Source organism: Heteronotia binoei, chromosome 1 (genome assembly GCF_032191835.1).
Source record: "Heteronotia binoei isolate CCM8104 ecotype False Entrance Well chromosome 1, APGP_CSIRO_Hbin_v1, whole genome shotgun sequence".
Taxonomy (NCBI): Eukaryota; Metazoa; Chordata; class Lepidosauria; order Squamata; family Gekkonidae; genus Heteronotia; species Heteronotia binoei.
This window is the reverse complement of record NC_083223.1, coordinates 220,116,779-220,260,957: the sequence shown is the minus strand read 5'-3', so window position 1 is coordinate 220,260,957 and position 144,179 is coordinate 220,116,779. Positions and strand designations below refer to the sequence as shown.

General features: G+C 43.4%; 4 protein-coding genes across 4 annotated transcripts; 2 read left to right on the top strand and 2 right to left on the bottom strand.

The window, feature by feature from the left end:
- The first annotated feature begins 29,414 nt into the window (after nt 1-29,414).
- On the top strand, nt 29,415-39,762 carry LOC132587330 (GTP cyclohydrolase 1-like). The gene is made up of 6 exons (XM_060259608.1): nt 29,415-29,950; nt 31,655-31,764; nt 35,029-35,084; nt 36,709-36,740; nt 37,968-38,052; nt 39,186-39,762. The coding sequence occupies exons 1-6, from the start codon at nt 29,638-29,640 to the stop codon at nt 39,310-39,312; spliced, it is 723 nt and encodes a 240-aa protein (XP_060115591.1). The 5' UTR covers nt 29,415-29,637; the 3' UTR covers nt 39,313-39,762.
- Nucleotides 39,763-48,022: 8,260 nt separating this feature from the next.
- On the bottom strand, nt 48,023-56,944 carry LOC132578018 (cysteine-rich PDZ-binding protein). The gene is made up of 5 exons (XM_060247826.1): nt 56,733-56,944; nt 54,100-54,165; nt 53,257-53,311; nt 51,643-51,746; nt 48,023-48,905 (listed from the first exon to the last, which is right to left on the bottom strand). Exons 1-5 carry the CDS (start codon nt 56,746-56,748, stop codon nt 48,841-48,843), a joined length of 306 nt encoding a protein of 101 aa, XP_060103809.1. The 5' UTR covers nt 56,749-56,944; the 3' UTR covers nt 48,023-48,840.
- LOC132578008 (phosphatidylinositol-glycan biosynthesis class F protein-like) lies at nt 56,941-89,343 on the top strand. Its single transcript, XM_060247814.1, has 6 exons — nt 56,941-57,107; nt 58,627-58,877; nt 61,592-61,683; nt 63,594-63,710; nt 74,640-74,748; nt 88,985-89,343. The coding sequence occupies exons 2-6, from the start codon at nt 58,650-58,652 to the stop codon at nt 89,096-89,098; spliced, it is 660 nt and encodes a 219-aa protein (XP_060103797.1). The 5' UTR covers nt 56,941-57,107; nt 58,627-58,649; the 3' UTR covers nt 89,099-89,343.
- On the bottom strand, nt 84,595-136,314 carry LOC132577999 (rho-related GTP-binding protein RhoQ). Its single transcript, XM_060247801.1, has 5 exons — nt 135,513-136,314; nt 134,771-134,829; nt 96,924-97,088; nt 94,882-94,977; nt 84,595-89,689 (listed from the first exon to the last, which is right to left on the bottom strand). Exons 1-5 carry the CDS (start codon nt 135,655-135,657, stop codon nt 89,534-89,536), a joined length of 621 nt encoding a protein of 206 aa, XP_060103784.1. The 5' UTR covers nt 135,658-136,314; the 3' UTR covers nt 84,595-89,533.
- Between the last annotated feature and the right edge of the window lie 7,865 nt (nt 136,315-144,179).

Below are 144,179 nucleotides of genomic sequence, written 5' to 3'. Positions count from 1 at the left end.
TTAGTCTGGAGATAAGTTGTAATTGTGGGGGGATTGCCAGGTCTCACCTGGAGGCTAGCATTCCTAATTGAATTACACAGGGCTTACATCCAAACAAACCTGCATAGGCTGAGGTGGCATGTAGGAATATTATCTTTGCTCTTACAGTATGCTTGCAATTAAGTCTGGTAAGCACTTCCAAGTTGCTATTCATTTTAGGAGCCACAGCTGTGTCATTCCAGCACCTTGGAGTATTTGTTTGGTAATACAGCCTCTTTGTCAAGCTGTGGAGTCCAGTTGAATGGGCTTGCTCACTTCCTCTTCCCGTTCCAAGAAAAACATTACCAGGAGGACCTTCAAGTGAAATTCATTGGCAGAAATGTTTGCAATAAGAATTTCTGGAAGTCTCACTATGGCAAGCAAATGGCTTCTCCATTTGGTTCTCTTTTGGTTTGTATGACATGGAGAGCAGTTTAACATTTGGCAGGGGAAGCAGGGCAGGATGCTCATCAAGGCTTGTTTTCAGACATACTTAGGATTAAAACTGCAACTAGACAAGATGTTTGAGACCCAAGATAGAACTCTTGGCTTCCCCCCCAAAATTAAAAAGTAGCCACAAGTCCCCTCCAATCTGTATGGGTGCTACAGTCAGGGCTGGCCGTAGACTCTCTGGCGTCCTAGGCAAAGCTAACTTCTGGTACCCTCCCCTTCACTGATAACATCACCGAGTCACATGGGGGGCCTAGTTTGCCTAGTGGCAGGGCTGGCCCTGACTACAGTTTAGGTATATGGATGGGTTTGCCCCTTCTTACTTTCCTCAATTGTAGCTCAAGGCCATTAATTTCTGTTAGCCCTTGAATGCAGAAAAGCCAGGTACAATATAGAGCCCTTAATGGGTTTAATAACAGTTCAGGAGGAGACATTGCTCCTAGAAAAGTGGTGGGTGGAGGGATAATGCTATGTGTGGGATATATATGGCATAGCAATATTACCAACAAGTGTGAAAAAGTAACCTTTCTAGTAAGACCACTGAGTTCAATAAGGTTTATTTCCAGGAAAGGGTATCTAGGACTGTAACTGATGAGGACCATAGTACTTTTTCTTAGTTTCTCAGCCCATTTAGGGTTGCAATTTAAAGGGGTGACTGATATGCATGGAGGACTATTTAACACTTTCCCCTTTTGTTCCATATTTCTGCCCAAAATTGCTACCCCCAAGATGTATTCATAGGTCCATTGGGGGCACCTCTGTATCTTCCCCAGTGGGATGAAAGCAGGTCAGTAATTTTTGGAGGGAAGCAACACAAGAGGAAAGAGTGAACCAGCTGCCCTTCACACCAGCACCCCATGACAGTCTCTCCTGTGTTAATCTGCTGCTGTCCCAGTGGCTGCATTTTGTTTCTAAAAAGGCAGGAGAAAGAATCCCAGAACAACATGTATGGTTGCATTCCACATGGTAAGTGTCAGTGCAACCAATGGTGTGAGTTAGTCATAATTATCTTCTGTCCCTTGCTTTGCATGGCATGCAGACCAATCAAGACATGATCTTGGAGTCCTGCAGAGCAATCCTTAGCAGATTTATCCCTCATGAAAGGAAAGGAAAGGTCCCCTGTGCAAGCACCAGTCATTTCCGACTCTGGGGTGACGTTGCTTTCACAACATTTTCACGGCAGACTTCTTACGGAGTGGTTTGCCATTGCCTTTCCTAGTCATCTACACTTCCCACCCCATAAATCTATTGAAATCAGTTGGCTTAGAAGCCTATGTTTAGGACTGCAGTGCTAGGCTCAGAAGAGGACATAATAATAATAATAATAATAATAATAATAATAATAATAATAATAATAATATAGGCCATATAATCCAACTTTTCTGGTCAATGAAAAGAATCCCAAGCTACAGGGAATACTGCTTTCCAAACATTGGGGATTGGGCGTAATCGCTGACACTGCCTCTGCACGAAGGTGTCAGTGATCATATGGAGGCAGGGGGTGGGGCCAACATGCTAGTGTCTGCTCTCCCCCTCTCCTGCACATTCAGTCAATATATAGAAGGTTATGTGTCAAGGCTTGATGTGACAGTCCTTCAGGTATTTAAAAAGTGTGATAATATCCTCCTTGGTCTTCTCTTCTCCAGGCTAAACATACCAGTGGCCGATTTCGCACTAGAGCTTTAATCCTGATTTAACTTTGTCCCCAAACTGACTGTCTACACTAAAACCATAGAATCATAGAGTCATAAAGTTGGTTTCTCTGACTCTATGATTCTAGTGTAGAAAGTCAGTTTGGGGATAGAGTTAAACCAGGATTAAAGCTCTAGTGCGAAATCAGCAGTTCCTTCAATTAATCATTATAGGAATTGTCTCCCAGACTCCTGGCTGTCTTTGTGGCCCTCCTCTATTCCAGTTTATCAGCAGCACCTCCTAAAAGTGTAGTACTATGCAGTACTCCAGATGACATCTGACTCATGCGAAATAAAGTGGTTACTTCTCATGACTCTGATGTTATCCTTCTGTTTGTGCAGCTGGAAATCACAGCCTTTTTGCAGCTGTCTCATACTGCCAATTCATGTTCAACTTGCGCTTGACCACAATCCTTAGATTCTTTTTGCATGCATTACTGCCTGCTAAGCCAGATATCCCCCATCCTGGACTTTGACGCTAATGAACTAGATTCCTTGTACTGCTGGGTTTTTTTGTGCTGCCATTTTACAGTTTAGCTTTGTGTGTGTTTAACATTGCAGCTTGCTATTTAAAGTGGGATAAATTTGGATTTGAAGAAACATGATGAGCTTAATCACCTTGTGCCTTCCTTATTTGCTCAGTTGTTAAACTTCACAAGGTCAAACATTTGGAAGCTTGGGCACTTCCAATGAGCCTCAAGCCATTTGCTGGGATGCTGCTGCTCAATACATGATGCATAGCATGAAAGTCAAATCAGGAATGTTGTAGAAAGATCTGTGAATGATTAGCACCAGAATGATTTTAAAAAAAGAAATACATGGTGGCCATGTGGGGTCCCAGATCAAATGTTTTACTAAACACTTAACCAAACATGGTGAAGGAACCTGTTAGGTATTTCTTATTGCTGATGACTGCCTCTCTTAAATTGTCTGCTGCTGCCATATTAAGGAAAGCAATCCTCCCCTCCCAATGCAGAATGCAATCCACCTCTTCTCTGGCTAAAAGAAGGAGAGGACTGTGTTCTTCATATCATGCTGGAGGTCCATGGCTGCAGCAGCCAGCACCATTTAAAATGAGTTGATTCACAGTGTAAAATGCAGCCTCTGGTCCTCTCGCATTTTGGGCAAGTGATTGGGTAAAATCACATCTTATTTGATAGCAAGAAGCTGTGTTGGTAGAAAAGTTTTAAAAGGGGATTATCCAGATTCCTGAAGGGCAGGTCCATGAATGGCTATTTGCCATGGTGACTGAATGGGATATCCCTGTTTGGAGTCCACTTACCTTTGAATGACACTTGTTGGAGGACAACTGTGTGTGTGTGGAGTGTGTATGTGTGTGCCTCTGCTTTGTGCCTTCAAGTAATCTACCAAACTACTGTAAGAAACTGAGCACTGAATGTGATGCTCTAATTATCAAAACAGGGACTTCTTTTTGTAACAAGGAAACAGTGTTCCACAAAAAATTCCATTTTGCAGTTCAGCCTCAGTACAAATGCTATGTACGATTTGTTAATATCAGTCTTGTAGGTTGGCTATTATATGCTAGTGAGTCTGGCAGAATGAAAAGTTTATTAATCTATTCCCTGATGGTAGTGTTCTTGTCCTTTCTATTTCTGAGCCAAAGATGATGAGCTACAGAAGGTTTGCTCTGCTTCTTATATATTTTATTTATTTGTTATTGGAGTTATATCGCACCCATCCCGCAAGTAGGCTTCTTCTGACTGTAGTTCCTGTGGCTGAAGAAAAACAACCATTCTTTTTGGAAAATGTGAATTGTACACTGGTTCAAACAGTGAAAAAGCTCCTTGTTAGCATCAAGTAGGATCATACACACATTCTGTAACCAGCTCATTTCTAGAGCTGCTTAGCTGTGAGCCCTACAGTTATCCAAAGGCAATTAAAGCTGCTCTTTGGAAGAGCTCTATTCTTCAAGCAGTGACCTATAATAAGTGTACACAGTTAATCAGCTTGCATAGTGCAAACGTGTAAATATTCTGGGAGACATTCAAGCTAGGAATAAAAATAACCCATTAGGATTTAGTTGAAGCAGCAAACAATGCTTGGTTTATTCAGGGGTCGGAGCACCAGTCTTTATTAATCTTTTGTGCATATCATGCCTACAAGAACCTATGCTCTGTTTTAATACAATGAGGATTTTGTGAAACCTAGTCCACCTACTGCTAACCCCTCAGATAAAGCCTGAATAAAAAAATATGAGAGAGTGCTTTGGGGGCACAATAATGTGTCACTCAATTTTACATTTTGTTGTACTATATTAAATATACTGCCAAACTTTAGTGAAAGATCCACTTCCAAGTGACTGTAGAACACGTTTGAGCAATGCCAAAAGACGGAAGGGGCCAGCTATTTCCTCCCAGCTATAGGATCACACAAGTTGAGCAGCACTCTGTCAAAGTGGGGGCTTCCTGTCTCCTACACCTACTGTGCAATCTGAAAAAGAGTTACACTCATGGATTTACAAGATTGTAACTCTGTTTAGGATTACACCACTAAGGGCTTATTGATTGCTAGTGACCAAATCCACTTTTTACTCATACAAGGCATCTCTGCTTTTGGTAATGTTTGTCAACTTTACACACACACACACAGGTGTTATCTTCACAGTCTTCTTCATATACCTGATAGCCAAGGGAACTGTAGCCCACAGAACCTAGGCTGAAACAAATTCCATTTGTATGCACTCTTCTTGCCACTAGATCTGGGCAGGATGTGTGCAGTGATCCCATTTTTTTGGTTTTATATGTTTTATGGAATTGATTGTTTTTATGATACTGTAAGCCGCCCTGAGTCCGCTTGCGGAGAGGGCGGGATATAAATGTAAAGTAATAAATAAATAAAAATAAATAAATTTGTTTTCTCACTTGGCTAATCTCACTGGCTAGGAGAGGTTTCACGGGTCCATGGCCAGTACTAAGTATTAAGGTGCTTAAAAAGGCTGGCTGCCATGCACCGGAATCGTCCATTAGGCAGCACTAATAACAGAAAGTTTGCTAGTAGATACTGGGACAGACTGACCTGCCCCCAGTAGGTAAAACGGCCAACCCACTGTCCTCATCTCAGCCTGTGAAAGTGCTGCTCCAGCATTCGGTCATTTTTCAGAGAGGAGAGGGAAGCACAGAGGCAATCAGTTGGGGTCTGCCTCAGCAAGAGAGCAGACAGTTTAAGGGGTAGGTCAGGTCTACCTGGTAGTGTGGCAGAATGATTTAACAGAGTTGATAGAGTACCCAGTTGTGACCTGGTACTGATGGCTGGAAAACAAGCTGGTGTGTGTGCGTGTATGGGAGAGAGGGAGGATCTACCCTGGTGTTTAGGCCATGAAAACCTGTTGATAACCTCAAGCTTGAGTGAGCCCTGTGGTGCAGAGTGGTAAAGCTGCAGTACTGCAGTCTGAGCTCTCTGCTCATGACCTGAGTTCAATCCCAGTGAAAGCTGAGTTCAGGTAGCCAGCTCAAGGTTGACCCATCCTTCCAAGTTCGGTAAAATAAGTACCCAGTTTGCTGGGGGGAAAGTGTAGATGACTGGGGACGGCAATGGCAAACCACCCCCTTAAAAAATCTGCCATGAAAATGTGATATGACGTCATCCCAGAGTCAGAAATGACTGGTGCTTGCACAGGGGACTACCTTTACCTTTTTAACCTCAAACTTTAAAAGGAATATAAAACACAACCTGAAGCTATAACTAGCTTCATTTTAAGTGCCTTAGCCAGGCTTCTTCTACAAGTATCTGGAGACTTGTGCCTCTGAATTGTTCTTTAAAAACAATCTGAACACAAATAAACCTTTGTTATTTTTATATAACTCCTGACTCAATGATCTCCATGATGTTCTTGCTCACCGCAAGCATTACCACATGACAGCAAACCCAAAGCCTTTATACCTGCTACCCTAACTATACCTTATAAGCAAGGGGAATAACTGAGGGGAAGGTTTTATTTTAAAACAGCCTGATCCCCCAAAACCTTAAGAGGCTGTGTGAGTCTCCTTGGTTAATTTATAGGAGCCTGTCACATTTCTGCCCAAACATTAGTCAGCTGTCACATTTCTGCCCAAATGTTAGTCAACAATAATGCCTGGTATTACAAGCAAGAAGATCTTTGGGACAATAATATCATGTAACCACTGAAGTTTATGGCCCAATCCTATAGAGTGGCAGTGACTCATGGGGTTCTATGAAGGGGTTCTTACACAAGTATTGGAGGATTACTCATCTCCTTTATGATGCTCTTAGAGCCCAAATCTGGCAAAACTGCAGAGGTGCTTCTTTCTCATCCTGGGCACAGAATAGCTATGCTACACAAAGACCATCTTGCCACTCTAGAGGGTGGATATGGCTTTGTTCCTTCTTGCCCCCTAGCATTTCTAGTTGGGGGTCCAAACTAATAATCAGCGTGGGCAAGGATAATTTCTGGGAAGAGGCTGGGATAGAGCTTCTGCTTCCTTTTGCTGCAGCTGCACAGCTCACCCTCTAGCGCAGTTCTAACTCATACCAATGAACATATGTTACCCTGTAGTACAATAGGGTAGTGTTGTGCTTAATGATGCAATGTACCACATTAAGCTATAGCATGCTACCATCCATTATTTAAGCAATGGAAATACTTCTGCTCAGCAGTTAAAAATGGCAAATCTTTGTATATGTATAACATAATATGTATAAAGTAAATAAAGAAATAGAGGATAAGCCTTTCCTGGATTTCTGTGGTCACTGGTCATTATTCTCCCAACTGTGTTCTAGAATTACCAATTTCTGAATCACAAAGAAGTCTAATGGATTTCCTGATGAAAAAGCAAAGATCAGGTCTCTGTTTTTTATTCTGTTCTCATCGACAACTAAACCAGAGCTTGTATTTTTATATACATAAGATGCTCATACAGTACAAGTAAATGTTACACAAAAGCCATGTATATTGATAGTAACATCTTAAAATTGGTTTTATGGAATGGGGTTTAGAAATTTATGCTTACATTTGCTTGTTTTCATGTGCCATAGAATTTTGTGCTTGGAAGTCTTTTTAAAAATAACATTTGTGCCTGCTATTGTAAAATGTTTATGGATTCTGTTTTAAAGTAGCACAAGCTATTTAAAGAAAGAACAATGTCGATGTGATTTTTCAATAGTTATTAACTGAATTGTTTTAACCTGTTCTGCTTTTTAGCAGCTGTGGCATGGATGCTTACATCATGACTACTAAAAGTAGTATCCTGTCCTTGGCAAAGTGGGGCTGAACTGTCTGTTTCTGACCCACTTGTCTTAAGTCCCTCCCTCCCAATTTCAAAGTCTTGTTGACCTCCAGGAGATGGGGTTGTTCTAACCGTCCTTAGGATGCATCATAAATAGGGCTGCCAAATACCTTTGTGAAACAACACTGCCTTGCAGTATTTCCTCAAACCCTCCAGCAAAAGCTTACCTCCTCCGGGAGCCTTTTTCACTTAGCAGGAGCTAATGCTGAGAAGGAACTGGCAGGAAGGAACTGAACTAAGCTCCGTGTGTGTTTGTGTCGAAATCCTTGTTATTAGTCAATCTAACATTTTCACCGGGAGGAACAGAGTAGGGAAACAGATTAAGAGTGTTTTACACAGCAGCTGTTTTTAAAGAAGTGAATGTACATTAACTATAATGCTCATTGTTAAAGGGAACAGATAACTTTGCTGATTTTTATTTTCAAAACAAAGGCTAAATGAGTATTTCCATGCTGGAGCTATACAGCAGTACTTTCAAGTTGTTGGGGGGTTTTTAAAATAATTTTTAAAGGCACAAAATAGTACAGACATTATGGGAGGGCAAAAGCAATACTTAATGGAGTGCAAGGGGGGAAAGAGCCAGCAGCTTTAAAATTATAGCTTGGATCTAAACAATGGGGTTGAATCCAAAGGCACTTTTCCACTGATCATAATCTGTCAAGAAGTTCAAAAGAATGGACTTGTATGACCAGGTCAGCTGAATCTGGTTTTGTTAAGAGGTGCTCATGGGCATATCCTTATTGTCTGAAAAGCAGGGCAGATTACAGTCCACTTGTCTTAACCACTACACCACACTGGTTACTATTCTGTTTCCAAATTCAGTTTGAAATGTGCTTATTACTTTAAAGGCCTTCATGGCTTGGGATCCACCTGAAGGACTCTCTCTTTCCTTAGTATGTAGGTATGTATTTTTATTAACTTCTATTTGTTATAATTATATTATTATTATTACACATTTATAAATTAAGTATATATGTATTATGTGCCATCAAATCTCAACTGAGTTACAATGACCCCAGCAATGGGCTTTCAAGACAAATGAGAAGCAGAGGTGGTTTGCCATTGCCTTCCTCTGCTGAGTCCTCCTTCATGATTCCCCATTGAAGTACTGACTCTGCTTAGCCTCCAAGATCTGGCTATACTAAACCATTCCACATTGCACTTTTGTTAATACTGATCAGCAATAGAAGAACTGACAGCTGATAGGATGTGGTGGTCTGAGTGTTGGACAGGATCCAGAAGATCCAGATTCAAAGCCCCACTCTGCCATGGGGCTTGCCAGATGACCTTGGACCAGTCTCATACTCACAGGGTTGTTGTTGTGAGGTTAACATGGGGAGGAGGAGATGATATATATATCAACCTGATCTCCTTGAAAGGAGGGTGGGAAAATATATTAAATGTCTTGAAATTGACCCTAGGAGTTATGTGGCAAATTTTCAATTCAGATCTGAATTATACATCTCTGGAGGGCAGTCCTGCATAACTTGTGACTCAACAAGATGTATGTATGTCATAGATGGAGTTCATACAAGATTGATGATTTTGCTGATTGCCTGCAAATGCTGAACTAGAGATCCAGCATGCCATAATACATGTCTGATAAGCAGCATTCAGCATGATAGGTCATAAGCTGTGTACGCCTGACCCAATATTTGTAGGGGTGCTTGGATTCAGCCATGCCCTTCAACCATTCTGGCAATGAAAACAGAGTCACTAACATTCAGTAGGTCATCCAGAACGCATTAAGGGTCAGCATATGTTCTGTATGATTGTATCGTGCAAGTTTTCAGTGACTTCTTTGTTCATTCTAAATAACAGTGAAAGAAGCATGAAATATTTTCCCATTGCCCTGAAATAATTCCGTTTGAGGACCCAAGATACTGCATACCTCGTATCGTGTGTCTGCAGGATGCTCAACCTTGGGAATCAACCTTGTGACACATGCTGGCCAATCTTCAATGAAAGATGGGATTAATGTTATAAATGCCAAGGAAATCTGGTTTACTCTGCAGTGAGACTGGAATAAATCCACTGGCAAACGAGATGATGGGTTAAAGAAAACCCCAGAATTATCAAGCCTATTGGAAATATGCTTTCTGTATGTTAACATGGGGATATGGCAGAAATATAAACAAATAAAACTGCCTTGTACAGTCACATGTATTCCAGTACTGGATTCCAGATGGCATCACCCCCCCCCCCCCAAACACACACACATTACTATCCAAAGGTTAATTTCCACAAGACTGAATTCACAGGGAGGGGACCACAGACTCAACCTATTGACCATATGAAGTTGCCTTATACTAGACCATTGGTTCATAAGGTCCATATATTAGACCATTGGTTCATAAGGTCAGTGTTGTCTACTCAGCTGGCAGTGACTCTTCAAGGTCTTTGGTAGAAGTATTTCATATTACCTACTTTAAACTGGAGTTGCCAAGAACTGAACATGGGACCTTCTGCATACCAAGCAGATGCTCTACCACTAAGCCATGGCTCCTTCCCAATAGAATTATAGGTTTCACCAATATACGAACTCACATCACTGGATTCAAAGTCCAGAGTGCTAACCATTATACCATAGAACTTGTTAAGAGTCACAGTCATATGTGATTTGTGTCTTGTCCTCTGTACCTGTGCATGAACATGATATGGATCAAGAACATTGTGTGTGAGCAGAAGGAATTTCAACACACCTCTACATGCATTGTTACACTGAACTGAAACTATCTAGGTCAGGAACTAACAGGCCTGTTGCAAAAGACCGTGTGATCTTCTGCAACAGCGCCAAACACACACACACACACCCTGGATCATTTCTGCTTAGTGTAACAGCATGGAGGAAGGGTTGGCATTCCTTTTTCATGTGCGCTGTAGTCCTGATCCCAAGTGTGAACCACATGCATAGGAACTGAGGACAACATACAATTCATGTATGGCTTTGTGACCGTTCACAGGGTGAGTCCATGATTCCTATCCTCTGAATTCAGTCTCAAGAAACTAACCTCATGGTACTTTATTAAAAAGTTAAATTACTAAGACCTTCAGTATGCATTCTCTCTGACTGTTCTGCGCCCTCTTCTAATACAATATTACTCTGTATTTAATTACATTTATATTCTGCTTTTCATCCATCACGAAAGGTTTTCAGGTGTTCTTCCATCCAAGCACTGATCAGACCCAAACCTGCTTAGCTTCAGCAAAGTTCATCATATTGCTTCCAGTCTGTGGCAGAACCAGACTGCAGGCCCTGTTCCACCCTGCCCTCCAAGGTTTTTCCAATACCTGGAGAGACTTTTCTTTCTCGAGTAACCAGGTGCCACCACCTGACCTTTCTAAGGTCCACAGGGAGAGTCAGTATTTACTAAAAAGAAAATGTTCACAAGTATACTTTTAGCATGGCACCAGACTAAGCAAGGGATTAAAACGAAATTGAGAAAACGCAATTCCTCTGTCCCTCTCTCTATACATGCCCTATCAGATATTAAAATAGGATAGGCTCCTTACCTTAGGAACCTACAGAGCTTTACTTACCTTGAAGCTTTCTCCAGCTCTTCCTGGCCAGCACATGGTTAATGACTGCCTTATCCAGACCTGTTAAGAGTTCTATATGTTCTTATGGACTCAGCACCCCAAGAGAGAGCTTCCTCCTTGTTCCTTTGAGTTTTATCACCTCTCTTTTCCCCGCTCACTGTCCAGCCCTGACCTGCATAGCCCAGACTAGCCAGATTTCATCAGATCTCAGAAGCTAAGCAGGGTTGACCTTGGCTAGTGTTTGGATGGGTAACCTTCAAGGAATACCATAGGCATGATGCAGAGGAAGGCAATTGCAAACAACCTCTGAAGCATCTCTTGCCTTAAAAAGAAGTCTAGCTCACCACATAGTGGTGCATAATGCTAAGAGCTAGAACTTCTAGCTGTCAGGCAATCTTAGGATCTCCTGGCTATACTACATGCACTGCCATATGATAATTATTAATTACATACTGATCAGGTCAGGCCAGTCAGAGAAGCTTTTCCTGAAGCCTCCAGAGTATTCCTTCCTGAAGCCTCTCTAGTATTTAGTTCCTCCAGATCTCTGTTCTCTGCTTAAAGGGCGGGGGAGCTTGACCATCCCATTGTCTAGACCTATTAACATTTATATGCCCAGAGGAAAAAAAAATTAAAACTTTTGTTCATTTCAAACCTCCAAAGAAAAAAATGCATTTCTTCACACAAACACATCCTAGGATCTGTTTGACTTTTTATCTTGTTTCTGAAATCTCTATGGAGCCAGCTGTGTCTTTCAATCATGCTTGTTCCACAATACAAAGGAAATTAGAAGTAACTGAGAATGTTTAGCCTGGAGAAGGCTGTAGAGCATGATTACTCAACAGGCAGGTGGAGTAAAAGGCCATTGTGGCCTGCAGAACTATTCCCAGTGGGCCAATGATCTCCCATTCCCACCTGGACTAGGCCCACCCAGTGGTAAAAGGGTGGCCCATGGCCTACCCAAGCCTAACACGGGCAAGCAGACTGCCCCTCCCTCCTTTGGGTGAGTGGAACTTGAACAAAGCAGGCAGGAAGCCTCTCCTGCTTTCCTTTTGGGAGGTGGGGCCAGGGAGCAGGTCCCTTTTCCAGGGCTGTTTATTTCCTCCCAGTCCACCCTTATTGACAAGTTATCACATAGTTTTCTTATCAACTGTTCCAGAGGGCAGTATTGAATCAAATGGGCTCACATTACAAGATGGTAGGTTTCAGTTGAACATTAGGAAAAAGAATAGGTAAGAGACAGTGAAATCACTTGTTTTGGAAGCTGATGGGAGGCTTTCAGGAAAAGCCATCACTCGGAATGCTCTCGCTATGGAATTCCCACTTTTGAAAAGTCCCCGTTAGGACCATTTATGATTCTGCAGGGATTGACTCTGGGATTATTATGCTGTCCATTTAAATCCCATGCAATCTAACTTGATTAGTAGGACATTGGCAGTCATCATCAGGTCTTGCTTGGTGTGGAATTCTACTTCCTGTCTGAGAGAACTATCCAAGGTCCTGCATTAGTCTTATCAGATTGGCTCCCTCTCATTTACTTCCTTCTGCTGCCTGTGACTGCCGCCTTCCAGTCACAGAACTCTTTACACTGTCAGTCTGGTTGGAAAAGCACACCTTGGATTGCATAGATTTTAAATAATTGAACCACGCCCCTTCTGCCTGTTTTTATCCTAACTTTACCATCTCATTAACTTTGACACTTTCCTGTTCATTTTCTTCTGAAAGAAGCCTAAGTCTTCAAAATAATTTAATATTTTAATTTATTAAAATATATACTTCAGACCCAACTCTACCAACAAACTAGCCCAGTCAATGCCTTGAGGATCTAATTTAAAGTTGCATTCCAAATTACTGTTTTTGTTCTTTTAAAGAATCTTACCTTTGGGGCTGGTATTCTGAATGAAAACTCTAATTAGCATTCCCTTAAATACAACAGCCTTCAACTGCAGGCATTTTTGTCCCATAGAACTTCCTTCTTATTGCAAGCAAAGACCCTCTTGCAGCCATACCACAAATTACTTCAGACCCAGAAAACTCTGCATTTGAATGTTTCCGAAAGTTTTAATCAACTGAACTTCATGTGTTCACCAAGAAGTAGGCAGTTGAGGAACTCCCTAGCCAGCCTAAGGAACTCCCTAGCAATGAAAGCAGTGGCTTTGTTTAAGACTGAGGATATACAGAAAAACCTCCTGGATTCTTAATTTGACCATGCTTTTCAACTACAGAATGTTATTCACGTATCTAAAAAAAATACATGGGGAATTTATTAAACCCATTCCCTGTTGCCTTCATTTCCTTGAAAAGATCTTGTTTGCTAGCTTTTAAGTACATAATGTATCATCATGACCTTTGTAATATTTTAAATAATATTTAAAATGGATATAATTTGTCATATTAAAAACAGCTACCCTTTTTTCTTTATGTAGTATCATATTTTAGTGTATTTACAACTTGATCCTCTGAGCATGATGCCCCTTTCCCCATAACTATATGAGATCCTGGGGGACACCTGATCATATAGCCATTATTACTCTAGGCAAAGCACACGGCAAAGACTAGGGCTGTGATTCAGTGGCATAGCATCTAATTTGTTTACAGAAGATTCCAGGTTCAATTTCTGGTATCTTTAAAAGATCAAATAGGAGGTGATGTGAAAGGCTTCCTCCCAACCATTAGTATTCCAAGGAGGTCTCCCATCCAAGTACTTGCCAGAGTCAACCTGCTTAGCTTCCGAGATCTGATGAGATCAGACTTACCTCGGCTATCCAGGTCAGGGCCTTTTTCACTTCTTCTAATAACATGGTAAATATGTGTCCTGGAGCTTCAGCCAGTCCCACCTTAAACAGCATGTTTATGGCACACCATGTCCATCATAGCTTTTTTTTTTTCCCATTAAATCACAGCTGCCTTATGATGACCCCATAGGGTTCTCAAGGCAAGAAATGTTCCGAGTTGGTTTGCCATTGCCTACCTCCATGTCACATGCTGATATTTCTTGGAGGTCTCCCATTCAAATACTAGTCAGGGCTTACCCTATTTAGTTTCTGAAATTTGACAAGTTCAGGCTAGCCTGGGCTATCCAGGTCAGGCCCCATCAAAGATTAGAGAAAAGATATTTAGCCAGAGATGGAAATATGCAGACTTATCTTCTCTGTACTTGGAGGAGCATTATTACAAATATTGACAGTTTCTTTGCTATTACAGTTCTTCTCTTGCAAAGCACATCTAAAAGACTTGTTAGGTATGTTCTAGGATGCATTTTCAACATATAATTGGTCCATGCAAGCATACCTTAGAACACACACTTAAATCATTTGCAATATGCAGGGGCTTCTCAGAAGACAAAGGACAAGGTTAGAAAACTAGAGATATAGATTATTTTTAGAAAGCAGGTTCAGCTCTCTAGCATAAGCTCAGCTGTATGGATCAGATTCGCTTCAAGGTGCTGGTTATTACCTTTAAAGCCCTATATGGCCAGGGACCTGCATACCTTAGGGACTGCCTTTCCCCACATGTTCCCCAAAGAGCTCTTCGGTCGGGGTTGCAAAACCTGATCTTGATCCCCAGCATCAAAGAGGCCAGGCTCAAGATGACCAGAGCCAGGGCCTTTTCTGTTCCAGCTCCTGCCTGGTGGAATGAACTGCCAGAGGAGGTTAGGGGCCTGCAAGAACTTTCACAGTTCTGCAGGGCCTGCGAAACAGTGCTCTTTCGCCAGGCACTTTTGAATTAAAATCAACAGCAACAGGAAGGCAGAAACTAATCCATCTGGCCCACCGCAAACATCATATTGTGACTGGGGATCTTTTTCTTATATGACATACAGCAGAAATACTTGAATAATAAAATCTAAACAACGATGGAGTTAGTAGTTGCCATCTTTAATACAGCTCTAATACATCTCCAATACATCAATATATCTGACCTACCATTGTTTTGTTTTATATGTTTTAATTATGATGTACTTGTATTTTTATCTTTTGACTAATAATATTGGTCTTGTGACCTCTTAATGTGAGTCACCCTGAGCCTGCTTCGGCAGGGAGGGTGGGATAAAAGTCGAATAAATAAATAAATGTTCACAACCATTCATTCCCTAGATCACAATTTTTTGGTTGCAGGATTTGTGCAGATCTTATTGCTGAGTGCTGGGATCTTAGTTTGGATAGGTCTGTGTCGGCCATGTTTTTGTGGATGAGCAACTCTCTGTTTTCAGTAATCTTTCTATATTCACAAAGAAGAGCATCTCGTCTTCAGAGATGCAGGGAAGTGATGTGGCACAATGTGGGTAGCCAACAGGTCCATTTAATACGTCTTCTGATGGTTCTTACTGTTGTATTGAGACAACAGGTTTGTGGACATGGGGGCTGTTGAGCCACACTGAAGAACCATGGGTATCCTACCCCCCCAGGGAAAGTGTATGCGCAATACATAGCCTCTCCTCTCCCGGTGTAGTGAATGCCGCGTGGTCACTGTCTAGCTATGCCTGGCAGATGGTCACTGCAATGGCCTCTCCTGCATTACTGCATCCGTAGCAACACCTTCTCGCTGGTCCCCCCCCCGTTTTTCACAGAGTTTGCTACGTCATGGTGCGACCGAATTGTCCGGCGGTATAACCGGATGGGCAGGCTGGGCCCACCAACCTTGCCAGCCTAAGAGAAGGAAAACTCTAACATCAAACCCGGGCAGATAGATCTCGTTAATGTAACACCTACCACCTGGAGGACTCGCTGCCGGCGTCCCGGCTTACTGGGCCATGGCAGATGACCCCCAGGTGAAAGGGTGGATCCAGTACCGCGCACACTGGGCTTCACCTAAAAAATTCCTCTGCGCAGGCCTGAAGGGCATATCCACATACACAACCCACAACGCATCAAGTCCTGCAGCGATGGGCAAGGGGCGAAACGGCAGGTGGAAGGTGCCACTGGAAGCCGCAGTCCCGATCCTGCATGTAGGCGGTTCAGGTTATTGGTCGCCTGATGCTAACCCAGAGACGAAAGCATTTTTCGGCAGCACCCTGAACGACCAAGCAGCCTTATCTAGGGACAGCACTGCTTGCTCCACACGGAGAGGGGCCTAGAAAAGGTGGCCTAAACAAAGCTCGTCTCCTCCACCCCAGTTGGCTAGCCGCGGTCAACGGGCATCCTTACTTGCGGTCAAAAAATAACAACAAAGAAAAGGCATGCACCTGCCTCACAAAGTGTGCAAAGACTAAAGCTTGAGTGTTGGAACATCAGAACCATGCTTGACACAGTAGACAGTGGTCGCCCTGAACGACGCTCTGCTCTAGTTGCCCACGAACCTCTCAGGCTGAATATCGACATAGCAGCTCTCAGTGAGGTCCGTTTCCCTGAGGAAGGTAGTCTTCAAGAACATGGTGCTGGCTATACCCTCTACTGGTCAGGTAAGTCAAAGGCTGAGAGCCGCCTTTCTGGCGTTGGCTTCATGGTCAGGAACTCCATTGCCTCCAAACTCGAAAACCTGCCAACAGGTCACTCAGATCGCATCATGTCCATGCACCTCCCACTTCAAAACCAGCAGCATGCAACACTCTTCAGTGTGTATGCCCCAACCCTTCAAGCAGATCCTGCAGAAAAGAACAAGTTCTATGCTGATCTACACAACCTCGTAGGGAAGACCCCTACAGAGGACAAGGTGATCATCCTTGGCGACTTCAATGCCAGAGTAGGTAAAGACTCGGAAGCCTGGAAAGGAGTACTTGGCAAACACGGCATTGGCAACTGCAATGACAACGGGCGCCTCCTGCTAGAATTCTGCATGGAGCACCAGCTCACCATCACCAACACTATCTTCCAGCAGAAGAACAGTCTGAAGACAACCTGGATGCACCCACGGTCCAAGCACTGGCACCTTATCGACTACATTCTGGTGCGCCAGAGAGACCTTCAAGATGTCTTACACACCCGAGTAATGCCCAGTGCAGAATGTCATACGGATCATCGTCTTGTACGCTGCAATCTCCGTCTTCACTTTAAACCCACACCCAGGAGAGGAGGTATCCCTCGGAGGAAGTTTCAGGTTGGCAGTCTCCAGTCAGCCGAAGTTAAAGCTGCCTTCCAGGCAAAACTCCAGTCAAGAATTGAGGACCCCAGTTGCCCCACAGACCCTTCTCCAGAAGCACTCTGGGAACACCTAAAAACTACCGTCCTGCAGATCTCTGAAGAAGTCCTCGGGTTCTCCACAAGGAAGAACAAGGACTGGTTTGATGAGAACAATCAAGAGATCCAAGATTTACTGGCGAAAAAGAGATCTGCCTACCAAGCACATCTTGCTCAGCCCTCCTGTCCTGGGAAAAAAGCAACCTTTCGCACTGCATGTAGCAACCTCCAGCACAAGCTTCGAGACATTCAGAACGAGTGGTGGACCAAGCTTGCAGAGAGAACCCAGCTGTGTGCAGACACTGGTGATTTAAGAGGGTTCTACGAAGCCCTGAAGGCAGTATATGGCCCATCATATCAGGCTCAGAGTCCCTTGCATAGTGCAGACGGCCAAGTGCTCCTCACAGACAAGGCATCCATACTGAACTGGTGGTCGGAGTATTTTCAGGTTCTCTTCAGTGCCAACCGCGTAGTTCAAGATTCAGCAATCCAACTCACCCCACTTCAACCAGTGAGAACAGAGTTGGATGAGATCCCCACCCTAGAAGAGATTGTTAAAGCCATCAAGCAACTGAAAAGTGGCAAGGCAGCGGGAGTTGATGGAATCCCACCAGAGATCTGGAAGCATGGGGGCACAGTACTACATAGCACACTTCACAAAGTACTTGTCACCTGCTGGGAACAAGGCAAACTACCACAGAACTTTCGCGATGCAATCATCATCACTCTACACAAGAACAAAGGGGAAAAGTCAGACTGCTCCAACTACCGGGGGATAACCCTGCTCTCCATCGCAGGCAAAATCCTTGCCAGAATACTCCTGAACAGACTGGTGCCCGCCATTGCAGAAGAACTCCTCCCAGAGAGCCAGTGCGGCTTCAGAGCTAACAGGAGCACCATCGACATGGTATTTGTTCTCAGGCAGCTCCAAGAGAAATGCAGGGAACAGAACAAGGCTCTGTATGTGACTTTTGTCGACCTTACCAAAGCTTTCGATACCGTTAGCAGGAAAGGCCTGTGGCAAATCTTGGAACATTTAGGATGTCCCCCAAGGTTCCTCAGCATGATCATCCAGCTACACGAAGACCAGCGAGGCCAAGTCAGACACTGCAACGACCTCTCGGAGACCTTCCCAATAGGCACAGGTGTAAAGCAAGGCTGCGTTCTCGCGCCAACTCTCTTTACGATCTTCTTTAGCATGATGCTTCAAAGAGCCGCAGAAGATCTAGATGATGACGATGGTGTCTACATCCGCTATCGCACCGATGGCAGCCTGTTCAACCTGAGGCGACTAAAGGCCCACTCAAAGACAATGGAAAAACTCATCCGAGCTACTGTTTGCTGATGATGCTGCACTCGTCTCCCACTCGGTATCAGCTCTGCAGCATATGACGTCCTGCTTTGCAGAGGCTGCCAAGCTATTCGGCCTAGAAGTTAGTCTGAAGAAGACAGAAGTTCTCCACCAGCCTGCACCCCAGGAAGATTATCACCCTCCCTGCATCACTGTGGGTGAATCAATTCTGAAGACAGTCCAGCAGTTCAGCTACCTGGGGTGCATCATCTCCTCAGATGCTAAGATCGACAAGGAGATTGACAACAGGCTGGCAAAGGCAAACCGTGCCTTTGGCCGACTGCACAAAAGAGTGTGGAGCAACAAGCATCTGAAAAAAGGCACAAAGATCAATGTTTACAAAGCGGTTGTGATGACAACCCTCATCTACGGCTCCGAATCGTGGGTTTTATACCGTCATCACCTGCGACTCCTCGAGCGCTTTCATCAGCGCTGCCTTCGCACCATCCTCAACATCCACTGGAGTGACTTTGTGACCAACACTGAAGTTCTCAAGCGGGCGGAGGTTACCAGCATCGAGGCACTGCTGTTGAAGACGCAGCTGCGCTGGGCAGGGCATATTTCTAGGATGGAAAACCACCGCCTTCCCAAGATTGCCCTGTATGGCGAACTCTCCACCGGCCATCGAAATAGAGGGGCACCAAAGAAGAGGTACAAGGACTCCTTGAAGAAATCCCTTGGCACCTGTCGCATCAACCTTCACCAGTGGTCTGACCTAGCCTCAGATCGCAAAGCATGGAGGCACACCATCCACCAGGCTGTTTCTTCTTTTGAGAACGCACGCATAGCTGGTCTTGAGGACAAAAGGAGATTGAGGAAGAATCGCACTGCTACAGCACCAACCCTAAATCAGACTTTTCCCTGGAGCCACTGTGGCCGGATCTGCCTCTCCCGCATTGGTCTTGTCAGCCACCAGCGAGCCTGCAGCAGACGTGGACTATTGCACCCTTCTTAAATCTTCGTTCGCGAAGCCAAGCCGAGAGAGAGAGAGATTCCACAGTACCCCAACCTTGCTGCCCGCCTCTTCGCTGCCCTCCTCTGCCTCGCTGCCTACCTGCAGGTGGGCAGGTGGTGGCAGGGAAGAGGCACCTGGGGCAGTGGGTGCACTCAGAAGTGCTCAGAGCCAGGATCTGAGTGCACACGCCTCCTCGCTGAACCTGCTCAGCCTTCCCAGGTCTCTGCTTCCATCAGAGAAAGCTGGACCAGAAGGCCCCAGAAGGTCAGACCAGAACCAATGAGCTGAAATTAAATCTGAGCAGGGGCTGCGGGATGGGGGGGGGTGTGTGTGCTTGCAGGTGCTGAAATTTAACTTTAAAAAAATGCCCATCTTTGGCTAACTGTCCTCATAATCTACTGTCATTTTGTCGGTAAAACAGCACAGGGACAAACAGGCAATCTAATTTGCAAACGGAAATGAAGGTTTGATGTGTACTTTTTAAGAGACAACGCATGACTAATTTTGAATACGCAGTGTGCTGAAAAGCAGATTCAATTATAAGACCACTTCAGGCTACACATATTTGTGGAAATACGAGCCTCATCTCTTAATCAGCTTGCTGCTCACATCATACTGTTTTACAGAAGTCTTGCGGTCATCATTTGTGCAGGCTCAGAAGCAGCCCACATTCACATGTTCATCAAAGATGAAGCAAACCAGAACACCTGCATTTTACGAAACACATGTATCAACGTGAGGCCTGCTTTAATTCCTTCCACCCTGCAGCCCCTGCTCAGATTTAATTTCAGCCCACTGGTTCTGGTCCAACCTTTTGTGGCCTTCTGGTCCAGCTTTCTCTGATGGAAGCAGAGACCTGGGAAGGCTGAGCAGGTTCAGCAGGGTGGCGCATGCACTCAGACCCTGGCTCCTTCCTAACAGATGCAATACTGGGTCATGTAAACTGGACTAAACTCGTGTTGCAGAAAAGATGGATGAATTTTGGAAAATTGTCTTACTTTAAAATGTTGTTTCCTAACTGCATTAATCTGATCTTCAAACTTCTCAATATTTTTCCACCTCCAGTTCAGAGTTCCTTGCCTTTAGCCTTGATTTCTTTGTTCTTAATAATAAGCATTTTATATAGAGCTTTCAGTGTTCAAAGCATTTCACATACATTGTATTGGGAAGAGATTGTAGATCAATGCATATAGAAGGTTCTGGGTTCATTCCTTGGTCTCTAGTTAAACAACTACAGCCTCAAGTTGGAGTAGACAATACTTGCAATAAGTGAACTAATGATCTGGTGAAGTGTCTGGCAGCATCATGTGATCTTGCTGTAATTCTTCAACATTTATATAAGGTACACTAGTGCTACATTATTTATACATGAGGGTTGCAGTTGAGCATCAGTGGTAATTTGGTGAGTTTGCGGCAGAGGTAAAATCTGCCCTAGGGGCCTTTCATGACCCTTTGGCATTGGTCAGAGAACCAGCCAATCAATATGGTGCAGCAGGCTATAGTGTTAGACCAGACTTAGGTTACCATTATGCCATGCAACTTATGGGATGCTCTTGGGCCAGTCACTGTCTCTTGCTTGAGGTACCTACCTTAGCTCATAGGGTTGTGTGTGCATGTAATACACTGTCAAGTCACAACTGACTTGTGGTGAACCCATAGGGTTTTCAAGGCAAGTAATTAAGTAGAAGTAGTTTTCCATTACCTTCCTCTTTAAAGTCTCTCATCTGAGTACCAGTTTAGCTCCTAAGAACTGATGAGATTGGGCTATCCCAGTTTATAGGCTCATATGAGGCCAAAATGGAGAACCTAGTATGCCTCCTTGAGCTCCTTTGTGGATGGACACAAAGAGAGGATAGAAATAGTGGCATCTCATTAGAAATATGCACCACTACTGTAACCAGTCACCCGGCACGCTTTAAATGAGGGACCACATTCTCTTGAACAATATAATACCTCAGAGACATCCAGTAAATGTAGAAAGGGGTTCCAGGTGAAAGACCAAATGTGGATTGTTTTTGCAACATTTGGGTCCTTGGTCCAATGTGATTTATTCATTTATATTTTTAAATCCCACCGTTCTCCCAAGCAGGAACCTGGAGCAGCTTGTATCTGTCTCCATCTCATAATTTTATTCTCACAGCTAACTTGAGATAGGTTAAGCAGAGGGAAAGTGACCAACCCAAGGTCACCCAGCGAGCTCCCATGACAGAGTGGGAATGTATGCAATCATTTCTTAATAGTCACTGCCTCTCAGCCTAACTTACTTCACAGGGTTATTGTTGAAGGGATGAAAATGCAGGAAAAGAGAACAATGTCCGAAACTGTTTTGGGTTCCCTTTGTGAAGAAAAGTGATTGTATAAGTGCCAAAGATTTTCTAAGCCTTGAAGGTCTGTTTGCTAGGATCATGTTCAGAATCTTTGCTCTGGGTTCACCACTGCAGGAAAAATGTGATAAAAATCTAACATAGATATGAGAAAAGAAACACATATTGGTCACCACCCTGTCCAGGGTGCTTCTTATAAGACTCAAGGTTTACTGGCTTGCTCAGTATTTTTCAGCCAACTTGCTGTGAAATACAAATGGAGCTCTGTACTTCTATAGCAGCAGCTGACTTTCTTGAAGTCAGCAAGCAATCATATCAAAACATTTATACATAGTTGAAGAAACTGGCATTCGGTCAACATAAATTGAACTCTTATTTTATGAAATATTCCATGCTGAGGTGGCACATGCTCAAAAGGGAACTGAGTATCCTATAAAGGAGTGGCTGCCAGGGTCTCCGCATACAAAGGCAGCCTTAGCCGGCCCCAGCCCCTAAAGGAGGGAGGGGCTGCCTGCCTACCTGCTCCAGCTCTGTCCACATAAAGGATGGAGGGAGGCAGTTTGCTGGGTCAGAGAGCCACATGAGACTCAAAGCCATGTGCTACTTTTCTACCCCTGGCCTGGCCCAGCTAGGAGGGGGGAAGCCATTGGCCCATGAGCAATTCCACCCCTCTGAGAGCTGGATTTGAATCCGCTGTGTGCCATGAAACTTACTGAATGATTGTTCTTTTCCCTTCTTTTGAGAAATCATCTCATTTCTTAATATTATCTCACGCATCCACACCAGTGGCCACAACTGCACCCACACAGCAACTTCTGAGGGTGTGGTTTCAGAGAGACTTTGCACAGCTTTGCCACTGAAAACCATCATCCACCTATGTTTACTCCTATGGGGGTAATGATACCAGTGAACTCCAGTCCACCTATTTTCTGTCTAGCTGTCATAGAATAGAATCAGAGTGGGAAGGGGCCATACAGGCCATCTAATCCAACCCTCTGCTCAATGAAGGATCAGCCTAGAGCATCCCTGAGAAGTGTTTGTCCAGCGGCTGCTTAAAGACTACCAGTGAGGGGGAGCTCACCACCTTCCCAGGCAGCTGATTCCACTGTTGAACAGCTCTTACTGTAACAAAAGTTTTTCCTAATATCCAGCTGGTACTTTCCTACCCTTAATTTAAACCCATTGTTGTGAGTCCCCTGTCCATTATGTGTGTTGCCTACTTTCCTTGTTGGTCTTTCACTTCAAATTTCAGTTCAGAGGCTGCAATCTTGAAAAAAAAATTGTAGAGCACTTTGCAGTGAGTGATTAATCAGATAGAGACTATTATTCCATGGTGGTTTCCCATCCAAATACTGACCAGGGCCAACTCGGCTTAGCTTCTGAGATCTGATGAATTCAGGCCAGCTTGCGCTATCCAGATCAGGGAGACCCAGTCATATGAGGGGCCTGGGAATGTTCAGTCTGGAAAAGAGAAGGTTGAGGGGGGAATAGGATTGGCTGTCAGAGGCTGTCATCATCCCTGGGCTGAAAGACCTGTATAAAGTTACCATTTAAAACAGTTTGAGGCAAAACCTTTACAAAGTTTTCTAATAAGTGTTATTTTTATGTATAAAATCACATCTAACATAACACCAGCTATATTGGAAAATCAACTACCTAAATTGATTGCAATATGGTACCCAAAAGGAGGAGACTACCTTATAGAAAATTCCACAAGAATATCGGCTTTATCAACGAATGTTATATTTTTGAATATTTACAATTTGTATGCAATATATATATCCATAAATATACATGGGTGTATGTATGTATATGTATGTTAGAACTGTGTCTACTTTTGCAGTATTTAAACTGCATTTGTTTGGATGTAATTTTTGAAGTTTTTTCTATTTAATACTATATTTATGCATAATAAAATTAAAATTTAAAAAAAGTGTTATTTCCACTGTGCTACAATTAAGTACACATAATGGGGAAGGGAGTAACCAGATGTATATTGCCAAAGGACAAAACATAGAACCAGCTACCAGGAGTACGCGACCCCAATACTACAGCAGTTACCCTGGCTTCTGATCCACCCTCAAGCCCAATTCAAGGCATTGATTTTGTTCTTTAAAGCCCTACATTGCTTGGGACTAGGATACCTGAAGGACTGTCTTCTCCCATATGTTCTTGCCTAGGAATTAAGATCATAGGTAGATGCCTTCTTGACTGTCCTGTCAACCAATGAAGTTTGTCTTCTGGGTATACAAGAGAAGGCCTTTTGGTGACAGTCCCACAGTTATGGAACAACCTCCTCAGGAAGGTGCATTTGGCCCTCTCACTTTTGATCTCTAAGAGGCAGTTGAAGATAGTTTCATTTAAGACTGCATTTTACTAATTTAGTTTTTTATGTATGAGAAATCGAAGTCGTGATTTTAAATTGTGGTAGTCTATGTATTTTTATAATTCTCCTACTATTCACAATGTAAATTGCCTTGAGTTCTGTAAGGCAGTAATAAATGTTTTAAATAAATAATATAATTTTAAAAAATAGATTTGTATGAAGGGGACTTAGGGGGTATTGGAAGGATGTACCAGAAAGTACTGGATGTACAACATCTTCCATTCTAATGTCTCCTTACTGAGGGTTGTCTTGTGGTAATCTGGAGTATAAAGAGTACTGACAGATGGTGAATTCAGAATGACAGCAGCCTGAATTGAGAAAGACAACATCCAACTAGAACGAAAGTTGTTAGGTTAGGTTACAATCCTAAATTGCTCTCCACCCTTAATTTACACCCTTTCCAAGTTGAATGGAAGAGCACTGAAAAGCAGGACCATTTCACAGAAAGCCAATCAAGGCTAACTCTGGGTTTACTGGTGCAAGAGAACTGCAGAGAAGACAAAGATCACAGCCAAATCCAAGTATTTCCCCTTCCACCAAACAGTTAACATCTTAAGAACATAAGAACATAAGAGAAGCCATGTTGGATCAGGCCAACGGCCCATCAAGTCCAACACTCTGTGTCACACAGTGGCAAAAAATTTTTATATACACACATACACTGTGGCTAATAGCCACTGATGGACCTGTGCTCCATATATTTATCTAAACCCTTCTTGAAGGTGGCTATACTTGTGGCCGCCACCACCTCCTGTGGCAGTGAATTCCACATGTTAATCACCCTTTGGGTGAAGAAGTACTTCCTTTTATCCGTTTTAACCTTTTTGCTCAGCAATTTCATCGAATGCCCACGAGTTCTTGTATTGTGAGAAAGGGAGAAAAGTACTTCTTTCTTTACTTTCTCCATCCCATGCATTATCTTGTAAACCTCTATCATGTCACCCCGCAGTCGACGTTTCTCCAAGCTAAAGAGTCCCAAGCGTTTCAACCTTTCTTCATAGGGAAAGTGCTCCAGCCCTTTAATCATTCTAGTTGCCCTTCTCTGGACTTTCTCCAATGCTATAATATCCTTTTTGAGGTGCGGCGACCAGAACTGCACACAGTACTCCAAATGAAACCGCACCATCGATTTATGCAGGGGCATTATGATACTGGCTGATTTGTTTTCAATTCCCTTCCTAATAATTTCCAGCATGGCGTTGGCCTTTTTTATTGCAGACGCACACTGTCTTGACATTTTCAGTGAGTTATCTACCACGACCCCAAGATCTCTCTCTTGGTCAGTCTCTGCCAGTTCACACCCCATCAACTTGTATTTGTAGCTGGGATTCTTGGCCCCAATGTGCATTACTTTGCACTTGGCCACATTGAACCGCATCTGCCACGTTGACGCCCACTCACCCAGCCTCAACAGATCTCTTTGGAGTTCCTCACAATCCTCTCTGGTTCTCACCACCCTGAACAATTTAGTGTCATCCGCAAACTTGGCCACTTCACTGCTCACTCCCAACTCTAAATCATTTATGAACAAGTTAAAGAGCATGGGACCCAGTACCGAGCCCTGCGGCACCCCACTGCTTACCGTCCTCCACTGCGAAGACTGCCCATTTATACTGACTCTCTGCTTCCTATTACTAAGCCAGTTTTTGATCCACAAGAGGACCTGTCCTTTTACTCCATGACTCTCAAGTTTTCTAAGGAGCCTTTGATGAGGAACTTTATCAAAAGCTTTCTGGAAGTCAAGGTAAACAACATCTATCGGGTCGCCTTTGTCCACATGTTTGTTCACCCCCTCAAAGAAATGTAACAGGTTAGTGAGGCAAGATCTTCCCTTGCAGAACCCATGCTGAGTCTTCCTCAATAACCCGTGTTCATCAATGTGCCTACTCATTCTGTCCTTGATAATGGTTTCTACCAACTTTCCCGGTATTGAAGTCAGACTGACTGGCCTGTAATTTCCCGGATCTCCTCTGGAACCCTTTTTAAAGATGGGGGTGACATTTGCTACCTTCCAGTCCTCAGGAACGGAGGCAGATTTCAATGAAAGATTACAGATTTTTGTTAGAAGATCCACAAGTTCAACTTTGAGTTCTTTCAGAACTCTCGGATGTATGCCATCCGGACCCGGTGACTTATTAGTTTTTAATTTGTCTATCAGTTGTAGGATCTTTGTCACCAACCCGCTAGATTTCCTTTATGTAATGTGTAGCTGAAAGGCACTTTAAGTGAAAGATGAGCTCTACTGAGAGCCAGTATGGTGTAGTGGTTAAAGTGTCTGACTAGGATCTGGGAGACTCAAGTTCAAATCCCCACTCTGCCATGGAAACTCACTGGGTGACCTTGATTGTCACATAGTCGAAGCTATCTCACAGGGCTATTGTGATGATAAAAAGAAGATAGGAAAATTATGTAAGCCATTTTGAGTCCCCTTTGGGGAGAAAGTCCGGGTATAAATGAAGTAAATAAAAATAGGTGTGGCAAAGCCCTGCCTAGGGAAGGAGAGAGGGGGAAATAAGTCCCTGTTTGACGCTTCCATGGGTTGGGGAGGAAAAGAGAAGAGAGGAAAAAAGCTAAGAGATCTTCAGGCTGTGTTGGGGCTTTTCGAGGTAGATGTGAAAACTCCCATCACTGCAGTAACAAGAATCCACTTCCTGATCCTCTTTGGATGGCTTAAGAGAGCTCCAAATCCCACTTTTCAGTATTAAGAACCAGAATCTGAACAAACAGAAGTCCAGCCTACCATCAAACTTTCAACATCTCTTGCTATGAAAAGAAATAAATTAAGGGACACACTAAAATGAACAGGAATTGTGCCTGAACACAAATAATTCAATAAATAAGAATGGGAATTCCCCCCCTCTCCAAGGTCTTCTGTATTTTAATTTTTGTTAACAGTGATTATGTGGAATGTATTTATGGGTAATCCCACTGAATTCTTTTATTAATGTTGGTAGGAAGCATTATGGTCTGCAAAGGGCCACCGATCTGCTATTTTGGGACAATCCTTACAGATCACTTTATTTATTTAAACATTTATATCATACCCTTCCTCTTTGTTCAAGGTGGCTTGTTGTTGTTCAGTTGCACAGTTGAGTCCAACTCTTTGTGAATAATTAAAACATTTCCAGCTAAAACCAAAGATAAAATAACAAGCCTCAAATCCCTCTCCCCTCCCGGTAACAAACAATCAACCTTGCTATAATGCAGGGGTCCCTGACCTTTTTCAGCCTGTGGGTACTTTTGGAATACTGACACATGGTAGTTGGTGCAACCACAAAATGGCTGCCACAAAATGACTTCCATAGTAGGCAGCACCATACATACAGAGAAAACAAGTGCAGGGGGAAAGAGGAGTAATTTTTTTAAAACACACTGGGAAATAATAAAATCAACACTGTGGTAGCAGCTGCCACTGGAAAAAATGTTATTTTACTCTGTCCAGCAATTTAAATCACAAGTGACCAGGCCCTGCTAATTAAATGCCCAAACCATTAAAAAAAATACTTGGTAGCTGTCAGGAAAGGTATTCTTGGCACCATGACATCCACAGGCTCCATGCTGGGGGGGCTGCTCTAATGCAGAAGTACTTATTCTGTGGCCCACCAAAAGCCAATTTAGAAGTTACCATCAACTTGAAGAACTGTAGGACTACTCTATGGCCTGAGTATGACTACTGTATTCCCCATACACCATCCTAACACACATATACAATAATATAAGATACAACAATAAATATAGAATATATAACTAAACCTTTCTTATTAGCAGAGTATCTATGACCATGCAGGGATGTCTCTCCTGACCACTGCTGAACCATAGTCAGACCTGTGTATGTGAAGTAAGGGCAACAGCTTCCTTCTCTGTTGTCTTGCTCTGGATTCTCTCCTCCTATCCTGGGCAACACAGTGACAGGGCCTGCAGTTTACCCATCTTCCAGTCCCTGTGGCAGCAGCTTTTAAAATAGGAGCCACCACCTGCCAACTACAAACTTATTTTCCTAGAACATGGGGAAGGTGTCACACATTATAGGAAGAGCCACTGGTGACATGTCAAAAAATGCTTTCTGGCTTCCATGCCACTGAGTAATGCTTTCCAGTAGTCATTCAGAAACTCTATGAATTCCTGTAATCATTCATAGAGTCAATTAATTCCATTCTGTGACCAAGATTCTCTTATCTGGTATGGAGGTGTACTTCATGTTGTGACTTGTAACCATCTGCAATCCTCCTATCTCTCTCCATTACCTTGTTCCTGATGCATGTAACCTCACCTGTCTGTACAACCTGCCCATATCTCTATCACCAGTTCTACAATTAATCATTTGGGCTCCTGTAATATGCTTCACATTTTTTCCTTTCAAAACATTGAAACTATGTAACAGGGCTTGTTTGTAGAAAAAGCCTAGTATGATCTCATTTGCATATTAGGCCACACCCCCTGACATCACCATTGTTTCACACCGCTTTTTTGTAGAAAAAGCCCAGCAGAAATATTTGCATATTAGGCCACAGCCCTGATACCAAGCCAGCCGGAACTGCGTTCCTGCTCAAAAAGCCCTGCTATGTAACACACGCTGCAGATCAGATACTGCTTTTGGGAGGGGGAAAGCAAATCCCTCCTCTCACAGGAGCAGCTGGAATAGGGTTAGCAATTTTCCCTAGGGGGGAAATGTGGGCGACAGAAGTTTCTCCAGGAATGGCAGCAAACTCCTATGTGTTGCATTCACATGTTAGTTGTTGGCGGCTTAACATGTTTGCATGCATGTAGCCGTTCAAAACGTTTTGTGTGAAAAGTACCTCAGCATGACTCTCATGAACTCTGCCGCAGGTTGAGCAAGGCAATGCCTTTGAGCTTGGGGCGGGGGTGCGAATCTTGAAGTCTGTGGCACCGAAGGCCTGCAGTGATGGGGGGTGGGGAGGGGGGCTGCGCGCATTAGCCACGTGCGACATATCCAACCCTCGTGTCCTAACCTTGTCTCCTCCGATTACTGCAACCAGAAGGGGGTGCCTCAGGACAAAGGGCGCCTCAGTGTGCCTTGCCCAGCTGACAGTCCCAAGACGTCACCATCTGACCGGGAAACGGTCGATTGCCATGGCAAAGCGGCGCGATAAATACCAGATGGCTCGACCAGAAGCTGCCCAGGACCAGCCTTGGCGTTGCAACCCCGGCCTCGCTTGCAAATCCCCGCGCGCGGCGCAAGGGAGAGAGGCTCTGCAGAAGGTTTCCCAACATCCCAAGTCCCGTCCACCTTCCCGCCACGGCGGATCTGCAGCCTATTGCCAGCAGATCCTGTCCCTGCGCCTAAGGAGGTTTGTATGCACCGTGTACTCTAGCGAGGTTCCCTTTGCACGGACGGCTTCCAGTGGCCCCCAGTTTTGCAAACGCACCTATTCTTTCAGCAATAGATGCCGCGACATCTATGCACATTCTGGACGGACCAGATCCGACGAAGCCACCAGAAGAAAGCTAGCCTTTCCCCGTAAGAGCTGCCCGGACTTCGCACTCCTCTCCTCCTTCCTCCGCAGCTCATTGCACGTGCTCAGCAATGGAGAACCAGCTGGATTTGCAATGCTTCCAGAACGGGGACTTGCATCCCCGCCGCCTCAAGGATTTGGGCGAGCTGCCCAGCGGCGAGCTGCGGAAGCCCGCGAAGCATCACCCTCCCGTGGCCAAGTGCAACCACGAGCGAGAAGGCCAGGACGGAGACCAGGACGAGTTGCCGGCCCTGGAGGCTGCCTACGCGACCATCCTGCAGGGCCTGGGCGAGAACCCGGAGAGGCAAGGCTTGCAGCTGACGCCCCGCAGGGCCGCCAAGGCCATTCAGTTCCTCACCAGAGGTTATCGCGAGACCGTCGCAGGTCAGTCCGGTTCTGTGAGCATTAAAAAAAAATCTCTAAAAGGCCAGCCCAAATTAAGGGACATGCTGAAAACGCTCCAGTCAGAACGCCACGAGATTTTAACGTGCCTTAGGTGATTATTTATAGAGGGCTTGCTTGTGACCATTTCAATTTATTCTTCGAGAACTGTTGCTATCCAAATACTATAATATTCTGTTAGGCATATAAACCCACCTGCTAACAGGCTGACAAATTATTCCCCTACTGAATAGGCGCGGTGTCTATTGAAGAACCACAGGCCCGGCCGCCGTTCCGTGCAGGGTTTAGTTTGAGCTTTCGTGTGCAAGCACGCTTCTTCAAATAAAATGCAATGGAAGAAAGCCATTCAAACTTATAAAAAGAGTTGAAAAGCAAATTAGTATATAAAATGTAGATGTAGATACTTGAGACAAAACAGGAACAAATATTCTTACTAATAATTTTTCTAACTTCCCACAATTAGAAAAGATTCTCTTACACACTTATCTCCTATTTTGATATATTTATTGCTTTAACTGTTGTTCCCCCTTAATTGGATCCATACAACTGTTGACCCTGTACACTTGGCTTGTTGTTCCTGTTTTGACTCAAATAGGTGCATCACATTATATGCTAATTTGCTTTTCAACTCTGTCTATTAGTTTGAATGCATTTCTTCCATTGTATTTTATCCGAAGAAGTGTGCTTGCACATGAAAGCTCATAGCTTGAATAAAACTTTGTTGGTCTTACAGGTGCCACTGGACTCTAACTTTATTCTTATGACAGGTGTCACTGGTACCAGGACAGAACTCCATATGAAAGTGACATAATAAGTAATTTTAAAGGGCAGGGTTCTAAGCAGCACTTGTGCTGCATTCTGATAATACATAATTTAAACTATATTTTTAAGGTCTCAACAAAAGATCTTCCTTTACTATGTCTTCTAGTGCAATTCTATAGAATCTTAAAAATTTGACTATCTTTTCGCTAGAAGTAATGGAAGCAAATAAAGCCATGTTAACTATTTTATTCTTTAGGGCAAATCATGTAGCGACATAATATAAATTCTTCTGACAGTGTCATTCCACAAGCCCATTCATTTCTACTTATAATTAGTCTTTTGTTTCTTTTATTGAATTGATGCCCAGAAGTGCATTGACCATAAATCCTTTCAAATCATCATCTTGTTCCTGGGTAGCTGGATTATTTCTAGAATGCATTCATTCAGCAGCAATTGGTAAACACATTTTTAAATGTGCTTAACCTCTTGAAAATTTACTTCTGTGTAGCATGTTCAACATCATTGTGCTCTTGTAACGCAGATACAATCCTAGTTTCCAGAACTTGTTTTGAGTGTGACTGAGGAACATGAAATGAGAAGATATGGGCCTCCCCCTCGCACAAGTGTTCCAGTTAAAATTGGAATACGTCTGGAATAGTCGCTGCCCCTGAGCAAGCATGCCAGCATGGTTCTTAAAATTTGGTCACAGTTAAGAATGTAAGAATTTCTTAGCTCCCTACAGGACTGGTTCCTAAAAAATTTCAGTGTTTTTCCAAGCTTGACTAGAAACCTTTCTGTCTCGTCCTTTCTTACCTTCCGTACTCTAAGTAGCCTGTGTCTGTTGTTGGTTATTGTATAGTCAAGGACAGAATTTAATGAAGAAAGCTTATTTTCCTCTTATGTAAACAGCCTCCTTTTTTTCAGATATACTAAATGATGCAGTTTTTGATGAGGACCATGATGAGATGGTGATTGTGAAAGACATTGATATGTTCTCCCTTTGTGAACATCACTTGGTTCCTTTCTTTGGCAAGGTATTGTTCCTCTTACATAACATATGTGATGATCAACTCCTGTTGTCTGAGGGAGGGAGAAAGGGTCTGAGAGCCAGTTTGGTGTAGTGGTTGTGCACGGACTCTTATCTGGGAGAACTGGGTTTGATTCCCTGCTCCTCTGCATACACCTGCTGTTGTGACCTAGAATCAGTCACAAGTTCTCACACAGCTGATCCTCTCAAGAGTAGTTTGTCAGAGCTCTCTCAGTCCCACCTACCTCACAGAGGGTGTCTGTTGTGGGGAGGGGGAGGGAAAGGAGATTGTAAACCACTCTGAGACTCCTTTGGATAGTGAAGAGTGGGGTATAAATCCAATCTCCTACTCCTCCTTTTTTCAACTGCTTAAAACTAGAGTTCACCCCTGTTACAGATCTCACCCTCTCAGGCACACAGTTCACTCTCTTTCATCAGCTGCTGCTAGGTTTGGTGCTCAAGCTTAGGCACTATGAAGGTGTAATTCATAGGAGAAAAGTGTGTCCAATTTGGGCTCCTTCCATTGAATGTAGCTCAGAACTTGGTGGCCACTATCACCCAAGAAATCCAATTAAAGAGGTATTTTCCCAGTATAAATCTGGAAGAGATGGTATGGATCCACCTCAGCTTGGTATGAGTATGCATGAAAGAGGAGGTTGAGCTAACCCGTCCCAGTTTCATACTCCCCTTCCTTTGAGAGTTTCTCTTAAGTAGAGATGGAGTTGTCCTTCTGGGACTATCAAGGCTTGTGCATGGTTTCCTAGCTGTGTTTGGCATTTACACAGGCTATAGCCATTCATGCAAAAAAAGACACACACCCCTCCCAGCATCAAACTTTTTGGCCTCTTTTTTTAAAAAGCTGCATTCCACTACAAGTCTAATTTAAGCAGGAAGCACAGATAGTCTGGGAGTATTCACAGGACAATATAGCAAGACTGGTTAGTCATATGGAAAAACATAAACCACTGCTAGGTGGAGTGAACACTGCAAATTATCCTTCTTCCTCCATTTTTGAGGGAGGGTGAGTCAACATCTTCTCTTATTGTTCTATTGTTCTTTGGTTTGTTAATTTTATTGCATTGTTTTTTGTTCTACATTGTAGGTCCTTATTTTTGTTCAGTTTATGTTGTGATCCACCCTGAGCTGGTTTGCAGGAAAGGGCGGAATATAAGCCTACTATATAAACAAACAAACAAACTGGACAAAAATCAAAGACTAGGTAAAGGGGCATGTTGCTTGGCACCCCTGTTTCTGAGATTGTGTTGGGGTCCCCCTCTTTTCTGATGACCATAACTACTTTCCATTTCTTGCCACAACCCACTTCACCAGTAAGATTCCCAATAATAGATCAGAAGCTCTGCTGATGGACATACTGATTCTTTTGGCATCTTACCAGAGAACCCCAGAACTTCTATCAGAGGAAAGTAACTTCCTGCCCAGAGGCTTTCCCATGTCATCCATCACATTAAGCAACACTCTGCCCTCTTTAGTGCAGCTGGGGATATCATCTGCAGAAATTTATCCAGGAAGAATCTGTTCACCTAAGCCAGGGGTGGCCAAACTGCCTCGGAAGACGCATGTGACTCTTTTCCCACATATTGTGTGACTCTCGAAGCTCCTATCAGCCAGCTTGGAGAAGACATTTGTCTCTTTAAATTATTTCTCCAAGCCAGCTGGCAGCTTGGAAAATACATTTAAAGTTAAAGCTGCTTTCTTCCCCCCCCCATCTATTTGCCTACCTGCCTTACTTCCTTCATTGTGGCTCTGATGTTCACCTCTTGCAGTTCTCAAACATCTGACATTTATTTTACATGGCTCTTACATTAAGCAAGTTTGGCCACCCCTGACCTAGGCTGAAGTTCTGGTTGATCTCTTCTCTCCTACATGGCAGACTCACCTGCTCCTGGGAAGCCGGCCCTGAAGCTTCTGAGCCATGCATTCTTTTGGGAGGGTGTCCACTGTGTGAGGTCTGCTTTAAATGAGCCAACTTACTCCTTACTGAATTCTAATAATTATTTGCACAATTTACATTGTTTCTGGAGGTTGGACTGAAGTCAGCAAACTGAAATGCAACCTAGCTGGATTGAGGCTAACTACAGATTTATCCAGGGCTTTTTTTTTTTAGCAGGAATGCACAGGAACGCAGTTCTGGCTAGCTTGGCATGAGGGGTGTGTGGCCTAATATGCAAATGAGTTCCTGTTGGCCTTTTCCCACAAAAAAGCCCTGTATGAAACAATGGGAACACCAGGGGTGTAGCCTAATATGCAAATGAGTTCCTGCTGGACATTTTCTACTAAAAAAGCCCTGAATTTGTCAAAAGAAATGAAGGCCTCTTTTCTTCTGAGGGGCTATCACTTCTTATGCAGGCAGAATCTTGAGAGAAGCCATTAGCCTGCATTGGAGTCTGAGTTGTATAAGACATCAAACTAAAATCCTAAAATGCTTTGGGAAAGCAGATTTTTTTAAAAAAAAAACCCAAACCCAAGATGCATTGCAACACTGAACTGTTGCAAATCCGAAAATCCCTTAGAAACACATTGGAACTGTCTGTTAGCAACTCTTTTTCAGAACTACTGTTTTTGCTTGCTAAAATGATATTTAATTCTTCTCCTTTTGCTTTGTCCTAGTTCCCTCTTTTGCTATTTCCACATTTTTCTTGGCAGTTTCCTTCAGTTTCTCATATTCCTGTAACTTTCTAGTTAATTCTTTCTTTCTGTTCCAGGCTTCTTGGTGTGCTGCTTATGCAATGAAAAATACCCATATTTATTAAAAGCCCACTTTAAACATCATTTTGTAGTATGCATCAAATTTCTTTTTCTATCTTTTTAGGCTTTTTTAAATGCACAGTTGTGGCTCCACCATTCAAAGATTTTCCTTGCGTATCGGAAGTGCTGGTTATTCCTTGTGGTATTAGATGAGTCACTCACTGTGCAAACTGGTCTACAGAAGAATTTTCAGTATTGCCTCCAAAGTAGCATAATTTGAATCCACAAGTTGGTCTCAGTGGGAGACCCATATGGTAAAAAAGCCTGCAAAAATAATCAGATGTGGAGTCATTTGATCATATTTCTCCAGTGAGAGGATCATTTGGTTCTCTTTGGAGAGATGAAAGTGGAACCAGGTCTTACAAAGTTTCCTGTTATAAGCTTGCGAAAGGCATGGCTTTTGAATTCCACCTGAGTGTTGTGGGAAGGCCACATGGGCAGTTATCTGAATCTAGTGTTGTATTTCTTACACAAATATTTCCCCATTGTCCTGTCATATCCACAGGTGCACATTGGATACTTACCAAGGAAGAAGGTGGTGGGCTTAAGCAAACTTGCAAGGTTAGTACACTCACATATTCCTCTGGATACTAATTGATTGTATTAATATCCTGTGCTTTGTTCAGAAGGTCAACGAAGGTGTCCTGTTTTATTTTGGCAACAACTTTGCGTGGATTTAGGTGTGATATGGTATTTGCCTAGGTCCACTCTGTAAACTTTATGCCTGGGCAGGGATTTGAGTCTGAGTCTCCCAGATGTAACTCTGACTGTTAGAGTGTACTAACTGCATCAAAATGTCTGTTGGGAAGGATAAGAGGCAGTATGATACGATCTACAGCAGGGGTAACTAAACTGTGGCTCTTTCACACATATTGGGAGCAATGTTCCCTCTAAGCTACAGAGTCTTGTGAGCAGTTTATTTGCAGTCACAGACCAAGTCTTGTGAGCAAAAATTCTACTTTGTGAGCTACTGACATTAAAGCTGTGAACTACTGGCATTAAAGTTGTGAGCTACTGCATAAATTATTGTGTTCTAGGGTCATCCCTTCTGAGTTAAGTCAAAAACGTGTGAACTGGAGGCTAAAAATCTGTGAGCTAGCTTGCGCTAACTCAGCTTAGAGGGAACACTGATTGTGAGGCTCTCGAAGCCCCACTGCCCCATTGGCTGGCATGGAGAAGGCATTTGTTTCTTTAAATCACTTCTCCAACCCAACCCAGTTAGCAGTCTGGAGAATGTATTTAAAGTTGCTTTATTTCCACCTCTCCTTCCCCATCTGTTTGCCTGCCTGTTTTCATCCTCCCTGTCTTTCTTCCTTTCAGCTCTCAAACATCTGACATTCATTTCTTGTGGCTCTCAAACATCTGACATTTATTCTATGTGGCTCTTACATTAAGCAAGTTTGGCTACCTCTGCTTTACAGATTCGTTGCACTAGAAATTTCCAGACAATACCATTCAGTATCACATAGCAAAATGTTACACTATTGATTTGGGAGATGACATTTGGTCCACTGCTTCTAATTCTTAACCTCTGTGCAGGAGGGCTGATCCAAAGAAACCTTATTGTATGTACCTTTAACAGCTGTGTTGAAAGTAGAATCATGGTAGCTTGTCATGCAGTGGTTAAAAAACCATATTTGCTGAAATTCTTTTATCCAGTTCTTAAAGGTATAGATCCTTGTTCTCCACTGCATCTTGCCACCCTAAATGTAAGCTTGCTGTCTCGTTCTTGTGCTTTCTTCCTGCACTGCACTGTACTAACAAGAAGACTGCAGTTATTCCAGAGCAAGCCCCATGAGGACTTAAGATTGCAGGGTCAGCTACCTATTTTGTGGCCCCTATTCCTGTACCTTTGAACAGCAAGTCACACAACACTCATCCGGTGAAATCTTCCCTTGCTTTGCCTCTGCGTGTTCAATTTCTGTTAGGTGGTTGTTAAGTAGAGAAACAGGACCTTTAAAAAAAAACCACCCTGTTGCTATTGCACTTATTTTGGAGGAGTCTCCGATTTCATTGAGTCCTTTAGAGGTACAGGCTTGAGAATTGCAGCCAAGTGATTGCTGAAAAGAACATTCACCATGCTAATTCCCTGTATTTTTGTATGCATTTTCTGTTCTGTTTTGCCAGGCAGCTTTTTTATGTTGCTGGGTTTTTTTCTTACTACATCTATCTTTTCTCCATTCAGAATTGTTGAGATATTTAGCCGAAGGCTTCAAGGTTTGTATCCTTTTCTGCTGCCATCCCATTGATTGTTCTAAGTTTTGTAATAGCCTTGTTTTGTTGCCTTAACTGTAAACTGCCTTAAACAGGTTGCTATAAAAATGTTCTAAATAAATATATGTTCTTCTGCTCTTCTTCCAAGGAGCTCAGGGCCTCATTTTTGGTTCTCTTGCTTTTGCTGAGTGGCTGGCCCAGTATTACTCAGTGAGCCCTATAGCTGAATGGCGATTTCTCAGTGAGTTTCTTAGGTTACCCAACACACTGAACTCTAATACTAATGCTAACACAGTGCAACCCTAAGCAGAGTTGCACCATTTTATGTCCAACAGACATAGAAATGCATACTTCTGCTTAGGACTGCACTGTTAGTGTCTCTCTAGAACAGAGGGTTAAAGCTGCAGTACTGCAGTCCCAAGCTCTGCTCACGACCTGAGTTCGATCCCCGGTGGAAGCTAGGTTTTCAGGTAGCTGGCTCGAGGTTGACTCAGCCTTCCATACATGAAGCCGTAGATGAAGGAACTCTCTGCAAGTGCCAGGAGCGGGAAGGGAAAGCTGTGAGTGATCCAGATAAAATGCAATTAAGATGGGCTTTCTATGGGAATACATTAGAAACAGGTTGGTAAGATGAGAACCCAGCTTACTGGGGGGAAAGTGTAAATGACTGGGGAAGGCACTGGCAAACCACCTTGTAAAAAGTCTGCTGTGAAAACGTAAAAGCAACGTCACCCCAGAGTCAGAAACTACTGGTGCTTGCACAGGGGACCTTTCCTTTTTTTTCTAGAACAGTAATTCCCAAAATGTGTACCAAATAGGATTGTTGGTGTGGAAAAAGGAATAAATCAATTAAATGTTCTGGTGAACCCAAAGTGCCTACCCCAGAGGAGGGTGCCTACTGTGATCAGCATAATTACAGGAGAGGTGAGCAGTTGTGATGTCTGTGTGCCAGGTATGTCAAGTCATTCAGTTGCTTCTGAATCAGAGAGACAACAGAATTCTTCATTGTTAGAGCTGTCTGTTTGTAGGGGTTGCTACATGAGTCATTCCTCTAGCTACCTCCTACTGAGGAAAGAGTAAACCAAAACCATGCAGCAATGACAGTGAGATCCACAGTTTGCAGAAAAGAAAAGATGCAGCAGGAGTTGGAAGAGGGAGCACATAAGCCCAAGATTTAAAGATGGAAACCAATGCAGAGTCCTTTTGCTTAGAACTCCATTATTTTTCCAGTCCAGGAACGACTTACTAAACAGATTGCTCTGGCAATTACTGAAGCACTGAAACCTGTTGGAGTGGCTGTGGTCATAGAAGCATCGTAAGTTAATTATTAGCATTGAAACACCTATAATGGTTGCCTACCCTAATATCTGGGGTACTCCCATTGGTTCCTTTCTGGGAAGGATGCTTGTGGTAAAGACAATGGAGAATAGGATAAGTAGAAATCAGTTCTCAGTTGTACAACAGACTTCCTCTGTGATTTTGATTAAGTTATTTATTATCTTAAGATTGCATTCCTGAACACAATGAACACCACAGAAGGCCATTTTACAATTGGAATGCCCAGTCATGAACATTTGGGTGGATAGGGAAAAAAACACTGTTGTTGTTTCATTTCATAAAATTGGTCCCCATGGGCCATTTATTTGGCTGTTAAAGCCCTACTCATCATTTGAAGAACTATATTTGGTTCTTCCTCACTGTTGACTGACATTAACACCAGATCCACTTTTAATGGATACTGTGCGGAAAAAATGAAGCTGTAGGTGAAGGAACTCGTGAGCCACTCGTGGGAAGGGCGGGATATAAATCTTAAATAAATAAATAAATAAATAAATAAAATAAAACTCTCTGCAAGTGCCAGGAGTGGGAAGGGGAAGCTGTGAGTGATCCAGATAAAATGCAATTAAGATGGGCTTTCTATGGGAATACATTAGAAACAGTATAGCCCCTCTGTTATCTGAAGTGGTACAGTCCTAGAATCTACCATATGATTTTGTTGAACATGTAAGCTTGGCAGAAGAAAAAAAAAACCTGGCAAATGTATTATCATTTGCAATTTGGCCCCTATTTTAGCATGCACAGTATTAGTATATTATGCTGATATTTTAATATTAAAAATGCCTTTTCTCATATTCTTATAATCAACAAAAAGGGATCACAGTTAATAAGACAGGCAATGAAAGAAACATACTGTGATTTATTGGCTACATAAAAAACCTTTTAAATATCTTTTTGTACTTCATTAGAAATAACAATTTCACATATTATCACAGAGGTCCATTCTCACATTCTAATATTACAAGAAAGGTCCTATGAGCACCGGATATAGGCTCATTTTGTCAACGGGCTTCCTCAGGAGTAATCCTTCCTATATTTCTTCCAGGGTTATCAGCCTCTTGTAACAACCCAATGTTAATGCTTTCATATTAATTCTCATATTCTTGGCAGGCACATGTGCATGGTCATGAGGGGCGTTCAGAAAATGAACAGCAAAACTGTCACCAGCGCCATGCTTGGAGTCTTACGAGAAGATCCCAAAACCAGGGAGGAATTTCTCGCCTTGATTAAGAATTAAATGACAACAGCTTGTGGCTCTCTGTGGGTTTGGATCCCACGCTAAAGCTAATTGCCAACACACAGTTGCCTTATGTGAGCCAGTTTTTCAGAATCTGTGCAGTTTAAACAAAAAAAAAAAATCACTGTATCACAGCTTTGTTCTCACTTCTTGGTTACACGTTAGAATGTTGCTAAACATTTACCGGGGCATGTGAGTACCTGATTCCATTATTATGGAAAAGAAACAAAACAGGCATTCTTGATGTCATATATAATAGCATCTTATGACATGATAGCAAGGGGCCTTGGTCATACAAATGTTTTATGAGGACAAACTGAGATATTAGTGGACAAAGTGGCAAATAGTGCGTTTTATTGCATATTTTAATTCTGATCATTAATTTGATGGCCTGAACACCATGATGTCACCAGGAGAGCCATAGAATTTTGGCTGCCTACCCAGATTTTCCCCTCTTCACTTCTATCCCACTTAAGCTGCTGCTTTTTTTTTTACCCTTTTGTGATATGGTGATGCCAATAGGCAGCTTTAAGGAGGGAAAATTGTGCTACTTCCCTCCATCTTTTCACCCTACACCAATGACTTGGATGCATAACATCCATGACAGCCAATGCCTAGAATGCAGCAGGCTCCTGCCTCCCACAATGTATCCCGGGTAAAGGGTTTCTACCTTTATAGTGGTGGAAAATGCCATCAAATCACAGCTGATTTATGGCAACTCTGTAGGGTTTTTAAGGCAAGAGATGTTCAGAGGTGGTTTGCCATTGTCTGCCTCCATGTCACGACCCTGGTATTCCTTGGAAGAGTGCAATCCAAATATTAGCCAGGGCTAACAATGTTTAGCTTCCAGGAGCTGACATGCTCAGGCTAGCCTTGGCTATCCAGATCGGGGCTTTTCTAGCTCTATATCTGTCAACAAAAGTGGTCACCAAGTTCTTAGTTGCTGATGGTGATATGGAGACTGCATTGTGGGACCCAATATAGCTTTCTCAGTGCTCCCAAGAAAACCTAAAACTTGAACCCAGAAACTGTTATTTTACAGTGTGAGAAACTTGTATTTTAAAAAAGACCTGAATACGAGTCATTCATTAAGGATGTTAAGACACGTCTGCACTGCTCCTTACTATGGTTTAATGCCACTTCAACTGTCATGATTTCCCTTGAATCCTAGTACTTTGTGGAGGTTGCAAAAATTCTGTTAAGAGAATCTGATGCTAGATATATACAGCATACACTACACTTCCGAGTGTTGGTGGGGAATAACTGTTTAAGCACCTAAGCAGAGTTACACCATTCTCAGTCCATGGAAGGCAATGGGTTTAGAAGAGCATAATTCTGCTTTGGATTGCATTAAGTCTGAATTGTAGATATTAATCTAGCTAGCTGTATTCTCTTATGGTGGTGGAAAGTGCCATCAAGTCATAGCTGACATATAGTGACCCTGTATGGCAGGAGTGTCAAACTCATTTGTTATGAAGGCTGAATCTGACATAAATAAGACTTCGTTGGGCCAGGTCATTGGGCTGGGCCATGTCGGACCAGGCCATGTGGGTACCTATTTAAGATTAGGTAGCAGAGATACTAAACTTTATAAAGGACACAGACACAATTGATTTTTTTTTAAAAAAAGTTAAAACATACTTAAAACATTAACACTCATTGGTCTTAAAGGTGCTTTCTTTGTAGCTCTCTCATGGGATCCAGGGAACTGGGCAAAGGAAGCTCTGGCTCTTTCCTTCCTTCAATATAACAAAAAAATACTGGAGTGACGGTAAAGATTAAATTTAAACAGTAACCCAACACTAGGCAATTATGAATAAAAATGGTTCAGCTCAAAGTCCATTCCAGAGGAAGACCCCAGGATTTATTATCTCCGTTTCACTATTATAACATCTTCAACAGTGGAATGAGCTTAAATGAATTGTTCTGGATCATAATGTTCATGGAAATTACTCCTAAATATTTTTACTTAGTATTTGTGAAATTCTGATATTAATTTTATGGTGCTTTCCACCCAATTTCAATCATTTCCCAATTCGTTCAATTTATTTTATAGGAATCAGTCCTTCATTCTATGTAACACACACCCATACACGTATGTTACATAGAATGAAGGATTGATTCCTATGAAATAAATTGAACTTAAAATGGGAAATGATTGAAATTGGGTGGAAAGCACCATAAAATTAATGTTGGAATTTCACAAATACTAAGTAAAAATATTCAGGAGTAATTTCCATGAACATTGAGGTCCAGAACAATTCATATAAGTTCATTCCACTGTTGAAGATGTTATAATATTGAAACTTAGATGATAAATCCTGGAGTCTTCCTCTGGAACGGACCTTGAGCTGAACCACTGCGTGGCATCTTTACTTCCTTCCCCAGGAGATGAAGAGGTGGAGGAGCCTCAGTAGATAGAGGGAAGAGAGGCTTGGCTCAGTAGCTCTGCTGTGCGATTGAGAGCCTGGCAAAACAAGCTATCCCTCCTCCACTTCTTCCCCAAGGGAGGAGCCTCAGCCAATGGAGAAAATAGAGGCTTTGCTCTGTAGCTCCTGTGCGATTGAACAAGCCTTGCAAAGCAAGCTGTTATTCAGAAGGAAGCAAGAGAGAGGGAGAAGGAAGCAGATGACAGCCAGTTGCTCAGGGGCCTGATAGGAGCCCACTGGGAGCCTCATTTGACCCCCAGGCCATGTGTTTGACACCCCTGCTGTAGGGTTTTCAAGGCAAAAAATGTTCAGAGGTGGTTTGCCATTACTTGCCTCTGGGAAGAGAGCCAGTTTATAGTGGGCAAGAGTGGTAGATTCTAATCTGGAGAACCAGGTTTGATTCCCCACTCTTTGACATGCAGCCACAGCTGGGTGACGTTAGATCAGTCACAGTTTTCTCAGAGCTGTTCTCTCAAAGCTCTCAGCCCTACCAGGGCTTTTTATGACCAAGAATGCAGTTCTGGCTGGCTTGGTGTTAGGGGGTGTGGCCTAATATGCAAATGAGTTCCTGCTGGGCTTTTTCTACAAAAAAGGCCCTGGTCCCACCTACCTCACAGGGTGTCTGTTGTGGGGAGAAGTGAAGGAGATTATAAACTGCCCTGAGACTCTGAGTGAAGGGTGGGATATAAATCCAGCTCCTCCTCCTTAGCAACCCTGACTTCCTTGGTGATCTTCCCATCCAATTACTAACCAAGGCTGACCTTGCTTTAACTTATGAGATCTGATGAGATCTGGCTAGCCTGGGCCATCCATGTCAAGACATTTTACAGGCCCCCCCACTTGGCTGCTTTCTAGCAACTGCCAGAGGCCATGTATGTGTAACCTAATTAGAAAAAGAACAGTTGCACAAATCAGCTGGTCAAGGGTAAGTGCCCATTCTTTGCTCTTCCTCCTGAACAGTGAATGGGGCTTTTGTTGCTTTTCTAAGGGTTTCCCCACATAGATTGGGGTATGGCTATCAGGAAGAATGATACGTACATAATGCATTGCTCCTTATTCAGATAGCCAACTGCCTCTGCATTTGGCTACTAGCTGGGCTTTACAGTATTTTTAGGTAGCTTTGGTCTAGGCAGCAAAAGAGATTATCCTAAATCAGAATTATGAGTAAACACTCATTTTTATATACTCTGTTGTCCATTAGAGATTAGTTCCAGTGCATGAAGTTTTCATTCAATCAGTGTCATTTAGCAGACGATATAAACACCACCATTGGAGAATAAGGCAGGATACAAATGAAGTAAATATACAATACTTGTAGATAGATCCTTGTTGGTCTGAAGTAGCAGAACAAAATAGGAGTTGATTGCACCTTTAAAACCAACTTAGTTTTATTCAGAACGTAAGCTTTCGTGTGCATGCACACTTCTTCAGACAAGGAATGAGGTACAGTTCCCACATATAGCTGTGGGGTTTGGATTGCCAAGTGGTACAAAGTTAAAATCCAATAGCAGAATAGTAAAATTAACAAATTCAGAAAACTTTTGCTCTGGGTTGCATTAGCACAGGAAGCCATAAAACAGTAACATGTCAGAATGTGAGAATGCCTGTTAATTATTAGCAATAGAATAGGCATTCTCACATTCTGACATGTCACTGTTTTATGGTTTTCCACGCTAAAGCAACCCAGATCAAAAGTTTTCTGAATTTGTTAATTTTACTATTCTATTGGATTTTAACTGTACCACTTGGCATTCCAAACCTCATCAGCTATATGTGGTATGCATGCACACGAAAGCTTACATTCTGACTAAGTTGGTCTTAAAGGTGCAATCAACTCCTATTTTGTTATACAATACTTGTCTTATTCAATGTTTATTGTGAGTATTCATTTCAAGATATGGCTGTTAAAGTACTGTAACACTACCACATTATCCTCAGAGAACTGCACACCACAACTTGGAATGTGCCTTATATGACTTAACATGCTGTAGAAAGTGTTGGCATTTCCTGAAAAAATGTTTGCTTAAATGGAAAGGCCCTAGTCCTAGTATTTTACAGCTCACTCAATTCTGCAGTTTGAGAGGGTTTCTTGTCAGTAAAATAACTATAAATGTGGTGCTAAAATATATACATAACTCCAAAGTGTTGTTAGTGTACTGCTGCTTTTACAAAATGCTTTTAATACAGAACAGCAGCTATGGATTCCAGCTTAGCTTGTCATGTTAGTAGCAAATGGTTTCTTGCATAGTTGTATTGTGTTCAGAAATGAAAATCGGCTATATTAAATGGTACCTGTTATCATCATTGCCTTCCTTTTTTATTCTGCTTTTGTGCTGTAATGATGGTATAGAACAAGTTAAGATTGAATCTCCACAGCATAGTTTTATCTTCATATGGTTTAGTGCAATGTCATCTTTCACAGAGAATATAAACCAACTTAATGCACCTGCAAAGAGCTTCTGTGAATCATTTTATTATCATGATTCAGATTGAGCCTCAACAGCAAAGCATAGAAAGAGTTCCATGGGAATCAAAAGCCGCTTCACAGCTTTATTATTTTAGCAGGTCTTGGTAATGGGACCACAATATCTTCCTGCTCAGCTAATGCTAAAATTACTTCCTAAAGTTAGCAGCAGAGCATATTAGTCATTTTGCTATTATCATTATAACGGAGGGAGCGGGGTAGAGAAGTGCCATCATGAAGGATTTGCAGCATTTGTCCCAAGCAGCATTTGTCCCATAATGTACCTGTCTGCATTATGGAGAGAAAGAAGGCATAGTGGTCTTCTGGAGCTTGGTTGGGACAAACTCCTATTTAGCTCCTCCCATCCCACAACCTTCTCCTGGTACAGTCGCTGCATCTTGTCCTACATAACTATTATAAGAAATCATGAAACAGCTGGCATATGAATTTGCATACTTTCCTTTTCCTCACTTTTTCTATTTTTGTATCATGTCTATTGGATTGTAAGCTATTATTTAAAATTGCAGAGCACTTTTAGGGCAGTGGTGAAAATGATAAAAAACCAATTAATTTCTACAAAGACATATTTCATCCCCCTCCCCAAACCTGTAAGTCTGTAAGAACTGGGCCACCTAGTAACAACGGAAGTAAATGTTACTCCTATTAAACATAAGAGAAGCCATGTTGGATCAGGCCAGTGGCTCATCCAGTCTAACACTGTCACAGTGGCAAAAAAAAACCCCTCCCCAGAAACAGGTGCCATCAGGAGGTCCACCAATTGGGCCAGGACACTAGAAGCCCTTTCACTGTTGCCCCCCTCCCCCAAAGCACCAAGTACACAGAGCATCACTTGCCCCAGCCAGAGAGTTTCATATATACCTTGTGGTTAATAGCCATCGATGGATCTCTGCTCCATATATTTATCCAATCCCCTCTTTTAATACAGCAAGAGCAATATGGCAACCATTCACAATGCCCTACATAGGAGAAAGAAAAGGAGCATACTCCTAGATCTCTTCTTTTGAAGGAGGCTAATCAATTCCAGCTTATTCAGAATCAAACCTGCCCCTACTTGTCTATCTCCATCCAGGTTCCATCTCTCAGGAGCACACCTGTAGATGACAAGGTACTGGGAACTAGCTTTTGGAAAGAATGCCTAACTTGTACCTAAATACCAGCACCAATCCAAAGGTATTTGTAAATGACTACTTGCAACAGAATATCAACAGGATATGCATTCAAGTGTGCATCCTACTGAAAGCGAGTTAGGGTAGAAGAACAGCATCCACCCCAGGGACAGATGTGAAATCTTACAGAATCAAAACATGAAAATCAAACATTAAGTAGTAGAACAGGGGTGGCCAAACTGCAGCTCTTTCACACATATTGTGTGGCTCTCGAAGCCCCCATCACCCCAATGGCTGACTTGGAAAAGGCATCTCTTTCTTTAAATCACTTTTTGCCAAGCCACCAAGCAGCATGAAAAATGCATTTAAAGTTGCTTTCTTTCCACCTCTTCCCCCCTCCATTTTCCTTCCTTCCAACATCTGACATTTATGTCTTTCAGCTCTCAAATATCTGACATTTATTCTATGTGGCTCTTACGTTAAAGCAAGTTTGGCCACACCTGTGTTAGAACAACATATTTATGAAAGCACAATAGACATGAATATATAAAGCATATCGGGAAGGGGGGGCATCAAACTATTCCAAACTTGAATATTCAGTAAAGACATCAGCTGATAAGTAAAGTGCATAAACAATTTTTCATCAGGAACTGTACATACTTTTTCCAATTGCAGGTAGAAAGTGACAGGTAGAAAAAGGCAAAAGATTTATGCGATCTGAAGAGAAACCAGAGCTCATAGACAAGATAGGTGGAGTTCATAAATATTCCAGCAGGAACTACAATGTACAGTCCACGAAATAAAGAACAATCTCTTGTATTTTACAACAGGTATTGAGTGCTACTGTGCTGTGAATGTATTGGGAAGCTTATGTGTGCAATCTGATTTTTCTGCTGCTCAATGGTTATTGCACCACAGTTGGATTTATACATCTCTTGAGAAAGGATCTCATCCAAAATGGCTCTGATACCGTACAAAGTACCATTGGGAAATATACAAGAGATTGTTCTTTACTTGGTGGATTATAGATTGTAGTTGCTGCTGGGACATTATGAATTCTACCTCACTTGTTTATGAACTTGTTTATGTCTGTCAGTTTCTGCCTGCAACTGAAAAGCATACGAAAGACTAGTCTTTACCTGTTTTTGTAAAATACAAGAGACTTACAAGACAATCCTTTAAATTTTCTGTACAAACTTCCCTCTTGCTACAAGAAATTACTTCTCTAGACTGTAGAATTAGAAGACATTGCTCAATACGAGGGCTAAGCCGCTTGTCTAAAACTGTGGTGTGTTGTTATAATGGGACATTTGCTTGCTTCCTGAAATAATAACTAGCAGCCCTTTAAAATTAACTATTGACAATAGGGAAGAAAGCATGAAAAACATGACAGTATGAACCTTGCTAGCAACCATACATACAGTATGGTAATTCCACTGACAACACAGAATTGACAGCTGATCATGCTAGCACAAGAAATGCGCCTAGAACAAATTATTGTTCAATGTATCTACCAGCTATTCTTGGATCTACCCAAATTTTGCCTCCCTGAAATCAGAAGCACATTTAAGAAGCATCTGTCACTGCACTGATTAGTCCTTATAGGACATTCTTTCACAAAGTATAAAGACTTTGTTCAAAACATATCAAACAGTAAGAAGCCACTCCATGTAAAACTACGCTACCAGAAAGAACCAACACACTCACATGCATAAAGAATCATAGAGATTTAGACCAAGTATCAGTGCAAAGAAGCCATACCCATAATGAACAACTGGACAAGATAATATGCTGCCAATTAGCACACAGAGGTGCCATAGTAGCAATTTCAGCAGACTAAAATAAGGCTAACCAACACATCATGAATGTTTAAAAGTAACATTTGAAGGTGTGTTCAAGCAGATGATCTGGAAGATCTATGACTGGATTTTGCTGTGACTTCCAAAGGGTGATTGCAGCAGCAACGGACCCTGCACAGCATGGAGAAAAGGATTTTCAGTTTTGCTAACCAACTTTGTCTGCCATTAACCCTGGAAAGGAAAAACATGGTTTCCTTTGTCTCTCCCTGTACTTTAAAGAAAGAACAGTCATGGGAGGAATGCTTTTGATTAGTGAAACATTCCATGAGTGCGAGGGTTAAGCCCAGGATTGCCAACCTCCAGGTGATAGGAGCTCTCTTGCTGTTACAATTGATCTCCAGGCAACAGAGATCAGTTCACCTGGAGAAAACGGCTGCCTTGAAAGGTAGACTCCCTGTCATTATACCCCATTTAAGTCCCTCCCTTTGCTAAATCCTGCCCTTCCCAGGCTCCACCCCCCAAAATCTCCAGGAATTTCCTAAACCACAGCTGGCAACCCTAGCTGGAAGAGCTGAAAGCCCTTTCTCCATTCAATTGAATTGAGTTCTTGCAGAGCTGCAATGGGCAGATCTTACCTGCTGTGTCCCTTCTTCTAGTATCGAACTTAATTTGTAAAAACATACCAGGTAAAATACAGAATACCTCAGTCCTTTGTTTATGCATCTGGGTTTACAACCATGTTGCAGCCCATCTCTGCTGCTCACTAACTGAAATATGCAATAGATGTATTAACTATAATATAATGGAAAGAATGTAATATTGCTTTGGATAGCAGGAACTGACATGAAAAAGAAAACAGTGCACAAGAACAGAACACACACAATAAAATAATTACGTTTCCTGGATCATCTCTCAATTTTAATACAACATACTCAAAACTTGTTTACATACAAGCTAGGCCTCAATTGACACCAAAAGGCTGAAAACTAATTTACATTGGTCTTGTAAATTCCATCTTATATTTCAGTCCAACAAACCCAGATTAAAAAAAGATTAGTCTTCACTGGAACATTTCATTTCAGGGCTTCAGAACTTGGGACCTGCCAAGCCAAAAACATAGTCTCTAACTATGCTACTTAGCAGTAGGCAACAAATCTAGGATGTTTACGGAGCCCTAGGGAGCTCAAGTTGGCTGGGGGAACACAAGTTGTACATTATATTTTTTACACTGTTAAACATAGATGCAAGTTTGCTATTTATTCCTACAGCTGGCATACTCAGCATCTCACAATATAAACACAAGTCCTGGAGGTTATCACCTGGTGAAGAAAAAGTTGATAAATATTTTCACCCTTACATTTTCCACAAATGGTTTTTAGATTTTGAAAGTTCAGACAAATAGCATAAGTGTGTTTATAAGAAAATGTAAATATTTATACCACTAAGTGTCACTGGTGGATCACTGCTATATCACTGTGTCAAAAATTCAAACAGTGATTACAACCAGATCAAGTTACGAGGCAGCATTAAGGCTCCTTTGTGGTAAAAACAGAACAAACATTAATTAGACCATTTTACAGCCAAGTTATAAAGCCAGAAAAATGCCACTAAAAGCCCAAGTAAATTTCAGCATTTGGCCCAAATGGATCATGTTTGTCAACCAAGTTTAATCTCCAAGGGGGTGAATGAGAAGAGCTCACAGTATACAATTATACAGAAGTTTGCTTGTAGTTTTTTGTATCCAAGACTTTCTTTCCACACATTGAGCAGATGCCTATTAAGGAAAAAGAGTGAAGTTAAAGCAAACCTCTACTACTAATGCAATAGGCATAACAGTGAGATTCTTTTTTTTGTAGTTTCAGACTTTTGTAGACCTCCAAACAAATGGAGGTCTATTTATTACATTTCTAGCCTTTCATTCTTCCTTCATGGAACTCAAGGGGTGGGGATGCTACATAAGGTTCCTATGAAGGTTCCTATCTGCTTAGATCCAAACTTGCTTAGTTTGAGCAAGGCTCCTGTCTTCAGATGTAAAATTTCTGAAAATTTTGAAGCCACAACCCTGTCCCCCCCAAACCCCTCCCCCCCCCAAATGTGAAGGTTTTCCACCGCAGAAGAAAACAGACATTTTGGGGGAAATTGAAATATATGCAATACTTACTTTCCTATCAAACAGACTAATTTTATTGCTTTCATAGCATAAAATGCATCATTTATAATTTACCTGGCATATAAAATTGTAATATTTAACATATTTATGTAATTTAAAAGTTATAAATGCCTTAGTTTGGTATAAGCAAAATTGCAAATATACCCAATATTTGAGAAAACTGCACGCTGATATATCCTATGCTACCTTAGCACATAGACCTTAATTTTTGCTATCTGGTTAGACAAAGCTAGTTTCTCAATAAAACTTTCAGTGTTTCTCTCAGGCTTTGGTGAAGTTTCTGCTCCACCTCCTGATCTGTTTTCTTTCCTGCAATAAACTACTTTTTACCTAGTCTGTGGATAGGGCAATAATTTACCTAATCTGTGGGTAAATGTATCACAGTGGTTTCAGAAAGAGGTGAACTGGTCAACCACATTAAGTTGAAAGGATAACAGAAAGCATACAACTGCTGGGAAGTTCCCTTTATGAAGATCAGGTATCCTAGGTGTAGAAATGCATCATGGATTTAACAGCTGTATGTATAGACAGAATGTCCACCATGTCTTAAAGAGGATTTCACTCATTCAAAAAGGTAAAATATTTCACAGCAGTTTTTTTTCAGTACTGCCCCAAATGTCCAATTTTTCTCTCAGAATTTTTTAAAAAGCTGGAGAGGGGAGGGAAGTTTTTGATTTTTTCCAGTTTTTTCCAGGCTTTCACACCTCTGCTATCAGGTACCTACCAACTATACTCTAGGATCAATGTGAAATTAAGCAAAGCTAACATCAGCTCTTGGGCAGCTACACTCACAACTCAGCCTGGTAGTTCTACTCATCACAATTCAGTGAAAATTTGGTTTGTTTCATATGACAGAAAAATAGCCAATATTGTATTTGTACCCTAAAAACTTTCCTATAGGTTTACACATTGGCCGTTACAACCAAACTGACCAAGAAATGCATAGCATTAATACACAATATCATAAAACTTGCTATGATTTTCATGAAGTTGTAGAAATGCCAATGTCACTGATAAGCACATAATCTGAAAATCTGCTTCACAGGCTACTGATGTCTATCTGAACAGGAACTAAAAATTTCACTTCTGCATTGTACAATGTCCATATGTAAATATGGACAACTTCACCATAACCCAGACTCTGAGATGGTGAAGGGGGGACAACACTCTTGGTTATCAGGTCCACTTATGGGTGGCGCTTTCTTGTACTTGCACCTAGGACTTGCCCACTGGGGGAGCGGGGTGGGGATATCCCAGCCCTGCCCCTTCAGACCCTGGTCCTGGTCCCTGGGTGGTGAGAAGAGCAGCAGCTGCTGCTGGCTGGGCCCAGGGCTGCAAATGAGGTGAGTCCATGTCTTCCCCCTGCCTCTAGATGCAGGCAGCTCCTACCTCTTCCCTCAGCAATGGACAGCCCAAGGAGGGTGAGCACTGGAGAAAGTCTGGCAATGGGAGGATTTAAGGGAAGACACAGCCAGATTGGATCACCTCCGCCTGCCTGGGGAAGCTGGTTGGGCAACCTGGGCACCCCTTCTTGTGAATTCTCTGCCAGATGGATGACCCACATCCAAGCCTCTTGCACCATCGCTGCTCCAGAGCTGGTGCTGCTGAGCCCTGGGCAGGCAGCAGCAGTAGGAAGGTGTGCTTGGCCCCAGGCTCCCCCCTAGCACCCTGGGCTGGCCCATCAGGAGCAGTGGAACAAAGGGGCACGGGCAGTTGAAGAAGCCCTACAAGTGCATTCCTGGTTTCTGCAGCTTGGTAGAAGCCCAGGCAGTATGGCATTTGCAGGGAAAGAAGAAGAAGACTGCAGATTTATACCCTGCCCTTATCTCTGAATCAGAGAGGCTTACAATCTCCTATATCTTCTCCCCTCACAACAAACACCTTGTGAGGTGGGTGGGGCTGAGTGAGCTCTCACAGAAGCTGCCCTTTCAAGGACAACTCCTACAATAGCTACGGCTAACCCAAGGCCATTCCAGCAGCTGTAAGTGGAGAAGTGGGAAATCAAACCCGGTTCTCCCAGATAAGAGTCCACACACTTAATCACTACTCCAAACTGGCTCTCTCCTGAGAGCCTACTCCTGAGTAGACATTTCAGTGCCCAGAGCCTGCCCCCTGAACAAAAAATCCTCCTGTGTATCCCACCAAATCTGAAATCCTGGTTACAGACGTATTTTATATGCATATTGTTGCACTCAGTAACATGAAAAGGTTTCCATTTTTTATACTGGAATAATTGAAAGACAGCCAGATTACTGATAACCTTAGTTCTTGGTGCACAAACAAGTTACTTGTTATAGCTAGTAAGAAAACAAATGAAAAGAAAGTATGTCAAATGCCTTACCCTTCTTGTAAGCACACCCCTGGCAGTAGTGGGACCCTGGCTGGTGAACTGAACTTTTACAAATTCGGCATATCGCAAACTTGTTTTTGCCATAAGGATCAAATCTAGAAAGACCATGAAAAACAAAACCACAAGAACATGAATTCTTTTTGACAGAATACATTAAGTATCCCTATTTACTCTTGTGCAGTTGGTGGGGAAAAGAGAGGACATTATTAGTTACATTAAAAGTAACTAATAATGAGATCCAAAGAAATTTCCTAGTTACATCTGCATAAAGACAATCAAATGCTGTTCCTCACTTTTGATTTACTGAAAATTTGATGTTGGCCTGCACATCATTATTTTCATACACCAGATGATTGCCAAGAATTTGTCACATCTTTTTTGCAAAAAGGTAAAATAACCCACAGGATCTATGCAAATGATATATTGTAAAATGTTTTCAAAATCAAAGATGGTACATAAGGAAATTACATATAAACTAGCTGCCAATGTTACCTTTCATTTCTACCCTGCTACACCATGCTTGGAGGATTGTAAGACAGAAACAGAAAGATTACAACTGTTGGGAATGATGATGCATGGCCTCTCCCCTCAACATACCACTGCTGTTTGGCTTGCCACCATTTTAGCCGCTGCTGTTTTATCTGTTTTGACAGCTAAATATAAATAAAATACATTTTTTATTTATACCCCGCCCTCCCCGCCGAGGCAGGCTCAGGGCGGCTTACAGGACATGGCATAAACCATGTTATAACAATAAAAACAGGATAATGCAATTCACAATTAAACATTAAATAATCTAAAAACAGTCTAAAACAATATAATTTAGTGGTGCTACTATCTCAATTGTGTTAAAGATGGCGTGATGCTTATGCCAGGTTCCATCTCAGAAGGCTAGTTGGAAGAGGGCGGTTTTGCACGCCCTACGGAATTGATTAAGATCCCGTAGGGCCCGCACCTCTTCCAGCAGCTGGTTCCACCATTGGGGAGCCTTTATAGAGAAGGCCTGTTCTCGAGTTGTTTTTAATTTGGCCTCCTTTGGCCCAGGTACTTCCAGAAGATTTTATGAACTAGATCATAGTGCTCTCTGGGGAACATATGGAGAGAGGTGGTCCCTAAGGTAGGCAGGTCCTCGGCCATATAGGGCTTTAAAGGTAATAACCAGCACCTTGTAACGAACTCGGTATACAATTGGCAGCCAGTGCAGTTCCCGCAGCCTAGGCTGCACATGTTCCCACCGAGGTAGGCCCCAAGCTACACTAGCCACACAACCCTATTTCCATTGCTCCATTTCCTCACTACTGCTGAGTGCACATGGCAGCAGGCCAAGGACATATGGGGAGGAGGCCTTGCTGAAGGAGAAGGACAAGAGATATAAGCAGCAAACCAAGATATGGATGTAATAGCAATGGATGTTTGTTGACAGCATTCATGGGGTGAAGAAAAGGTGGAAAAAAATTCCCAGGACAGCTAATGTGATCCAATGAAATGTAAGAGAGGATAAGGACAAAGGAGAGATGGAAGATGGGGGAGGGGAAAAGTTCCTTCCATTCTTTATGGAATATTAATTTTGTTAAGTATTTTTACTAGATACAGAACAACAATTACCTTGCCTTCTTCGATGTCAATGCCTTATTTTCATTTAGTTTTCGCCCACCACTTTCTAATAAAACAAATAATAAGTTAACATAAACTTGAAACAGATCTATTTAAGGCAATGTAAAGATAACACAGATATTCCCCCAAAGACAATGCAAGCTGTCTACACAGTGGAAGCTTGCTACTGACAATATGTGGTATCTGACATACTACATATATGGAAATTGAAGGTGGTGTAAGCACAGAGGCAAACTGCACCTCAGGATTGAAGCCAGAAGCAGCATATTTGTGAAACATATGCACACCAGTTCTCAAAAAAGAAATGTATAGACCACTGATGTGCTTAAAGTTCTCCAATTATGTAAGAAACAAAAAATATAGTATTTGCTGTCAATATCCATCTAGGTTAAGGATTCTGGGTAGTGGTGTGCCCTCAATAAGACTAGCAATCAGAAGAACCATATAAAACTGATCTATGACCAGAGGCTTAGCTGAAACTCAGTGATATATTGATTCCATAAAGTCACAGAAACAGGAGCATGAGATGGAGTACACTGTCTGAAGAAGATGCAAAACAAGAGGAGCCAAAGTGTTTTTGAGTTGCATCTACCGTTTTACACCTGGTTGTGTACAAGATCCTGGAATTACATAACAAGCTAGGCTACCATATACGAGGAGTGGGACTTGAGTATTAATATCATGCAATAGGTTAAAATACTAAAGAAAAGGCATTTTAAAGAAAAATTTTGCACACCAACCAACATTTTTCAGGCTTAGGGATCTCAGTAGCAAACACAAAACTTTCCTAATACATGCAAGTCACAAACATTGTAGCAATATATTTTAAAATACCTGTAGTGTTTCGTGCACCATCTTTCCATGTATCAGGTGTAATTACAGTGCCAAGTTTCTTTTCACCTGTGAAGCAGCACAAAAATACAGAATAAATAGAAATCCATTCCTTAGGAGCATCATATACTCACAGTACATAATAGATTTTATTAAGCCCACTAGCAAAAATAAGTCTGCTATCAGGAACACAAAACAACTTTTTACACAAATTGACTGCTCCTAAGTCTTCCAGTGAAAACAGTGCCTTTTTTCTTCTTCCAAAAGCACAGAAAGGCATCTATGCATAATGCACAGGGCCTGATCCTAGACATGCTTAATTAGAAGGAATCTTCTCTGGGGACAGTGAACCTCACAACCAAGTAAGTATGCATGCAACACTAAAGCTGCATAATTGGCTAAGCATAAACTCTAATGAGCAGAGTAGGGGTCATATAAATGACCCAAAGTCATAGGAATGCATAAACACTGATTAAGTGAAAATTTTAAAAATGATATTAAAAAGAGACATTTGACAATTATTATGTTTTACAGTAGGGTAAGCAGATTTAAGCAAAACAGACATAGAAACAATCAGCAGAAATTCCTATGATTAGATCTGTATTTCCTCCCTCTGGTTATCAAAAGAATGCCTGCTGACTGCCACATGTTGCCCAGAGAAAATCAGGACTGATCACATGGATGAAAAATACACTGTGGATGAACCCACCTCTAATTATTAAAACCTGAAGTTTCAGAACAAGGTAAGCTCTTCAGTATTTTATACCATATGGTTTAGAAGTCAGTTGAACTTGCTCAGCATAATGGCTGCTTATCTTAGATTCAAGAAGATACGCTGTGAGTTTAGCATCTATTTCACAGAGAATCGAATCTTAGCGTATTTTTTCTGCCAAACAGTACCTATTTTCAGGAGCTCACAACTAACCTGCCTCCATTTAGAACTTACACTGTAAATAACTGATATAACTTGGTATGTAAACATTACTATATGAGGGAGGCTCCTTGTTAAATATGCTTAGGAGCAGCTGCAGGATTTGACTTGTTTGCTAGAGCTTCTGAGGGGGTATAAGTAGTAGGTATCTTTTAAGAGAAGGAGATTTGGGTTTTAATTTGTAATGTTTTCATTATTATTTCCAAGCTGCCTTGACCCAATAGGAAAAGTATAAAGACTCTAACAAACATTAACCAAAAAGAGACAGCATCACCCAGATGCCTCAGAAATTGTGTGTGTGGGTTGAACCATCACTGCTTTCAAGTTTGTCTCTCTCAAATCCCACCTCTGAATTTCTAATAGTTTTTTGACAGCTGGTACAGCACAGTAACTAAGAAACTGAATAATACATCAAAAACTTCCCAGTTAGAATCTATTCTCCATAATGAATTAACTAGGTGGCCTTAGGCAAAGTAGTCTGTCCTAGCCCCTATATATGATATGGTGAGAACAACAGTCACCAAACTTAATAACATTGAACAACCTTTAAAAAAAACCCCTATATATGTACTAACCATTATTGCTGACATGTAACAGCCCAATAGAGCAACTGGCACCACCACTGCTGAACATTAAGGAACCTAGGAACAAAAACTTCTCCCCATCTCATCTCTCTAGCATGCATTATCTATGGTGGTCCAAGTCACAAATGTTGCCAACCCACCCCAATCTAGACACAGTGACCCATGCAATGATCACCTCCAGGCTGGACTACTGCAACTTGGTCAATGCAGGGCTACCCTAGAGTCTGATCTGGAAACTTCAGCTGGTCCAGTATGCAGAGGTACATGCTCTGACAGGAACACAATTAAGAGCACACATACATTGGTGCTCTGCCTACTGCACTGGCTTCCAATTAAGTACCGGGTCAAGTTAAAGTTTTGGTTTTGACCTTTAAGACCCCCAGGGGTGTCAAACTCATTTGTTACAAGAGCCAGATTTGTGGGGCCAAGCTATGCACATCATAAAATGTAATGCCACGGTAGTGAAGATATAAACTTTATAAAGGATACAGATAAACACAATTAAGATAGTTTTTTAACTTAAAATACAAGCGTGCTTAAAACTCTTATGATATTTTGTTCAAAATGGAAAGGTGAGGGAATAGTGGGATTTGGCAATGCAAGTTTAAAAATAAAACACTTGGAGATCCAGGACAACAGACTGTTCCGGGCCCACTTAATACAGAGCCCAGCAGAATCATTTTGTTCACAACAGAGGGTAGCTGGAAGGGTTGCCAGCCTCCAGGTGGTGGCTGGATATCTCCTGGGATTACAACTGATCTCCAGGCAATCAAGATTAGCTCACCTGGAGAAAATGGCCACTTTGGAAGGTGGACTCTATGGCTTTATACCCTACCAAGATGCCACCCCGCCCTCTCCAGGCTAGGCTTCCAAAATCTCCCGGTGTGTCGGAACTCAGAGCCCAAGAAGGAGCACTTAACCATTCAGACACATACGAAACAGCCTCGGGGGTTGGGGGTGGGGGGGAGGATCACCGAGTTAGAGAAGCGTTTAACGACTATTTCTCTTAAGGGAACTCCCTCCGACAAACAGCATCCACCCCTTGTTACGTTTCGTCACGTTCCTCCTAACAGAGACCCGTTCCTTCAGCCTCCTACTCCTCTGACCCGCGAGTAACTTACATTTCTCGCACACCATGGCGAATCACCCGCGACGAAGCCCACACTCCAAAGCTAAATCAGCAGCGACGGTCGACTTGAAAACTTGTCAACAACAACGACCTTAACTTCCGGTTAAGGTCTTATTCCTTTTCCTAGTTTCCAGGCGGAAGCCCCGCCTCCTTCGGGGCCTATTGGTTGGGATTGTTTTAAAGGCTCGACCTCATAGGTTATCCGCTTGGTGATCGCTCAATGTCAGTTTTATCACGTTCTTGTTGACGGCGGCCGTAGGCGTAGTGGCGGCTTTGGTTTGTAGTTGAAAGGACGTGGAGTCTCTCATCTGGTGACTCATGAATGTGGCGGGGAAGCTCCTCCCAGTAGCTCGTGGAAGACTTACAGGTAAGATGGAAGAAGGGAAGCCTTTCGGCCTAGTGCTCACCTTTTGCCCCGTTCCCCCCTCCGGTCCTGGGAGTCTTGTGCCTTCATGTAAACCGCTCTCCTTGAGATTATGCGGGCTGTATCCTAGCATGGGGTCGCAAAGAGTCGGACTCGACTGTGCGACTGAACAAAAACAAAAAAAAATCCTAGCATCCCAGTCTCCTACGTACTTATTCAAAAGTAAGTTCCCTTGAGTTAAGTGTTAGTCTCAAGTAACTACATCGAAGATCTTATTTGGAGCTGAGGCCAGTCCGGCTCTGGGTGACTTGAAAGTAAATCACACTGACTTGGTAGCGGCTTGAACCCAAGTAAGTGCGTACAGAAATTGAGGAAGCATGCTTACGCCCTGACATAAAATGTGGCTTTACTGGAGGCATCCCCCCACCTCAAGGGAAGCTGATCGTGATCTCCAGCCCTCACCTGGAAATTGGCAACAGTGATTCCCCAGAAAGAAATGGCTGGTTTGGTGGAGTCTATGGCATAGTACCTGTCTGAGGTCCCACCTTTCCTCAAACCCCATTCTCTCCAGGATCCACCCTTTAAATCTCCAGGAATTCCCTAACCTGGAGTTGGCAACCCTATCTCCTTCCTTTTATGTGCTCCTCTGACTTCAGCTTTCCATTGCCCCCCCCCCTCCCCGCAGCCTTTACATAGGAAAAGGACAGTCTTTCTCCATAGTGGCGGGGGGGGGGGGGACCAAAGCAGTTTACATCATTCTCTTCTCCCCACTGTGGTAAGTTAGGCTGAAAGTCTGTGACTGTTCTGAAATTCTCCAGTCAGCTTCCACAGCAAGAACCTGGATCTGGCTAACTAAAGCCCTAACTCCTATGCCCCTCTCAGTCTACCACAGAATCTCCAGGAATTTCCCACCAACCTGGAACTGACAGTCATAGTCAGGATTGGCCCCAATGAGTACTCCCTCAGAGGCCTTTAGTGATACCTTTCATACCAACAGACTCTCTAATCACATAGTTGGTCTTAAGCATAGGACTTCAATCAATCTCTCTGTCTCTGTGAATCTGGTCTGCTGCCAGGGGACACCATCTCTCTCTCCCCACCCCCCATCTGGCTGTTTCCATTCCAGAGGAGGAGAGGGAGAAGCTCTCATCCAGTTAAGGAAAGGCTTTATCTGGCTCTTTCCCTCCTCCTCCCTCCCTCAGCCAATCATGGGATTGCACTGGAAGTTATGGGATCATTCTTTAAGCATACAAGAAAAGCTTTATTGTTGCTGACCAGTTGTCCAAATCCTTGTTAAGTTCTTTCTTGTTAAGTGACACAAGTGATACTTGTACTCAGGTCTCACTGAAGCCCGAAATAAGTATGCATAGGATTTCCATCTCTGCTTTAGAGCTTTATTGCTGGAGATGGTTTATGTATCAAATTAGAATTATACTGTCATTCTGAATTTTATTACAGTGTTTTATAAGAGTATTGCTCTTCAGTATGTGTCGGTACATAAATATACTTTGCTTCTCAACAGGTGAAAGCTGAAGAAAGAACACCATGAGACATACAGAAATAAAGAGACTGCTTTCTGCTAATGCTATCTGTATAGCTTCCATTATTTTAGCAACTCTCATTCCCTCACTTTTTTTGAAGAACTTCTCAGTCTTGGGAACACATCTGATATGGCTGTGCATCTGTTCAGCGAGTGTTGGAGCTGTCAACATAATTTTGTATCTTATCCTTAAACCAAATCCATCTATGAAAAGAAGCTCAGTTGCCCACAAAGTAAGACTGAATGTTGTTTTAATGTAATTCTTGGTATGATATGCAGGGCTTTTTTTGAGCAGGAATGCAGTTCCAGCTGGCTTAGCTTCAGGGTGTGTGACCTAATGTGCAAATGAGTTTCTGCTGGGGTTTTTCCTACCCAAAAAAGCCTTGATGATATGGATACTAATAAGTAGGACCTTAGACTGAAATGTTATAGGGTATTACTCAGCTGAAAGTCTGCTCTAGTACTGTCATTAACACCTTGTTGTGCACTTCATGTAGCTGAAACAAGAATTAAAGCACAGATGGCTAAGCTCCTTTGTGGGGGCTCACTGGTAGTTTCAAGTATGTGTATTTCTAAAGCTATAGCACAGGGGTGGCCAAACTTGCTTAACGTAAAAGCCACATAGAATAAACTTCAGATGTTTGAGAATCGCAATACATGATTTATTAAATCTTTTAATACTTTCTTTGCACAGAAAGATAAAATACATATATATGCACTTTACAACACAACCATGCTAGAAGGAGATTTAAAAAAAAACAAAAATGGGAATAGCAGTCCCCATAAGAGCAGCATACGGAAAGGTTAGGGAAATATTTTTTGCACCAGTGGGAGAAGGAAACACTCATGTACCATATAAATCACTGACCACCATTTGCATCATTATGCATCTCTCTTTGACTTGACACTAAGGTTAGTAAATACAGCTCCTACAAGACCTATGAACATAAGGGGGTACCCTGTGCAGCCCTCTTTAATGTCTTCCCTCCTTCCAATGGCTCCCTCAGCTCTTGCACTCTCTTTCCCTGATCTAGGTCTGCTGGTGGTGGAGGAGAAGAGCTTGCAAGTGTGCCTATTTCCCCCTCCTTCCCTGCTTCACACATGGCAGAAATAGCCACCTACCTGTGGGTCAGTGCTCAGAGACTGAGGTCCCAATGATAACCATGTTTACTTGACAGTAAGCCTATATTAAGTTCCTCTTGGATCTCTAGGAACCACACTGTATGAAAGAGCTGCATGTGGCTCCTGAGCCACAGTTTGGCCTCCGCTGCTACGGCACTTATGTTTGAGTCTCCAGCTATCCAAAAGCAGTGCTACACAGCAGTCAGGTTCCAGACTGGCTGCCCTAAGTCTTCCTTTAGCAGCATGGGTATATTAAGGAGAGTTCTGGGTAAAAATTGGGCTTAGGACTGGACGTTTCTCTTCCTCTTGTTAGATCTAAGACTTGACGGGAAGTAGGAAATTGCACTTCAGCTTAATGGCCTCCTGTCTTGTTCCTGACCTTTATCGAAGTTCAATGGTAGCAGGAGGAAAGCATGCATGTACAGTTCACCTCTTTTGCAGGGAAGGGGAAGCAATGTTTTTCTACTTGGGATTCCCCCAGATTTGCAGAAATCCTCTTGGGCCCTGTTTTGCAGCATTGTTGATCAGCATGAGTTGCATGCTTTTGCTATGAGGAGGAACAAGCTTGGGACCGGCAGTGAATGGCCAGGGACAGTGATAATTTGGAAACCCCTCCCCCCAAAATCTCTCTCTCCTTTCAGATTTTATAAGCTCCCTTTTCCTCTTTAATCGACTCTCAAATGCTCTCTATGTGTGCCAGGGGCTTACTTAGACCACATTGGGCAGGCTGGTTGGTTGGTTTCTTTGTTTGAGGAGGAGTTGGCTAATTTTCGATGTCATATTTTTGAGATAGCTGAGAAGACTCCTGATGAGATAGGGACCCTTACTGTGTCTACGGGTTATCTGTTTTGGCTCCTTCTGTCGTCTACAAAGTGGCTAGTCACTTCATTCTTTAGAGATAGTGATGATGTTACTTGGAGCATCTCAAGTCTTTAAAGAGTATTTAAAGTATATTATGTAAGTTATTTTAGTAATACTTATGTAAGAGAGACCAGATGGGTTAGCTAGGCTTGTCTTCTATTTTCTAATGAGCTCACTACTGAGATCAGATTTCAATTGGAGATTTCTGGGCTCATTCTATTAACTACTGTATTGTGCAATCATGCTTTCTCTTGCAGTTTTTGTCATATAAAGACTAGGATTTCTCCTCCTTGAAATGGCATGTGGTGGTATGTTAGCTTTTTGCTCAAAAACAGATGAATAGTAGTCAAGGTCATTGCTCTCTGGAGTAGGATGCAGGGGCTGACCTTCAACAATGCAGGTTTTGCTTTCATAAGATCAAGTGTTTGGTTTCTCCCACTCAGTTTCAAAAGGACCTTAAGGATTGGGGCTGGGAAAGACCCATTATTTGAGCCCCCAAAACAAACATTCGATTTGGATGGAACTTGTTGGTATTTTGGAAATGATTAGCTTAAACTTCCAGCTCTAGCAGTCTGCTTTAGCTGTTTAAGTAACATTGTCCTTAACTTGGTTCTTCCCTCCCTCTTATTAAAACATCTTGACTCAATTAAAAATAAAATTTTATTGACTTTAGTGGGAAGTGTATGAATGTGTTTTTACTTCTCCAGATGAAAGCTATGGCACTTTAAAAAGTGGTCAGCTCTGACTGCATCATGCCCCATATTACAATAAGGTGTATGGTGTGCCAGTATACGCTCTTGAACTACTTATTTGGCTCCAAGAGTAATGCTCATCTGTGCTGTTCTTGGGTTCATTCTTGCAAGTATCCACTTAGTGAAATGTTAGTAGAAAAATATTTTTAAAAAAATTAATGTCGCAGGGCTTCTTGTCTCTTGTTAATGTAAAATTTTCTTCTATTTAAAAGGTGGCAAAGTTTATAAGATGCTGTGTGTACTTCTTCATGTCCTGTATCTTATTTCATGGAATAATTGTTCTTTATGGAGCACCGTTAATTGAGTAAGTCTTTAAAAATGCCACTTCAATAATCAAATATAAATCACACTGTTTTGTCTAATGATTTGCATACGCTTTCCTTGAAGCAGTGATCCTGTACTCATTTAATTGGAAGTAAATTTGGATGAAGGGTGGCCTTTGCTGAGATGGCAAACATTTCTGGGGCTCACATAATTATATGTTCTTTCATTTTATATATTTAAAAAGTCCCTGTACATAGAAAAGGAACATGTTGGTGACAAGCCTGGCTAGACCCTCTCTCCTTGCCACATTTCTGTGGGCAGAATTTTTTGTACTGAAGAATTCCCCATTCAGTTTCTCTACCTTCAGTCTGATGTGGTTCAGCCCAGGCACAGATTTACTATCTCGGTGAGAACTATGGGAGTTAATTATGAGCAAATATGCTTGGAATTGGGCTTTTAATTAAACTTTTTTTTAAAAAAAATGGTGAACTATAATGAAGAACCCTAAATCAGTGGTTTATTTTGAAAATAACAATAATCTGGAGAAATTGCCATTTACGTTGTTAGCTGTTTCCCTGAGTGGGTGCAATGCTGAATTGGCAGAGTGTTCTGCAGTAGAAGGCTGCAGAGACCAGAAGAGCTGTCTCTTCATAAATACTTAGTCTTGTCTTTTCTTTATTTTTTTTGTTTCAGAGGAGAGAACATGCTTTATTGAGAAATAGATTCACTGGTAGCATATTCTGACATATCCAGGAATACTTACTCTTTTCTAGGGGCAAAGTTTAAAATGGGAAAACTGTCTTTTGAAGTACATAATGATTTTTATTTGTATACTGAAAGCTTACAAAACAACATAGAAAAGAAAGCTGGAAGAATTGAAAAATTGGTATACAAAACACCTTTATTAACATAGTTAATGATCAAGACCATTCATTAATGCTGGGAATTTTTGAACCAAATCCAGTTCTTCTCAGAATTGTTGCGTCTTTTATGCCATTTCTTTATATTAACTAGGAAATTTTCTCCACCTTTAATGTGCTCCATACTTCTCTTTAGACCATATCATGCCCCATAATTCTCTTTAGGCTTCCAGTAAAAATAGTGTTGGAAGCTGGGAATGTAAATGAAAAATAGATCTTCGGGTTAAAAAAAAAGTTCATACAAAAAGTGTTCCCAATTTAATATCTTACTGTGTACCTTTTCCTTTAATGATGCCTCCTGTGCTTGTCTTTTCCCTATATTGTAAAAGTTCTGGAAGTGTAATGACTCCTTGTAGCAGTTGAAAAGAATAAGAGTCCAGTAGCACCTTAAAGACATAACAAAATTTGTTAGCAGGGTATGAGCTTTCAGGAGTTACTGCTCACTTCTTTAGATACAGTGGGCAGTGATTCATGAAAGTTCATACCCTACCACAAATTCTGTTGGTCTTTAAGATGCTACTGGACTCTTACTGTTTTCTAACTGCTACAGACAGGCTAACATGACCTACCCAACTTGATCTGACCCCTTGTTTGCTTTCCATTGGGTTTGCTGAGACAGTCATGCAGAGGTGGGTGACAACCAAAGACAAGGTTTTTTTCAGTAGTGGCACAATGCCTTTGGAATGGTCTCTGCCTTGAAACTTGCCTGATGACTACTTAGTGCGCTTTAGGCACCAGGCAAAAGATTTCTTTTTACTGAGGTTAACAGAGATTCTATTATTTTTAGGTGGTTTTAATGGTCTACTTTTAACCTGAAGACTCCTTTATGGATGTCATTTTAGGCTACTGAATGTTGTTTGTATGACCTGGATTTATCTTCTGGCTTGTTTCAATACCGGTAATTCATATGTTGTTTTTTTATGATTTCATTGTATAGTTTTTACCTTGTGAGCTACCTCCAAAAGCTCTCTGGAACTTTTTCTAAAGAAGTCAGCAGCATAACTCTTTTTTCTGCATCCATTCCTTTCAGATCAGTACTTGAGACCTTCTTATTTGCAGTTCTCCTTTCTACATTCACTACTCTGCACTGCTTGTGTCTGCTGGGGCCAAATTTTCAAGTGTGGCTCCGAGTGTTCAGTAAAAATGGGTAAGTTGTGTGCCAGTTTCTAACTCTGCAATGGCCTAGGGACAGTTGAAATGAATTACACATAAGGAATTGTAGTAAATCCATTTTAATGCAAACATTTAAAAGGATTGCAGTGTAATGAAAAACTTAGTTGTTGTGCAGTGCTGTAACTTTCTGATAGAAGAATCAGCTTCTGTTAATCAAGAAGATGACTCCTTACCCTGACTTGGCTGATCTGGACACATTGATCCATGCTGTGGTTACCTTTGAGGCTAGACTATTATAAATACGCTCTAGTTGAGGTCTGGCCCTTAAAGACAACTCAAATTTCAATTGTTGCAGAACCCTGCAGCCAGGTTATTAGGTAGAACATGCATGTTGCAGCCATTCTGCAGACACTGCACTGGTTACTGATCAGTTTGTGGGTTCAATTCAAGGTTCTATAATCCCCTACAAAGTCCTTAAAGGGCCTTGGATCCACATATCTGCATGACTTCCTCTTCTGCTATGGCCATGCTCTGCTGTGACAGTTTCACTCATTGAGGCGAAGCCTAAAGGTGTCACCCAGCAAATGGGCAGGATTGGTGGCTGCCCACTCATGTGCATTCTATGTGGTGGCTCCCACCTTGTTGAATAGCCTTCCTGAGGAGGTCAGAAGGGCCTGCACTCTTCTGTCATTCTGCACAATGTGCAAAGCAAATGTTCAGGAGGGCGTTTTTAAAGAGATTGGAACTGTGATATAATGAAACAGTCCAGGAGGGCTCCTTCTAATGAATAGGGTTGTTATCCACTGCAGTGATCACTGTAGGTATAACCTGCTTTTACTGTGTTGTCTTGTACCTTGTAATTCACTTTCTGTATTGTTTACTATACTTTGTCTTCAATAGTTTGTTTGCATTGTTCTCTAATTCTGTAGTCCTAGTCCAACCACATTGTTCATTGGTTGGTTTATACTGTCTGCACTGTAATCAGCCTGAGTCTTAGCGAGAAAGGTGGACTATAAATAAAGATATTAAGACCACATTCAAAGTGTGTGAGAAGGATTGTGTACTTATCAGTATTATCCTAAGAACACTTTCCTGGGAATAAGCTTACTTCTGAGTAGACCTGTTTAGGATTGCTGTCAGAACCCCCTTTTCATGGTGATTACTGCTGCTGGGTGAAATGCAGTAAGTTTTTTGATGCAGTATGTTGTAATGCTCTCTGTGAAATTTCTAGCATCAGATGCATTGCCTGAAATATGCTGAACAACTGAGAACACCCTGTTTTTCAGCCAAAAATATGACATTTATTTGAAATGTCAAATCTATAGTATAGAAATTATTCAGTGAAATAGCAAATTGGATTTGCCTAGTAGGGAATAGTTGGAAAGATAGAGCACCACTGTCTTAAGGGAAAAGATGGCAAGATTTTTGTAAAAATCCATGAAATTATCTCTTGGGAGATTTGTGTGTGTGTGTGTGGGGGGTGATTTAAGAACTTATTTGGAGGTGTCTTGAGTCTGAGTAAGATGAACTTAAGGTGGATAAACAAGCAAAATTGATTAGTGATGATCTGGGTAGGTAAAGAATATTGGGGTTAATTAATTTATAGTGTGCACTGCAATGCAAATTCCATAAATATTAGCATCCTGTGTTAAATAACCATTTGGCTGAACTCCCATCTCCTGTAGTTCTGCCTGCAGGGAACAAGATGCTGAAGATAGCCTCTCCTGGACTTTGTATTCTGGCATCTTTCATCATAGCCAGTGTCACTGAGCTAATGACTGGCTGTCACAAGCCAATAGTGGGAAAAAACCGCTGTGAAGAGATTGTCAGGGCTAATGGAGCCCGGAAAATGCACTTTGAAAGACTGTTCCATCATTGTGCAGTCATTGTTGGCTAAAATAGCAGCTGAAATGAAAAGCTCCTGGTTGCCTGCAGACAATTGGTGATTTTGTTACTGCTACAGTTTGAATCCTTCTTCCTCAATTTCCCCTCCAGTTCCCAGGCTAGGCGCTTATACTGCATTTCTTTAGCTATGTCAGATGCATCACTGACAGTGATTATACTTGTGAAAATTGGAGTGAATATTAACACTGTAAATGGTTCTGCTTCTCTTTGAATTGTAGCATTTAGATTTCTTTTCTCCTTGTGGAATTTTTGGAGAGGGATCCTTTCTCTTTGTGTTACTACAGCTTTATTCCCCACTGAGTTATAAGACTGGTATTTATGTAATGGTATTATATTCTCACACCCTCTGCTTGCTTTAGATCTATGTATGCATCTTTCTGGTGCATTTTTATCCTTCCTTTCCACAAAGGAGATCATAGCAGAGTAAGTGGTTCTCCCTTTGTCACAACAGCCCTCTGAAAACTGTTAGGCTTAGGGTGTGTAGCTGGCCCAGGGTCACCCAGCAAACCTCATGGTAGCATGGCAGCTGGATCTCAGGCCTCTCAGATTTTAGTTCAGCACTCTGTACTACACCATCCATTTGTATGGAGCTGTGTTTTCACATCCCTCCCCTCCCAGTGATTCCTAGCATCTGTTTCCTATATACAGAAGTGCATTTTGCAAGTGCACAAGTAGCCCACGAGGACTTCAGCATTTCTTTCTTGAGAGGTTGTAGCTAATTCAGCCCCACCCAGCCGAGCGGCCAATTGACCGCCTTAGGCTGGGGGCCGTCCATTGCCTCCCCTGCTGGATGGGAGACAATGGTTTAGCCCTGGACTGCTAGGGGCGTGGGCAGCCTTATATAGGCTGACCCAGCCCCTGTGTCGCAGTTGGTTTTGGGGGGCTCATCGGCCCGCCCGCCCGTCATGCAGTGCAGGCATAGGCTGGTCGCCTGATTATGGGGCCAGGTAGGAATTTTTCACTTCCAAACATATTGGCCAAGTCTGGGAGTGTTTTCACCTACCTTGCATTGTGGACGGTGCGTTGGCAATTGGCTTGGGCGGTGCTGTTAATAGGTTGGTCACTGGCGGTTTACTGTTGGGAACATGTTCTTTTGGGGTATTGGTGAGCTCCCATGGCAACGCACCGTTGGGGTGTAGGGCGTCCCTGGGGTGACCTAAGCTGTACGGTACAAGGTTGGCTCCAGGGAGCCTTGGGATCCCGTCACTATTGAGTTGTCCACAACTCGGGCTGCATGGCTTGGGTGAGGGTGGAGCTTCGTGAACGGGATCTCGTGCCTGGCCGGCCAGGTTTGAGCCGTTGGGTCGGCTCACACCTGAGGCCTGGGGCTCGCCCAGTTTTCGGGTCGAGGTGGTTGGGTTATGACCTCTGGCTTGTCCTGGCCCCCATTTTTCCCATTGCCATTAAGTTTAAATAAAGTGGCCCTTTATTCCACCTTGTTTGTCTCGTTATTCCGAATGGGGGGGGGCAATAACTAGGCTAAAATTGAGTAAGAATTGTTTTTCTTTTCAGTGTGCATTAGCCTGTACTTACCACCTGGAGTGTCATATGCCATTTTCTTGCCCACTCCCTCTGTTATGAAAGCATTCTGTAACTTCTCACAATCTGCTGTAGGTTTTTATTATTGTATCATCTGTGTGCATTTTCCTATCTTGAAACACATTTCAACTCAGCTTCTCTGGGTACAGTGCTTCTGTCTTCTCTCTCGTATAAAAATGGGCCGGGTGTAAAAGTTTTGTTTCAAGTTTTTTCCTTTGTATTTTATTAAGATGCAGTAGATATTGTAAGACTGGAATCATAAAGGCAGAGGCTGTATTCAGACAGAGCAAACAAACCTCTGTTTGTGATGGGCATAAACTGGGCTTGTTGCAGTGTCTACCTGCTCGCTCCCTCTCCCTCATTCCCTTGTGTATAGAACATGAATAAAAGCCCTCAAATCCTAGTTTGAGGGGAAGAAGCAAGCTTCAATTTGGCCAGGTGCCTGCATTAGAACATAACAGAAAACAGAGAACGTTTATACACTCTCTCTGCATGTTGGGTGAAAGGAAGGGAAGGATGGCATAAGGATGAATTGAGCCCATCACAGATTTCTTCATGATGTCCAAAATGCTGCCTAAGAAATCTGATTTATAAAAAAAAAAAAAAAGCTTTCTGCTGAGATCTCATTGGTTTGGTTTGGACATAATGTGTAGCTACCACAATGGTTTGGCAACTCTGTGAACAAGTTATGTGTATTGCACTGCATTCTCCTTGTACACTTGGGTGATGGCTTCTCCTTGCTCACAAACTGTAGTTTGCTATTCCATCCAAATCAGTTTGATCATATGTTGCAGGGATCTTACAAATCATAGTTGCATGTTGGAGTTGTAACATCAAACACTGGCTTGTGCTGAAATACACAAGTCTGCAGTGAACATACAAAAGAAGAAGGAAGGGGGAGAAAGTGCATAAGCCATGATTCTCATGCTATCAAACCGTGGTTTGACTTTGTGCCTGAAGCAAGCCTCTTTTTTTGCCAAAGGGCTATTAACACAAGTATGACCAAGCAAGTCCTATGGTGAGATAAAAGAATACTCGGAGTAGGCAGGAAATGAAGTTTAACCCAGAAGTATTTGTTTTATGCTAGAGTTGATTTTGTTGAAATGTTTTTTCAGCCTTGGTGATTTTGGTTTATTTTGTGTCCCCTGTGAACACTCCTGGGCTAGGAGAAAAGTTACTTTGCTCTCTCTGCATGTATAATCGCAGTAATAATGTTGCAACCAGATGGCAAAGTATCTGTAAAAACAAAGCAATAAAGACTGAAATGGTGCCTCCTCTGACAGCAAAGAATCATTGTGATTACTTTATTCACTACTGTTCTTAAACTTATATAAACAGAAGGCAAGGCAATGCTCTGTCCCCCTTTGTTTACAGACAAGCTTTAACAGACGGGTTGGCCCCTGTGTTAAATTTTCACATGCAGTAGTGTTTAAGGATATATATAAATCATAATATATGAATGACCTGCTTTCATCCTGTCACAGATGTTCAATATTGGCAGAGAGTAGGAGGGAAGAAACACACTGTTGTTGCCATTCCTGTGTTCAGTTATGCAACACATGCAGTTTGCAAAGTATGAACAGGCACATATGTGTGTGTATGTGTGTATGTATATATTTACAGTGGGCAGGGTGACATGAGATATTGCTTCATTTTTTGTCACATGGTCCATATAGTTATAATGTGCTGACTTTCTGTGCTTCCAACACGTTTTCATAAGTAGATTTCTCGGCAGGGGCAGAAACAAATCAAACTCATTTCAAGTAACATCCAAATCATGATGTAAATAAACATAATTCTTGTCGATTCATGTGGGGAGACATCTGGCACCAGCTCCAGGAAGCTACAGCCCCTGGTGGTTCCTTGCGTAGGTGTCCATCAGGACTTGTCGAAACATTGCACAGGCATCTTGATTTTAAACCTATTTAAAAGTCATTGATTTGAATTAAGTTTTCCCACTCTTGATTAGAATTTCTCTGCCACAAGCCTTTTTGTGCCCTGCTGAGCTTAATTAAAAAACTTAGTGTGCATACTAAAATATTACAAAGGATTTACAGACTTAATAACTGGAGATTCTTGTTTTGGACATACTAGTAAATATTGGATGCCACGGTTAAATATTTAAAAAGTTATAGAGACTGAAATTCCATTGGAGTTGAGTAACTTAGGCAACTGTGTAGATGTACAAAAAGAATTCTTTATACATCAAGTTGTAACCAACTTGCAGTGATCCCCATAGGGTTTTCAAGACAAGAGACATTCAGAGGTGGTGTGCTGTTGCCTGCTTCTGCGTAACAACCCAAGATTTCCTTGGTGGTCTCCCCAAGCAAGTACTAACCAGGGTTGACCCTCCTTAGCTTCTGAAATCTAATGAGAGCAGGCTATCCTGGCCCATCCAGGTATAAAAAGTAGTTGGTAATGTATTGTTGTTTGCAGGATGATTGCAAGGAGCAGTTATGTTAGTGTGTTAACAGCAAAATAAAACAGACGTCCGATAACATCTTTTAAAAGGAGAGGGAAAGCAGGAATAACCACCACTTTGCAAATGAGACAAAAGCAAAACATAGAAAGTAACCGTCTAAATTACCAGCATAATGGATGAAGTAATAAGAAAAATACAAAGAAATATTGTTGAATCAAAGGATTGATGGAAAGCTCAATATTTGGCACAGTTTGGAAATTTATCTTACAGGTATAGGTAAGAGAGAGAAAATATCAATGGCCTGAAGGATTGTTGTTTTCTTATGAATCATTCTTTAATCCCCTCCCCCCACAATTTGAGAAAGAGCTTTGATAAATGTTGGATGCCTCTTTGATCTATATATAAGATAAAATCATGCCATGTTTTGAAAAAGTCTGGCTTTTTGGCTTTACCTTAGTTACTCTTGATATGTCAGTTTATGTGATATTTTCTGCCATAGCTAATTTGCCATAAGTCAAGATACCAAAAATGTAATGTTAAGAATTCGACAGATTTCTGACTTTTTGTATTATCCTACAGACTACCATCAACATAAGCACTATTAATCCTTTAGGTGTCACTTTTTCCTTTTGTTCCTCCCAATTGTTAAAGCCAATGCTAGCGAGGCATAAATAATTTGATGAGTGATATTTCCCATTTCTGAAAATATTTTTCTCAAACTGTAACACTATAGGACATGACCACCACATCTGTATATAATTTGCCTTACTGGTTACAGTTTCTCCAACATTTATTTTTATTTGTGGTGTTTATTCTTGCAAGGCATCCTGGGGTAATATACCATCAATGTAATGGTTTCAGAGAGTTCTTCGTATGAACTATTGATATAGTTTTCCTTGTTTGAGTCATCATAACTTATTTAATATGTTCCCTTTTTATCCCAATATCATTTTCTTACCTTGTTTTCATACCATTTGACATTTTTGTATCTATTTCAACTAAATGAGAATATATTTTAGAGATCATTCCCTTTGCACTGTTTATATGTTGCATTAGGTTGTGTTCATCTTTCTGGTCATAGTTATCCTTACTGTAGGATTTACAATTAAATATTGTAATTGATGAAGAAGAATCAAGTTTGTTAAATGTCCTTGCTACTTTTCTTTTAGTTATAATTTAATACAGTAAGGAGGATTCCATTTACATGAAGTCTTTCATTCTGAAAATCCCCCTTTCTTTCTATTTAACATATTTTTCTGGTTTATCTAAAAAAGAAAAGTTGGGGTATAATGTAAAAAAGAAGCAATAGGGGATCTCTCTGGAATCAGTTTGTTCTTCCATTTAATCTAAACTTTTAATGCAGTGTATAGAAAAGGATTCTCTACCCATTTTGTATCTCTTGCTTTTCTCTCTCCAAAAACAATTTTCTCAGTTAATTCCAGATGTTTCCCATTTGCTTCCATGCTCATCCATGGCTTATCCAGTAACATCCTGAAGACTAACAACATTTATTTTAATATCAGCTTTCATGAATCAGAGCTCACTTTCTTGGTGACTCATACCTGAGGAAGTGAACTTTGACTCATGAAAGCTCATATTGAAATAAATGTTAGTGTTGGAGTGAAGGCTGCTCAGCATGCCTGGACATGGAGGGGGGCATTATATTGTTCTAAATCTGTGTGTGTGTTCTTAGTGAATGGGATGCCTTGCATTGTCTAATCTGAGAGCTTCTCTCTGACTTCTCTTCATGTGCCCTTTGTGTTCTCTCTCATCTCATGAATCTGCAGGAAGCTTGATGTAGCTGCAGATTTCTCCAGTTGCGCCTATGTGCAGCCAGATCAGCTGGCTGTTTACAATAACAAACAGTAGCCTTTAAAATTAGGCTTCATCTCTCTCCTTTCCACTGCAACATAAATGTGAATTGAATCTACCTCAATAAAAGGTGTTTAACTTTTTGCTATGTAGTTGCTTGGAGTCTATTTGCTGCATGTTTGGTGAAGTGGTTAAGTGCGTGGTTTGGTGTAGTGCAGGGGTGGGCCAATGGTAGCTCTTCAGATGTTTTTTTTGCCTACAACTCCCATCAGCCCCAGCCATTGGCCATTGTTGCTGGGGCTGATGGGAGTTGTAGGCAAAAAATATCTGGAGAGCTACCGTTGGCTACCCCTAGTGTAGTGGTTAAAAGTCCACGCAATTAACCACTGTACTAAACTGGCTCTTACCTTGGAGATAAGATTCCCCACTCCTTCACTTGCAGCTGCTGGAATGGCCTTGGGTCAGCCATAGCTCTTTCAGAGTTGTCCTTGAAATGGCAGCTTCTGGGAGAGCTCTCTCAGCCCCACCTACCTCACAGGGTGTCTGTAAGTGAAGGAGGAAGGTAAAGGAGATTGTAAGGCGCTCTGAGATTCAGAGTGAAGGGCGGGGTATAAATCCAATATCATCATCTTCATGTGATACCTTGCTTTTCTCATTATGCAATTTGCTGTACTAAGTAATACGTATACCAAGTAGTTAGCACTTATAGTGCCATTGGACTTCTGTTCTGTTTTGTTACCTACAAGAATGTTCAGGGCTTTCACTGAAACTAGTGCAGTTTCATAAGTGACCATGAATTAAAGGTATTCTATACCACAGCTGATACCACAGTTTCTCAGTTGACAAATTCATTAAGAAACAAAGGTTTTAATAGGATGGGGTGGCCAAACTGGCTTGGGAGCCACATGTGGCTCTTTCACACATATTGTATGGCTCTCAGAAGTTGAGGAGGAACTTAATGCAGGCTTACTCTCTCATAAGCACGCTTAGTATTAGGACCTCAGACAGCCTCTTAGTGACTATTTCCGCCATGTGTGAAGCAGGGAAGGAGAAGAAGAAGATATTGGATTTATATCCCGCCCTCCACTCCGAAGAGTCTCAGAGCGGCTCACAATCTCCTTTACTTTCCTCCCCCACAACAGTCACCCTGTGAGGTGGATGGGGCTGGAGAGGGCTCTTACAGCAGCTGCCCTTTCAAGGACAACCTCTGCCAGAGTTATGGCTGACTCAAGGCCATGCTAGCAGGTGCAAGTGGAGGAGTGGGGAATCAAACCCGGTTCTCCCAGATAAGAGTCCGCACTACACCAAACTGGCTCTGGAGGAAGAAAAAGGCAGGCTTGTAAACTCTTTTCCTCTACCACAGAGGTCACCAGAGACCTAGAGTGGAAAAAGAGAGCTCAAGAGTTGAGGGAGCCACTGGAAAGAGGGACAGAATTAAAGAGGGCTGCACAGGGTCCCAACTTAGTTTCATAGCTCTTGTAGGAACTGTATTTACGAACCTTGGTGTCAAGGCAAAGAGACATACGTAATGATGCAAATGGTGGTCAATGGTTTATATTGTACATGTGTGTTTTTCTCCCACTGGTGCCAAAAAATAATTCCCTAACCTTTCCCTATGCTGGTCTTATGGGGACTATTATTCCCAGCTTTATATATTTTTTTTAAGTCTCCTAGCATGATTGTGTTGTAAAGTGCATACATATGTATTTTATCTTTCTGTGCAAAGAAAGTATTAAGAGTTTTAATAAAGATGTGTATGTGATATTGTTAATGTCTTGCAGCTCTCAAACATCTGACGTTTATTCTGTGTGGCTGTTATGTTAAGCAAGTTTGGCCACCCTGTAATAGAATATTAGGTCTGTTTGTTAGCTTTTGGGATAACTTACCTTGCATTGAATAATGTTAAGATATAGTTATGTGATTTTTTTAAATATAATATGAATGAAATACTGCTATATGTATACTTTGTTTTCTACTTTCCAGTTCTGTTGTGCCCAAAGTGGAACTGTTACTGATACATATATACATCTATGCATATTAATATTGCTATGTGTATACTTTGTTTTTTTACTTTCCAGTTCTGTCATACCAAAAGTGGAACTGTTACTGATTTATCTATTGTACTTAATTAAAACTTTTAACTAGAATTTATTTAGTGGGAAGTATTGCTGTTTCCTAAAAGCTAAAACAGAGTCCCTTAAGTCATGTGAAGTCCCTAATTCGCAACAGTGTGGATGTGATTTTCTCTTAAAAATGAATGGAATAGTCTTGGCAGACTTTCCCCTACCTTCTCCAATGGATAGAATACCCAACCTGCATTATATGACATTTTGGGGGGAAGGGCTGTGGCTCAGAGGCAGAGCATGTGCTTGGAATGCAGAAGATCCCAGGTTCAATCCCTGCTGCCTCCAGTTAAGTGACCAGGCAGCAGGTAATGAGAAGGCCACTGCCTGAGACCCTGGAGAGCTACTGCCAATCTGAGTAGACAATACTGACCTCAATGGATCAAGGATCTGATTCAGTATAAGGCAGATTCATGTGTTCATGATGGCATGGAACTGCAAGGCTACCATGGGGATGTTTGCTGGGACTCTGCGTTCCTGTGCGATAGACAAGCAACTCTGCAGATGAGGCGGAGAGAGATGGGCTCAGCAGATTTCACAAATGGTGGACATATAATGGATTTCTAAACAAATTTGTCTTGAATTGGAGAACAGTGTGTGGTCATGCTTAAAAATTCTGTGACGCTTCCCCCCACAAAAATACAGAAAGCAGTTTATAATCCATAGTACAATTAACAATAAAATCACTCTTTTAAAAATGCAACCTACAGCAAGATTAATATTAAGTTACAAAGCCTTGAAATAAGTGTCTCAACAATAGCATAAACAGCAATTTGAAACAACACATGTTGCTGAAAATGTAAGCTCCAGACTCCTATTGAGAGGGAAGTGTTTAGCGAGCTATGTAAAGATGGATGTTGGTGTGAATGCCCCACTGAAAAATGTCACTGAAAAAGGCAGAGTTTCAGATATTGTGTGAAAGCTGCTTCAGAAATGTATGGCTAATAGGTGAAGTAGAAATGAATGGCTTGTATCGCGTAACTTTTAAATTTATGACATTTTTCAGGTTGATGCTTATTTAGTCAGAAGTGTCATTTAATTGACTGGGACTTTATTTCAGATAAATGCATATCACATCTTTGGATGGATTAGTGGGGGAGATGAAAGCTATGAATGAATGCATTGCTTAAAGTTACTGAAAATGTGAAGCATTTTTTTTCAGGGCATTGTCCATCTGGGATAACAATCTGCAGATCACAACAATGTGCAGCATGGTGGGAGCATGGTTTGGAGCATTTCCTATTCCCCTGGATTGGGATCGACCATGGCAGGTTAGTTTCTTGGCCTAATATGGATGAATAAAAAAATTGCTTTGTTTGGTTCAGACCAAGGTCCATCTGGTCTGCTACTGTATTTCCTGTAGCAGCCTTTCAGATCCCTGTGATATATGTATAAGGAAGACATGAAGGTGAAACACTGTTGTAGTATTTTGCCCCCAACATCTGCACATGGAGACTTAGATATTGTAGCTAATAGCAATTGATGACTGGTTTTTACAGAATGTGGCTCTTTGCCACATCTTGCAGCGTAAATTCAGCTGCTGAAATACTGTGTCTGCAAGCTGAGAAGAAAGGGAAACTTTTCAGCAGCCTTGTGGTGAAGGCACATTTAAGATATATAATCTGAATATCTTTTTTCATTTTGAAATTGTTGCATGCAGATGGCCCCTCACTGATCTTTTTAAAAAGCCGCTCTGGCATCTTTTGTGTTTGTCTATTGTGCATTTGTCTAAAGATCATCTGAATAAAGCTGATTAGGCTCAATATGTGTTTTGTCAACTGAAAGGCAATGAAATAATAGATGAAGAAAGCTGATTTTCTCCAATTAGGTAACAGTGAAACAGGGCTTGTGTGGTTCACGATTCATCTGCATTCAGGTGGTGTGAATGTACAGTAACATTTCTTATTTATGGTGCAGAATTGCCATTCCTAGAGTCCAGTGCTTGTCCAATCAGCTTAGCTCCATTGATGTCACAGGAGGCCATGTACTCTTATGCCATCTGAGAATGTGGCCCATGGTGTCTGTAGTTTCCCTCCATTAAAGCACTTAACGAAATGCCTTTGAACATGGCTGCTGCCTCCAAATTGATTTGTAAGAGTGGCATAGCCAAGCTCTGCATCGAAAACCTAGCTTGCAGTTTCAAACAGAGCCCTGGCAAGCTTTGGTCTTTGGCTGCATATAAAAAAATGTGAAGCTTGCAAGAAAGCTATACGTTCAACTGCCTGAGCTGCTGATGGCAGTTGATGCCATTTAAGAGCTTCTGTAATTTTTAAGTCACTAGAGATCCTTTTGATTTTAAAAAATAATTGAGGGGGGAGGATTTTGTTTTATAATGAGAACTTGATTCAGATGTTCTAGCAGCACATGGTATGCCAACTGCAGGGAAGGAGTTTTTTGCAGCAGTCAAACTGCAGCCAGCATCTCTGGACTTGGGGATTAGAGATGTCACATGGGGAGCCATTATAATGTTGTGGTTAGAGTGCTAGACTAGAGATCTGGGAAACACAGGTTCAAATCTAAGGTTGCCAAGTCCAATTCAAGAAATATCTGGGGACTTTGGGGGTAACAAGCATAACTGAACTCCAAAGGGAGTTTGGGCCATCACATTTAAAGGGACGGCACACCTTTTCAGTTCCTTCCTTCCATGGGAAATAATGAAGGATAGGGGCACCTTCTTTTGGGGCTCATAGAATTGGACCCCCCTGGTCCAATCTTTTTGAAACTTGGGGGGTATTTTGGGGAGAGGCACTAGATGCTATACTGAAAATTTGGTGCCTCTACCCCGAAAAACAGTCCCCTCAGAGCCCCAGATACCCGCAGATCAATTCTCCATGATTTTCTATGGGAATAAATCTCCATAGGGAATAATAGAGTTCCCAGCAGACATTTTCCTCCCCTCCCCCCGCTTTCTGACGACCCTGAAGCGGGGGGAGGGCCTCCAAACCGGGGGATCCCCTGCCCCCACCTGGGGATTGGCAACCCTATTCAAATCCCTACACAAATATGGATGCTTTCTGGGTGACTGGATCATTTTCACTCCTTGTCAGCCTAATCGTCTCCAGAGGCATTGCTATGAGGATAAAATACAGAAGTGTACCCATCCCTGAGCCCCTTGGAGAAAGGGCAGAATAAAACTATAGTAGGTGGATAAATTTAATTTAGAACTTAAATAAATCAGCCAATTCTCACTTCACCTTTTTTGTGCACACACACATGTGTTTACAATAATGTTGTGTAATGGTTTGTGTGTCATTCTGTGACTAAGGAAACTTGAGTTCAGATCTCCACTCTTCCATGGAGGCCCAGGTAGCAACCACCGCCAAATCCGCATTCTCTCATCTCATCTCTGTGTTGTTAGCCACCCTGAGCCTGCTTCGGCGGGGAGGGCAGGATACAAATAAAAATTGTTGTTGTTCATCTTAGGCAGACAAGGCAGCTGGTTCCATACCTGGAGTGCAGCAACTTGACAACAGTGATCCATGGTCTACCTTTGGGGCCGCCTTTCTCCGTATGAGCCCAAGAGGGCACTGCATTCAAGTTCCCAAAATCTCCTTATGATCCCTGGGCCAAAAGAAGCTCAGCTGTCTACCACTGGAGCAAGAGCCTTTTTGGTAGCAGCCCCCCTCCCACTTGTGGAATGCCCTCCCTGAAAACATCAGGGCCCTATGGGACCTGCCACAGTTCCACAGGGCCTTCAAGACTGAACTGTTTAAACTAGTTTTCAGCATCTGGGGGGGGGGGGGGTGACCACCATTCCACAGCATCGACAACTTATTCCAATATAAGTATAGAGCACTAAATAACATACCCATCTTGGATTTTTATGAACTGTAAATTGTATAAAATTACTATCTATTTTGAATGTTTATGTTTTAACTGTTAGCTGCCCTGAGCCCATTTGGGGAGGGTGGGATATAAATATGATAAAACAAAGTTCATATGGTAGCCTTGGGCTTGTCATTCTCACTCAGCCTAGCCTACCTCACACAGTTGTTGTGAGGATAAAATGGGTGAAGAGACCTTGTAAGCCATGCTGAGCTCACCAGAGGAAAGGCTAAGTAAAAATCTCATACTGAGTACAATATGTTTACATCAGTACATATTCTTCCCCTCTGTTCCATTGCCTTGATCTTCTTCCCCTCCCTCTGTTGAACTGTAAAGCGTAATGACCCCACATGTCTCACTTTCTCCCACTTAAGCAGCTCTTCCATGGGAAAAAGAACCACTTAAGTTGGAGCAAGCTCCTTAGGCTGGAGCTCAGTGAAGTGATAGGACAGACGTAGAATATGTCCCATAGTTTTCAAAGGTTTTTTTTAAGTGGCACATGTTCACTTGTCTTGATGTGTCTTGTACTAGTGTATGTACATACAATATCAAACAATTGGTCAAACACCTCAGTGTTTGGAAAGAGTAGAAGGCTAGATAATAAATGGAAGCCTGCCTGGGTGAGAGAAGGTAGGCAGGAACATGTGGTGTCTCTTTGCAGGGCCCCTATGAATGTTACCCATCACCACGTTAGAAGAGGCCATGTGGTCCCAGAAAACTACAAGAAGCCTGGTCCACCCTTGAGAAGCAGAAGGAGTTTGGTTTGGGGGGGGCATTTTTTGGCAGGGAGGGGGAATCTAGGAAGTTGCTGGGCAATATGTTTCTCTACTATTGAATATGTGTTTGTGTAGAGTATTTTTAATCATGCTTTCCCATCATATATGGTGTTTGAGCCAGCTTTTAAAAATCCATCAGATATATAACAGATTAATTATACATGTATGCACAAAATTGACAAGCTAATGTTGCTTCAATGGCCTCTGCCCAGTCTTCAAGATCTTCCTGGCACTGTGACTTTGGATGTTGTTTCTTCTGGCCTCAGCTGCTGTGGAGTGAAAACTCCTTGCTTCTCAACCCTCAATGTAACTGGCTGCCCAACAGACCCTTAGCAGCCCAGCGTTATCATGCTTTGTGTGGATGGTGGTGCTTCTCCTGGGCTACTATCCCCATGCTGTAGAACTCTACCATTCCTTTATTTAGAGATTCCCCCCCCACCCCTGTTCCTCTGGTCACTGCTGGCTGCTTGTTCTTTCATTCTGCACGCATATATTCAGAGCACATATATACATACACACAAAAATGCTTCTTGATACCACATAGCCAGAAGGTATGACTCCTTATGAGACCCCTTTCTTTTCCAAAGTTATTCAAAGGGACTAAACTCCAGAAAATTTTAATGGACTACATGGCCTGCTGATAAAATACACAGATTCCCCCCTTCCCTTTACAAAGTTCTCATTTTTTAATTTTATTATTCTTTGAAAACAGATGAAATTTATACTATTTCTGAAGTAGTGTGCAAATCTCAGATTAAGAAAATACAATATGTGATTCACTGGAGTAAAAACCATAAAGCCTGCTTTTATTGGAAAAGGTAAATTTTTTTACCAACAATTGGCTTTCAGGACTCAGGAAATATTGATTGGAGAAGTTTTATATTCTTTTATGGACTCTTTGGCCATTGTTCCAGGAGAAAAATACTTATTCCAGCATGCCTGCATGGAGTAGGGTGAGAGTCGGGGTGGACCTTTGATACTGAGGTTGCATTGAAGTGTTAATAATGGCAAAAAGAGATGATTCCAGGAAAGCTTTAGTTTAATTTGTGTTCCTTTGATATAAACAATCTGCTTGGTGCCTGAGGAATATATAACCCAAGAGCTTCTTTATGGTCCCTTCCTGCAATTTCTTGTTCCTATGAAGGAAATTACTACTCTTCCTTTTATGTAGAAAATATAACTGAAAACAGAACTCATTCATTAAGTAATAGTCTTGGTGGTAGATTTCGGCTCTCTCTCAGTCTGGGATATAAAAGCCAAAATTTTCCCTAGTAGTTACACAATAACTCTGGAGTCTTTGGGAGCTGCTAGAATATGATGGAATGGGCCCTTTAGAGCAAGCATGGAGGAAACTGTAGGTATATGTCCCTCCCCCCACTCCTGGAAGTGGTGAAAACTGAAGGGTTCTCCTGTGGGAAGAACATCAGTTGGTGAGGGGGTGATAACCACATTATTCTACCTCCCATGTGGTCTTCTCCATTACATACCAGAATGGCATGGGAAGCAACCACATGGAATTGTTAGCCATGCTAACTCTCAACCTGTCCCTGACTAACAAAAATTTATGATTTTATTTGAACTTCCAAGAAGTTTAGCATCATCATCCCATTTGTATCCTGATTCCTACCCATTTTCCAAGGAGTTCTGGGTGGCCTAGGTATATATTGCTTTTCGTCTTATCCTCATATCCACCCCATGGACTAAATTTGACTGGTCTAAGGTCACCCTGGTCTAAGGTCATGAGTTTTATGACTGAATGCAGCTTGTGTTTCCCTGATCCAAGTTCAGCACTCTGGCTTCTGCGCTACATTGACTCTCTTTACAATCGATTAGGTTTCTGCATGCACAAAAGTCCTTGCAGAAGTGCTAAAATTATTCTTCACTTCCTGCTTGTGTTAAGTGAAAGTGATTTATTCCTGCTTCCCCTGCACATACACATGCACGAGACCTAATGCTTGGTATTTCTTCTGAAATAACTTCACAAATAATGGGAACCGTTGGTTGTACATAGCAATGCTCCATGTTTATATTCTTCCATTAAAAATATATTGACGCTGTCTGTGTTGCTACAGCCCTTACACTGTTGGCTTGCACATGCAGAACTGCGCTGAGTGCGCTTTCCTGTTTCCTTGTGCATAGCTAGACCCAAGCCATTTGGCAAAGTAGTCTTATGTTAATAGTGCCATGGTTATAGCCTCTTCACCTAAAAGTGATAAATCTTTTTAAAAAAGTTTTGCCAACAAAAGAAAGTTAAAACTTTTGGACATTTCTGTTTCTTTCAGAGAGATTTCCAATTCACATAAAAAGAAAAAGGAATTGTTTCTTTCCCTCTCCTTTGTATGCAAGTCAAGTAACTTTAAGCCATCAACACTCACAAAAATGAAGAAAACAGCCTGGTTCCTCAAACAGACTCTTAAAAACTAGAGCCATCCTGCAGAGATGGCTATTTATAATACAGTGTGAGCTATGAAATTAAAGAGGCAATAAATTCAGCTGGCTAAAAATAGAAATAGGTTCCCCCCATAAATATATATATTGTACTAAATATCACTTTATTTCTAAAAATAGATTGGTGGCTAAACTGGTTTTATTATAACTGCCAGTTTTTTTTAAATCATGCTTCAGGAAATTTCTCTAATTAAGGTACTCTGTTAAAACCATAACATACCTACTTAAAACGGTAGCAATTTTTTTCTTCCTTTGGGTCTACTTCTCTGAAAATTTCAGTTTTGTGATCCTTTTAAAAAGCTGTTCAACTTAAAGTGCCACACTTACTAATAATATGGTCCTGAATGAATATATAATGCTGTCTAACAAGGCAGACTTTTAGGAGTCTGCAGCAGCTAGTTTGTGAGTTCCTGGTAGACTACTGGCTGCTGTAATATAGTTTATACATCCCCTGAAAGATGCAAAAAAGGATCACAAAAAGATCTGCTCTGGGTTGTTTACCAGAAAGCTTCATTCCAGGTGCTATTTCTAGTCAGTTCTGTTTTGAGGACATAACAGAACATGCTAACATGCTGGGTTGGGGGGAATAGCTTGGGATATTACTCAGCAGTAGCGCTCATAAATGAAAAGGTTAGTGACCCCCCATGTTAGCCCATGTAGCTTGTAATAGGCCATCTGGACTGACAGTTCTTCACAACCTTGGAAAGAAAAGGTATTTTCTGACATTTGATGGACACCCAAGATGCTTTAACTAGAAATGCCAGGGAATAAATGACTACTTACCTGCAAAGCCCTGTTCTCTTACACTGAATTGCCCCTGTTGGATTGGCATGAGGCAAATGGAAATATTTTGACAACACTGTAATTCTTCATGCTTACTTTGAGATTTTGTTTTGCCCATTACATAATACATAAATGCACAGTATAATTACAACTGTACAGTATAAATTATTTTCTGGATTTTTGAATAGAAAAGCAAGATGCAAATATATTTTATATTCTCTTCCAAAACATGGCTCTACATTTAACATCCTGACAAATTCAAATTACTCACCCTGCTTCTTGATATCCATTAGTGATTGTGTAGAAGAAAGCTTATTGAACCATCACAGTGGGTGCTGAGCAGTGATAGTTTGTACAGCCTTCCAGACCAGGATTGTATGACAGTCAGAATAGCCACTGCTTGGATACTAAAGCCTTCTCTGTTGACACCCCTCCCCCCCCCGCCCGGTAGGGTGGATACCTCTTTCAATGCTCATAATGCTTTCAAACACTGCCAATGAGTGCATGAGAACATTACAATTAAATGGATGGGGTTAGTCACATCCCTTTTCTTCACAGTAGGGTACCAAGTGGGAAAACTCCATGTGGTTATGATATTCATCAATTTGGAAATCTCCTCCTTTCGGATTCTATAAACTATTGCAAGGGTGGCCAGCGGTAGGTCTTCAGTTGTTTTTTGCCTACAACTTCCATCAGCCCCAGCCATTGGCCATGCTGGCTGGGGCTGATGGGAGTTGTAGGCAAAAAACATCTGGAGAGCTACCGTTGGCCACCCCTGAACTATTGGATATTTTCCTCCCCTGCTGTTCTTCCTTGTAGATGATTTCAATTCTCAGCATTCCCAGGAGCATCTGTGTTGGAGGGTGGGGGCTCTTTTGTCTATTTTGTTTCAATCCTGCTCCTCATTTGAGCTCATGATATCATACCTGGTTATCAAAGATTTCAGGTTTTCATGGCTGGTAACATCATTAGGGTTTGTAGAATCTTTTGGGCTCAAGTGCCGTGTTCTACTGGAGAAACTTTTCCTTCCAGACGTTTCGTTCTCAGCTGCGGAGAACGCCACTGAGGATGTTCTCCGCAGCTGAGAACGAAACGTCTGGAAGGAAAACTTTCTCCAGTAGAACACGGCACTTGAGCCCAAAAGATTCTACAAACCCTCATACCTGGTTGTTCTTTTGCTTCTGTGGTCATAAAAAAACCCTGTGAAGGTCGGATAAGGTGAGAGAGTGTGACTGGCCCAAAATCAACCAGCAAGCTTAATGGCAAAGGCTCTTCTATTTCCTAGTTGGACATTCTGTTACATCACTTTGGTTGTCTACTAGTGTGCATTTCAGTACATACCCCAGACATCTCCCAAGTATAGTCAACTGCTGACCTCATCTGTGGATGGTCAGTTTTAAAAAAAATGTGTTTGCACCTGGAAGTCATGACGGCCTCAGGTGACTGACCCCTACTAGGGGCTTAGAAGATATTCAGAGAGGTGGCTGAATAAAGCCTGCCCCTGCCCTCCTGACTTCTGGTATTCCAAGGAAGTCTCCAATCCAAGTACTTGCCAGAGTTGACCCTGCTTAGCTTCTGAGATGTGATGCCTGGGCTATCCAGGTCAGAGCCATTTTTCTGCTTTTGTGGTCATTAGAAATACTTGCTTTGTAAGTCTTTGAAACAGAAGAGTAATATTTCAGAATGAACCTATCATAGTTTTTGCGAACTTCCTAGTGATCTCAGTCATTTTCATAAAAGAAAGTATTCCAGACAAGTATGAGTAAGAACAGCTGCTCAGCTCCATCCTCCCATGCTTGAGGCAGTATGAGAACTTCTGCCTAAGGAAAGGGGGAAGACCTGTTGTGTAAGAGGCTTTTATTATCATTTTGTACTGCCATTTCTTTTGGGTGTGACTTATAAGTCAACTTGGGCCCTACATGGTAGAAGAAAGGCAACCTGGAAGATTTCAAAATACCATTTTAAAAAAAATCAGCCAGTAGCCATGATTCCACGAACTGGTTTAGGTGAGCTAAAGGGTTTGTCTGCAAACAGCTGGATTTTCTTTTAAAAGTTATAACAAATCAAGGTCTTGGTATCCCAAATTGCTTTTGGAAATACCAGGTTTCATGCACAGAAAGAGCACTGCAGCTATATATCTATCCTGGTCTAAAGCTTTTGGAGGTAATGTAGAACAAGAAAACTGATTTCATTTATGTAACACACCAAGGAAGGGGGCAAGCTGATTTAAAAACACAGATGTGTGAACAGCACTATTGAATAATCCTTGTCACCATATCCTTTCGAAGTGCTTTCTCCAAAAATAGTCCCTACTAAAAGGCCAGGCTTGGTGCCTGCCTGTTTCTAACAAAGGTGACAGAGAATGTGGAAGTGATGACAAAAAGAAAAGAGGGGTTGCAAATGGAAGTGCAATTTTTATTATTTTCTTCTGATTTAGAAAGCACTTTTTTCTGGTGAGAAAAGGCTGTACTCATTAGAAATCGTCACAGTAGTGTTTAACACATCCAGTTGAAATGTGCATACAGAGATTAAAGACAAAGATGTCCAAGGTATCAATTCATCAATCATAAAAGATTCACACAAGGACTCCAATGTGCATTGTAAGTCCTCAGGGATACTGTTAAACAATTTGGTCTGGTCACATGCAATAGGTCCAGTCTCTTAACAAGGTTAATAGACATTAATTGTGGCGAAGGTAAACCACATGCCATTTGACTGGAGTTCTGTAGCTGTTCAAAAATCGTTGTTAAATGGGCAACCCAGTTATACTTAGCCATTGTTAAGGTCTGTGCCAAAATATTCCTTCAGTATCATTAAGTGAGGAAGATGGAATTTGACCCAGAGAAGTAGCATGCATGTTTCAGAAACACAATTAAGAAATCAGGCCTGGTAGAATGTGCTAGATCTTTGGGGTAGATGTAGGGAAAGAGACTTTATACTAGAACACATGAAATCGTTGCCCCTGTGAAGGGAAAGGTACATGATCAGATTGAAATATACAGGGCTTTTTAAAAAGAAAAAGCCCAGCAGCAGTCATTTGCATATTAGGCCACACCCTGACATCACCATTGTTTTGCACAGGGCTTTTTTCGTAGAAAGCCCAGCAGGAACTCATTTGCATATTAGGCCGCATTCCCTGACTCCAAGCCAGCCAGAACTGTGTTCTTGCACAAAAAAGCCCTGGAAATATATATGTACTCCCTTGCTTTTGGGTTATAAATGGCACTGAAAATGTAACAATTATGCCATTGCCCGGATTATTTTCTTCTAATAATTGGTCAAATCCTGCTAAAATTGAGTTTTATTGTGAATGAAAATATCCAGGGAAGATACAGCTTTAGGCTACACAGTACAATACACTAACATTGAATATACATTGTGTTATGTAAAAGTCTCTTGATACTTGGCAGAAGATATCCAGTGCCATGTTAATGAATGGGAACAAGTAAATCTTTGGTTTGAAAAACAGTAATCAAAAGAAACCAATGATCTTTCTGAAAGTACGAAGGGAAAGCCTAAGCAAGGTCAAGGAAGAGTACCTAAGGCACCTCTTGTGAAGATGATAGTTGTCATCTTTTCTGTACTCAAAACCTCAAAATAAATTTAATCTAACCCTAAATGCACTTCCCAGGAATATGAAATGAGAGAAGACCAAATCACATTAAATTTTACCTGGCAAAAGAAAAGTTGACGTGATCAGGGCTTTTTTTTTGTAGAAAACATTTGCATATTAGGCCACACCCCCTGGTGCCAAGCCAGCCGGAACTGCGCTCCTGTGCGTTCCTGCTCAAAAAAAGCTCTGCATGTGATGGAAAGGTTAATGGCCAGAAGGATGTGGGAGAATAAACCAGCTCTTTCCTGCCCCTTCTTCTTGGATCTTTAAACTTAGAAGTTTTGGGAGCTGGTGAATTGCAAGCATGGGACAGGGAGAGACAATTTGACTTTTTTTTCCCACATGCCTAGGTTATGCTATACTGGTTGTCCTGGAAATTAGGCCAAAAAAGCAAATTGTGCCTATTAGAAAGATTAACAAAATACAGTGTCTCAAACTAGTAGAAGGCACAAAGAACATGGTCTGTACTGTACCCAGGGATCGTTTTGTAGAAAAATAGGTGGTGGAGCTCATCCAGGGATTGTTATGCAGCTGCAATACATTTAATGGACAAGGAGGTGGAACTCTCAAAAAGGTTCCGTGTGAGCTCCCACTGAATCTGAGGCCTGACTACCTATAGGATGAAACAGCCAAACTAGGCTACAGTGTACTGTACTACTTTATGGGTTGCAGCTCTAAAATGAAGTGTGGCTTTGTATTTGGTGATAAGCTTGGCCAGTATCTTTCAGAACTGGGGTTGATCCTTTTCTCTTTGCATTCAAATGTTTTAAAAATTGGTCTTTGGGGTTCCTAGAACAATCAAGCCAGGTAGGGCCATAGGAAAGCTTTCAACTAACTTAAGCCCTAGGCAGATGTCTTTTAATATTTGTTTGGTGGAGGACTGGGATTTCACTTTTGTTCCTTATCTCTGGCATGCCCACATAGGGCTTGCCTGACCCCTATGAATGAAACATTACAGCTTGACATGTATAGGCCTTATCCACACTGCAGCCTCCCATTTATGAAATGTAACAGCCACATGGATTGGACCTACACAGCTTGGGCTCTGCTTTTGTAGTCCTTTGTTACAACACAATTCCAACTCATACAAGGCAGGGATACAGTATGTTGGATCCTACCAATTTTCTGCTGACATAAGACGGACTAAGGGCCCCTCTTGACCACCAGAAAGGCTATGCTGAGGATCATGGTACAAGAGCTGCAGTGTAGAAGTGTCAGGTGCAATCAAGCAGAAAATCTGATTGGATCCACTCACCACAATTGCTAAGAATGTCCATGTAGGGCTTTAAACACGTTGAACAAGTATGAGCTATCTATGTTCAGTATCAGCATTTAACATCAGTTAATTGTAACAGCATGATTGTTTCTTCGGTGCTTTTTTGGGAAGAACATTTTTACTTTATTTTCGGTAGAACATTTTCACTTTACATTTACTTCAATGGCATTCTGCTTGTTTGCACGATTGGAGTATTAGCACTGAACTTATCTCACTTGGCACACAATCATTCTAAGAATCTTTAATTTCAAAAGTAGCAAGTTTCTTATTCTCATGACTGTAGAAAACAACCAGGAAATCAAACAGTGTGACTCCACCATTTGTGTCCACAGGTTGAGATACTGTGCTAGGAGATAAAGAACTTAAATAAAATAAGGCATTAAAACATGCAATTTTGTTAATGTGTCAGCAGGTTGCCTTCCAGTGTACGCAGCTATTTAAATATGTAATTCATTTGATTCTTCAGGATGTCAGCCTAGCATCTTGATTTTGGTTGACTTCAAGCAATTTAGCTTTCTTACTGTTATTTTGTTTGATATTATTGTAAATTTCAATTCTGAAACTGCATTTAAATCAAGTGAGATTATTCTCTAAACATTGTGGCAAGCAGCAGAAACCATGTGCATTTATGTTGAGACACTTTTCTTTCCCACTGATGATTCTTTGAACTGGAACCTTTGTGCTAAAAATGCATGGAACTACAAAACATAGCTATACCTACAGTTCCTCCCATGTCGGACAGCAAATTCATCCTTCATTGCTACGATATTACAAAATAGCTTGGGCTGGACTTGATTTGATGAGTGAAGAGTCAGTCATGGTACCATTAATAATCAGAAACCATGTTTATCATTATGAAAATGACAAAGGGGGGGTGGAGAGAGATTGTCAAGTTTACACTCCTCTCCCTCCCTCTGGGTATGCAGCTCTGAGATTTTGACTTTTGGAGCAAACCACAGTTGTTGTATTTAAGCCAACAAACAATGATTTGTGGGGGAGTTTTTCACTCCCAGCCAGGATTGTAAACCATAGTTTGTATGCAAGAGAACAGAAAGACGTTTGGGGGTTCAGATGTACCCAGAAAATGCAGTTTTACCACAAAAGCCGAAATAGTTTTCAAACCATGCAGAGGAGAGAGGAAAGCCTTCAAGCCCAATGATTCCCTCAGGCCTGTTGTTTTTCCCTTGGTTTGTCACTGTTATAGGCACACCATGCCTCACATTCAATATGGCAAAGATTTGCCAAGCTAAAGAACTCTGTTGGATGCCTGTTTATTAGAACTGCGTGCAGCATTCACTTACAACACTTTTTTTTTCTACAAGTGCAATCCTAAGCATTACCCCTGCTGGGATTTATTCTCAGGTAGATGCACATAAGATTGCAGCATTAATCAATTAATTGGTTATCTATATACTTTTGGATTAACTAAAAACCTGCCCCAGTTAATCAGGCAGCACTTTAAAAGCACACTTTAATTAGAAGTACCTACTTTAAAAAATGCAGACAGCCAGAGCCATCTTAGGAGAAGTATTCTTCATTCTCTTTCACACAAGCAGAAATGCCTCTTCTAAGATGGTGCCCATTGAAACACACACATGCATCATCTAAGAGCAAAATCTACCTTTCCCCTCCCTTCAAAACAGTTCTTGTACTCCTCTCCACATTTAAGAACAATTACTTGGTTATCAGTTACAATTCATACAGTCAGTCAGCTAGGATATCATTTAATGAGGTGACCGCTGTCATTTTTGCTGACAAGCAGTTACCTTCACCTTGTACTGCTGATGAGCTCCCTGGGATGGCTGGTTGGCATCTGTTGGAGGGAATGTGCAGGAACTAGAATGAGTCCCGCAGTGTGATTCTTCACAGGCAATTCTTACATTCTGTTCTCTAGTCTTCAGTTCTAATACAAATTAAAATATTTCCTGTGTTTGATTGGGTATGAGACTCCATTTTCTGGATTTCACTATCCCTTTTTGCTGCTGGCCTACACTGCACCACATTCACTATAATGTAGGCACTGCAGGCCTTGCCATGGGAGAAAAAAACACTCAGGGAACAGATAGGCCAGAAAGATTTGAGGTAAATACAACACTGTAAATGGGACATTTTGGTTAGTGTTGGATGGTGATAAGAAAACTGAAGAGAAACCTGGCACACACTGTGTTCCCTAGTAGGGTACTGGGGCAGCTGAACAGGCAGGTTGCACACTGCCTCTTCTGGGCCTTAGCAGTCCCTTGGGGAGGATGGTGACAGTGTACCATCAAGGCACTCTAACCTGCGCCCTTCCACTTACTTCAATTGTGCTTTGCTGTCAAACAACTATTCAGCAATGTAAGAAAGGGGGTGGGGGGAGACAGAATCACAAATTGTTTTAACCAGCCACTGTCAAATCTATTTAAAGACTGACACATTCACTGAGAAGCATGAGCACTTCAACAGCTCTAGCCCTCCAAGACTGGCAGGTGAAATGCCCCGCTAGGTTCTTGCATGGTTTGTGGAAATTATCAAGCATCAGCTGTAATACCCAGAAGCCTAGTTACATTTTAATGCATATTAATTAAAAATTGTACAACATTTAGTGTTCATAATAAATGTTCAATAACAACTAACACTTTTGGCATTCTCCAAGAAAGCGCATGAAGCTCTAAAATGGATACTGCACTGCATTTTGGTTTCTTCTGTGGAATAGACCCAGAACAACCTGTGCTCATAAAGTATATAAAGCCACAATATCTTCCTTTCCCCCCTACTTCTCCACCTAATGCAACATTTTCTTCCTTTAGGTGTGGCCCATTTCCTGTTCACTGGGAGCCACCTTTGGCTACATGGCCGGTCTTCTCATTGCACCTTTGTGGATATACTGGAATAGGAAGCAGCTTACATACAAAAGCAGATAATGGACGCAAAGAAGAGAGAAGGCTTTGTTTGTTTTTGTGCCGATTCCATAAAGACTGTGCAGAGACTTCCTTGTGGGTCAAAGCTACCCAAACATCTTCGAAGCGTCATTGGGCTTTGTACCTCCTTTCACAGCATGGTTTGCATGCTGCGGCAACACGATGATGCATCTGCCATGAGTCCTAAATTGTGTTACCCCTGAGAGATTGTACTTTCCTTCCAGTCCTAATAAATTATTTTGAACAGATGGTTGCTTGCTCCTTCACAGATAAGGGATTTTGTCTCCTCCCCTCGCCCCCACCCTCTGGATTTCACCAAATGCCAATTCCTAAAATCAGCTTCCAAATTAATTTATGGTCAGTTAACAGGAGGATTTTAAGAAGTGTGTCTATGCAGGGAAGTTTCACAGTAGGTGTGGCCATTGTCCCGATGGGGTCTCACGTGATGAGGCAGCAATTAATGCATCTCGATCCTATTCTTTTTTTCACTGTGTGTTTCTTTGGCGTTAAAATGGCTATAATAGCTTCATCAAAAACGGTCTTCAGTCCTTTCTGTGTTAAAGCTGAGCACTCCACGTAGCAGCAAGCTCCTATCTGTCAAGAAAACAAATGTCTTTAATAGCTACAGAGGCACTGATTGTCCTCCCCAAAATCTATTTGTAAGCTCGTGGGGGCTTTCATTTGTACAGGAACATCAGAGATTTGTGTTTTTCTTTTCTTTGCCTTGTGAAAAACATTCTAGCATTTGACCTCCAGGAAAAGAAGTTACTCTTATTTTGTCTTTTGGTGACAGGTTTAGAAAGTATTTCATTAGTTTCAAGTTCAGAAGAAAAACACATTAAAACTAGAGTGTTTGTTTTAAATGGTTGGCTTTGTGACTGTAAGGCATTTCAGGAAAGCGCAGTGGGCAAAAGGAATCATGTTGGTAATTCTGTAAAGATTAAGCTCTTAAACAGAAGAAATAAGCCTATAAACAAAAGCAGCCTTCATAATCCAGCATCACTTCACCAGGTGTTTTAAATAGTAGTAATTTTGGAACGCCCGGAAGGTACTGCCAGCCTTTCAATTATCTCACTATTTTAATGTGTTTGATTGTCTTCCATTCCAAAGAGCTATTTTCTAATTATTAAAGAAGTAGTATTAAATGAGCCAACCTAGTTAGCAGTATTTAATATTATGTTTTATTCATGAGCAAAATAACTTCATTAACTTCTAAGATCACACTGCAGCTTTGAAATAAAAGAATTCTCCTGATTTTGAAGGGGGGGGGGGGCAATGGCAGCAATAGAGCATATGCTTTGCATTCAGAGGGTTCCAGGTTCAGTCCCTACTATGTTCTCTTATAAAGATTTCAGGCAGCAAGTGTTGAGAGAGATCTTTCTCAGCCTGAGATGCTGGAGAGCAGCTGCCACTCAATAAGGACTTCAGATGTGCACTTACATACATCCAGTCTGAATACATACCCCCAAAAGTGCCTTATTGGTACATTCAGGTATCCAGAACCTGGTATCTGGGTCCGGTATATTTCCAGGAATCTGGGGGCAGTGTTTTAAGGATTCCAGGCATGTTCTCCCCTCCCCCAATACGTTTCCTGGGCAACATGAAAGTGGATTCCAGCTGGTGTGTGCATCAAGCACAGGGCCTGGCAGAGCTGTGGATCTGGCTGGCCCCTTTTCCTCCCACCCTTTTGTCCCAAAGTACAGATGTAGCATGATTGCAACAAAAGTAACTTTTGTGCACAAAGGCCACCTTGTCCTCTTGAGTGCAAAACTTAGTACAACCTAGTTATGCAAGTCTTCAGCAAAAACTGTCCAGGCACAAAACTTTACTGGCTGGTGTGCCTGTGTCATTATATAGCCCATCTTCACCCTGTAACTCTTTTTAAATGGTACATGCCAGTGCCCCATAAATATTAAAATGAATACCGGCATCATTTTTTTAAGGCATCAATGGGGAAGGACAAGATGAGTGACTGAAGCAGGATTTGGTTAGCTATAACATTAAGTTTCAGTCTTTCTGCCTAGCAGCAGTTTTAAGTCGTTGATTTTAATTTGGTAGTTTTAATGTATTTTGTGTTTTGTTGCTGTTTGCATAGTAAGGTCGAAAGATAGCTAATAATAAACAAACATGTTTTTCATTCATGCTGTGAACTCAGTCAGGAGGAAGCTGGGCTGAACCTCCTCTCCCCAGGAAGAGAGTCATCTGCAATTGGTTTTCAATGTATGCATCTAATAAGCCTTTGATTTTTTTGCATCCTCTTCATAGGTTCTCTTGCCCCTGGAAACAGATAGGCCAATTCTCTCCCCACCCTCCTATCTACATTCTAGAAAGGTTCTGCTAGTCACTCTGGTTAGCAGTAAATTTTATTTTTCATTGTAACATGCAGTAATTTCTAGAATTGATTTATTTATTGGACTTTTATCTCGCTCTCCCCTGTACTGCAAGGGTCAGGGTGGGTTACAAGAACAAATATATATATAAACCAATCAATTAAAATATCAGCCAATATTAAACTGTAGCAACAATTAAAGTACATCAAATGACAATCTGGCAGAGTTGGGGAGCACTCCCAAAAGTTTCTACATGTAGATACACTCATGATAGGCCAATTTCTGAGCAGTGGGCAAAGGTGGTCAATACATCAGAGGGAACAGTGTGGACAGTGCAGCAGAGTACAGCACAGCAGGGAAGACTGTGGCCAACTCCTGACTACAGCTACCAGCTCCAGGTTGGTGGGAAATTCCTGGAAATTTTGTTATGTAGTATAAAGAAGCCAGAGTTTGGCTTTCCTCTAAGTTGAGTTAGTGTGAGCTAGCTCACAATTTTTTAGCCTGCAGAGCTCACACACTTTTGTCTCAGTTCAGGAAAAATGGCCCTAGAGCAAACTAATTTATGCAGTAGCTCACAACTTTAATGCCAGTAGCTCACAAAGTAGAATTTTTGCTCACAAGACTCCACAGCTTAGAGGGAACATTGGCCTTGACTGAATATAATGCCACAGAGTCCACCCTCCAAAGCAGTTCTTTTCTGGGGACACAGATCTGTCATCTGGAATTTGGTTGTGTTCCCAGGAAATTTTCAGCCTCCACCTGGGGGTTGGCTGCTCTAGCCATGGCAGCACCCTCTGGGTAACTTGATGCCACCTGACTGGCATGATTATCTAGATCTGGCTGCTTGCTCATGTTCAGTAGCAGCCTTCCCTATGTGCGACTTTGCAATTGCCAACTCCAGATTGGCAAATTTCTGAAGATTTGAGGTGTGGAGCTTGAAGAGGGTGGGTTTGAGGAGAGATGGAATCTCAGACAGGTACAATGCCATACACTCCGCCTCAAATCAACAATTTTCTCCTGGAGAGCACTGTTGCCAATCTCCAGGTGAGGGCTGGAGATCACTCAAAATTACAACTGCTCTCCAGATGGCAGAGATAATTCCCCTTGAGGTGTGGGGAGGGGAGTGAATCTGGGAAATCTGCAAGGGTGGGGGGACACTTGCCTACTGCCCTTTTCTAGAGCCTGTTGTATTTTCTCCTCAATGGGCCTTACTCCTAGTCTACAAATAAGACCAGAATCTGACTGTTGTTCTAGCAAAGATGTCAACCTGAACAGGTTAGAAGAAGGGAAAGGGTGTGCATGTGCATACACATGCCAATGGATGAATCCACTTTCTTCCTCCAGTCTGCAGCCACAAGGAGCACCAGCACCCAGCCAGCTTTCCAAGACAGTGCTCCAGAATGTCTAGTGTACTGTGGCTAATAAAGCTCTTTACTTCAGAGGCATGAAAGATTTCTGCTAATCTCTCCCTCATATACTGTATTAGTTCATGAATTTCTTTTTAGCAATAGCAGTGGTAAGAGTGGAGTAAACATTAGGTCAGAACAGCACGTTTGGAGATATCTGAGGAATCAAGGGCCACTGGTGGAAATGAGGGCCTATACAAGATAAAGGAACTGCATATATTAGAACCAAAATCCTGGCCCAAAGGATGTCCACTTAGCCTCAACTAAGGCCGGGACCTTTTCTGTCCTGGTCCCCACTTGGTCCAACATGCTCCCACCTGAGATCAGGGCCCTTCGGAACTTACTACAGTTTCACAGGGCCTGTAAAACAGAGCTGTTCCACCAGGCTTTTAGCTGAGGCAGTGGACACCCAAATATATTGGCCCCCCTGCACAGAAGTTGCTGACCATCTGCCCCATATGGAGTCCTGATATGATAAAAGCTGATGTGATTTCCATACCATCTGCCCAACCTGGGGTGGGGGCAGGATTCTGAATTATTATATTTGCCATCTTTTAATAGCTTGTTTTATCTGTCTTAATGAATACATATTAACTGGCTTTTAATGTTATACAATGTGAGGTTACCTGAAGAGAGCAATGGTCTGAATCACATTGATCAAGTAAAGTTCTCTTAATGGAAGAGAATTCAAGCATTGCCAAATTTTTGTGAAATGAGCAAAATGTAAATGGTAGTGTGCATTCAGATCTACCAGAATTATACTTTGTCGGTATTTGGAGTTTGGGGGGGATATTTCGACTTACCAAGTATATCCAGATTTTCTCAGGAAAACCAGAAGAAAATCCCAGGAAAATCCCAGATATAGTTGGCAATTACTGGTAGTCCCAAAAATAACAGAGAGGCAGGAGCAGATTGCTCCACCTCTCAGCTGTTCGTTGGGCTTCTATTATAGTCCCTTTAAAGTTAAGGACTGCAGAAGATGGCCCGAGGATCAGCATTGCCAGGGGAAGAAGACTATTCAGCATGGCTTGGGGCTGGCTTTTTGTACAGTCCAGTTTAAACTGGTCCCAGAATGTGCATGCCACAGGGAGGTAGCAGGAGAAGCCATCCCAGCCAGGTCTGCATGTGGCCTCCCCATGCTGATCCTGGGGGCATAAAAACATAAGAAAAGCCATGTTGGATCAGGCCAATGGCCCATCCAGTCCCAACACTGTCACATGGTGGCCCAAAAAGCAGGTGCCACCAGGAGGTCCATCAGTGGGGCCAGGACACTACAAGCCCTCTCACTGTTGCCCCCGCCCCCCAAACATCAAGGTTTTTTCCCAATGCAGTTTAAACTGTGCTGCAGGAGAAGCCAGGCTGGCTGGGGTTTTTTTGGTATTTTTTCTTCTTGGACCTGAAAAAATATCAGGATTTCTGAAAAATCCCAGCTCTGAATATTATACCAGTATTAGGATCTAGGGTTTTTTGGAAATACTGAAATTTTTTTCAGGCCCAATAGACCCAAACTGAGATATATTCATTAAAAAAAAATTGCACACCCTTGTTTAATGAACATGGAGGTCTAGAGAAAAACAAAAGGGAGTACTGAAATGTTCACATGAGGTGCAGATAAATATACTTTTTTATCATTACAAATGAGTCTGAATGACATCTGTACATATGAGAGACATTTCTGACCTACTGCTGAAACAAGCACAAAGCATTTTCCTGGTTTTCAATCAACTCTATAGACAGTTCTGATGTGATGGGAACCTGCTACTTGATTAGTGAAGGACAGCGATCTCGTGGTATGAAAACAGTGGGTGATCCACTCTTCCACACTGTTCTCTGAAGAGGCTGCAGTGCTGCTTCTGGTACTCCACTTCAAAGTAATAGTTTCAAGCATATTAGTATAGGCCCTGTTCTTTCATTTGATGCTTTCCTGTTAATATCTACTTGTTATTTCACTGCAGTTGTTCTTTCATGTACAATTTCATAAAAGCTTTCAAAATGGGAGTAGAAGGGAAACCCAATGGGCTAGCCTGTGAATTTCTAATAGCCAGCTTACCTCTTTTGCTAGCTTTTGTCCTTGCTCCATAGATATTGGTTTCTCTTTCATGTCATTCAATCGTGCTAAAGTTTTGGGATCATCTCGAAGATCAATCTGTTGGGAAAAGATCACAAATCATGGGCATGCTTTCTCATGCATTACAGTCTTGGAATGGAACTGGGTACAGCAAGTATTTTTCTGAGAGTGGAGCTGCCTAGGACAAAGGTGGGGGCATGTGTGGAAGAGAATCAGCATGTGGAGAAAGGGCATTGCTCCACTCACCAGTTCTCGCACATACCTCCTTCCCTCTTACTAGATGAGATCAAAAATGAGCTCAGTTGTGTGGGGGAAGAAGTGAAGAAGGAGACACTGCAGGAGATAACCGGTTTTGTTCCCACCCACTACTTCTTGCAAATTACCTCCCACCCCACCCCCCACATTAACTATTAACAGATGAACTCCTTAAGAAATGCTTGTTTTTGTATTATGTAGTGCTGCTCTGAATCTTAGAACATTTTTGCAATTACCCTTTCCAACTACCAAATAATTTTAAAAACCAATAACAACTGCAATAACAAAACCATTTAAAACTATTAGATTTTAAATTGAGAAGATCTGAGCCCAGCAGTGCTAAAGCATACAGCCCAACATAAATGTGTATATTGGGAGAAGGAAGGCCTCTCACAGCACAGTCCCAGATTTGCCCTGGGAAGCTGGCAGGGCAAACACTGTGCAGCTTGTACTTCTCCCACAATCTCCCCCATCAACCCTATAGATGAGATTTCTGCAACAGATGTGAATGGTTGTGTTATGAACTATAACGATTTCCCCCCATCCCTTTGCAGCATGTGACACATATAATCAATTGAATCATCTGGCTGAATCCCACAATTGATGAAACAGTGTGCAGTATATATTCATACAGATGCGTGCTTTGAGCCTAAGTTTTGAAAAAAAATTTAGCAGGCGGGGGAGGGCACACCTGATGAACTTAGTTTTCTGCAAGTATGGTGCGCCTCATTCGATTATTTCACTTCTGGCACAACACATTTTGGATTTCTGCAAACAAATTTGCCATTCCGTGCTTTTAAAAGTGGTACAGGGCTAAGGAAGCCAGACCAGAAGACTCTAGTCATCCTCTCTCTGGCTCTATATCTAAATTACCTTGATACATCCTTTATTACTTTGGTTGCAAACCAGAAAAAGAATGGGGTGAAATCCTATCGGGTTAGAGGGAATAAGACAGTAAAAAAGAGATTGGAAAAAGGAGGGAGTGGTTGGACCTTGGAGAAGCTCAACTGCATGCACATAAAGCAGGATGGAACCTTAGAGAACTAAAGCTCAGCTGGTGTAGGGTAGCAACTAAGAAACAGCTGCAAATCAGGATCTTTCTGGCCCGAATCACACCAGGTAGTCTTGGGCAAAATGGCCAATTTTCTCTTAGCCCATCACCTTCCATTTACAATATGAAGAAAATTAAAAGTATTGCCCTCACAGACAAAATAAGGTATGTTAAAAGCTTTGGACATTCTAAAACACTATATAAATGTTATGCATGATCATAATGCAAAAGCCTTGCTGGAAAAGATAAGCTCTGAGGGGAACCTGAAGGGGAACAAGAAAGATGGTAACATGTAAGTGTTCTGGAAAGGCATTTGAAGCAACAGGGAAAATTGGCAGAGCACTTAAGCAGCCAGCAGACTTTTGGGGGCTTACTTCAGAGTTGGAGAGCGAAAGTCACAGACAGGGACTGAATGAGAAATAAGGACAAAAAGGCAAAACAGGCCAAAACTATGAAGAGATTTAAAACTAAGGGCCAGGAATTCATGCTGGATGTGCTACACTGGAGTCCAGTAACACCTTAAATATTCATCAGGCATCTTACAAAGGGAGTCTTGAAAGCTCATACCCTCAACAATCTTGTTGGTCTCAAAAACACTACTGGACTCAAACCAAGCTGTTGTACTATGGACCAACATGGCTACCACATGAGACTGGTATGTGGTGGATGTGGAGGAGGATCCTTTTGCTCTTGTAAAACACATGATAGTCAAACCTACCTGGGTTCCAACTAACAAGAAGGGTACATTTGGAGCATATTCTTTCAGCTCTGGCACCCATTCCTCCTTCACGTTCTGAAAGGAAGCTGGATTTACCACAGAGAAGCAGATGAGGAAGACGTCAGTCATGGGATAAGATAATGGTCTCAGGCGATCATAGTCTTCCTGGGGAAAGGCAAATGAACATTATTTGCTGCTAGCAGCTTTGTAGCAGCACTTCATCTCCTATAACTTTTGTTCTATATAGTCTGATGATCCTGAGCAGTACTGGGAAAAAGAAGCACCATATGAATCCCCTGAGTACCCTGAAGGAAAAGCAAAATAGAAATGGGATGTTACTGTGTTCCTGACCTTATCTTGAATATTGCAACTCTGCAACTGAGTCTACAGACTGACTACTATGATGGAGCTGTTAAGACAAAGTTAATGCACACAAGAGTTACTTATTGTATGCAGATTATAGCTCTGGTAGGGGGTTAAACAGAAGATCAACCTTAGATTGAATAATATGACATCATTAGGGTGAAAGTCTTCTAGTCATAGAGCCCCGTGGCGCAGTGTTAAAGCTGCAGTACTGCAGTCCTAAGCTCTGCTCACGACCTGAGTTTGATCCCCAGCGGAAGCTGGGTTTTCAGGTAGCTGGCTCGAGGTTGACTCAGCCTTCCATCTTTCCAAGGTCGGTAAAATGAGTACCCAGCTTGCTGGGGGGAAAGTGTAGATGACTGGGGAAGGCAATAGCAAACCACCCCGTAAAAAGTCTGCCATGAAAACGTTGTGAAAGCAATATCACCCCAGAGTCGGAAACGACTGGTGCTTGCACAGGGGACCTTTCCTTTCCCCTTCTAGTCAAGCAAGCTGATTAAAGCTTGAGGGGGGAGTCACAATATTTATTTATCTGAAATATTTTTCTTACTCTTCAGTTTTACTAAAACCTCCTCAAAACAGATTACAAAATAAAAAAATTGTTTCTTTTCAAAAATGCCAAAACCTTTTTAAAAATTCAACTAGAAGCAGCTAGAATCAATCCTAAAACAAATAACACTAAATCAGTAAGAACAATCAAACAGCAAAATAAATAAATATATAGACAGGCTCAAGTCACAGTCAGTTCATGTCATCTGTCAACAAATGTTCTCCACAATACAACAGTTTTTGCATCTCTCCAGAACACTGAAACAAAGGAAGCTAAACAGGCCCTCTGGTAGGGTCGCCACTGGATGTGGGGAATCTTCTGCCACTGGGGTTGTCAGCAGTGGGAGAAAAATACAATTTAAAAAAATGAACATCAGCTGAGTCACTCACAGGTTCACACCCCTCTAGAAATCGGCCAAAACAATATGGTAAAACAAATAGAATTTCCAATGATTCCTAGAGGAGATTGACATGAATTCCAGGCTTTCCCAGAAGAGACATCATGTAAAACCATAGAATTTTGGGGGATTCCTATAGAGGACTAACATCTCTTCCATGTTTTCCCAAAAGTTCTCTCTAGGAATCACCAAAACTCTATGGTTTAACATGGTACCATGACATCACCTGATGCTTCCCATGCCCCTCCCCAACAGGGCTCCCTGCTGGTTGTCAGGCTAGGCAACCCTACCTCTTGGGCAGATGATTACAAAGTCTGCAAGCCACAGCTGAAAAGGCTGTGATCCACATGCCTACCAATCTCATATCTGTAAGGAGGAAGAGGATATGCAAGGCTGCTGCTTTAAATGTGACCCATTTAAAGCAGGCCTTACCATAAGTTCTGGCCTTGATACATATCTAAACCCCAAACTCTCCAGTCCACCACAGTGCCCCTCAGTTCTGGCAGCCTTGTCTAATAACGGATGAAGTAAAGCCAGTGAAGGTTCAGAGGGTGGGGGAAACCAATTAAACAAAGCAGAGCACAAATCATCTCATAAAGAAAGACTTAAACAAGCTGGGGCTGGAAAAAAATACGAAGTTGTTTCAGACCTGAAAAGTTTCCATTTTCTCTAAGAATACAATAATTGGGATCAGGTTGAAGACAGACATTCATTTAACACAATTAACCCATGAACTTCACTGCAACTGGATGTTGCAGCAAGCACCAGTAGCTTTAAAAATTAATTAGATCGATGTTTGGAGGCTACTAGCTATTAACAGCCAAAAATGCAACTTCCATTGTCCAAAGGATGGGGTACGTCTGACTTGTGACTAACAAGCCACCAGGGAAAAGGAAATCCCTATCTCTGTATGCCTTTGCACTTTCTATGTACTGCATCTAAAGAAGCATAAACACCCAACTATAAATTCGTTTTGTTTCCACAGTATATTACCATCAGACTACTGTGAGACTTCAGTCTGAGGAAAAATGGATAGACCAAAGACAAATTGTTGTAGAGTGCTGAAAATGATATAAGAGAAGTGCTGATTCCTTCCTCTGGTGTGTGTGTGTGTGTACACACACACACTTTGGAGGGAGGGGGCAGTCTCACCCTGGTGTAGTGGTTAAGTGTGCGGTCTCTTATCTGGGAGGACCGGGTTTGATTCCCCACTCCTCCACTTGCACCTGCTGAAATGGCCTTGGGTCAGCCATAGCTCTGGCAGAGGTTATCCTTGAAAGGGCAGCTGCTGTGAGAGCCCTCTCCAGCCCCACCCACCTCACAGGGTGTCTGTTGTGGGGGAGGAAGGTAAAGGAGATTGTGATCCGCTCTGAGACTCTTCGGAGTGGAGGGCGGGATATAAATCCAATATCATCTTCTAAATGGGTTTCACAGGTTTTTTAAGATATGAGATGAAAACCTGCAAAACCTGTTCACCAGAGGCAAAAAGTGAGCAAGTACACATGTAAAAGGTAGTTCCCTGTGCAAGCACCAGGTTATTACCAACCCATGGGGTGACGGCACATCAGGACGTTTTCATGGCAGACTTTTTACAGGGTGGTTTGCCATTGCCTTCCCCAGTCATCTACACTTTACCAAGCTGAGTATTCATTTTACTGACCTCGGAAGAATGGAAGACTGAGTCAACCTTGAGCCGGCTACCTGAACCCAGCTTCTGCCTGGATCGAACTCAGGTCGTGAGCAGAGCTTGGACTGCAATACTGCAGCTTAGCACTCTGCGCCACGGGGCTTCTTAAGTGCACATGACTTGGCCCAATTTTCACACTGTGTTCTCTGGAAAATTACCATCAGTTATTTACTGCCTGAGAAAAAAAATTGTCAACCATTTTAGAACTATGAAATCTTTGATACGTTTCAAAATAATGCCAGTAAAATTATCAAACATATGTTTGGGTTATCTACCAATCTACCCTTGCAAACAATGTTATCTGGTTAAGAGGAACCACTTGCAGCAAACTACCCCTCAAAAACAGTATCCTGAATCCAATCATGTTGTTCTTCTCACTGAATGGTTCTTCCACTTGTGGGGGGGACAGTAATTTCAACTTTACTCCCACAGTAGATGTCCTTTTTGCCTCCTATGTTGTTCCAGAGGAACAAAAGAAGAAAGGGGCTCACTGAATAACAGCAAGAGGGAAAAGGGAGAAAGCCTTGATCTGCAAAGTCCAGATGTTTGGAAACACATCAATGTGTATGATGCTTGAATCACACCAACAGTGGTCAGACAATAAGATTAAATGTCTTTACTCTCATTTGGTGAGTAATTTATGCTGATTACTGGAAATATCTGAGAAACAGAATATTTTGTGTCACGTAGCTGAAATGTAAAATGAGAAGCATTTCTCACTATAAGAACCAGGATTCAAGTCAAGTCACATATGAGAGATGGCTGTTGCGAAAAAGTGTCCCTTTTTTGAAAGCGAGGGGAGGGAATTTCCTGTAATGCCATGAATGCACACCCTCCAGTTCTTCAGTTTAAAAAAGGGTGTTTCTGTGCCTCAGAGTGTGGGTCTTAGAGCTCAAGGTGGAAGCTCAAGGTGGTCTGGTAGACAGTGACAAAGCCAGTACAGTACACATTGAAACGTATCGTGCCAAATATGAGAACTTAAGCACATGCCAGCAAGATTTGTGAGGCAAGCCAAACACACTACACAGCAAGTTAGATCTCTACCCCATATCCCAAGTGTTCCCTGCTTCTCAGGAGAAGGTTTGAAGGTGGCACTGCAAATATGCACTTTTTGCCATTTTTCCAGTTCCAGCCTAAAGGCCCAAACTGTGCAGTGGCAGCAGTAACACACATACAGCTTCCCCAGTTCTGTAGAAAGAGGTTCTGTGTATCTAGGTGCCAAATCCTCTTTGTGCCTACTGCTTACCTCACTGCAATTCTTCTCCTCCTGTAGGACTTTTTCTCCTAGCTAAGCATGCTTCTTTTTTTGGAGTTTAGCTGACCAGAAAGGAGCTGAAGGAAAGAAAGTGTATGGAGGTAAATGGAGGGGGGGGGGGGATCTGAGTTTCTCACTTGCATTCCTCTTTTGTTGTTTGAAAAGTTTGCCCCATCCCCAGCCTCTTCTTTCTACACAACTCAGGGTAGGTCCTCTGAATTCACAGAGCTGTCACTGTTGCATCCAGCTCAGCCCTTAGACTCTTTTGTTCCATTTCTATGACGTTCCTGTTGAAGAATGCATTATGTGGGAGTGCAACTGGTAGCAGTTAAATGTATAATAGCTTCTTTTTGGAAGGGAAAGAAATGTCAGCTATGGAAATGTGGCTTGCTAGTCCAAATGGGGAAACCCTAATAATGGACAAACTCATAGAGTCACCAAGACACAGCCTCTCTCCTCATCTCTATGACTGGATGTTGCAGTCCAGGCAGTGCAGTCCAGACTCCCAATCTTGCAAAATATGATAATCTTAACTACGTTGCTGCAATTTTTTTTGACAAAATCATAAGAACAGCCTCCTGAATTAGACCAAAAGGTCAATCTAGTCCAGCATTTCTAATAAGCAAAGAGGCTTACAAGCATTACAAGAAGGCAAACAGTTTTGCTCCGATGGATCATAAGATCCTATGCAGCATAAGCAGAACTTTCCTGCTTTCCCCCTCCTGTTTCAGTCTTCTATGACCCCCCAAACCATGGACAGTGGAACCCCAGGAACACCACACTGCAGGGGAGGTGGCTGTAATGATAGGACAAATTGGCAAAAATTGTCCTCCTCTTTTGCATGAGTAGAAGCACAAGCAAAACTGCGGAGGTTAGAGTCCAAGCCCACATATTTAGAGGTACACAGCCACTGTACAGGTCTGACTTAGCTATCATGGTTAATAGCTGCTGATAGACCTGTTCTTCACAAATTGATCTGATCCTTTTTTAAGCCATCTGTGGAGAAACGCCATCTTAGTCAATGTTGCAGCTTCATTGGGAGGGAAAACATGAAACTGCGAAGCAGGCTTGGGCCTAGCCTTCCCCTCACTCCCCCCTCCCTTCCAGAGCCAAACCAACAACGCTAGGGGGAAAGTCTCCCAGAGAGACAGGAAGTTCTTTTGTTCTATGCATGTGAGTTAGGAGGAAGAGTGTTCAGTTCTCAGCTGCAGCTCGAAGGAAGAGGTTGCCAGTGTGGGGGCTCCTGCCTGTGCATGCGGCCTAGTCAGGAAAATGAGGCCTCCAGGCAGTAAGACCAAGTAAGTCATCCCAAAAGGCAGGGTGTGTTTAGATCAGGGACAGTAGGATGCGTTTATAACACATTTTCTTTGTCATGCTGTTTGCTGTGCGGGTGCTGTGCTGTGCTTACATGCAACTGTTTTTGTTTTGTTCTTCTTTTATTTTCTTTTTCTCTTTTAATTAAATATTTTTACTGTTTTAAATGCTGGCAGTCCATCTCTGTACCACATAGATCCCCAACCGCCTTAGACCACGCTGTTTTATAAAGGAGGCCCCGGGCAAGGGGGAAGGCATGCAGTTGGATAAGGTGCCAATCCCCCAGGGGTTCCCCAAAGAAGTGCTGAGGTCTCTGTGATACCCAAGTACAGGGTGGCAGAGGACCTTAAGGCCTGGCCTCATAGCTGGAGAGGGGGATTGGGAGTCCTGTTCCTCTCAATCTGAACCCCTAGACTGAGCAGGTGGTGGCAGCGAGCCCAAGGGGCAGGAGGAGAAATAGCTCCCTCCAGGAGTTGGCGACTCAATAGGGAGCTGACGGGACCGGGTCTGAAGGCAGAATCGGGCCGGTTCCGTCACACCATCTATTAATTATTAAAAATGCATCTGAATATATTAAGCTAGAAACCTTCATGTTTTTAGGTATGTGTACCACATATTCACCAACAGTTCCCCAATAGGGACATGCTTGTAACACCCTAATCCTTAAGAGTTTTTAAAGACATTTTAACGAGGCATTCCCCAAAACTAAATATAGATGGCAGTGATTTATCATGCGCAAGAACCAGAAAACAGGGACTGTCTGTGGGGTCAGTGGAAGTATATAGTATTACTTTCTGTAATATCATTAAAGCATATTAAATAACATATTAAAATTAATGTTTCATAGAGTGTATATATGACCTTAGATGTCATGAAGGTATAAATTATTTTTACAGTAAATGCCAGGCAGCTGGGTATAAAGTATCCTGGATGTAAATGTCGGGCAGCCAAAGCATTAGGATCCAGAGGCAAGCCCTGGTCAAAAGACAGCAACACAGACAGGGTCATTGCCAGGGCAACTAGGTGCTGTGTTTATTTCCAAACAGCTGCAAGGGGAAGTAGAGGGGGAAGGCCTCCAATGCCTGACCCATCTTAACCCACACACACCCCGCCCGGTGATGGAAGACCATTCTCCTTTGTGCAGAAGTTTGATCCTCATTCAAGCTAATACACTCCCCTACCCTGGGGCAAGAAACAGTACAACAACAACAAAAAACCCTTAATTGTGTGACCTGTATGAATCCATGTAATTATAACATATTTACATTAATTCTTATATTTGTATCACTTTTATTTTGATTTTGCTAGATACAAGCAAGGGGCTATGCAAGTGATTAGCTTCCCTCCTCCACAAAAATCTTAAGCAGTCATCCCTCAGGTTTTTGAAATTTTCCAGAGGCAGTGCACCCACCACCTCTCAAGCATCTCTTCTTGAAGTCATAGGAGTTAGAATCTTGCTGTCTTTTTTAAATTGGGGGGGGAGGGCTGGTAAATTACTATGACATACACAGGAAGCTGAATTTTGCCACCACTACATTCTCTACCTTTTCTGTGTGGCATACACAATTTAATTTAATTTTTCAATTTATACCCCACCCTATCCCGCAAGCGAGCTCAGGGCGACTTACATTAAAACCTAACAGTGACATTAAATAAACCACATGGCAACAGACCATAAAACCACGTATAGGCTGGAGCTTTCAGTACAACTTGAGCACCTAGATAGTAGGGTGCTGGGGGAAGCAATGGCTTGAAGAGATTCATCTTGCAGGCCCTGCGAATCTTGGATAAGTCCTGCAGGGCCCGGATTTCCAGTGGGAGCTCATTCCACCAGGTAGGAGCCCAAACTGAAAAGGCCATCATCTCAGGTAGTATCAAACTGTACTGTTAATTTTAATTAATAAATTCAAACAAGCAAAAGTCCTCAATGTTTTCAGGCATCAAACTAGGTCTTGATCCAGGAAACATTCATCCTAAAATCCAGCCACGTTTCTGCAGGCAGGGATACAAGACTTTCTTTCTAGCCTGAAGGAGAGAGTGGGTTTTTTGAAGCATGAAAAATATTTGAAGAACTTGAGTGGAATATTTTAAACACATGGAACAGATGGGAGGGGGAAATCCACACAATTCAGAAAAACTGTCCCAAATGAAGTTATGTTAAAAGCATGCACCTGTACTCCTTTACATTAAAAGAGAACTGGCCTCTTGTCAGAGCAGCCTTAGAAATAAGAAAGGGGGGGGTAGGGGGAAAACATCTGGAAAATGAGAGTTGGAAAGCTTTAAAGCTGTATGAGCTGGAAGGGACCACTGCAGCATGAGAATGCCTGAGACCATGGCAGTGTGGAACCAAGGCTTTCCATGGCAGGGTGCTGAGGGAAGCCCCTCTCCTTCACTGTCTCAAGTCATAATGCGCAAAGGAAGTAAACCTGCAAGCTACTGTGATCATTTGGAAGCAGCTCAGCATAACAATGTCCTATTTTGGAAACCTTGGGGCAGAAAAGCAGCATACAAGCTAACTAAAATAAATAACATGAGCTAAAATGTTATGGCCTGATCTGAATAACTGCTTTACTGAGGCAAAGCTTGGATATAGTCAGGAGCCAGCTGGTAGCCACATATAATGTACTGATTAGATTTTTATCTCCAAAGAGCTCAGGGGCAGCCCTCACACTTCCCCTAATTTTATCCTCACAACAATCCTGTGAGATTTGTTACAATGAGGAATAATTGCTGGCTGACGATGAGGCTGTATGTGTGTTTGAACCCAGGTTATTCCAGTTCTAGTTTGATCAAACCACTACACCTCACTGATTCTCACTCAAATCTTCCCGAGAGCCAGTTTGGTGTAGTGGTTAAGTGCACGGACTCTTATCTGGGAGAACTCGGTTTGATTCCCCACTCCACTTGCAGCTGCTGGAATGACTTTGGGTCAGCCATAGCTCTCATAAGAGTTGTCCTTGAAAGGGCAGCTGCTATAAGAGCTCTCTCACAGGGTGTCTGTTGTGGGGGGGGGGGGAGATAAATGAGACTGGACTGCTCTGCGATGCTGAGATTCATAGGGTAAGATATAAATCCAATATCATCATCATCTTCTTCTGGAAAGCCTGTACCTGTTTGTACCCTCCAAGTCCCTGATAAGGCCTAGTGTTGTCACCCTTCTGAGCAGCTGCAAAATGTGATAGTAATGGGTCTATATGGCTGGAGGCTTCAGGTTTTCATCTTGCTGTGAAATTACATGTGCCACACAGAAAGTTCTTGGCATGGCACTTGATCACCTCACCTCCAAGAAAATGAATTTAGTGTAGTATCCTTTGGCTGCCATAAGGTGACAACATGGACTTTGACCTCAGGCTGCTGCATAATCCCAGCCATATACAACAATTAGTCCTACAGCAGAATCATAGAGTCAGAAGGGGTCACGCAGACCATCTAGGCCAATATCCTGCTCAATATAGGATTGGCCTTAAGCATTCCAGGTAAGTATTTGTCCAGCCACTATCTGAAGGCCTTGAGCTGTTTTTTGAGCAGTTGCCTATTAGGAAAGACTTTGATGTCGGCTGTAAATGTACTATATATATGAAGAATTTGTTAGAATAACTGAAGGAGGATGAATTTGAAGTTGTCTTTCATTTGGATTGTGCTTGAAATTACTGGAGTAGTCTCTGTGAAAAAAGACTGTGAAGTGTACCTTGCTGGAAGGAACTTCGAAGCAGGATATGAAGTCGACCTCCTGTGACAATGGGACTCTACTTTGTATTGTGAACTTCTAGTGAGAGTGCTCCATAACTTAATGTATGTGTGCTTTTGCATTTCACCTATAAATTTGGAATTATAGTGCATGAAATTTTAGTAATTGTGGTCACTATAATCCTGTGGGTTGTTTCCATTTTACTATCTGAAGACTGTCAGTGAGGGAGAGCTCACCATCCCCCTAGGCAGCTGATTCCACTGCTGAACTCTGACTGTAAAAAAAAAAATTTTCTTAATATCCAGCTGGTACCTTTCTGTCTGTAATTTAAACCCATTATTGGGAGTCCTATTCTGCTGCCAACAGAAACAGCCCCCTGCTCTCCTCTAAGTGACAGCCTTTCAAATACTTAAGAGAGCAATCATATCCCCCCCCTCAACCGCCTCTTCTCCAAACAGAACATTCCCAAGTCCCTCAGCCTTTCCTCACAGGACTTGGTCTCCAGGCTCTTGATCATCCTTGTTGCTGTCTTCTGTATCTGTTCCATTCTGTCTGCTCATAGTCAGCTTACAGTCCTTCTAACAGGGCTTGCCAAGAGAAAGAGGGCAAACATCTAGAGGCCCTGGTCACTCCAAGAGCTGGGCAAGTCATGTGACATCTTCATGTGACAGATCAAGATAGGTAGCCATGTTAGTCAGTCTATAGCAGCAGAAAAGAGTTAGAGTCCAGTAGCACCATAAAGACTAACAAAATTTGTGGTAGGGTACGAGCTTTTGTGAGTCACTGTTCACTTCTTCAGATACTACTTTAGAAAAGTGACCAGTGACTCACAAAAGCGCATATCCTGCCACAAATTTTGCTAGTTTTTAGGGTGCTATTGGACGCTTGCTCTTTTCTACATATATAATGTTGTATGTTGGTAATGGAACACACATTTTGCCAGGGACCTGCAGCAGTTCATGGTACCCTGACTAATAGTATGATATCTACTGGATTTATATAGTTATATCATTTTGGCTCCCATCCCAAGGACACTTTACTGAGTAAGAGCTGCTGAATAACATGGGACTTACTTCTGAGTCGACCTGCTTAGGACTGCTCCCACAGTGTCCTTAACAGCAGTCCTCCTAAGTAAATCAGTATTGTTCCTAGGATGCAAGTGGTGAGCTTGGAGTATGTTGGCTGGCTAAATGTTTCTTAATCAGCTTGTGCCAAGGAGGAGAATTTAAACTAAGAACACTGTTGTTCACAGCTCATCCTTTAAGCCACTACAGGATACCAGTTCTCACCTCTGAAATGATACCCATCCTTCCCCTCCTGCTTATGCTGCACAAGTACTGCAGCTCCAATATATGGCCAAGAACTCTCTCTCTCTGCATTTTTAAAGGACACCTTTTATAAAGATATAAAACTCCTGATCCCTTTATTTGCAGCTATGAAAAAAGCTGTTTGTTGCTAAAATAACACTGGACAGGTACTGAAAGAAAGTGGGGAAAAGTGTGATCCAACCCATACCAAAAAAGAGGTTCTAAAATTAACCTCATGTTACTACATTAAACTACCACAGGATTGCTGTATTACTTGTAAGAAGGAGATAAAACTTTTAAAAAGGGGTTCTTGTTACTGACTGGTAATGGTGGTGGAGAGTGCTGCCAAGTCACAGCTGATTTAGGGCAACCTCAAAGGGTTTTCAAGGCAAGTGACATTCAGAGATGTTTTGCCATTCCTTGGTGGTCTCCCATCCAAGTACTAACCAAGTTTAGCTTTTGCTTAGTTTCTGAGATATCATGAGATCAGGCTAGCCTGGGTCCTGCTTATTACTGACTGGTGAAATAGATCCTAGTTACAGGCTAGCCGGTAAGATTTTACATGGCTGCCAGTTGGCTCCTGGATGTCCAAATCCATGTTTTAACCAAGGATAGTATATTACGTGACCCCACAGGCACAGGACAGCAGCTGTTACTACATCTTGCCCTAAACTGTTAATTACCAAGGAGTGATGGCAACCATAATCTGTGTAATGCTGATTTCTTGATGTGTAAGAAGACCTATTTAGCAAGTAAACCAGATGGGAATATATGCAGGCTAGCAGTAGTGCAATTTTGCACACTATGCTTTTGTTTTAATACAATGCAGTTCTTTCCTATGGATTAGCATGCTCATCTTTCTTTTTTAAATGGGAAATGGTGGATGGTCCATCCATACACTTTTGGGATTTTAGGCTACCTAGCCTGAGGACACTAGAATTTCCAACATCTTTTTATGTACTTGGAATATATTCATTCCACATCTAACATTTTTTCATACAGATATGTGAACACATGAAGCTGCCTAATATGAAATCAGACAATCAGTCCATCAAAGTCAGTATTATCTACAATGACTGGCAGCTGTTGTGAAGATCTTTCACATCACCTACTACCTGATCCTTTTAACTTGAGATGTCAGAAATTGAACCTGCAACTTTCTGTATGCCACGAATGTCCCACTGAGCCACAGCCCCTTCCCAAGTACACACAAATCTTTCTTCAAACACATAAATGTGTTCATGTGGAAGAGCTTAGTTGTATAAATAGTGCACTACACAATGGATCCAGATTAGACACTTCTACAGATGCAAAAATTTCCACTCATGAAGTATGTTTCCACCTTGCCCCTCCCAAGGCAGCCTCAAATGCCTCTTAACATCCTGTTCTGGGAGGAGAGGGACACCTAGAAATAATATTCCAGGCATTTAAAGGAGGTAGAGGAAGGGAGGAATCGTCCTCTGAGAGAAGAAATTCTTCCACCTATGGAAAAGTTAGCCCAAATCCAACCCATGGTGAACCAACTGCAATCTTCATCACTGTTGCTGAATTCTTTCAGATGAAGTCTTATGAAAGACAACACTTCATTCAGACTACACAACAGTCAACAAGTGCAGAGTTTATATTGAAAAGTCTGGTGTTTTGGGGCTGCAAATGGATGGCTCAAGGCTCCTTTGACAAAGACTGTTGCACAATTGTGGAACTGGAATATATGAAACTACAATACATCATGTCAGCCAGATGACTGGCCCATCTAGCTCAGTACTGTCTACTGTCACTGGCAGCAGCTCTCTAAGGTCTCATGCAGAGGAAGGCCTTTCCCAACAATAGATTCTTTAACACAGATGCAAAGGAACAAGCTTGGGAACTTCTGCAACCAAATAAGATATGTACATCCTAGTTCACATTAACTTTTTCCATAGGGTACCCACATACTGTCTGGGAGACATAAAAAGAGCTCTGCTGGACCTGACCAACAGTCCATCCTGTCCAGCATCCTGTTTCACACAGCAGCCAACCAGTTGCCCTAAAGGGACAACTAGCAGGACACAGAGGCCAAGGCCTTCTCCTGATGTTGCCTCCAAGCACTGGCCCATGCTGATATTAGTAAATGGAATGCAAGCAGTAGCCACAGCAGCTGTCTCCCTGGGCTTCATTTTACATAACAAGCATGTGCCAAGGAAGTTAAAGGAAGCATAACTGCAAGCACAACACACATACATACACAGAGGAGGGAAGTTCTTCAGACCTGATGCTGCAGAAGGGAGAGAGGCCAGAGCATGCAGGCTTAGAGCTCGCCAATGGGGAGCTGTCTGGCACACCTCTAAATTTTTCTGTACTTTTGTGAACTTGTAAACAACAAAGAAGCCACCAATATTAGAGCTTGCTGAATGACTTAATAGCATCCACATTGAAGAGTAGGGGACAGACATTTTAGATTAGTTTCTTCAGTCCACATTTGCCTTTCTTTGTAATTAAAGTATATATGTTAAGAAGTGCTTAATGCATACTTTTAAAGGCAGCCTTGCAACTTTAAATGTCAAACCAAACACACATTATACCATGGAAGTTCAGGCAACTTAACAACCACTAAATACATTGTGCAAAAGATGAGTGTCTCCCACTGAGAACTGGAAAATAAAATTTGTCTTAATAACTCAATGACTCATTCATTTGGCCAAGAAAGCCTCTATCCTCTAGGCTTTAGCACCTGCTGAGATGAGGAACATCACTACTACATCTACATCCTCAATATTTATTTGGCAAATTCAGATGCAGTCTCTTATACCCCTTGTAAAACAGAAAAGGAAAGACTGACAGGTTGATTTGTTTTCCATGTGTGTAGTGTAGCCAGGAGATCCTATGAATGTAGAGCTGCCAGTTCTAACTCTTTAGCATTATCCAGGGTGCTCCACAAGTTGAGCTAGAATGGTCATGCTTCAGTATGGCTCAACAGCACCCATGTCCACAAACTTGATGTCCAACTCAGCACAATTGTAGTAAATCCACTCTGACCTATTGGCTACTCGCATTGATCTTCTTCGTGGTCTCTGTGCTTCACACTCATGGGATAGAGCGCCTGCGCCAATCCCCAAATTGGTACCTAAAAAGCCCGGGATCTTTTCACGCTCAGCACCAGCGGGCATGCGCAGACGTCCCAGCGCGAGAATACGCCAGTTCCTTTCTGACCGCTGCGCTGAGAGGATCTCTTTTCATGTCCTCGGTCGGTAAAGTAATCTTTGGATTATTTCTATTAGCTGTATATAGCCCGTTTGTTGTTTTTCTTAGTGTAGTTAGTTAGTTGATAAGATAGTCAGTGTAGTTTAAATAAAAATTGTTGTTGGACTTTGCCCTTCAGGGCCCCGTTTCCCCCCCATCTTTTCCCCCTCAGTGTTATTCTTGTGTGGGGTTTTTTCTGGCGTCTAGGGAAAGGCGTTGGGGATTTTTTAAAGAGGTGCCGTTCCTGCGGAAAAAAGACTGCACCCCCGGACGGACATAGAGAGCTCGAGCCAACCACCATAGCTCGTTGTTTCCCACCACTTCCACCGTGGGATCAGCGCCAGTGGCCTTCTCCCTACGCCTATCCATACCCACCGTATCAATGGTACCCTCCTCGTGAATTCGTTTATTGGGACCTGTCTGAGGCGTCTCACCTGTCAAGGATTTCACAGCACTCTCGGCGGCGTCCAGCGGTATCGGTGTCTATCCTGCCTGAAAGACGTGGCGTCACGGTGGAAGAGGTCCAGGCTTGGTCGTCGGTGTTGATTCGGTCACCTGTGAGAGCTTCAACGCTGGTGCTTTCCGAACACTTGAGAAGGAGGGAGTCTTCATCGTCGGACTCCGAGGTCGGTACCGACAAGCCCTAAAGGGCTTTGGAGTCTTTGCCAGTGTCGCATACAGCTGAGGATCTTCCCATTTCACCATCGGAGGATCTGAAGTCGTATGGGGACCTGGTGAAGAGGATGGCACTCTCCCTCTCCCTCCCAGGGACACAACCGCAACCCGTTGTAGACGATACTGTATTCGACATCATGCAGCAGGATACGTCGACGGTAGTTGCCTTGCCTATTACGGAAGTCATCTTACAGGCAGTGAAGGAGCCCTGGGCGAAGCCAGCTTCAACACCTGTGTCATCAAGGAGACTGGACCACATGTACCGCGGCCAAGAGGCTGGTGCCGAATTCCTTTTCACCCACCTGAAGCCAAACTCGGTGGTTGTATCCTCCTCATCAAAGGCTCGCAAGACGCACTCCTCCCCACCAGAAAAGGAGGGAAAGAAGCTGGATAATGTGGGAAGAAAGTTTTATTCAGCTGGAGCGTTGGGGATCAAGGTATCTAACTATGCTGCGTGCATGGCTAGATATCAATACTCAGTGTGGGAACAACTCACCCCCCTCCTGTCTTCCCTGAGCGAGAAGAGGTCTGCTGCGAAGAAGCTGCATAAGGAAGGCTTTGCTGTAGCCAAACAACAACTGGCTGCAGCAAAGCACATGGTAGATGTGTCAGCGAAGACAATCATTTCGACTGTCTGCCTCCACCACCACTCCTGGCTCAGATCAACAGCTCTTCAGCAGGACACCAGGGCCTTCGTTGAAGATCTGCCCTTCGAGGGAGATGGCCTCTTTAGCTCGACCACAGACAATGCTCTTCAGGAGATGGATAAGAGCATAAAAACATCGAGGAACCTGGGTGTCCTGGTTTCTTCCAGGGCCACTAAACCAAAACAGTGGCATAAACCCTGGTCCAAGAAGCTATATCAGAAATTCTCCCCAGAACAACAATGGAGACCTTGCTCTGTCCAACCTGAGAGTAGGTCCCCATACAGGGAGAACAACAGAAACCGCTAAGCTTCAGCCCAGACCACTGGTAAGTCTAAGGGTGCTCGCCCACAAAAGCAGGGCCTTTGACTTTCTGGTAGCACGTGTCACTGCCCCCACTTCTTCTACTATCCGCCTCTGCCCATTCCTTCCAGCCTGGGAGTCCATCTCTACGGACAGATGGGCTCTTTCCATCATCACGGAAGGCTACAAAATAGACTTCGCTCAGATTCCAAACCAATCTGTGGTAATCACCACACCCCCTTCCCCACCTCTGCTGGCGGAGGTGAGCAACCTCCTACAGAAACAAGCCATAGAACAGGTCCCGGTGGAGGCCAGAGCAGGAGGCTTTTACTCTTGTTATTTCCTGGTTCCCAAATGGGATGGGGGTCTGAGACCAATCATGGACCTTCGAAGTCTGAACTAGTTTATTCTGTACCAGAAGTTCAGAATGTCCACTCTGCAAACAATTCTGCCCCTCATCAACCAAGGGGACTGGATGGCAACGCTGGATCTCAAGGATGCTTACTTCCACGTCAGCATCCATCCTGCGTTTAGGCGTTTCCTTCGGTTTGCAGTAGGTTCCCACCACTTCCAGTTCAAGGCCCTTCTGTTCGGTCTGTCCACTGCACCTCGGGTGTTCACCAAGATGATGAGTGTCATGGCTGCTCATCTCCGGCTTCAAGGGATAGTCGTCTTTCCATACATTGATGATTGGCTCCTTGTGGTGGAGTCGAAAGAAAGTTTATCCAGCCATATTGCCACCACTCTTCGTCTTCTTCACACCTTAGGGCTGCAGGTCAACTTGGAAAAGTCACATCTTACTCCATCACGGACATAGGACAAAGTACATAGGGGCTTTGCTGGATACGAACCTTCACCGCGCCTTTCTGCCTCAGCAGAGAGCGATGGACATCATCATCCTTGTCAAGCTTTTACAGAGTCGGAAGTGGGGCACGGCTCAGCAGCTGCAGCGGATGCTGGGGCTGATGGCGGCAACTTCAAGCGTGCTGTTATTTGTGAAGTTGAGGATGAGAGGCCTGCAACTGTGGTTTCTTCGACAGTTTCGACCCTAAAGAGACTCACCTCGGAAGAGGTTTGTAATTCCACCTGTGACACTCCGAACACTGCAGTGGTGGAAATCAAAGGACAACATTTATCAGGGAGCTCCCTTCCACCTACCTGCAGCAACAGTGACAATCACCACAGATGCGTCTTTGTGGAGATGGGGGGCTCACATGGACTGTGTGTGTGTGGGGGACCTTTGGCCTTCGAAATTGACTCACTGTCATATAAATTACCTGGAACTGCTGGCAGTTCACTTTGCTCTTCGGTCTTTCCGCCCCATAGTGGCGGTGAAGGTTGTTGCCCTGCTAACAGACAATACTACTGCCCTGTGTTATATCAACAGGCAGGGCGGGACAGTTTCTCGACAGCTCTGTGTGCCGGCACTGAAACTGTGGTCGGAGTGCCTGCAAGGCTGCGCACCTCCCAGGGGTGCTCAATCTGCAAGTGGACTCATTCAGCAGAGGTGCAGCTTCCCCGCATGAGTGGGAGATACAGTGGCGCTTCCTTCAACCTGTGTTTCAGCTCTGGGGGTACCCTCAGGTGGATGTGTTTGCCACAGCCAGAAACCGGAAGTGTCCTCTGTTTTGTTCCAGAGGGGGCACGGATCTAGAGTTGTTGGGAGACGGTCTGCTGTTCCCATGGGAAGGTCGGTTCCTATATCTGTTCCCACCTCAAGAGTTGTCAACAAGATCGCAAGAGAGAGACCATGCTGCATCCTGGTGACACCATGGTGGCCTCACCAGAACTGGTTCCCAGTCTTGCTTCAACCAGCGAGGGGGGTCTTCTACCAGTTTCCGGCGGAACTGGACCTTCTGTCGGCTCAGGACGGTCTTGTATTCCATCACAACGTGCCTCACCTGATGCTGACAGCGTGGTTCATCAACCCTGTGAGTTCTCCAGCAGAGTCCAACACGTCTTCCTAAACAGCAGGAAGTTGTCTACCCGTGCTTCCTATGATAGGAAGTGGCGGAAGTTTCTTCAGTTTTTAGTTGATCCTGCAGTCTCACCCCAACGGGTGGGACTATCGGTGATTTTTAAATTTTTGTTATCCCTGCTGGATGCTGGCCTTGCCTTTTCATCGGTTAAAGTTTATTTGGCAGCAATATCTGCGTTCCATGACCCAGTTGAGGGACATTCAATTTTTGCACACCCTCATTCTAAGAGATTTTTGAAGGGTTTGCTTAGGCTTCATCCTCCATCGAGAGCACCCCCACAGTTGTGGGACTTGACTTTAGTGTTGGACAGGTTGACTTGGCATCGCTTTGAGCCAATGGCCACATGTTCGTTACAGCTTCTATCTTGGAAGACTGCTTTTTTGGTAGCCATCACATCAGCACGCCATGCAGGGGAGCTCACGGCTATGCTTTGTGACTACCTATATCTAGTTTTTCAGGAGTCTGGAGTGTCGTTAGCTCCTGATATTTCTTTTCTCCCCAAAGTGGTTTCTCAGTTTCACCTTAAGTTAGAAGTTTGGTTGCCCATGTTTTATCCTACACCTTCCTCGGATGAGGAACGTAGGTGGCACACTCTAGATGTTAAGCGTGCTTTATTGTTTTATTTGAGTCGCTCCAAGAGTTTTCTTAAGGACCAGCATCTTTTTGTTTCTTATGCTGCTCCTAAGTTGTGTTCCAGAATCTCATCTCAGCGGCTTTCAAAGTGGCTCACTGTGACTATTAAACTGTGCTATTTGTTGGCAAAGAAGCCGTTGCCTGGGCCCATTCGTGGACACGCTACAAGAGCAATGGCGATGTTGGTGGCATTCCTGAAAGGCGTTTCCCTGATGGACGTGTGCAAGGCTGCCACCTGGTCCTCTCCACATGCTTTCATGAAGCACTACGCTCTGGATGTGCATGCTCAGCAGAGGACTCGTCTGGGAGCTGCGGTGCTGCAAGCTGTCTCTTCTGGTTGACCGTCTTCCCGCCTCCAGGTATGTCTTGCTTGCTAATCTCCCATGAGTGTGAAGCACAGAGACCACAAAGAAGATAGACAGGATGCTTACCTGTAACTGTAGATCTTCGAGTGGTCATCTGTGCCTTCACACGACCCGCCCTCCTTCCCCACTGCTGACAGTCTCCCTCCAGTAGGGGCTTCCAGCGGTCAGGAAGGAACTGGCGGGATCCTTGTGCTGGCGCCGGCGAGCATGCATACTGGGATGCCTGTGCATGCCTGCTGGTGCCGAGCGCAAAAAAATCCTGGGCTTTTTTGGTACAGATTCAGGAATCGGTGCAGGTGCTCTATCCCATGAGTGTGAATGCAAAGATGACCACTCGAAGATCTACAGTTACAGGTAAGCAACCTGTCTTTCCACATTGCTCCCCCACATCTCTGAAGACAAGATGTTCTTCTTTGTGAATATACAAAGATCACTGAAAACAGAGAGTTGCACATCCACAAAGACACAGCTGATGTGGGCCAATCCAGGTTATGATCCCAACACCCAGAAATAAGATTTGCCCAAATTCTGCAATCACAAAATTTTGATCTAGGGAATGGATGGTTGTGAATTTGGATGCAGTCAGTTCCACCCAATATCCATAACCTGATAAACACCAACGAGAGGCCCTTAGGATTTGACTTGCCAGGTAAAGTATGGAAGACAGCCAACAGAATACAAACAGGCTTTCGTAGTTGTGCAGACCTGTTGTTTTAATGGGGCAAAATACCAGGACCTGAATGTGATTGTGGTACAGCTCGCCAAACTATTTTCCATCTGTCACAGGAATGTAAGTGTCATGCTTTCCAGGATGCTGTGATGGAGTTCTTTGAACTCCCTAGCTGAGATTGAGTGGATTGATAATCTAGATATCAGTATTTAGGGGGATTACCCAATTAGTCAGCATATCCACTGCATCAACTTGGTTACATATTATATTATTATATACTTCCTGTGTGTAACTCTGCCATACGATAATAAATTAATAATGCACCTAAACCTTGGCTTATCCTTTCAAGTTTTTCCACAAAACTAAGGACTAGAACCTTAACCTTAGTTCCTCTTGTAACCACAATACCTTAAAATGCAACCTAAAGATCCAAAATTGTTACTAAGTGGAATAATTCCCACTCCTGCTAGAAAAGGTGCATATTGGGGCCTTGGGTTCTCCAACGTCTACTGTGCCTTTTCTAAAAAGCCATCCTCAGATTGAGTTTTCTCCCACCCTAATTGTACTCCTCCAGCTTCCCTGCATCCTACCTGCATCCAACCAGCCTCCATCTTCTGCTCCCTAGCAGTGTACTAGCTTTAAACTCTGCTAATAAGTGCATTAAAATATGCTCTGCTTTCCTGCCAGTTGGTTTTGAACAATTTGGATTGTGAATGTGCTTGATGGATTTTCTTAGCTTTGGAGCCTGGATCTGAAAGAAATTTCCTAAGAGAAATCCACTCTTCCCACCTTAATTTTAGTGCAGCCAAGACAGCCAACACTTTTAGCCCAGCCAAGGCAGCCAACCAAGGCTGCTTTACAATAGATGTATGGACTATTCAAACCTAAACCCAGCCTAATATCTTCACTCAAGAGCCTTGAGAATTACAGGTATTTCTCCACAGAATTTATACAATCTGGAAGGACTTGCAAAGCCATCCTCACTCCTGCCCTAGGTGGCCAGGGACACAAAACTGTCAATAATAATGGTCTATATGTATGAACACATTAAAATATTTAAGACTGTCTTCCTCTTTGGAATTGTTGGACATGCTTTCAGATTAAAAGCCAATTGTCAGCTTCCTCAGGGAGTTGGAGAGAGCAGTAGGCCTGGCAAAGTGGCACCATCTCATATGAACATCTACCAAGTCTGGTCACTGGTTCATTACTGCCCACTCTGACTGGCAGCAGCTCTCAGGCAAAGGAGGGCCTTTCCCTACATCGCTGAGGGTAGCATGGACTGAATTTATAAACGTCTGCATGCAAAAAAATGTGCACTATCACTGAGCAATAGCACTTCCTCCTAAAACATGAGATTACTGAAAGAAACAACTGCCTTTGATTCCCATCACAGGCTTGGATTCCATGGAAAATTTCCACTAATCAAGAGGAAGGTGACTTTTTTATGAATCTCCCTTCTAGTTGCAGATCTCCACCTCTTTCCTCATGCTGTTCCTTGGGGGAGGGATCCATGTCCCCTAGAAGCAGCATTTGGGGGATACAGAAGGGCAGAGGTGAGAAAGTTCCATTCTGCTGATTTACCCGTCTCAAACAAGAGGACTTCCCCATCAAGCCCCCCCCCCCTCCCCACAGTTGGACAGAAATACCAATTTCTCCACTTCTGGTGGCCACTGGGCCTGCAGTTTGACACAATAAAGCATCATACCTTGAATAAAACTTTGTTGGTCTTAAAGGTGCCACTGGACTCTAACTTACAGTAAAGCATATTCATTCAGCCACTAAATGTTGATAAAGACAACAGAAAAGACTAGAGATTCAATTGTGCCCTAGAGGAAACAGTCTAGGAGGACTAATTTCTTATGAATGGATGAATAAACACACAGAAATAGGATTGTCCCAGACACAGATATGGTCCTGTCCTTTGTCTCCTCCCATCTACACCTCAGAAAGTAAGTAGCAGTTAGTCATTCCCTCTTTTCTTTGGTTAAGGCTGCAATCTAAGACACAGTTACCCAGAAGTAAACCTAACTGAACATAGTAGAAGTTGCACCTTTAAGACCAATGAAGTTTTACTCAGAACGTAAACGTCCATATGCAGGCATACTTCTTAAAACAAGGGAATTCAGACCAACACTATAGGAATAACTACAGGAATAACTATAGGAATAACTAAAGTATGTTGCCAATCTATGTTTATCAGCAACCCAAATGAGAATCATGGATAGAATTGGAGAGATTGAAACAGAAGTTTCCATGATGACCAGCCTCCAAAGGAAGCACTCATAGACCACTTAAAGAAGTAGAACATTTAATTCCAAAATGACTTATAATAAATCAAATTTATTAATTTATTAATAAATAAATTTATTTTAAAAATTAAATTTATTCCTATAGCCCACTTGGATCTATCTAACTGAACATAGTGGGACTTCCTTCTGAGTAGACATGCACAGGATTACGCTGTAAGTCTCTTAGACTTGTTCTCAATTTCTCAAAGCACAAGGATGATTTTAAAAAGAAAAAGGCTCTCTTAAATTGGGGTGGGGAAATCTAGTTAAGATCACAAAAGATTTGCACTCCAGGGAAACAGCTCGATGGTCCGTAATCACTACGTTGCGAACCATCTGTTGCTCTCACAGTTTATGGACAAGGAATTGTAAGAGAAGACTCTCAATCAGAACCATCTGTTTTTAGAAGGGAAACCAAAAATAGATATTGGTCAGAGCTGCCGAAGAAAGCATGTGCTGAAGGGCAGCCATTAGCAGGGCTAAAATGGGTATATGAGCAGAGGCACATCTTAGCTTGAGGTTGGCTGCTTGAGGAGGGGAGGATCCCAGTTATGGTTCCACATCGTAATCTCTTTCCACAGCAGTGCTGGCTAATGAGAGCCTTTGGTATGAATTGCCCCTCTTGCATCATTTTTTCTTGGGGGGAGGGGGTTCTTTCAAAGTTAACTTTTAAGGTCCCAAGGAAAGGCTGTCATGTATTGTTTTATTTTCTTTTGGAGAGAACATATGATTTCTATATTTGAAATCAGGCTGGCACAATACATTCCACACACAAATCAAACATATAGTGAAAGGCTAAAAAGAATGAGGGAAGGGGAATGGAGTCTGAATGTAGTCTGAGCTAAGAAGTTTTAAAAATAGTTTGCTATTTTATGCAAATACACAAAGGAACACAGAATTATGTGACTGGCATAAATTAAGCAAATTAATGAGTCTGTGTAATTTAGTCTGCTTCTATTACTTATGGAAAGACCAAGGAGCTACACAGGATATCAAAGGACTGGACCTCTATTTTGGCCATCAAAGCTTTGCTCCACAGTTCCTCGGGCCCCCAAGGTTACATCAGGCATTTTCAAGCAATTCGGAAATTTAAAAAGTTTTAGATTCTTAGGAATTTGAATTTTGCAGCCATTTCCACATTCTGTGGCTTTTCTGCTTCTTCAGGGAATTGTAGCATTCATATTCAACCCTGGACAAGGCAGAGCAATAGGAGGACACATAATCAACTCCTGGGAGCAGTTCATAGGGGTAAGACTCTAGAAAGGTGGCTTCAAGTCTGGTTGCCATTCAGAATCGGAAATACCAGAATTAATGTCTATATACCAGTTGTTCTTAAACAAGGTATCCATCCTAAGCCTTTGGAATAGGACACCAAATGAATTTCTGAATGGAAGTCTTCATGAGAAACCTTCTCAAAGCCTTAATTGCCATCGCTCCAACACTTATGATAAACACAAAGACAGACAAATAAGTAAGTCAGTTTGGTGTGGTGGCTAAGTGTGCGGGCTCTTATCTGGGAGAACCAGATTTGATTCCCTGCTCCTCCACCTGCATCTGCTGAGTGATCTTGGGTCAGTCATAGTTCTTGAAACAGCTGCTTACACATAAGCAGCTCTTGAAAGAGCTCTCTCAACCCCACCTACCTCACAGGCAGTGTTCCCTCTAAGCTGAGCGTGAGCCAGCTCACAGATTTTTAGTCTCCAGCTCACACATTTTTGTCTTAGCTCAGGAAGGATGATCCCAGAGCACAATAATTTATGCAGTAGCTCACAACTTCAATGCCAGTAGCTCACAACTTCATAAAGTAGAATTATTGCTCACAAGACTCTGCATCTTAGAGGGAACACTGCTCACAGGGTGTCCGTTGTGGAGATGGGAAGGAAAAGGAGATTGTAAGTCACTCTGAGACTGCTTCAGGTAGTCAAGGGTGGAGTATAAATCCAATCTTTTATCTTCTTCCTCTTTAGTTTTACATTACACCACGATAATACAACAAAGGCTACATACATCTTTGGACAGCAGTGATGTCATGTCACATTATCCACATCCATGCATGTTCATAGACTGGCTATTGCAATGCATTCTAAATGGGACAGCCCTTGAAGATGGCTCAGAAGTTGCAACTAGTGCAGAATGCTGTAGATTGCCTATCAGCTGCTATGAACAAACGGGAATGCATTTACCTGGTTCTCTGTTAACTACACTAGCTGCTGCTGAGATTCTCAGCCCAATGTAATGTTTTTGTTAAAATTTCAATATTTATTTATTTATTCATTTTCAGTTCAAAGAATTTATTAAAATTAAATAATTATAAAGTACTGTAATGCGGCAGTTCTTAACTTTTAAAGCCTTCATAACCCAGGTTTAACATATCATAGAGAGCACCACGTCCCTGTCTGAGCCCTTTGCAGTTCTGCATCAAGAATCCTGCCAAGTACCCTGCTTTTGACAGATTAAGCTAAAGTGTCAGCAGTAAAGAATCAGGTCTTCTGGCACTCCCAGAAGTTTGTTAGGGTTCCTCCTTCCTAAGGGACCTAGCCATTGCCAGCATCAACCCTGCCAGCAGATGAGGTGGCCAAAGCTAGAAGCTACTAACAGGGGACACAGGCCTAAGGACCCAGCTAAAGGCAGGTGCAGGTAATTAGGAAAAAAACCAAACCATACTACAGGGAGATGGTTAACCTTGGAAACTGCTGACTGGAACTGAACTAATTAACAAAAAGGGCAATCTTGGCATCTCTTGAGTACTGACTCATCTTTAACAGCATGGATACACCATGGTACATGCTGCATGGATGGGGCTCTTGGCTTTTTTTTTTTTTTGAGGGGGAGAATTGCTCTGGGTATACTTCATTTACCTTCACCGTGTTTAATATGATACCTAACTGTTTAGAATCATCTACATTCACATCTGGGAAGCACTACTCTCATATTAAATCTCATTTGCTTGCCTTCAGTGACATCACTACACAGCCAAATCTGATCAGCTATATAGCATTGTAACATCAGCATACATGCTCCCTGACAAGCTTGGATCACACTAGAAAGGGAAAAGAAGCCCTAACCCAGTGGTGATGAACCTATGGCATGGGTGCCAGAGGCGGCACTCAGAGCCCTCTCTGTGGGCACACACGCTCTCCCCCCCCCCCCCCGCACACAAGGCTTGGTTCCCCCCATGCTCCGTGGCCCCCCTCCTCTTCAGAGGCGTGCCGAGCCGCGCTGCGCCGAAGCTGGACCCTACCAGCTTTGATGTGGTGGCATGCCTTCTAACTCTTTGAAGCCCGCACAGGAGAAGGCTTCGCTCTCCCTCACTTCCGATTTCAAAGAGTTAGAAGGCGCGCCAGCCACATCGAAGCCAGTAGGGTCCAGCTTTGGTGCAGCATGGCTTGGCGTGCCTCTTAGGAGGAGGGGGGCCATGGAACATGGCTGCATTGCAACTCTGGGGAGGGAAGGCGGGGGGCAGGCCACGGGGGGGGGGGGAGCTGAGCCTCATGCACGAGGGAGGCAGGGAGCGTGCGTGCCCACAGAGAGGGCTCTGAGTGGCTTGGTTTGGAGAGGGATTTAAAGAAACAAATGTTTTCTCCAAGCTGGCTGATGGGGCGGTGGGGGCTTCGAGAGCCACACAATAGTTGCGAAAGAACCATCTGTAGCTCCCGAGTCACCGTTTGGCCACTCCAGCTGGTAGCTGGAGGTTGCTGGCTTTTACAACTGATCTCCAGGTGACAGAGGTCAGTTCGCCTGGAGAAAATATCTGCTTTGGAGGGTGGACCCTGTGGCATCATACCCTTCTGAGCATGGGTGCAGAACAGGGCTGCCAACCCCCATGTGGTAGCTGGAAACCTCCTGGGATTACAACAAATCTCCATGCGATAAGAGATCAGTTTTCCTGGAGAAGATGGTTGCTCTGGAAGGTGGACTCTGGAGTCATACCTCATTGAAGCTCCTCCTCTCCCCAAACTCAGGCTCCTTCACCCAAATCTCTGGAGTCATACCTCATTGAAGCTCCTCCTCTCCCCAAACTCAGGCTCCTTCACCCAAATCTCCAGGTATATCCCAACCCTAACTGGGCCTCCATCAGAGAGACAACAGGGCACTCCAACCTTTTTGAGCTCGTGGGCACCTTTGGAATTCTGACGTGTGGGGGGAGGTGCAACCACAATGCAGCCCCCAAGCACAACACACAGAGGAAAATTCCTTGCAGTTGTTCCTGCAGTTTTAGGGAGGGGGTTATACGGGATCCACTAGGGCAGGGGTGGCCAAACTTGCTTAACATAAGAGCCACATAGAATAAATGTCAGATGTGTGAGAGCCACCAGACACGAACGTCAGATGTCTGAGAGAAGGAAGGAAGATAGATTGTGGGAGGGAGCAGGGAGGGAGTGGTGGAAAGAAAGCAACTTGAACTTTAAATGCATTCTATAATAATAATAACTTTATATTTCTATCCCGCCCTCCCCGCCAAGGCAGGCTTAGGGCGGCTCCAAGTCTCCAAGTCACTGGCTCGCTTGGCTTGAAGAAGTGATTTAAAAAGACAAATGCCTTCTCTGGTGGGGGCTTCAAGAGCCACACTATGTGTGTGAAAGAGCCACATGTGGCTCCTGAGCCACAGTTTGGCCACCCCTGCACTAGAGAGATGGGTATAAGGCACCTTCATGTTTTCATGTGGCCAAGTCCTGGTTGTGTTTCATATTTCAAAACTTGTGGCATGGTCCAAACTGAAGGGAAGAAGAGAGCATGGGTGTGTGGGGATTTGTGGGGGGAGGGGGGGGAGAAGAGATCAGGACCTTGAATCAAGCATGTTTTTTTGAGGGGATGTGAGTTCATTACAGGAAATGTTGGATCCCACTAATCTGGCAGAAATAGCGGCCGGGATAACCTCTGGTTTAGGAGTGGAATGGGAGGAACTGCAGGCTTCCTTGCTTTGAAATACTATGTTTCTGACAGCAGTATCTGAGCAGAGCTCTTTCAAGCTACCGGGACCATAAGGCAAATTGTTGATAAACTGTTTTTGAACAGTTGCACTGCTGTTCTGGTTTTCCAGAGCATCCCTGACAAGTGTTTATCCAGCCGCTGCTTAAAGACTGCCAGTGAGGGGGTCAATTGCACTGTTGAACAATTCTTACTGTTAAAAAGTTTCTCCTATGCCAGTCCTCTCCTCTGCTGTTAGCAGGAACAGCTCCCTGCCCTCCTCTAAGTGGCAGTCCTTCTAATTCTTCAAAAGAGTAATCATGTCTCCCCCCTCAACCTTCCCTTCTCCAGACAATATCCCCAAGTCTTTTCTCATTGCTCTCCATGGTTACACGGAAGTAATCTACAGTGAGCACTGTGGCACCTTCTCTCTACACATGCACAGAATTGCAGTTTGAGTTTTAGTTTTTAAAAAGATGATATTGGATTTATATCCCGCCCTTCACTCTGAATCTCAGGGTCTCAGATCAGCTCACAATCTCCTTTATCTTCCTCCCCCACAACAGACACCCTGTGAGGTAGGTGGGGTGAGAGAAGCTCTCTCAGAAGCTGCCCTTTCAAGGACAGCTCTGTGATAGCTATGGCTGACTCAAGGCCATTCCAGCAGCTGCAAGTGGAGGAGTTCTCCCAGATAAGAGTCCACGCACTTAACCTCTACACCAAACTGGCCCTCCTTTCTCACATCAGACTTTCTAGTTAATACAATTCAAACTATCCCTGAAGTTTCCAAGGGTAGCTGTGCTGGTCCATAGTAGAACAACTAGATTCAAGCCCAGAAGCACCTTAGAGACCAACAAGATTTGGGGGAGGGGGCACAAGTTTTCCAGCATAAGAACTCCATCGATTAGAAAATGGAGCTTTGACTCTCAAAAATCTTTTCTCTAAGGTGCTGCTGGACTCAGATTTATCCATATAAATCAGTGGACTCCTTTAATCAATTTAACTAACATCATGTATCCCCTGCCTTCCTCCCCCAAAAGGACACTGAAATTGTTTGACACACTCTCCCCTTCTCTTTTATCCTCACAACAAACCAATGAGGCGGGTTAACTCAGAGTATATTACTGGTCCAAGGTTTCCCAGCAAACTGCCAGCGCAGAGTGGGCATATTAATCAGGACCTCCCAGATCTGATTTGCACACCCTAACCACCAGCTCCCACTAAACACACTATATTTTAATGTATTCCTTTTTCCTAATGGCAAGCTAGAATGATGTTTATAATGTATGTTACATGTTCAAAAGTAAATTAGGTGGACAAGAGCATGTCTGGGAAAGGCACGTTCTCAGTTTAACCCAGACTTGCAAGCAACGGAGCAATGCACAGCCTCCATTTATTGCCTTATGACACTCTCACCATCATTCTCCCATTCTGACTTGTTACTATTTTGTTGATTTCCTAAGCAAATGCTATCCAGACCAAATGTTCTTTCAGTTTGTTAATTTCACTATGAGTTGTTTTTTCTAAACTAAAATCTCAGTATTCAGGTTAAATTGCCATGTTGGCACTTAGTGATAAATAAGTGGGTTTGGGGTTGCAGTTTGGGCACTCGGTCTCTAAAAGGTTCATCATCACTGCCCTAACCAGTAAAACAATGGTGCCAAAAACACAATAGAAGGGGAAACCCACAGCAATTAACAGCTTCAAAAATGGTGAACATTTATACACTTGTACCATTTGCACACTGTATCATGAAAGGGCAAAGAGTGGCTCAAGGACTGTTAATGGGATTTCTGTCAATTAAGCACCTTCACAGGTCTTACATGGACCAACTCACAAAAAGTGCTACTGGCTCATCTGCCTGCATAAATCCACCTCAGCAGTCAGCTTTAACAGAAGGTTTTGAAAAATAACTTTCCGAAGGGAACTGCTACCTTTCCCAAAGTATATGGCAGGTTGCAAAGGTCTTCATTCCAACCTCCTAATGTGGGTTAGAAATGAAAACTCAGGCTTTAGGCTGAAAAGGACAAGGAAAAACAGTGCCAGTAACTGATTGTCAGGGACCCTGCCCAGAACACGTATAGAAGTAAGTGCCCTGACCCAGCCTGGCCTCACAGCAATAAAACCTCATGACAAAATCAGCAGTTGGGAAACAATGAGCAGAAATCTAAAACTGTACAGGAAGCCTGGCTTGTCCTAAGACTGGCTTTCAACTTGTCTTGTGACCTTAAAGATCAGATCACTTGACCTCAGTGGTTTTGATTTGTGTTCTATTGTGGGACAAGCATTTTAACTTGCAAAATGTGTTCATTCTCTCTAGGTTTACTCAAGCTGAGAAGCTCTTTGGGTCAAACCATCTGTTCCTGAAGAACAGGGCCCTTTCCACTTGGTCTAATACCCCAGATGGGCTGCTATTGGGAACCTGCCCCCTCACTTCCCCACAGCACTGCATCTTCATGCATGCATCTCCTAGCTTCTTCCCAGCCATTTCTCATTTTCCTAAACCTGCTTTGCTGTGATGCGTTCAGAAAGGTCACAGCTAAACCTGTTAAGGCTGCTGTGAGGGCAGTAAAGTCCAGATTTTCTCAGACCTACCCATACAGCAATCGTGTCTCCTGCTCTAGTCCTTGAGGGGGCCATTCCCACCCCAAATGCTGCAGGGGACTTTAAGATTTTTAAAAACCACATATTAATAAGGGTATATCAATATGTCAATTTTCAGTTTAAAAATTATTGAAAAACACGCACAGACCCAGTAGCCGGGGAAAGGGGATAGCCACTATGGGGACTGGATAGGGTTGGCAGCTCTGGAATAGGAAATTGCTGAAGACTTTTGAGAGTAACTTGGGGAGGGTGGTGTTTGGGATGGAGAGGAACCTCAGCAGGATGTTATGCCATACAGAACAGCTTCCAAACAGCCATTTTCTCCAGGGGAACAGATCTCTGTTGTCTGGAGACCAGTTGTAATTCCAAGAGATCTCCAGCCACCACCTGGATGTTAGGAAAGAAAAACTGTGCCCACAAAACAGACTTTGTAATTGACTGGGAAAATATTTCTATTAAATAAGCATAACAGCATTTAAAAACATTCTTATAGTTTCATAGCAAATTCACAAAGTCCAGTGTCTCTTAAAGCAACAATTAATAAGTTCTTCCTGTGTGACTCATGAAAATCACTTCTCTTTTCCCAAAGTCCCGAAGGCACCAAAATTGAAGGCACTAGGAGTCAATGTGCAGGATTCGGTTCCAAATAATAAGTTTCCTTCACGTGGTTGCCAGCTAGAGGATCCACGTTCCGCTATACAAAGCTTTTTCACAAGCCGAATAACAATGTTTACAAATTGCTCTCAAAGCATCATTTCTATACACCCACTTCTCAAAACATTTCTTTAACAGATGGCTTGGATTGCTCATGCATTGGCTTTTTGTTTATACCACTTGGATGTTGGCAACCCTAGGACTGGACAGGAAAATGTGGGGAAACCTACCACCTGGAAGCCCTGGTGCTTCTGTGCCACACTGGAACATACAGCAACAATGGGAGTTCTACAGGAAAGGGCTGCCATGTGTACGTCTCCCAGGACTCCTGACTCCTAATGACTGAAGATATACTGTAATTTTAAGAGTGTACACACACGGATCAGTCTCTCATTTCAACCCATACAATGAAAATATGAGTTTTCTTTTCTGCTGTCATATGCTGGTAAGACATCAGATGGACATCGGAAAAGCAAGTGAAGTCTAATGATGAAATGTATAGTCTGTGAGTGGGAAGCCACAAACTCGCTAAATGACCTCAGGCCAAGCCACAGGCCCTCAGGCCCTCCATCCAATAATCAACTATTATTCAAAGACAACAGGATGGTGATGTCACAGTCCTTTTAATGGTTCCTCCTGTCTATAAGGCCCTGTTCTGCCTTGCCTTCTTTCTTTTTTCAAAATAACAATCCCAGGACAGGAGGCCAGAGGGAGGTCCAGCACAACATTGGGCCAATTTTAACAGTTCAACTGAAGGCCTAAACAGATTTGAAAGAAACAGGTGGGTAGCCATGTTGGTCTGAAACAGCACAACAAAGTTTGAGTCCAGTGGCACCTTTAAGACCAGCTATTACAGAAAGGTAATTTGCATACACAGCAGAAATGCAAATCAGGGCTGCCCAGAAGGGAAGAGGAGGTTTAAGCCCGCTTCAACTTGATTTCAGGAACAGAAATCAAATTTCCTGCACTAGCAGTTTTAAAGGGTAGAAATGACAAGTTTGTGAAACTCAAAACAAAGAACACTAGCAAAACCAGGTCTAAAGTTATCTGGGAAAATCTGCTTTTTTCCTCCCTTTAAAAAAAATTTGTAACTTGCAGCCTGATTTAAGAATTTTGGTGAGTTCAAAAAGCTTGCATTATATTTTTTAACACTTTGGTTGAGTCCTAATAAAAGATATTACAAAAAAAACCGTGCATTTTCTGTTCTTTTAAAAGAACCTGTCTGTTCTCCTTTAAAACTGCTAATAATAGCATGGAGAACCACGTTTGAATTAGCAAAACTGAGCAGAAGTTCAAGGGGTACATCACCTCTCCCCTTCCTACATGGCCACAACCCTTTAAAGGCTGAGGGAGTTCCATGATACCTGTTTTGATCATGGACTACACTATTTCTAGCCCCTTAATTTATCTGTATCCCACTTTTCCCAAAGAAGTTATCCAAAGTGCTTACATGAATACCATTAAAATCATATATACAGTAAAAGTCAGTAACCATCACCATTAAAATGAATGGGAAAAAATTAAGCAGCAGAAAATGTATAAGTCAATGGTATAACATTAGCAAATAAAACAGAGCACAATCAGATCACTTTAACCAAAGGCAACAGGAGAGGTTTAGGAGGCCAGACTGAAAGCAGACAAGTTGAACAGAAAAACTTGGGGCCTGATGTCAACCAAGAAGGGGCTAAGAATATATTGGATTTATATCCTGCTCTATACTCTGAATCTCGGAGTCAGAGTGGTCAAAATCTCCTATACTTCCCCCACCCCCACCCCCGATGTCCACAACAAACACCCGGTGAGATAGGTGGGGCTGAGAGAGGTCTTACAGCAGCTGCCCTTCCAAGGACAACCTCTGCCAGAGCTATGGCTGACTCAAGGTTGAGCACTCCAGCCACAGAAGGTTACCAACAAACCTACCTCCAAAGCCTCACTCTCATATCTACACTGTAGAGTATTGGAATCAGCACAGCGCCGCGCAACCCGAGCCGCCCGCGGGTCGCCTTGCGCAGCGCGGGAAAGCCACCCCAATCAGCTCCAAGGGCGGGAAGTTCAACTGGCCAGGATTGGGCTGGCCAGCAAAGGGGATGTTCCGGGATGCTTGTATATATTAGCGGACCCGACCGCGTGTTAACCAGTTCGGTAGTGTGCTAGCTATTAAATACTTATGCCTTCACCACGACTCGTCTCTCAGTACACTACACTGGCGACGAGGATGGGATCTAGCTAGGCCAGGCCACCCCGCGGGGAACCAGCCTGGCCGGAGACGAGGAAGGTGAGAGACCGACGACCGAGCAGCCCGCCGCCACCATGGCGAACTCTAGCGTAACGACGGGCCACCTTGCTGAATTCAACCCAGAGCACCCCGAGAGATGGGAGACCTACACCGAACGGGTCGAGTGCTACCTGAGGGCGAACTTGATCACTGATGATGACCGGAAGAGAGACGTCCTGCTGAGCGTCTGTGGGGAAGAGACTTTCGAAATCGCACGAAACCTCTCCGCTCCAGAAAGGCTGACCGAGAGATCCTACGGGGAGATCGTGAGACTCCTCACGGGCCACTTTGCGCCCCAACCCTCCATCGTCGCCCGCCGATTCCTCTTCCACAAGAGGGACCAGAAGTCGGGGGAGACAGCGGCGGTCTACCTGGCGGCACTTCGGCAAATCGCCGGGAACTGCAGTTTTGATAAGAGGGACGAAGCCCTGAGGGACCGTTTCGTCTGGGGCCTCCGAGACGAACGGCTGCAACAGAAGCTCTTCGCAAAAGAAGAGCTCACCCTACAACAAGCCTTCAACGAGGCGACGGCGTTTGAGAGGGCCACCAAGGCGTACGGCCAGCAACGCGGGGAGGCAGTACACCAGGGTGAAGCAGAGCCAGAGGTCCGAGCAGAGGGAGACGCGTTCCAGCTCCGACGACCGCAAAGAACCGACACACGGGCCCCCGCGAGGCCACGAGCAACGGAGAGGCCCACCGCCACCACCGGTTCCAGGTGCGCCAGCTGCGGCGACCCCCACGAGCGAAGGGACTGCCCGTACCGCCACCTGGACTGCCGCAGCTGTGGGAAGACGGGCCACATCGCCCGGGCTTGCCGGGCCAAAAACAGCCGCCGCCAACCGTCAGCGCATCACGACTCCTTGGATGCCTACACGACGGCTTCCACCAGTCTACAGGTACTGAACCTGCCCCTTGCAGCCCCCGACAAGGTCAAAATGTCGGTCCTGATCGAGGGCGCCCCATGCCTCATGGAAGTAGACTCGGGTTCCTCCATCTCGATCATTTCGGAGGAAACCCTCAAGAGACTATGCCCCCGCCGCCGCCTCCATACGAGGCCAGCGGACTTCGTATTAAGGGACTTTCAAAAAAACCCGGTACACATCGTGGGGTGGGCCCGGGTGAACGTGGAACGAGGGAGTTTTAGAGGACCCCTAGACATCCTGGTGGTCAAGCGCCAACTGACCACACTCCTAGGGCTGGCTTGGTTCCAGCCTCTGGGAATCCAGCTAGTGGGGGTAGACCACATGCGGACCAGCAATTTCGACGGGGTCTGCCGGGAGTTCCCAGAGGTCTTCGACGGGTCCCTGGGGAGCTACAAGGGGCCGCCCATCACCCTACCGATCGACCCAACGGTCCGGCCCATAAGGCTCAAGGCGAGACGCGTCCCGTTCGCCCTAAAACCGAAAATAGAGGCGGAACTGGACCGCCTCACGGCCCAAGGCGTCCTAGAGCCAGTCACATACGCCGACTGGGAGACCCCTATAGTGACACCCGTAAAACCCAACGGGGAGGTGAGGATCTGCGCTGATTACAAGTGCACGATCAACAAGGCTCTACAGGACAATCCCTACCCAGTCCCGGTGGTCAGCCATGTCCTCGCAGCGCTAGCCGGGGCGAAGGTTTTTGGGAAGCTGGACTTAGCTCAGGCATACCAGCAACTGCCGGTCGACGCTAAGACAGCAGAGGCACAGACAATCGTGACCCACAGGGGGGCGTTCAGGGTTAAACGGCTGCAGTTCGGGGTGAGCGTGGCTCCGGGGATTTTCCAAAGCATAATGGACTCTCTCCTTAAAGGGATCCCCGGAGTCCAGCCCTTCTTCGACGACGTTTTGATCGCCGCCCCCACCGAAGGAGAGTTCAGCCGCCGCCTGCGAGAGGTCCTCAGACGGTTCCAGGCGGCGGGGCTGAAGGTGAAAAAGGAAAAATGCTTGTTGGGTGTTCCGCGAGTGGAGTTCCTGGGCTTCGCAGTGGACGCAGCGGGAATCCACCCAACCGCGGACAAGACCAAGGCCATTGTCCAGGCCCCTGCCCCCAAATGCAAAGCAGAACTACAGAGTTTTCTCGGATTGTTGAATTTTTACCACTCATTCCTGCCGCACAAAGCCGCGGTGGCGGAACCATTACACCGTTTGCTCGATAAACAAGCCCCATGGGTCTGGGGAAAGCGCCAAGCCGCGGCGTTCCAGGCGGTCAAAGACCTCTTAGTCTCAAACGCGGTTCTTCATCACTACGATGAAAACCTTCCCCTGATCCTGGCTTGCGACGCCTCTCCCTACGGGGTGGGAGCGGTCCTGGGGCACCAACTCCCGGACGGGAGGGAAGTGCCGGTCGCCTATTACTCCAGGACTCTGTCCCCAGCCGAGAGGAACTACGCCCAGATCGATAAAGAGGCCCTGGCGATCGTGGCGGGAGTCCACAAGTTCAACGACTACCTCTACGGTAGGCGCTTCACCATTGCCACGGACCACAAGCCACTCCTCGGCCTCCTAGCCCCCGACCGGCAAACCCCCCAAATCCTTTCACAGAGGGTTTTACGGTGGAACCAGTTCCTGAACTCGTACACCTACACGTTGGTCCACCGCCCAGGGAAAGCAATGGGGCACGCCGATGCCCTCAGCCGCCTGCCGCTGCCCGCCACAGACCCAGATCCCGCCCCGGCACACGGGGTGATGCTTATAGAGTCCCTCCCCGAGCGCCCACTACACGCCGAAGAGGTGGCTCGAGCTACGGGCAGAGACCGCATCCTAGCGCGGGTCAGGGACTGGGTGGGAAGGGGGTGGCCAGCGGGCAAGGTGGAAGATGCATTCAGGCCATTCACGTCCAGGAAGGACGAGCTATCGACCCACAAGGGGTGCATACTCTGGGGGAGCCGGGTGGTGGTTCCCCCCCCCTTGCGCAGACAGGTGTTGGAAGATCTCCACGAGACCCACCCGGGCATCGTGAGGATGAAAGCCCTGGCCCGGAGTTACGTGTGGTGGCCAGGCATGGACGAGGAAATAGAGGGGTGGGTTAGGAGGTGCCAACCCTGCCAGGAGTCCAGGCCCAATCCGCCGTCCGCCCCGGTCCACAGGTGGGAGTCAAACGGGCGGCCGTGGTCCCGCCTCCATTTAGACTTCGCGGGGCCGCATCAGGGGCAACTCTTCTTTATACTGGTAGATGCTCACACAAAATGGTTGGAGGTGATCCCGGTCACCTCGACCTCCACCGCGGCAGCCGTCCGGGCGCTCAGAAGGGTTCTCTGCACACACGGGATCCCTGACACCCTAGTGACGGACAACGGCACGGCCTTCACCTCCCGGGAATTCCGAGAGTTCACCGAGAGGTACCTGATAAGGCACATAAGATCCGCTCCCTTCCATCCAGCCACCAACGGCCAGGCGGAGCGGATGGTGCGGACCACCAAGGAAGCCCTAGGGCGCATTGTCCAGGGGGATTGGGACCACCGCCTCTCCGCGTTCCTGTTCCACAACAGGATCACCCCAAACCCCACAACTGGTTTCAGCCCCGCCGAGCTGCTCATGGGGAGGAAACTGACCACCCGGTTAGATAGGCTCCACCCGGACAGGGCGCCGGAGGTCCGCGGGTCCCCCGAGGTTCGCGAGGCAGTAAGGGGATTCTTTCCGGGCGACCCGGTGTACGCGAAAAACTTCGCAAGCGGCCCGGAGTGGGTAGCCGGGAGGGTCCTGAGAGTAACCGGCTCCCGATCCTACGAAGTGACCACAGCAGGGGGCCAAGTACTGCGGCGACACATCGATCAGCTGCGCCGCCGCACCCTGCCCGAAGAGCCGGAGGCAGCCGGCATCAGGGAACTACCGGAAACGGAGTCCCCAGAAGGGGCCCCGCCGACTCAAGAACAGCCCATATACGAGGTCCCCGGGGCCGCGGAACCCGTACCAGAGCCGCTACCCGACCCGGACCATCCACCGCCAGAAACGGAGCCACCCGCAGCTGGGTCGGGCTCCACACCAATAGCAACCCCGAGGAGATCAACCCGGGAACGCAGGGCACCAACGTACCTACAGGATTATGTAGTTTAAACTAGGAGGGGAGGAGTGTAGAGTATTGGAATCAGCACAGCGCCGCGCAACCCGAGCCGCCCGCGGGTCGCCTTGCGCAGCGCGGGAAAGCCACCCCAATCAGCTCCAAGGGCGGGAAGTTCAACTGGCCAGGATTGGGCTGGCCAGCAAAGGGGATGTTCCGGGATGCTTGTATATATTAGCGGACCCGACCGCGTGTTAACCAGTTCGGTAGTGTGCTAGCTATTAAATACTTATGCCTTCACCACGACTCGTCTCTCAGTACACTACATACACCTACAGGCACAGCTTACTGTACTAAGATACTAACAAACCTTTTATTACATCAACTGTCACAAACCAAGGAAGGTGTGCCATACTGACCATCAGTTCACGGAGCTTGAAATTGTTTTACTAACATCTCGTCAAGGCCTCAGCTAGTGAGCTTTACCAACATCCTTTTGAACTAGTGTTGCTGGAGAGTTAAGCTGAGACCTTACATGCCTAAAGCATGTGCTCTACCACTGATAAAGGCTCCTCTTGTAAACACCCAGTATGAGTCCTTGAAGGTCCAGCTACTATAGCACACAGATTTCCTAACAGCATACCCTGTGAAGGCCATTCAGAACATTTCGTAGTATGACTTCAAGCAATTGCCACCCATGGGGGGTTTTTATGAGTTGGAAGAGTCTTTCTTCCCATGTGTTCTTCTGAAGTGCCTAATTAAGACCTGCAGATTCTTGCAATTTTGCTGAATGTCCTACTGCTTTCCCCCCATGTTTATTTAATGTTCTAGCTAATGAAACTCTGACAGTTTATAGCATGTATGACAATGAGGAAAAGTTTGAGGGTACAACTGCAATGTAAGCCATTAAGGTTTAGACAACAAAAGAAAACAACTACCTCATTATTTTTAATGTTTGCCTCCTGAATTTTTAATCAGTATTTAATTCCACATAATCTGATCATTATTTTTTTAAAAAGACCAACAACATTGTATTTAAACCGCACATTGTTTTAATTGAAACTCCTTTGTATTAAGGGTTCACACAAAGAGAACTTTTGTTCATCTGAACATTTGCTTATTTCTCCTATATTATTCAGATAAACTAGGCTGAACTATATTTGGTGACATCAATTGATGTAGATCTTTCTATAAAATACAGGCATCAGAGAAATGTGTAACTGGTTTTTCAGATACATTTTACTTGGGCCACTTCAGAGCTCTACCTCTTTGATGAGAACATCTGTATTTAAAGCACCCTGGCATGAGACTATACTAATCTACTGACAGAGTGCTACAAAAGCCAGGCACTGCTATGTCTAAAATAATGCAAAAACTGGCAAGCCCAGAGTTGGAGTTTGTTATTCTTGCTCATTATGTCTGATCTGGAAGCGAGAGCAGAAATTTGGGATTTCCTTTCTTGCCTGAGCAGATGTGCTTGCACCCTTGTCTGCTGTGCTCTAGAACTATTCAGTCATTTCTTTGCAAATGTTTTGACTCCAACGATGATTTCAGGATAGAAAGTGATGCTTCCCTGGGCTGCAATAAACACACAGTCAGACAAAATGCCTTCCCATAACATTAGATGATGCCATTATTCACCAATCAGAGCTGGTGGTTCGTGTTGCCCATTCACCAATGAGGAGCAAGGCAGAACTCAAAAGAGGACCCAGCCACTTAGAACTAAAAATAAAGTGTCTCGTGGCTGGTTGTTTTCACTGTGGGATAGGAGTTTGATCAGGACATTAAAGGAAGTGCTTTTATCGTTTCTTTTAAAAATTGGGATGGGGGAGCAGCTCTGGGAAGAAGCTTTCCCCCCACCAAGTGTCTGTGTGACAAGGCAGCCAACGAGGTGCTTATGGCAAGCAGCTGTAGGGAGACTCCTCAACATAAACAGACATCTTTGAATAATTCACAGTGTGCACAAGTAATCATGAAAAGAGCTAAAGCTTTGGAAAACACCATATGCTGATCTTTTCTCTCTCTCTCTCTCTCTAAAAAAGGACCTGATCTGCCTCTCTGAAGGTGTTGGATCAGAGAAGTCCTTACCTGTCCCGCAGTGTCATACAACCCAAGGAGATATTGCTTGCCACCAACAGTCACGCTGACTGCAAAACAAAGCAGAGAGAAAATGAAGCCGGGCACCCCAGAGAAGCTCTCCTTCTCTCTTGCTCACTCTCTTTCCCTCCACCATGAAGCAGCAGCGGGAGTGGTTTCAATTACTCTGCCAGACTCAACAATAATCATAAAAAACACAGACGTCCAACGAAAGGGAGGTACAGAGTGAAACAGCTGCCTGCCTCTGTGCAAAACAGTTTTCCCAAAGCACTTTTGGTAACAGAAGAATGGCCGTCAAGGCAGTGGATGCAACAAAATATGTCCTCTGTGTGAGTGTTTGCCTACCACAATTTGGGATATATATCCAGTCAGCCCACATCTCCTCTCGCTCTCTCCCAGTCAAATCAGAACGACGCCCCCCCCCCCCAACCCAATACAACTGCATGGACTGACAAGCGTTCCATCCAGTTCTTTCGAGCAGCTTGGCTTTTGCAAAAGGGGTGACAGGGGTAACAAGGAAGGGCGCGAATCCAGGCACTGTACAGAAGGCCACGTCAGGTGGCAATGAGAAAAGGAAAGGAGGGTGAAAAGAGGAGGACTGGAAATAGCAAAGTTTTTGCTGAAGTTCCTGCGTTGCTTGCGGGGGGGGGGGGGGCGAGCGGCACTGCACTTACTCAGCACTTCCCAGCCAGACACGTCTCCCCACACCACCACCACGGCCCATCTTTCTTACCTGCGTAATGGTCAAAGACAGTGGGCACATACTCCTCCGGGAAGGCGTCGTTGGCATAGCTCATGAGCAGGCAAGTTTTGCCCACCGCTCCGTCTCCGACCACCACGCATTTCAGCATGACTGTCGCCCCCGTCCCATTGGCCATGATGCTTCCAAGCAGATCGTCATTTTTGGGGGGGGAAAAATACGTCTATATATGTCGATATCAAACAGAATAAAAAGGGTTCACGAGCCGAGCGGTGAAGAAGACTATTCTTGTACATTACCCAACCAGGAGCGTAGTAGCGTCTGCGGCCGGCGGGGCTCGCTCGGTCGCTTTCAGCAGACGCCGCAAATCACTGAAGATGGCATTTCTTCTCCTCCCCCCACCCCCCCGGTCCAATGCCAAATTTGGCTCTCAGGGATTTTCCTCCCGCTCGCCCCAGCTGGGCACGATGACACAGTGTCTCATAAGACTGGCCGCCCGGGCGGAACGGGAACTTTGAGCAGCAAACCCCGCACCACTTTCGTCCTTCGCCTCCAGGATTCCAAACTGCTTCCCATGTGCTGTGTAAACCCCACGGAGGAGAGGAGAAAGCCAGGCCCGGTTGCACAGCAGAGCAAGTGCGGTCCCACTTTACTTTCCGGCTTCCCCTCCCCCCGTTTGTCCAGGCTTCAGACACCACTTCTCCAAAATAGGGAAGGGAGGGGGAGCCAGCCCTGCAACCTCAGACTAGCTTGAGAGGAGAAAAGGAGGAGCAACGCCAAATAGCTAAAGAGTCGCTCAGGGCTTGTCTCCAAAGAGCCTACAGCACTGAGAAACGTTCACAGCTTTTGGAAACCGCCTCCTCCCCTTGACTTGGATGATGTAATCAATAAATACTAATAACGGAACATGTTTCCTGTGGATTTTGCAGCGGGTGTGTGTGACGGGGGGAATAAGATCGATAGATAAATATTATTCTAGCAACGTGATTTCGTTAGTTTGCTGGGAAGAGGGATACTTTGGATAAAGTGTAAAAAAGAGACATGTATGGAAACATTTTTAATAAATTAAAATGAAGTGAAGGAAGAGATAATCTGTAGGAATGTAAAACTAAACTCTGAAACTACCCACAAGTGTTCCTGAATTAAAACAGCGAGAGGAACTGACATTAAAAATTGTTTGTGTCTCATCTTTGAATCTATCATTTTTACATTCACCCTGGGGAGCTCAGGACTACATTTCTGGAGTTTCCTCTCTATTATCACCACAACAATCCGACCAAGTCACTAGCGTTATGGTGTGTGATGAGTAGCACAAAGCTGTCCCAGGGGCTGAATTGGAAGCTGCAGTGGGGTTGCCAGCCTCCAGGTGGTGACTGGAGATCAACTATTACATTTAATCTCCAGACAGCCAAAATCAGTTCTCCCGGAGACCACAGCTGCTTGGGAAGGGAGGACTCCAAAGCATTATACTCTACTGAAGTCCTTCCCCACACTTTGCCCTCCCCAAACTCTGCCCCCCAAATTTCCAGGTAATTTCCCAACCCAGAGCAGACAACCCTGTATCCAGATACGTCCTCCACTGCATTCTAGGCCTGGCAGGTCCCCAGCATCCAAAACCCTGATGGCAGGGCTTGTTGAAGCCACATTCTACAGCAATGTTAACAGCCATGCTTCCATACACAACTAGAAATTGTACCATATGGCATCTAGGAATGTGTGCACTCATAATCATGAGGCTTTGAAATGACACATACACATTTTTTTTCCAAAAGCATGGAACCATGTGCTAAACATAAAATATAGTTGAGTTGATAAGTGCCAGATTATTGCCTGCCATCACCGATCTGCCCATGCAGCAGTTTCTGCAAGCACGAAAACACAACAGCCATTCACGCTAGCTGATGGTCCTAAGATTTCAGCCTGTTGCCTTGAGAATATGAGCTCCAAAACCTGAGCCTGGGGCCAAAGTCAGAGACCTGGCAATCCTGCTTAACTGCACTGCAGTGGTTTTAGCGGCTGTCCTGTATTAATAATATTCACAAGTGATACACACCATATTAAAAGGCATCTGTTGTGAACCTTCCACCTTATGCTGATTCTGGAGAATGTGGGATATACAGTATGTCACAGAAGTAAGTACACCCCCTCACATTTTGTAAATATTTAAGTATATTCTTTTCATGTGACAACACTGAAGAAATGACACTTGGCTACAATGTAAAGTAGTGAGCCTACAGCTTGTATAACAGTGTAAATGTGCTGTCCCCTCAAAATTACGCAACACACAGCCATTAATGTCTAAACTGCTGGCAACAAAAGTGAGTACACCCCTAAGTGATAACGTCGCAGAGTTGTCCTTGGAAGGGTGGCTTCTGGGGAGAGCTCTCTCAGCCCCACCCACCTCACAGGGTGTCTGTTGTAGGGGAGGAAGATAAAGGAGATTGTGAGAAACTGAGATTTTGAGAGCAGGGCAGGATATAAATCCAATGTCGTTGTCTTATTATTATTATTACTACATTGTAATATATAATGAAATAATTATACAACTCACAGCCCGGTTGCTAACAGGCCATGAACTGGTACTGGTCCATGGACCAGGTGTTGGGGACCCCTGATCTAGTCCAACCCCTTGCACAATGCAGGAAATTCACAAATACCTACCCCCACACACCCAGGTCACCCAACAAACTTCTTGGTACAGCAGGACGTGAACTCAGGTCTAGACTGACACCATTTTCCCTGTCACTTTATGGCCCCTGTTGCTGAGGATGCTTTACCACCTATTTCCCCCTAAAGAGATATCACTGCATTGCTGCTGATCCAGGGAGAAGATAAATCACTCACTCTCTCCCTCTTTGACTCAGTTTCCCATCAGTTGCCACCACCACTGAGTCTGAGTGGCAACTTCCCTCTCCTTTCCTCACAAGAGTGCAGCATTTGGTGCTCCTCACGGAAAAGGACAAAAAGGAGATGAAGCTAGGGATGGAAAATAGCTGGAGATTGGGGGGGGGGGGGGAGACTGAGGAGGGCAGGGTTTGAGGAAGGGAGGGACTTCAATATGGTATAATACCACAGAGCAGTGTTTCCCATTTGCAGGGTCATGACCCAGTACCGGCCACGGAAGCTTCACTACCAGGTCACAAGAAAAGCCAAAGCTAGCCCCACCCCATCTCTGTGTTGTGCAGAGAGGAGCTGGACTGCCTCTCCTTCCCTCTCCCCCGCTCCCAGTGTTTGAGAGAAAAGCTATCATCCACTGGCACTTTAGACCCATGAAGTGTTCTTCAGGTTATGAGCTTTCATATGCCTTGCAGTTCATTCTTTTCCAGAGATTTCCCCGAAAGACCTGGGCAGCAAAAAAGGGTGTGTGAGTTTTTTTCAGCCGGGAGGGGCGGGGAGTGGGCATTCTAGTAGCTATTTTTTTTTTACCAAACGACCCCTGGGCAGAATTTTTGCTGGCTGGGGTCATCTGATGGTGAGGAACGCTTTTTTCCCCTTTGCCCTCCCCGCCCTTTCTTTCCTTGCAAGTGATGCTCTGTCTGTTTTCTTGGTGCTGGGAGGCGGGGAAGCCACAGTGGGAGGGCTTCTAGTGTCCTGGCCCCACTGGTGGACATTCTGGTGCTTTTTGGACATTGTATGAGGGAATTTTGATCTGTATAGTCCACTGGCCTGATCCAACATGGCTCCTCTTATGTTTATGTTTTTTCTTTCCATGTCTTTCTTTTCTTTTCTTTTCCTTTCCTTTCCTTTCCTTTCCTTTCCTTTCCTTCCCTTTCTCTTTCTTTCTTTCCTTCCATTTTTACTGGATTAAACTTTTCTGTTCATCATACTGTTGTTGCAGACATAGGAGCTCTGTCAATGAAAAGCTGGCACCCCCAGTTGTAGCCAGGTGGCCTTCTATGAGATTTCTGTGTGAGTGAGTAAGAGGTGTGGGGCAGAAAGAGATTATTGGAGATTACTGCGGTATATCTCAACAGCACTGGAAGAGATGATACTATGAACTTGGCACCATTTTACTGGTCCTGCTTTTAACAGCTGTCTGACACCAAAATTAAACTCCTCCTGTAGATATTAAAAAGGGTGAAAGTAGTTCACTGGCTAAGTATCTGCACAACAGGTTGCTTTTAAAGGCATGGGAAACACAGCCAGTAAAAAGCTGCAAGCCCCTCATAAACATCCTTTTTAGGATAATTGCAGAAAATCAATTCATTAATTGAAATCAATTCATTAATTGCAATACAATTCTCTGCTACCTTTCACAGCAATTTCCCCGTGTTTCAACCAAAGAAAAGTATGAAAAATAGCTGTCGAAAGATTTTCTTGAAACCAAGCAACCTTGGTTGTAGCTTGAGGCAGGGTTCCAGTAGTAGCAGTGAAGGAAGGGCCTACTAAATGTGTCAGCATATTTTGAGGTAGAGTAGCTGCCAGGGCCCAGTGTGGGCGGTACACAGTGCTGGCATTCCTGATAACAATGGCAACAGCACTCCCAATTGCATACACTGGCCAGTGCTGTTGAGGAAGGGATGTGTAGGTGGTGCAGGCAATTGAACATGGGCATTAGGAGTGCTTGCAAGCTGGAGAAGAATACACAAACAGATAGCTGCATGCAGGTGTGGGGGTGAAAAGAGGACCGCCCACTTTCCACCCCCATTTTGGCTCAGCATGAGTTTCAGAGAGATTTTTCTGAAAATGAATTTACTTCCGAAGAAGAGGCAGGTTTGGGGGAGTGCCCTGGAAGTGACATCACAGGAAAAGGTGGAGTTTTGGTTCAGTGTGCCCCAGAAGTGACATCACTTGGTCCTTGACATCACAGGAAATAACATAATTCCTGTCTCCCAGCTCCACCCCCAAAGTCTCCTGGCTCCACCCCCAAATTTTAGTGGGCCACGAAGGAGAAGTGTAAAAATAACTGGGCCATGGGAAAGAAAAGTTTGGGAAACCCTGCCATAGAGTCCACCTTTCAAGGCAGCCATTTTCTCCAGGTGAACTGATGTCTATTGCCTGGAGTTCAGTTGTAATAGCAAGAGATAGCCAGCCACCACCTGGGGGCAACCTGAAATGAAGCTGACATTTCTGAACCAGGACTTGCTATTTAGGAGGAAAATTTCACTTTTTAAAAATTCAAAAACAGTCTGCCAGGGCAAAGCTGTTAATGTGACCTATTCTAATCTTACATTTTAATGAAATTTAAAATATTTTCCCATCCCTCTTTACTGTTTGGCAGTAGCTTTCCTGCTACAACTGCTGTAAATCTATAGTTTTCAAGCAAAAAAAAGAGATATTAAATCGACAGCTCTTTTGAACAGAGAACATAGTCTTGTGCTGAGCTAGACCATCAGTCTATCAGGATCAATACTGTCTACTCTGTTGGTTCTGCAGGGCTGGTAGAGATTTCCCATCACCTATTGCATGATCCTTCTTGGTGGAGATGCCTCAATTGAACCTCGGACTTGGTGCGTGCAAAGCAGATGCTTTATCACAGTGCTACTATACCTCCCCTTAACCTTTTACTTATTTCAGCTCGTTCTGAAATGTACAGGACTTCTTCAAGAACTTCATTGCAGAGGGATGGCATTCAATGGAGGGGAAGCCAGGGAACATGTTACACGCACCTCCACACAAGGTGGGTGGGACAGTAATGGACAGTGAAAGGATTTCCAACCAAAGTTCCAAATATTATTACAAATCTGCACCTTCCAAAAAAAAGAAAGAAAGATATCTGCTTGTATCTGGTGTATCCTTGCAGCATTTCTGAAAATAAGTGGGAAATATATGTGAAGTAAAATTAGAATATATAGCTTCACGAGGAGAAAACATTCACAAAGAGAGAGGATTCACTGATCTGAATATAAGGCATACCTGTACAATGTGATCCACCACGCTGATTGCAGACTACTTGCCAAATGTGGCAGCCCACCAAGGGCTTGATAAACCTCTGCTGCCTGCCTTGCATGCAGGGGGCTGTCAGGCATCTGGGCAGGCCACCAAACTTGGCAGGTGGACCACAAGCTTTGCAGACTCATCAGAAACGAAGTGACTTCTTGACTCTCACATCACTTTCCCCACATCTTTTTATTACATGTTTACTTACTTTATTTATAATTGTCCCTATCTAAAATGGGGACGCAAAGCAGCTTCCATCATTCTCATCTCCTCTGTTTTATCCTCACTAGAACCCTGAGAGGTGGATTACCCTGAGAGTGCGTGTCTGGTCCAAGATCACCTGGCAAGCTTCTATGACATAGTGGGGATTTGAATCTTGATTTCCCAGATCTTAGTCTGACACTTTAACCACTAGACCACACTGGCTCATGTGTGAATTTATGTGAACAGTGAACCTCAGAACCTGGTCAGAATTGTGGGACACATCTGTTAATGTTACTTAAATATTTGCACATTATTTTTATCCCCAAAGGGACACAAAGTGACTTACCATAAGAAGTAATATAAATAAACCAACTAACAAACCAAACAACAAACTACATCTTGGACCACTGCTGGAATCAGTGGCTGGCCCATCATAGAATCATAGAGTTGGAAGGGACCTCCAGGGTCATCTAGTCCAACCCACTGCACAATGCAGGAAACTCACAAATACTTCCCCCTAAATTCACAGGATCCTCATTGCTGTCAATGGCCATCTAGCCTCTGTTTAGAAACCTCCCAGGAAGGAGAGCCCACCACCTCCTGAGGAAGCCTGTTCCACTGAGGAATTGCTCTAGTGGTCAGGAAGTTCTTCCTAATGTTGAGACACCATCTGAAGACACCATCTGATAACTGTAAGTTAACAGCCAAAGGGCCACAGACCCTTTCTCTCTTGCTTTCAGCTTATGGTTTTTCCTATGTCTAAGCCTTACCAATTAATCAAGTCTCACCCTCAAAATAATTTGTCTAATCTTCAGTTGCTGGCTCAGTCCATAACATATTAAAATCTAGATGCTGCAAAAGACTTGGATCATTTATCTGAAAACTCACCACAAATGTTTCTAGATTCCAGTTAAATTTTAAAATTAGCAGAGTTGTTTGTTTTACTTCTGTGACTGATTATTTTGTTTCCTCACAATCCATAGCAAAAAAGAACTTGCAGAGTAAGCAAGAAAAGTTCCAACTACTAGTCAAACTCATAATTAGCAGAGAGATTGATGATAGTCTATAACCTGCCAACTGCCATTCATTAGGAAGAAACCTCACAGTTTGATCTAAATTTAAGGTCCAAATCCCTTCCCGTGGCGAAACTTCCTCTACTGCATTTTTAGGACATTAAAATGTCTCATACTAGAATCAATATATTTAATTCTCAGTATGGTGCCATCTGTGGATATTTGGGGCTGTGGAAAGATGACAGACCTTTCTACAAACCTGAGAAAACCTCCAGGTTTGCAGAAAAATCTGAAATCTTAAAAAAAAAAAAAAAAAATTAGTGCAGGGGTGGCCAACGGTAGCTCTCCAGATGTTTTTTGCCTGCAATTCCCATCAGTCCCAGCCAGCATGGCCAATGTCTGAGGCTGATGGGAGTTGTAGGCAAAAAACATCTGGAGAGCTACCATTGGTTACCCCTGCATTAGTGGGTTAAAACCATCTAAATCAATAGGAGTGCCTGTACATTTAAGAAAGGGGATATAAGTGGCCATTATAGGAGTTGCTAGGCTACAACAACTATAGTGCCAGCCTTTAAAACTTGGTTGGCAGCAAAATGCAGGGGAGGGCCCTTTCTAGGATTATTTTGGCCTCCCAGTCCATCCTTGCTCCCTTCCTCCTGCCTAGGGTTCCCAAGTCCAATTCAAGAAATATCTGGGGACTTTGGAGGTGGAGCCAGGAGACTTTGGGGGTGGAGCCAAGATTAAGGCTGTGACAAGCATAATTGAACCCCAAAGAGAGTTCTGGCCATCACATTTAAAGGGCCGGCACACTTTTTCAATACCTTCCTTCCATAGGAAATAATGAAGGATAGGAGCACCTTCTTTTGGGGCTCATAGAATTGGACCCCCTGATTCAATCTTTTTGAAACTTGGTGGGTATTTTGGGGAGAGGCACTAGATGCTATTCTGAAAATTTGGTACCTCTACCCCAAAAAACAGCCCCCCCAGAGCCCCAGATACCCGCGTATCAATTCTCCATGATTTTCTATGGGAATAAATCTCCATAGGGAATAACAGAGTTCCCAGCAGACATTTCCCTCCCCTCCCCGCTTTCTGACAACCCCGAAGCGGGGGGAGGGCCTCCAAACCGGGGGATCCCCTGCCCCCACCTGGGGATTGGCAACCCTACTCCTGCCCTGGAGAGAGGACTCCTCAGGCCAGGTTCAGCAGCAACTACTGGGCAACGTGTTACCATGCAATTTGTGCAATTCACTCAGATACAGTCCAGGCTACCAGACAACTTGATGACACACATTTTGCCTGGGCCTAGCAACAGCCTCCTCACAACTTTTGCACAACTTGCCCAAGCCTGGCAGCAGCCCCACACAACTCAGCTCAGCAGCTTTCATGACTTTTGCAATTTGGCCAAGACTTTTCCAAGGGAGAGGTTGCAAGGGTGAGGGAAGATGGGAAACAGTAGGTTGACAGGTCAGTGTTGGAAAATATGTGGAGACTTTGGGGGTGAAGCCAGAAATGGGTGGGGTTTGGGAAGGGGGGGAGGCTTCAGCTTAGTTCAATGCCATAGAGTCCACCCTTCAAAGCAGCCATTTTCTCCTGGAGTGAT

Coding starts and splice junctions, on each gene's coding strand:
- LOC132587330 (XM_060259608.1), top strand. CDS start 29,638: ATGGAGAACCAGCTGGATTTGCAATGCTTCCAGAACGGGGACTTGCAT. Junction 29,951..31,654: donor TTATCGCGAGACCGTCGCAG/GTCAGTCCGGTT, acceptor CCTTTTTTTCAG/ATATACTAAATGATGCAGTT. Junction 36,741..37,967: donor ATTTAGCCGAAGGCTTCAAG/GTTTGTATCCTT, acceptor TTATTTTTCCAG/TCCAGGAACGACTTACTAAA.
- LOC132578018 (XM_060247826.1), bottom strand. Junction 51,747..53,256: donor TTGACATCGAAGAAGGCAAG/GTAATTGTTGTT, acceptor TGGTCTTTCTAG/ATTTGATCCTTATGGCAAAA. Junction 48,906..51,642: donor GGGGTGTGCTTACAAGAAGG/GTAAGGCATTTG, acceptor TTTCCTTAATAG/GCATCTGCTCAATGTGTGGA.
- LOC132578008 (XM_060247814.1), top strand. CDS start 58,650: ATGAGACATACAGAAATAAAGAGACTGCTTTCTGCTAATGCTATCTGT. Junction 63,711..74,639: donor CGAGTGTTCAGTAAAAATGG/GTAAGTTGTGTG, acceptor ATTTTTTTTCAG/GGCATTGTCCATCTGGGATA. Junction 74,749..88,984: donor ATTGGGATCGACCATGGCAG/GTTAGTTTCTTG, acceptor TTCTTCCTTTAG/GTGTGGCCCATTTCCTGTTC.
- LOC132577999 (XM_060247801.1), bottom strand. CDS start 135,657: ATGGCCAATGGGACGGGGGCGACAGTCATGCTGAAATGCGTGGTGGTC. Junction 134,830..135,512: donor TGTCTTTGACCATTACGCAG/GTAAGAAAGATG, acceptor TTTGTTTTGCAG/TCAGCGTGACTGTTGGTGGC. Junction 94,978..96,923: donor TCTTGTTAGTTGGAACCCAG/GTAGGTTTGACT, acceptor TTTTCCCAACAG/ATTGATCTTCGAGATGATCC.